At 38.1% G+C, this 144,179-nt stretch overlaps 1 protein-coding gene and 1 long non-coding RNA gene across 3 annotated transcripts; both read left to right on the top strand.

Moving 5' to 3' along the window:
- Positions 1-29,082: 29,082 nt before the first annotated feature.
- On the top strand, positions 29,083-36,764 carry LOC100498165. The gene is made up of 5 exons (XM_002938615.5): positions 29,083-29,527; positions 31,475-31,524; positions 34,396-34,497; positions 35,218-35,379; positions 36,416-36,764. The coding sequence occupies exons 1-5, from the start codon at positions 29,185-29,187 to the stop codon at positions 36,512-36,514; spliced, it is 756 nt and encodes a 251-aa protein (XP_002938661.1). The 5' UTR covers positions 29,083-29,184; the 3' UTR covers positions 36,515-36,764.
- A 41,128-nt stretch (positions 36,765-77,892) lies between these two features.
- LOC116408851 lies at positions 77,893-127,556 on the top strand. Of its 2 annotated transcripts, none has more exons than XR_004221318.1 (3): positions 77,893-78,077; positions 83,017-83,073; positions 126,960-127,556. It is a non-coding gene; the product is annotated as an uncharacterized LOC116408851 (long non-coding RNA). The 2 variants fall into 2 exon arrangements; XR_004221319.1 differs by lacking the exon at positions 126,960-127,556 and adding an exon at positions 85,966-86,289.
- Positions 127,557-144,179: the final 16,623 nt, after the last annotated feature.

Raw genomic sequence — 144,179 nt, 5'->3', positions numbered from 1 at the left:
GCAAATCCAAAATAAAAATGCATGGAAGGTAAAATAAGATCATGCAAAACATTAAAGGGGATAGTTTAGAAACTTTAGAACAATAAAAGTTGCATTTTAAACTCTATGAATATGTAAGGTGATTAATTAAATTTCAAATGTAAATAGTAAATTGCTGCTTCTTTAAGGCAGTGCCACATGGGGAGATTAGTCACCTGCGATAAATCTTCACTATTGCGGCGACTTATCTCCCCGATATTCCATCTCACCGGCAAGAATGTAAATCGCTGGTGGGATGGCATATGTGTCACTTCAGTTTTCCGAAGTCGCCCGAAGTTTCCTTGCAAGGCAGCTTCGGACGACCGAAGCTATGTGTATGCCATCCCACCTGCAATTTACATTCTAGCCAATGGGATGGCATTTCAGGGAGATTAGTCGCCCACAATAGTGAAGATTTATCGCAGGTGACTAATCTTCCCATGTGGCACTGCCCTGAGGGTGAAGACAGAGAGCTACTAGTAGCCGCTACTTGTTGTGGCTACTAAAATAGACAATGCTGATCATTTACTGATAATTGTCTCTACATGTGTTTAGGGAAAAGACACACGGAGCTACTAGTAGCAGCTACTTTTTCACAGCTACTAAACACCAGAAAATACCCTGTCATAGTAAATACTGAGAATTGCCTCTGCTAAAACACAAGCAGAGACATTTAGCAGTAAATGATCAGCATTGTCTATTTTAGCCATGACAAGTAGCTGCTACTAGTAGCTCCATGTGTCTTCACCCTTGCACAGAGGCAATTCTCAGTTTTGTCTATGGTAGGATATATTCTGGGGTTCAATAGCCATGACAAGTAAATCGCTGGTGGGATGGCATACACGTCGCTGCAATGTCCCGCAGTCACCCAAAGTTTTCTCTCAAGGCATCCCACCCAGGCCCGGATTTGTGGCGAGGCCCCAAAGGCCCGTGCCTAGGGCGGCACAAACATAGGGGCGGCGTGCCGCCCCGCCGCAGGCAAATCTTAATATTTTGCTCCCATACAGAGCAATGGGGAACTCTCCTCACGCATGCGCATGCGCGTTTGCTCGGCGGGCGGGGGGGGGTTCGCGCATGCGTGTTTGATCGGCGGGGGGGATAGGGGGGCGCCGAATGGGGGTGGCCTCGGGGCGTCCCCAGTAGAAATCCGGCGCTGATCCCACCGGCGATTTACATTCTAGTCGGTGGGATGGCATTTTGGGGAGATTAGTCGCCGCGACAATGTGTTCTTACAGACGCAATTCTCAGTATTGCTTGTGGCAGGGTATTTTGTGATATTTAGTAGCCATGACAAGTAGTTGCTACTAAGAAACTCTGTGTGTCAAAATGTGACATTTTGGGGCAGATTTTAAGTTTGAATTTAGTGCTCAACACATTAAAATTCATCCATTTTATTGCTTTGGGATTTTTGGAAGTGTATTCATCAATGGGTTAACCCTTTGTTAAATATGCTTCGAAAAATCCTATGGAAATAGAAAGTGGAAGAATTTTACTGTGGGTAGCTCTAAACACACACTTCAATAAATCTTGATGTCAGCTACCCCTTAAGGTCCCCATACACGGGCCGATTCTAGCTGCCGATATCTGTCCCTTAGACCAATTCAACATCCAGGGCCTGGATTCTCTCGATATCGCCCACTCATAGGTCCGCTCACTTGGCGACATCGCCAAGCGAGTGGATCTGAAGGTGTATGGGCACCTTTAGTCTTGGCATGGGTTATGTTTTTTTACTATAGGAAAGTCCATCAGGTCAACTTGGAAGGCAGGTCAGCTGGCTCTTGATAAAAATTAACCATAGTATATATGAATAGGATAGGGAACTTACATTGCAAGCTCTGCTGGGGCAGGGACTTATGTAAATTGTGTATAAATTCTTTGTGTAAGTGTGTCGGTGTTATATAAATAACAGACAATATATAAAATATATAGGAAGTGGACCTCAGGGGTTGGAGTCATGATAGTGACATTATGGTGAAGCCAGTTAGATGACTAGTAGGAGTCATTTACTCAAGAGCAGTTTCACTAAAATAAATGCAAATGTTGCTACATATTATATGTAACTGTGTCCAAATATACTCCTTGTATTTCAATATTTTTGAGCTGTTCTGCTTCTTCTGCCAAATCTTTTGCAAGTGTGTCTATTGACACCATCACCCTGAATGTGGCAACAATTCCAACTTTGAAAGTGTTAGCCAGTGCTTGTATCTGATTTGCCAACCAACTTATTTGCAATAGTGTTTGTTTTGATGCATCAGATACATTAACTGCAATTGCTGCAACTGCCATTATATTCACAAGTATACTGGAATTTTCGGGGAAAACACTGCAACTTTGAGAGCAACTTATGTTTGAGCCCCTACAATTAATTAATATTCCTTTGCATATCAAGTTAACGTATATGGCACCTATACATAACATACATACATAGTAAACATACAGTACATTTCTAAATAAACAACATTCACAGAAAATAAACTCAAACTTAAAGGAGAAGGAAAGTCAAAATCTATTAAGCACACTATTAAATAGTACTACTATTGCTGTGTAAAAACGCTAAATTCCTGGCTTGCCTAATGAAAGATTTACAGAGATACACATACTAGAACCTACATACTTGTTTCAGTGAACGGCGCCGCCATCTTGTCCAGCATGTCTGTATGGGCTGAAAAGCACAAGCCAGCCCCCCCTCTGATCCCCGCTCCTGCCACAAAGCCTCCGCCGCTCCCCGCTCCTGCCACAAACCCCCCCAAGCTCCTCGCTCCTGCCACAAACCCCCCCACTCCCCGCTCCAGCCACAAACCCCCCCACTCCTGCCACAAATCCCCCCAAGCTCCCCCGCTCCTGCCACAAACCCTCCGCCCCTTCCCGCACCTGCCCCCCCGCTCCCCCCACCTGCATGTCACAGAGTTCTCCATCGCTGCGTCGCCATGGCAACAAGACGCTCCTGCTGTGTGCGCATGCGCCGCCTACAGTAACAAGTCGCCATGTCTGGGAAGGAGCGATGCATTATGGGAATCTTCTCTACCCAGCTCAGCGTTTTTTTTTCCTGTTTGGCTTCTGATCTTCTGAACAGGTGAAGTATGGGGAGACTTAAGGGCACTATTGAGACACTGAAGGTATGCCTGCAGCTTGAGATTAACTCTTTATTAGCCTTTCCTTCTCCTTTAAAAAGCTGGTAGCAGGCATTGTCCTATATTTCTCTTTGCTTACAGATTATTTTTTTAACATAATACCCAAGAAAGTGCATAGAAAAGATGGCGGACTGCACCACTCACTCTGGTTACTTTGGCATTATAGTTGTTGCAATGTTACAGTATCATTAGAAGATATTGTGGCACACGCGTAGAGACTGGCTCCTTAATTAGTTTAAATGTAACTTTTATTGTTTACTCCTAAAAGAAAACCTCTCATACATATTATAAAAGCAGTTAAAATGCTGTTGTGTGGAATGTGTGACTGGTGTGGGTATATTGAATGCTCGGGGTTCACAAAAGAAGTCTCAAACAAAGAACAGGGGAACATATCTCAAATATCAGGCTAACAGAGGCACTTATGAAGAATGATGTGTCTGCTATGTCAAGCTCGGCTGAGAAAAAACAAAGAGAGTCCCCCCTGTTAGTAAACATTTTTATTGTGCACATGGAAGTAACCCCAAGGGACTACATGTTGCAGCAATCGAAAGAGTTAAATTAGGCATCAGAGGAGGTAATCTGAATCAGATACTGCTGTCCAAGGAAAGCCGTTGGATTTTTCTACTTAATACACTATCTCCAAAAGGATTCACTGAGAGTTTGTCCCTACATACATTTATTTACATGTTTTGTGAAAATTACATATTATGCCTCCTTGATGTAAATAAGAGTTGTTTAATAAGCATTACTTACATTTATATGAAGACTGGAATTGTTATATGTAATAATGCAATATGTTAAGCCTTACCATCTAACAAATATACTTTGTCCTCAGATAGGTTGGGATTACAAATTGACATAAGTGTACCCATGGAGGTCTATGTCTTAAATCATGCCCCCCCCCGTCATGGTGATGTCATCAGTTGGGGCGGGGGAGAATACGTAAATCTCTCTATGAGGAGCCGGCACGCTGTCTTTGACGAAGCCCAATATGATCGAAACGTGTGTCACAAGCTAGCACAAAAAGAAAATAAATGTGGGGACTATCAGTGACTGAAGAGGGTGGAAGTTGTGAGCTGTGTGAACAGTTGTGGGCTGTGTGAACGAATTGTGATGTGGAATTAGGCAGGGTGCAGGGTATAACTATAGGGATAGAGGTGAATATACAATGCACTGTGCCCGAGCAGGAAGGGGCGGGCGTCTGACTATAGGGATAAAAGTGTTTGTATGACACGCTGTATCCGAGAATTACCCATGCAATCTACATCCACATCAGTTGAACAGTTTATTAGCTGTCTGCAGTGAAGTCACATTATTATCAGTCTCAAACTTAACGACATATACAGTGGGCAATGTCAAGCTAAAGTTGAAGGGAATGTTACTGGTGAACTGGTGATTATTATAAACCACACATCAAGCACCTGGATCTTTAACTCAGATGACGATATTTGTGAACCCTGAGCACTTTTCTTTTAGGAGTAAATAATAAAAGTTATGTTTTAACTAATTAAAGGGCCAGTCTCCATGTGTCCCCCACATTATCTTCTAATGATACTGTAAATACATTGCAACAACTATAATGCCAAAGTAACCATGGTGAGTGGTTCAGTTCTACTCCTCCATCTTTTCTATGCCCTTTCTTGGGTTACTTGCACACTGAGTTGGTCTCTATGCTAACTTTAAGTGAATTTTAAATTTGGTGAGAGGTGCAGGGCTTATTGACCAAATTTGTTTTGAAACTTACAGATTATTTCCCTGTTGTAAACTGGGGCAGATCTCAATGTGGTGTGCCACTAGGTCAGGGAGGTTAATCCCCTCTTCCCAAGGACAGATCTCATTTGACTTTGGTCCTAAGTTAAACCTGTCCCCCACGACTCTCCACCTACTACACTGACTTTGTTACAAGTCCACTTGTTGCGTGTTCTACAGGAAGTATGGGGGGATGTAGCTGTACAAGTTCTAAAGAAGAAATGTAGTTCAGAAATGTTCTGCTCAGATACAATATGAAGAAAATATGTTTCCACATAAGGATGGGAAAGAAGCCTGAGAGCAATTCACTCTTTGTAGGGAAATATGCACAAAGCAATTAAAATTTTTATTATAAGGGTGTTGCTTAAATGGGGAATAGTGAAAAAGTAGACTTAACCTGTGCAATTATTTTTTCTGTGTAGCGTGCTACAGTACATGCCCATTCATCCATGTGTGTCCCTGGATTCCAATTTGCACTTTTGGCAACCATAGATAAAGGGACAGATTTATTAAAATGTGAGATTAGAGTTCACCACAAAATCACTCACCCACTTTCTATTTATTCCTATAGGATTTTTAGAAGCGTATTTATCAATGAGTGAAAGTTAGCGTTCTATTTAATAAATACACTTCTAAAAATTCCATAGGAATGAATAAAATGTGGGTAATTGTTTCTCTGGTGAACGCTCATATTTTAATAAATCTGCCCCAAGAGGAATATTTTGCAGTAGTCGATATTCTGTTTATTAGAGAAAAAAATGTAAACTTTGTATGTAAAAGCTCAGCAAGAAAAAGCTGCCAATTCTATAGAATTTAATGGAATTGTCTCTAAAGACTTAAAGCAACTTTAGTTTTCAAAAATATTTTCCCAGTTTATTAAATAGTCAAGATTTTAAGCCATATGAATGGAACAGTGTTAGTTTAGTTTGCAACATTTTTTCCACGCGTCCACATTCTTCTTCAGAGAAAAACATGAAGAGTAGCATTCAAATCAGATGACTCTACCTTTGAACTCAGTTCCAAAAGTCTTGATCTGTACATTTTAGCAAACTTCAGCCATGCCATCATATTTATTCTTTTCTAACCTGCAGTCTTTGATCTCTAAGAGCTTTTGAGGACCAGATCTTATCTGATTCACAAAGACTTGTCATGCAACAGCAGGAGATTTTGTGGGTTGCTGAAAATATCTGATCTCCCTGCTGTAATATAAAAGCTAAACTACATGGCAGACTTTGTAGGATAGTGTTGAATCAATAGAATGCACCCTACAAGTTGGATGTAGTCACAAGGGCCAAAATATAATGGGACTGATAGAAAAATCTGATGTGTAAACTCAATGGAAGATTTGAAATCCAACACGACACACCTGTTGGAAGGGAATGCTGTATTCTGCGTCTGCATTCAACGAGATAATTTCTAGTGTCTGAAGGACTTTTTCTCTCATACAATGACCGCCCAATATACAACATAGATGCATAAACAAAACAATATTCAACTTTATCTATCCTAGTGTTCTTTCACATGGCAAATCGTCCATGTAGTTTACAGATAATTGCCACTATTTCTTAACCCATTCAACACCATCCTACAAAATCCAGTGTGCTTTAGCTCTTAAAGGAGAACTAAATCCTAAAAATGAAACAAAATCCTCGAAATTTCATATTTTATATTATAAACTGACATTATTTTAAAGTTTCTATAGTAGTAATGATATAGGTCTTTGTGTTGTGTTGTCACAAGAGCTTCTCATCTTGAATTCTGTTATAACCCTCTGTTCTACAGTGCACATGCTCAGTGGGCTCTGGGCAACTGTTGAGAAGCAAAGCTTATGGGCTGTTGCAAATTATCAAGCAGAAAATAAGCTGATGCTACAGGGCTAATTATTCAATACTTATGCAATTGCCCTGTGAACGTAAACCTGAATAAACAGCCTTTTACTGTTACATTTATATTCTATATATGCAGTATAATGTTAAGCTCAATAACTGAAAGCGGCATAGAGCATGTACAGTGAATCAGCAGAAAGGAAGATTGGGGCTACTGAGCATCTTTGGAGGCCAGATCTTCCCTGCTAAGAGCCTGTGGTCACCTTGGGCTGGTACCAAAGCCCTAAACATAATGTTAAACATTTCTGCCCTATTTCTTTAGTTACGCTTTAGTTCTCCTTTAATGGTAGCTCTTAAATCGCCATTATATTGGTTAGATATGGGGGGGGGGTCTGCACAAAACAAATTAAGACAGAGCAGAAATGATTACCAGTGTCCTATCAGAAATGTAAAACCGAGTTGTGGGTATCCTTCAGATAGTGCCTTCTAAAGAATAAAAAGCACTTCCCTCCATGTGAAATATATGTTGTTGTCGAGTACCTCGGAAAATAAGAGATTTCTTTATGCTGTGTCCTTTGTGCCAATAATGCCATACAAGAAGTGCTACCTAATTTGTCTACAGTTGTACTCAGCATTAATTGGTCGAATCCAAGTGTCTGGCCGAACCGAATCCGAATCCCTAAACGCATGCCACTCTTGGTCATGTGAAAATGGAAGTAAAAAAATTTTAAGCTGAATCTTTCATGAAGGACTGGGGGTTTGGCCAAACTCAAAAATAATAGATTCGGTGCATTCCTTATTATTATTATTGTGTTCTCTAAATATATAAGGGTTGATTCAATAAGGTGCATTAAAACGAACGCTATTAATAGCATGCGTTAAAAATGTTATCGCATCTTATTTTTCGTGTCTTAACGCACAATTCACTAAAAGGATACTTGCGTTAATTTAGACGCAATGCTGTTTGCGTTATTTAAATCGTGAAGACTATTCTCGTGCGGTATTTGACGCAACGCGCACAAATTGTCACAGTGTGCGAAAAAAGCACGCCATATTAGCCATACACGCCATTACTTTTGGAAAACTACTGTTTTGAAAATGACCATTTCCCTGCAAACTGGAGGCTGCATCACTCTAGGGCCAACACATACTTGAATAAATCACACTGCAAAGTCCTTATTGTGTTGCCAAAAACTCATGAATTGTACTCTTCTATAATTACCGACTGCCCCAAGTAGGGGTTAATATTCGCACAGACTAATGCGATATTTAGCACGTCTAAGTGTTTGTGAATCATGCGTTAGTATTATTTTTGCGCGAGAATTAACGCAATGCGTTAAAATTAATGCATTCTGTTGCACGTTTTTTTCCCCATCAATTTTAACGCAAAAAAAGCATGCGATAACCCTTATCGACCTTTAGTGAATCAACCCCATAGTCTTTATATTCAGTTATGCTATTTCCTTTCCATTGCATGAGGAGCCCACAAGCGTAGCTTTCTTTTACTAAAATGATGGGAGTTTTTTTTTATTGAAAGTGCAACGCTTCACAGTCTGTATGATTCATGTTGCTAGCAGCTAATACAATTCGGCTTCAATCAATATATGACATCAGTCTGGTGCTCACAATTCTCAGTTATACACCTATTACCCAGCTTAGTCTCCTCTGGCAGGAAAGTGGCGTGCTTCATTACATGCATGCCAAGGCATCTCTCTCCTGATAACTAGCAGAAACAATACAGTCTGCTCAATAGTAATCAGGTAATGTCAATTGAATACAGTGCGGCAAGATCTAGATCGATATGGATCAGTTTAAATTAATTAACTGCAACAGATGTCCATTGGGCTCTCTGCGAGCGAATATTGAAATGTATAGCACAATGAATCCTAATACACTCCTCAAGGCAACTATAGTGAGTTGTTTTCACTTAATTTCACTTATTAATGGCAAAAAATATGTATGTTAGGGTGCAGGAGCGCTTGTGGCTCAGTTATATGCATTTTACAGGTTGCTCTGGCATACAGATTTATTTATATCTTTGTGAGAAAGTTCTAAGCAGTTAGCAATGCTGCAAGCAGGGAAAGTATGTGCACACTGATTAAAAAAACAAGTTTTTTTTAAATATTATGAATTAGCATTCATTTACTCTTAAATCTATATTGATATCTAATGTACTGCTACAGTTTAATTTTAAACCTGGAGCATGATTAATGTCATATGTATATCTGTACTATTACAGTGCTGCCTCATCTGGGCTTGTGTTATATACAGGCTAAATACAACCAATATAATTTATTTTACAGTCATAGCTGCAGCACCATATTTCATCTTATTACAAATTTTAATTTACTGACAGAATTGCATGTTCATATAGCAATGTTTTAATGTCTGTTGTCCTGCCTGGAAAAAAATAAATAAAATGGTGGCAGGGAGCTGTATTCGTTTTTCTCTCAGGGCATCACTGAATTTTGCCTTCCCATATTTAGTACATTTATGTTGGTGGCCATTCAGCTTCTTTGCCTTTCTCCTACCTGCTTTAACATTGGAATCAAAAGACAAATATGAGAGCAAGAGCTGAAAATGGTACATAAGTAAATCCTTTCCAACACATAAAATTCCTATGGCTATTTTACTGTTGTCTCCGAATGAAGCCTTTAACAGACAAACAGATCGAATTTACAGTAGGTGTAAGTGCAGGTTGCTTTTGCCGTTATAACTTGTGAAGTATATTGTTTTTATGCACTGTTTTTCAATGTATTTATCGTTCAGATTTTGGGGTATTTCAACATTTTTATGGACCCACAATTTAAAAAGTTTGAGAAGCCCTTTTGGCATTTCATAAATTTTTATCATGGTTCTAATTGCAGCCGTGGAATGATTCTATAGATACTCATTTTTTCTTTCTTTCTGACAGGTAATCTATCTTTTGCTGTCAACATCAAGATGATTAATTTCTTCAAGTTCTGTCTCTACTATGGATCTACAATAGATCAGGAGAACAAGAATCACACACTTTATGAAAGCAGCAATGCTCTTATAGAAAAGACCATATTAACCTATCTGTAGCATTAATCTGCTGTATTTTTCACAACATGAATTACACACTTGTCTCCCCCAGCCCACAAAAGACAATCAGTTTGTCCTGCATGTGAAAGATATGGAATTGATGAGACATACTGGCAGGGAGGGAGAGACATAGACACAGATTGAAAACTAGAATGATGTGTATGGGAAAACTACTTTACGGGGAGAGGGAATAATACATTTGGGTTTTTCGTTATTTTCTTCAGCTTTAAGTCTATTCAAATGACATAAAAAACTAACACTATTTATTTACACAGTCACGTAACAATCAAGGAAGCAGACCCTGCGGTCATGGGGGGGCCAAGAGGACAAGGAGGCTGGGTCCATGGGGTTTGCTTCCTCTATTTTGTAAAGTAAATCCCCGCTCCAGGTTGGCTCCCAGGTAGGAGAGCAGTGGGCAGCAGGGACTTTTAGTCTAGTGCACAGGGTGGGCAGAGCATTGAACATGTCATGGCAGAAGCAGGATGCGTCGGGGTGGGGGTCTGGGTTGAGTTTGCTAGTCTGTGCCAGGCCCCTCTGAAGATCTTTTTGCAGGGAGGCCCAGAACAAAGTAGTTTTGCCACTACATTTGAAGTTAGAGAAATGTTGTAAAAGTCATAAAAACAGTTTGTTTTAGCAACATGTAAAATGTCCATAGTTAACATATTTGGAACAACAGAGGTCTCAGATCCCATCACAAACATGGTTTGATTCTATAACAATCAATAAACACATTGAAAAAAAAAAACTTTAAAAAAGGGGTGGGGTAATGTACAATTCGTAAATGCGGGCTGCACAATGTGGTAAATGCTACTGTGATTATAAAAACCCTTCTGGAAAAGGCAGTTTAGATAAATAATAGTGACTTGAAGGGAAATACTATATTCTATTCTATATGTAGAATGGGCAATATGTATTAACAGTTAAATGAATTGTGAATAATATCAAGCACAGTTATTTTCCAAGAATGGCTTACGATATATAGGATTTTGAGGCAATCTTGTTATTATCCCGTATTCCTTTTCAGAGAGAACATTCTACAAATAATATCCGGCTTAACATATAAACATGACAGTTTCACTACAAATGCTGTATCTCAATAAAGCAAACATTATTGTAAAGTACCTCCACTTAACTTTCTATAAGGCACTTAATGTTTCTATAATAAACATTTGTATTGCTGTATATAAAAGCTATTGGTTTCCCAGAACAGAACATCTAAACTTAATGCTCTCGTAGATTCAGTGTTTGTTTTGAGACAAGAAGGAGACATGCACACACATCAGTATTAAAGAAAAACTGCGGCAAAATGAATAATAGCATTGCGTCTTCTTTGCAAACCAATAAAAAAATTGTATTTATTTATGTAACCAAGTAGCTGAACTACAAGCACAAAACATGGCTGGAGTAAAGGTAGAGCAGAAGGACTATTTCTTCTTGGTTCTCAGTGTAAGAGGGGCCAGTAAATGGACTTTGTGAAAGTGGAAATTACTTGTGATTTCATTGTATAAAATGTCAGTATTGACAAATGTCAGTATTGGCACCAGGAAGTCTTCTACTGTTGTCTTAAAGCTGTTTTTGTGCCACAACATCCATCATGCCACTAATACTTTTCATCGTTCTGTGTAAGAACTAATCCCCTTGTATTCTACACAGTTTATCTGTTACCTGTTGTGTAACCTGTTTCTTTTTGCCCTATGCAGCTTGAATGGCTGCCCCCATACATTTACAGCAGTTAATTTATATAAACTACAGTATAATAGTGTTTCTGATGCTGACATGCAATTATTTACTAGGACAAAGTAGTAGCACATTATAGGGGTCATTTACTTCTTGCACTGCACTGCAGTGCGCTAAGTGCATTTTCAACAATGCAGGGTTGTTAATATGATTCCAGCATAATTGTGGTTACTAGGGAGAGGTGCATCTGATACAGTTGCCGCTAATGCATTAAAATTGATACAAATGCTCTTGCAATTTAACACAAATCAGATGAAATTAGCAAAAATCACCAACAGTCCGGATACCGTCATATCTGGTGTTTGGTGTCAGAGTGGCGCGCATCCAGATTCTTTTAGTACATCTACTTTGCATGTAGTGACGCAGGCTGTTGTGGGATCCCTGGAGCTACCACCTGGTTCAGAGTTGATAGTAGCTTTAGGTTTCGCATTTGTAGCAAAAGCAATTTGGAAAAGGAAGCAGAAAGAAAACAGAGGCACTGAGTGGAACTATATTGATGTATGAGATGTTAATGCAAGTCCCTTTAAAGGATCAGATTTTTCACTGGGACTGACTGCAGGAAATTTGCAAATGCACGACTGCAGCGTGGTAAGTAAATGACCCATTATGTTTTGCTTCCTTTTATTCCTTAGTGATCCAGTGCTTGTTCCTAGACTCATCAACAACCCTTCAGTTGGTTACACTGTCTGTATGAATATAATAAGTAAATTCTCCTTGGTGAGAGATGGATCATACATAATACTTCTATTAGCTGAGGCAACCAACACTGCTGGTATCTGCATCTTTGGTCTCCACACCACTGAGAGGATTCCTGGCAGTTCATACAGTAGAAAACAAAGACTAACAGGCAATATTAGTGACTGTATTACTGGACACTGCATTTAGATTTAAGGAATGTGTACAATTACTGCTGGCAGGACCTTATTTCCTTTTGGTTTTTAATCCCAGAGATGCCACTGCTTTTATCGACAGAAAGGCCTCATCTCTTTCTGTGCTGGGAGTGCAGATGTTATCATGTTGGAAGAACAGTTCTTATCTCCACTAGAGCTCTGTTCCTATCTTAAGTCTCAGTGTTATTGCGCTTGAATGCTCAGCTCTTCTGTTTCATGATGAAATGATATAGCTACAGCCGGCATCAACAACGTGCCTGCACACAATACTAATTGAATTTTGATCCGGCACACCTGAGTAACCAGTTATTGGAGAGGGGGGAATGTACTATTAATGTAATAATGAGACTATTTTTTTCCAATTGTAGCTTTATTGGAGGTGTTAATAGCAGGTAGCAACAGGCCCTTTATGATTTTAACATTAATATAACTAGCAAAAATGGTATTTTAAAGCATTTAAAAAATGAGTAGGTACAACTGGAAAAGATAGATACATTTGTTCACTAACCATTGCAGTAACCAATAGCACCTAATCAGTTTTATTATCTACTTGTTACTTTTGGTTACTGCACTTATATATAATTACCAGTGTATAAGTAAGTGAGGGTCACATAATCAAAGCCACAGGGTAAAGTATATATTCATTTTTTCAACTTGGGGGTAATATAACAACAGATATAATTCAAATAGCCCCTGGTAACCAATCAGTAGGTAGCATTGACATAATTATTCACCCTAATGGATTATTATGCTTCATGGGATTAGACAATACTAGTGATGAGCAAATCTGTCCTGCTTTGCTTTGGTGAAAAATTCAGGAAACTGCTATTGTGATTTAAAAAAAAAAAAAAAAAAAAAAAAATATATATATATATAGAAAAGGGGTCTATGTTTTGGATTGTTATCATAAATCCTAATACCAATATTATTTTTTGAAAAAAGAGAATCCAGCTGTAATGTTTAAATTAAAGTATTTGATTTTCCCTTTCTTTCTCTTTGCATTATGGTGGAACAACGAATAGAAAACAGAGATGAGATGGCTATGCTGTACTTCTAACTGCTCAGAAGATGGCACTAGTGTTCTCTTTTGGGTTCTTTAAATTATGTCTCTCGGGGTTGTGGAAATACAGTTTTTCTTCCTTTTTTATTTCTGCTTTTCTTGCCATTTTTAACACTCCTAATTCAAAGATTTGCCCTCTTTAGCTCCACTTCAAAACAAAATGGAGCCCAAGAGTGTAATTAATAACGAACCTCTGTGGACTCTGTTTTTAGAAAATATATGCGCAGCTCTTCTTATACGGGTATGAGTGTTACTTATTTATTTCCTGCTCTGCCACCCCATGAAATTCTATGTGCTGTAGCAGTAGCAGAGTTGGAATGTATTTTCTAAGGCTATAAAAACCTTTGAATACAAGAATACAATAAAAAAGGTTTGATGTAGTGTTCTGGGGAATAGGGGAATACTGTACTGTGTCCAACGATAAAGAAAAAAATATATATAGACAGTATACTGTATATACATACACTGTACATACACATATATATATATATACGTGTATATAATGACTGGGCATTATTTTATTGTTTTGCTTATTATCTCACTCTGTTATTTAAACCTCTGACTTAATCTAAGGCCCCCATACAAGGGGGAGAAATAAATATGCCAGACTCTACAGACCCTATACCTGTTGTTATACCTCCCTGGATCCTAAAGCTTTCAGTGGATGCTGGGGGTTGCAGCAGGGCCCAGGACGAACACCCATTGTGCCTTTCCTAAAACGTAGTTCTCTGTGTATAATAAGTACAGTGAAAGTGCCTGAACTTTTTTTAAAATGAGGGATGCTCTGGGTATCGATTCCCAGTTTGTAGGGCTGGGCCCTCTGTAGTGGATCTAGAGCAGTGCAAAGAGTGGGAAGAAAGCCTATTTGTTCACCTAGATAAAAAGCCTAGCTGGCAGGCTGGGATTATTTGCTGTCCTAGAAATTCTTTAATAATAGTCAATTGGCATATTCAACAATATTTTCCAATATTTAAAACCTTTTTGCAGCTCAAGAGGAACTCTGACTAAAGGATACACCTCGAACCTTGAACTGAAAAGATTCAACAAACCCTGCCCCAGGGATTAATAAGGGTTAAAAGAAATTTGGTCAAATTTATTAAAACCACTATCCGTTTTAATGCCAAGTAAACAACATTATAAGTAAGGATTTATAGAAAAAGTTGACAGAGTATTGCTTATTGCATGCTATACATAGCATTGTCTTTATTCTGTTTATTATAAGATTGCTTATCATATTTCTAGGATTATTAGTACACATTGACAAATTTTGAATGTTCTCAGATAAAAATCAAATATAGGAGATTAGCAATTCCTGCTAAAATGCCTCATTCAAACTAAGTGAGATTTATGTATTATAGTTAATTTATTGTAGTGTCACAGTGGTTTTTAGTATGTGAGTGAGGAAGTGTAAAATAACACAAAACAAGTAAGTTTTATAATTTATATCACAGGACATATTTACTAAAGAGTGGGGAAGATATACAATGTAAAATAAAAATGCAAAATGGCATTTTTTGCTTAGAAAGCATCTTGCTCCCCTGTCTCTCTTAGGCACAGACCTCTGCATCCATATGTACAGATACTACTGTAGGCAATAGATACATTATGAGACCTGTACTTGGTGTCTTCTTAAGGTAGGCATTAACCATTTGCCCCACATACTCTAAGCAAAGTGCTGTCACAAAGGTACAGTAGGACCAACCTGTGAATGTCTTTTTGAACCAGCTGCAGATTAAACATTGAAAGCAAAAATATGGCTGGTTGGCAAAGGTTACTACCCAGATGCCTATTTGTCCAATGTTTATAAATGTGCCACAGTGCGCTTTCACTTAGCTTTAGGTGGAGATACAAGGTGTGTGTTTTTCTAATTGACACAATTTAGTTTCTACCCTTTACTGTGACAGTGAAATACAGGTTCAGGGTCTTTTACAAAGTGCAGGGTAGGGGGCGAATTCCAAAACAGACACAACTGACATTTTGTTTGCTTATTTGCAGCATGGACTCATAGTGCACTAAAATAGGGCACTAAGGGGCACCATTTAGTAATCTTGCACCACCCCTTAGTAGTCTTGTATTTGCATCTAGGGATTTGTATATTTATATTTGGGAGTATTTTAAAACTAGGTAGCACCCGTAGCCTGCATAATCACAAAGTAGATTGTTTTTGACCGTATTAGTAGTATTAGAGCTACCCGAACCTAAATTATTAAAGCAGGGGAGCTTTAACAGACAGTGGCTAGGAAGGTATACAGGCAGAAGAGTTCATACCGGGGTAATAGTGAGACAGGAGGGGGTAAAAGTACCTGTAGCTGCCAGGATACCACAGCATGAAGAGCAGCACCCCAGCCGCATATGCTAAAATGGTTTGGTGAGGGGGTGGGAATGCGGTGCATTTTGGGAGTTCTGTCTTCTCCTGGTGGGATTTTTTCAGGTTAATCATAGCTGGGGGATTAGCTGGGGAATGCTTCCCAGAGTGGGAAGAGGCTAGTACCCCTGGCATAATTGTGTTTGGTCCAACCTGCTTGGGTGATGGTCCTGGGAGGTAGGGGTTCAGAGTGAGGTTTACCTATGCCTTCACTTGCCCACCTTAGCATAGTGCAGCTGAATCCAATACCTGTATATACACATTATTTATATGTATATTTATATGTATATATGCATATATAACCACATGCCTTGATGCTGCCCTGGTCATGGCAGACATTTGTTATATACATTTCAGATCAGTTTATGATCTAAAGCAGTGGTTTTGTAACTTGTTTGGTTCAAGCTCCCCTTTGGAGATTAAACCATCGACCAACCTCTTACAAGGCTTCAGATATGTAAAAACCCTATGGTATCAGTCAGTTACAACAATATATAAGAGAGCAAATAAGTGCTAACCCCCAAATCCTACTATATTTCACCTTTTAACTAAACGTTCAGGAGTAAATTACAAGAACAAATATGGCTTGTAAAGCTACTTTGTGACTATATTTTGCTATTAACTTAATTTATTTGGCTTCACCAGTCTTTATTCCTCTCTTATAGGACATGCTGACTTACCTTTTTTTCCTGACTCCTGTACTGTATTAAATGTGCCTCTTACTCTTATTGTTTTTGGCTTTCAGCTGTCTGTCTCTTTTTCTCTTCCCTTTCCTAGAAAGTTGAGATAAGCGCCAGTAAACTGATTTATTTCATTTTTTTTCTCTTTTGTAATATGGTTTAAATTGGTTCTACTGTATGAACTTTGTTTTTTGTAAATATGTCAGGTACTGATGTTGGGGAACTTTGTTTTTTGTAAATTTGTCAGGTACTGATGTTGGGCTCATATATGGATAGGATACTGTATATCACAACACACATCTTTCTCCAGTCTAGTTATACCTATACTTAATTGCTTTTCTTTGATTGTCTGAGGCCTTTAAGGAAAAATATCCCTCTAGATTGACTAAATTCAGATAAACAGCAAGAAGCAATAACCTGTCTTCCATCCCTTGCTAGGAAAAGGCATTTAAAGGAATTCACTGGGTTATGGTTGAATGCACTACATACAAATTCATCCTAGGTTCCTTTTATCAATGCCTAACAATGAGAATCAATACTGAATATATTATGTCAGATTCGTGCATGCACTCTACTGGTACACATCTAGGCTGCTCTTCCCCTCTGATCTTTGACCTTGTTACATAGTTACATAGTTACATAGTTACATAGGGTTGAAAAAAGACCAGTGTCCATCAAGTTCAACCCATCCAAGTAAACCCAGCACACCTAACCCACACCTACCAATCTATACACTCACATACATAAACTATAAATACAACCACTAGTACTAACTGTAGATATTAGTATCACAATAGCCTTTGATATTCTGATTGATCAAGAACTCATCCAGGCCCCTCTTAAAGGTATTAACAGAATCTGCCATTACCACATCACTAGGAAGGGCATTCCACAACCTCACTGCCCTCACCGTGAAAAACCACCTACGCTGCTTCAAATGGAAGCTCCTTTCCTCTAATCTAAAGGGGTGACCTCTGGTGCGTTGATTGTTTTTATGGGAAAAAAGAACATCCCCCAACTGCCTATAATCCCCTCTAATGTACTTGTACAGAGTAATCATGTCCCCTCTCAAGCGCCTCTTTTCCAGAGAAAACAACCCCAACCTCGACAGTCTCACCTCATAGTTTAAATCTTCCATCCCCTTTACCAGTTTAGTTGCACGTCTCTGCACTCTCTCCAGCTCATTAATATCCTTCTTAAGGACTGGAGCCCAAAACTGCACTGCATACTCAAGGTGAGGCCTTACCAGGGACCTATAAAGGGGCAAAATTATGTTCTCATCCCTTGAGTCAATGCCCTTTTTTATACAAGACAGCACTTTATTTGCTTTAGTAGCCACAGAATGACACTGCCTGGAATTAGACAACTTGTGATCTACAAAAACCCCCAGATCCTTCTCCATTAAGGAAACCCCCAACACACTACCATTCAGTAGATAGTTTGCGTTTATATTATTTCTACCAAAGTGCATAACTTTGCACTTATCAACATTGAACCTCATTTTCCAGTTTGCTGCCCAGTTATCTAATTTTGTCAAATCGCTCTGCAAAGCGGCAGCATCCTGCATGGAACTTATAGTTTTGCACAATTTAGTGTCATCAGCAAAAATAGACACAGTACTGTCTACTGTGTATGAAATGTTAGCAGAAAAACGCAAGCAATATGAGAGAATCCAGTATGTGGGTAACATTCTTAAGAATGTTTAATATTGCTTGTCAATAAAATAAAATCTAATCAAATCTAAAAAAAGGAATGACTTGTGATGATGCTCTGCTTGTAACTAACCAGAGAAATGTCAGATGTTTCTTCTATGCTCAACAACATCATTTTTTAGTTCCTTCATTATGCATTCCACCGAAGGGGAGCACAGGAAGAAACGCAGCCCATGCTTCCTGGTCAGGCTGTACTCATTGGGGTGCTTGCATGCACTGAATGCAGGTGGAACAAAGATTGTTGGGGGGGGGGCAGAGACAAACAACTGTATGCAAGGCCTCTTAAAGAAAAATATTAAAGGACAAGGAAAGATAAAAACTAAGTTAACTTTATCAGAAAGGTCTATGTAAATACAGCCATAAGCACTCACAGAAAAGCTGCACTGAGTCCTCTATCAAAAGAAACACAGGATTTCTTGTCTCCTTTTTGTGAATGTGTTGTTCCTAATTCCTGTGCCAGAGTCTGGGCAGCTCTCTCCTCTCTCCCCTCTCCTGCTCCCCCCTGCCATAAGAATGCTAAGAACACCCCCCCACCGTAGGAATGTGTGATCTGAGCTATACAGCAGGAAGCTTTATCATAGTCTTACAAACGACACATATACAGGGGTCTTGGTCTTGGTGCAGGAGTGAGGCATTATGGGAATTTTCTTTACCGAGCTCAGCATTTTTTTCCTGTGAGGCTTCTGATCATCTGAACAGGCGAAATATGGTGAGAATTAAGGGCACTATTGAGAGAACTGAAGGTATGCCTGTAGCTTGAGATTAACACTTTATTAGCCTTTTCTTCTCCTTTAAATTTTCTCTGCCTTAATATTAAGCGTCCATATAAAGCTAATACCAGCTTCCTTTATGTGTAGGTCCTCATACCCGAGTATTATTGTTAGAATGTTATATTATAATCTTCAGAAACAGAAAATACAAATAATATATTTTGATAATACTTCCCATACATATGTTATTACATGAAACCTGTTTATACGTGATATTTACACTGTAAAACATTACTCTGTATATTTTTTACACTGTTTATACTGTTTGTTTACAATTGTACATCCATTATTATTCAGCAAAGAAATAATTAGGATTTCCCCCCTCATTTTTGCAGAAGTCATTCCTCTAAAGACCTGAACTTTCACCCTGCTGACTTTGTAAATCAAAAGATGCTCTTGAACAGAACTTGCAAAATCTCAAGTGGCAAGAACGCTGGGGAAAAAGGTTATTGCTCTTTTCATAGCAAAATGATTGGCAGTATCTTCCCCTCAGTGGTGGAGAAGCGGCCTCCTTCAATTAACTTGAATCAGGCACCACAGATGCAATTGCCTACACTGAATAGCTTGGGGCTAGATCAGTAGTGTAGGATTTATGATACTGTAAACATTTGCAAACCAAACTGCAATATGTTGCTGATTACAGAAGAATAAGTAAAAAATTAACACAAATTATTGGGCCAAATGTCTCTCAGGATTATGCCAGAATATGATGCCATTGACATTTGACATTCATACCAGACCAGCATTTGATGTGTTAATATACTATTACTGTTGCTGTCTGCTTTAGAATCCTAACTCCAGTAATGCCTTTGTATAGCCTTTGTATAGCCTCCATTTCAAACCTATTGTATTACTTGCACATTTTAAAGTTACCATGCTCAAATTAGCGACATAGTAATCTGTGAAAGTAGATTAAAGAATTTTATTTAGAAATTATGATCATGTTCCATAATGTTAAACATAATATAGTGTATGTGATAAATAAGTAACAAAAGCACAACTGATGGCAGCAACCCAAAACAAATGACAGGATATGGAGGAAATGGAAATGAGAGGACTAAGTACGTTATAGAAATATATATGTATTTCTGGGTTTTTATACAACTTAGCTTTATAAGGACCTGCAGTATTTGTTAGAACTGAAGTATACAGGTGCCTGACCCATTTCATTAATATTTTTAAATCACAGAGGTTATATAGTACAGGTATGGGATCCCTTATCAGGAAACCCGTTATCCAGAAAGTTCCGAACTACGGAAAGGCCATCTCCCATAGACTCCATTATAAACAAGTAACTAAAATGATTTCATTTTTCTCTGTAATAATAAAACAGTACCTTGTACATGATCCCAACTAAGAAATAATTAATTCTTATTGGAGGCAAAACAAGCCTATTGGGTTTATTCAATATTTAAATGAATATTTCATGGAGATCCAAATTACGGAAAGATCCCTTATCTGGAAAACCCTAGGTCCCGAGCATTCTGGATAACAGGTCCCATACCTGTAATGAGACACAACACTCATTATCACCTGTTCAGTGTCCATGTTTCCAGGTATATTATACAGATCTGAGCTATTGTCTTACTTACAGTATGTAACAGGTTTTTGGAAATTGTGTGTCTTCTGGTCCAGTACCTTGCACCTGTGTAGGTCTTACCCAGGCTGGCTTTGGGCAGTTGTACCTCCCTGAAACTCCGGGCAGAGCATGTTACATGGACTCTTTCCTCTCAGGTGGTTCATAAAAACAAATGCAGCAGCAGCAGTTTTGCAAAAAAAAAAAAAAAAATTGATTGCAGATATGATAGTACAGGCATCAATCACTTCACAGTTACTTCAAATACTTTCATTCCATCCCTCAGATGTTACTATCTCTGGTAGTGTTTGTAAAGTCTTGTTCCATACACACACAGAAGGCTTTGGTCAAAGAATTTATTTAACAAGGTGTAGAGCTGGCAGCTCTGTCCTACATGTCTGTCTCAAACCATAATGCCTAGGATACCATCTGGCCTGTTTTATAGGGTACACTCTAATTTCAATAGTGCTACATAGCAACAAAAGAACAAAACATAACAAACATGCACTAACAGGGTTGCTATTACGGTGTTTACACTGCCTCCGTCAAACAATCCTTCCATGCTCCAGGAATATCCTATCCCTGAGTTCCTATACTGGCAGCCTGGTCACCACAGTGTACTAACCCTTTACTATTCTGCCTCTCACTCCTAGAGTGAACTATTACAGATTTTTCTAACATGACTTCACTTACTGAAACCTACCTCTGTCCCAGGGCCTTCAGCACACAACTTTCTCCAGCAAGTGAGGATCCATCACTGGAATTTACAGTAACACAGTAGCTGTTCACAAGTCACCTAAAAAAACTGTAAATTCCAGTGATGGATACCAGCTTTGACAGAACACATTGTTGATCAGATAAATACACACAACATCAGCTGAGCATCTCTCCATTGCAGCTTCTAGTCCTCTAGTTGTTTTCTTCACAAAGAAAATCACATATCAATATGACACAGAACTACCCTTGAGGGTTTTTGAGTGATTTGCACTGCTGGAATTATGGTATCCATTTACTAAAATGCGACAGACAACCATAATGACTTGCACCAGTAAAAATTGCCAGAGCAGGTTTACTAAAGTATAGTGATGAGTGAATTTGTCCTGTTTCACTTTGCTCAAAAATTCATGAAACTACAAAAAAATTTTGAAATGCAGATGTTGCGTACACCTATTTTGACACCCCCATTTATGTCAACTTTAGCAATCAGTTAAAGTTTACTAGATTAATGTTGCTGCCCCAGTGATAGAAGAAATTGGTCAACTGGTTGGTTGAGTCACTAGTCCAAGGACAATTTTAATTTTGGTTTTAGTGCACAATATTACAAAAGGTGTGGCTGTTTGTGGGGGAGCAATATAATAACCTGGGCATAAGTCTGCCAAGTAACCCGTAGCAACACATTATCAGTTTATCAGACAATTGGACAGCAAGAAAGTAAATATATACTGTAGATAATCCCTGTTAGAACAAAAATATTTGCCTCTTTTACTTCAGAACCACAACACTTTGATGTTGCATAAAAACAGGTAGTTGCTTTATTGTAGGGATGCACCAAATCCATTAATTTTTTTATTTGACCAAACACCAAATAGTACACAAAATATTTGACCAAATACTAAATCAAAACCAACAACTCGTTTTCAAAATATGATTATAGGGAAAAAAGGTATCACATTTGAACAAAAATATGTAATTTCCAGTTATCTGTATAGATGATCTGTTGTGGTACTTCTGTAACTTATATGGCAGAGCAGAGTAAGAAAAAAAAGGGAAAAACTGCATATTACTTAATACTTGTTGAGAGTAGTCTGTTGCTTAGGGCTTTCTACTGAATTTGATTATTCAGTTTATTTTTTCAATAAGTGTACAGTTGAACCCCGTTGCCTCCATGTATTTGGTTTGCAGCTCTGTTTATGCATTTATATTTCACTTTGTAGTACTTTGAAGTGCTGTCAGTAGAGCTGGAATTATAATATTGAGAATAACATGCTTTTTTCCCCAGAATCCATGCATAGTGTAAGGAAGATGAAGAAATTAATATGTAATTTGAGAGTAATACTAATTATTTAAGTTCAGAGTAATACACTTTTCTAGGCTACATGAGATTATTAGTAACAACATGTAATAAATATTTGCTAAAATCCCCAAGCTCATTAACTAACGGACCTCGGGATATTTTTCTTGCCATTGTTGCTATTCTAGTAAATATCTTCCCCTACATTTCTCTTTTTTATTTCTACCATTGTGTGAATTGACATTAAGCGATTATGTATACAGGCGCAAGCGTCTTGTTTTGTGTTTTTACAACTATTTTTGAATAAATTTATGGCATGTATTCAAATGAGTTTTTGTTATATCTAAGAGGCAAATTTTTCTAGTGTTTGTTACATGCTCAAATTAATATTAGGACTCTATAAAATATATCTTATTATTTATTATTATTAAGTCACTGAGGAGTTCCATGCCATATAAAGGCCCAAGGCCAAAGGCCAAGTTTTTTCATACAGGTCATGCTCATATTTTACAACAGGGGGTACATTATTTATTATAATAAACACGTTTCAGTGAGTCATGTGACAGAAATTACATCACTGGTTACCAATTATAACGGATGACATCATTAAGCTCCATTTATAAGGATATAATTTACAGAATATAAATTATATGCTGTGTGTTTTCTTGCTTTATAAAGTGCTTACATGTCAATATCATATTTATAACTATTGTTGTTATTCTATTAGTGAGGCTTCAGATGGGGTTTTTTGCCTTCCTTTGGATCAACTAGAAGTTAGGCAGGTTATATATAACAGAAAAAAAATCCAGTAGAACACTGAAGTTGCAAGCCGTGAAAAAAGTTTTTTATTTGCCCAAGTACATACAAAAAACAAGAGCAACATTTCGAGCCCCTCCAGACCCTTTCTCAAACAGGTTATACAGTATATAGGCATTATGGTTGAACGTGATTGACGTACGTCTTTTTTCAACCTAACTTACTATGTTACTATGTTACTATTACTCCTTAGCCATTAATATTTAGACTGCATAATAAACAATGCCCCTACAAAAATTCATGCTTAATTAAAATCCTACTGTAGGATCCTTGCACAACAGGCAACTGAATTTAACATATATATATATATACAAACCATGTAGATAATTGTCTTAGGTGTTGCAGAGTTCCCTTTAATGAAATTATATAAAAAAAACATTAAAAGCATCAGAAGATCTGCATAGGTGACCTACAAATATTACCCAACAATTAAGTAGGAAGCAAGACAGATTAGCTTAATGTTTTACAATTAGATCTGTTGAAGAAGAGGAATTGGCATGGCCAGTGGGCCAAATAGATTGTTATTTCATTGTTGCTTTTTCACTGCTACATTAATAGAAACTGATCTTAACTATCACAGTGATTCATTGACAGAGCAAGAAACAAGTTCATCTCACCGCAGATAAATAGTGCTCAGCAGCTGAGCTGATTTCAGCCTATCAAAGCAACTGGCTCCATATGTGCACCATGAAAAAAGTGTTATTGTGACCTCAATTGTTAAGTCATGTTGCTTTGTTATCGGTCTTGGTTGTCTACTAACAACCCCCTTAATTTAAATGTCAGCTCTCAGTGGGTCTTAGGGGAAAAGTGACTGACCAGCCACAAGAGAACTGCTATAGCACTTGCACAGATGGAGCAAAGTGTGTTCCTAATGATGAGGCATATATACTTTTTAACAAATGCAATATGCGCTCACTGTATTTTGTCCACAGTTTCAACAATATGTCTGTTTTTATGTATGGTTTTATAGACATTTATATCAGGCATTTATATAGCATGTCTAGTTATATGTACCCTGTACTTATATCCCTGTCTGTGAGCAAGCTTTAATTGTGCATTAAACTTAAAAGTTAACTCAATTTTTTCCCCTTGTAGACACTGATGAAATCTGTGTGTAACAAATGCAGGGGTGTAACAGGCAAACCCTATCTATAACTTCTTGTGGGCTCAGGAGTGTAAAAGACCCATTGGGGCATTATATTATTTAAGTGCTGATTTATGGCATACTAAAATTAAAGATCAACAACACCTTTAAGTTATATGGTTAATCCTATCCAGTGGTCTTTACTAGTGAAGCATTGAGGATGGATATTGTTTGAAAGATGATTTACAGGATCACAAAAGTCCTAAAGAAGAGATGAATACATACATTTGTCTGTTGTTGTATGTAAGTGCAGGTGGCAACATGACATCCATTAAAACTGGAGGGAAGGAAGCTTTCATAGAACAGGAAGAGCATTTATACAGTAAAGTCATTACATCCAGGTATGAACTGGGTATTAGAGGTAGAAAGGAATGATTATTTATTGGAGTTCACAAACGGATGTGGTGTTTTTTCACATAGTGAATAGAGATGAGCAAGGAAACTTTTTGACAACTTTTTGGCAACATTTTCCCCACTCAGCAAGTTTTTGGCTGCAGTTTTGTGAAAAAATTTGCCAGTGTCGAAATGTGGAATTTCACATCCTCCAAAGGATTACTATGGACCCCAGTCTGCTCAGATGCTCCATAGTCTTCATTATATGATCATAATGTTATAATATCATCATTGTTATTTAATCTCCAACATAGCCCTCCAACATGCAATAGGAGATAATTTGCCCAGTACCCAAGATTTTTTATTACTATTCTTTGTTTTATATAGCCCTGATTTACTCAGTACATCATTCACACAATCCCTGTCCCAGTGGAGTTTACAATGTAAGGTTCCTGGTGCATATACACATACTGTGATCAAACTGTGGTCTTGTATGTTTTTGGAGAGTGGGAGGAAACTCACATAGACATGGGGAGCACATACAAACTTCTTGCCAATATTGCCGTGGTTGTTATGGAACCTAAGACCCTTGCGCTGCAGGGTAGCAATGTGCCATAGTGGTAAACTTTTCCTGCATATTTAGATATTTTATGTTGTATTTTTTATAAAGTTGAAATAAAGAGCAAGTAAACCCTAATACGCTTTTCAAGCATATCAAAAACTGAGATGTAAGAATGTTGGTTTATTGGTAGGGTTGTAACACTGATACAAGGGTAAAACATTTTTGTTCTGCTCATAAACTGCTACAATATGAATTTACAAAAGGGACTTTTAAAATTAGTAAGCAGACTACTAATGCTGCCTTATGGATAAACAGAGCACAGTAACTAAAGTTTCTGTGACCCGACCCTTTACTTATTTTCCTCCTGGGAATACACAGAAAAGGTTTTGCACTGCTCCAAGTGCTGCCCCAAAGATAAGGCACAGACACCCAATCAGCAATCATTGCATGACTTGCTACATGTTTTAATATCAGAGTTGACATAATTGTTGTAGTTTATCCTTGGGACCCAAGCAAGTACAGGATTTCCTCTCTTCCTACTCTACCAACATATACAACCAACTTATGTATCATATCAGTAATGCAGGCTTTATTTAGATTCCATAAGTAAACTTAAGAACCAAGCTGAACTGGTTTTCCCCTGAACAAACCTATGAATCCTTTGTTACTGTTTCCAGTGTTACATGTTAGTTTACTGCTAGATATTTACTACAAAATCTCTATAATTTTATTGTCAATTTGCAACCAGGGAATTGATCACTGTTTAAACTTCTGGTTTAGGTTCCTAGGAAAGGGATATCTCTCGTTAATTTGTTGTCAGCCCTAGCCAGGTAGTTACTATTTCTAAAAGTCTGCAGATTAATTCTCTTTAGGATTATGTAAGGGTCTGTATGACATGGCAGTGAAGAAATGGTCAACACCCTTTGTACTTCCTTAAGGGGAATATTCATGATCAGTGATAGATAGGAGATGTGGATTGGTATCAGGCATTTCTTCAGATTAAATACACTATGGGGCAGATTCACTAAGGTACGAATCCAAAATACGAAATCCGATCATTTCTGATGATTGAAAATGTCCCGAAATTCTTTTAGTTTCAATACGAAAATTTTGTTCCATATTGAAATGATCGTTTACATATTGGTGATCCGAAAGTCACGAAAATTTCGTATCCCATCGATCGTAAATGGCGCAAAACCTCTTCTGACTTTGAAACTTCAATGCATGATTTGGGAAGCTTTACATACGACTCAATGGCACTCTGCAGCTCCAACCAGGCCAAAAGACAGTCACAATACTGAAGCTTGAATGAAATCCAAAACTTTTGTAGTCGTTGTGACAAATACGATCTTGTCTCACAAATTGTCGCACATTTTATTGCAAAGTATGAAAAAGTCGTGGAAAATAAGCACAGTTCTAAGTTTTTTTTCTATTCATAACCAATCGTACATTGATAAATGGGCCCCTAGGTATGACATAAGGCTTAAATATATGGCCTAGGCACTTCCATGGTTCCTCACAAATGCTACTTATGCAGCAGCACTGCTTATCTGGCGTGTAGGGCACGCAGGAGCATTGTGAAAATGGTGGGTCCATTGCACATAGGTAGCACTACTTATTCTCTAGACGATGTTTAAAATATACACTGTAGCAAAGAAATAAGAATATTAAAAAACAAGATATTCTGAGTATGGAATCTGTGAGAGCCAACCAGGATATTGCCTGGTATTCTAGGAAACCAGTCCACAACACAAATTTGCAACACTTAGGGGCAGATTTACCAAAGCACGAATTCGAATCCCGAATAGCAAAAATTCGGATTGGAAACGAACATTTCACGACTTTACCTTCGCCGTCGCAACTTTATTGTATTTTTCGCTACTTTTTTGTCGCCGTCGCAACTTAATCGTATTTGGCACGACTATTTCGTCGCCGTCGCGACTTTATCGTATTGAACGATCGTAAACGGCGGAAAAACCTTTCCGACTTTGCATGATTTTGGAAGCCTCACAGAGGAATAAATGGCACTCTGCAGCTCCAACCTGGCCCAAGGAAAGTCACAATACTGAAGCTTGAATGAATCCAAAACTTTCGTACTCGGTGCAACGGCAACGAAAAAGCCGCAAAAAACATACGAGAAAGTCGCAAAAATACTGATCATCGCAAAAAAAACGCATTCGGAATCATTTGAAGCATTCGTGCCTTAGTAAATCTCCCCCTTAGATAGGGTTATATAAAGCAATTGTTCAAAGTGTATTACTCAGTGGCACAAAGGAGCTTTGTACTGTATGTAATGTCTTGTTTTTCAATGCCTCCTTTAGTTGCAATTGAAAAAATCAGTTGGTGGTTTCTGCAAAGTTTAGTATACTTCTGAGAGCATCTGAAAGTAGCAGTAAGGGGGTGTGTCGTCTTATAACATGCCACTTTAACCTTAGAAAAAAACCTACAGCAAGACTGTGCTTTTTAGCAGAAATACTATGTTAGTGTTGTATTACACTACAACTGCTATAGAGTGCAACAGAAGATGCATCTTTTTATTTGTCCCCAGATAAAAAGCTGATCTCTGCAGCCTACTTTAAAGGAATTGTTCATCTTTGAGTTACCTTTTAGTATGATGTAGAGAATCATACATAAGATGATTTTCAAATGGCCTTCATTTTCTATTACTTATTTTTTTTTAATTATTTATATTTTTGTTCAGCAACTCTCTAGTTTGGTGTTTCAGCAGTTATTTAGTTGCTAGGGTCCAAAGTAACTTAGCAACCAGGGACTGATTTCAATGAGAGACTGACATGAATAAGAGAGGACCTGAATAAAAACTAAAGTTAGAAACTAAAAAGTAAGAATAACAATAAAATTGTAGCCTCACAAAGCAATAGTTTTGTGACTGCTAGGCTCAGTGACCCTCATTTAAAGAAGCAGGAGAAGGCAAATAATTCAAAAACTATATAAAAAAGAAGACCAGTTGAAAAGTTGCTTAGAACTGGCAATTTCATAAAATAATAAAACCCAACTTAAAGTTGAACCACCCCAATAAGGCTACATTCATCATATCAGATTTGTTGCTCGCCCATCAGCAGGATAGAACACAAATCTCTTATTTATATAAGAGTGTAGTTATAGGGGTATATTTATCAAAGAATGAAATTTGTGCTTTTAGCAGTCCTTCAGAATGGATTGCCCTTTCACTTACTGATAGATTTTTAAAAATCCCATAGAAATGTATAGAGTGGTGGAATTTCACTCACTCTTTCGTAAATATTGATATACCTGTGTATTGTTTGCTCACATATAAAATTAAATCCAAGGCCTCACAGGGCATTAACAAATCACTTCTAATGAGTTGTGCTGAAGCTGGATAGGATTCTGATAACACAGCTGGGTGTATTTGCACTTGCACTATCACACCAAAGCTGCAGCATTACAGCTAAGCTCTGGTATGTTGTATTGAGTATCTGCAGAAGCCATTATATTCCTGTTGTATATTTTTCTGAAACCATGTAGCTACTGTGAGTGATTAATAAGCATTAGAGCAGTCAGTTGGTATTACACTTGTCAATAAATGTAGCACCAATCAGAAAACTAACCTGTCAACGAGGCATAATTAGACTTGGCAAATGGACTGATCACTTCTAATTAGTAATAAAACCAATCTTGGTTACACAGATCAAAGGTTTCTGGGTTTTAAAGCTAAGTGTGCAGGGAAGCAATTTGGAGTTACAAGACAAGCAAGAAACAATGCCACCCCGTAGGAAGAGGCAAAAGCTGAATGTGATTTCTGAGAACGATGGTGGGCAACAGGAAACATCAAGTGATATGAAAACTGATAGTGCAGTGGGACAGGCTCTGGTAGGGTTGTCAGGTGGAGAAACTAGTTTAAGAGAAGATAAAGATATCATGTTAAGACGGAAAACATATGTTATCCAGAAAGAGGATGTTCGTGATCTGAACTGGAGGGTAAATTCCCATGCCCCAGATGGGGTTTGCCATGATAATGCTGATAAGGACAGAAGACTTACATATGTCATTGATCCAAAAGTATGCCTCCCTGTACAGTCCAGTGGTCTTGCCTGCAACCCAGGTATATATTTTAATTTTACTAAAGAGGAACGCAAGTAAAACCGTATGTTTTAACTGAATAGTTTTTCACCAACACCTGGAAGTTGAATTGTATGTACAGTATTTTTTTTTCTCTTCTGTTTCTGATTTACTGTTTTGCCATGAGTGACTTATAGTTAACTACTAGTAGTAGGTTAAAAATTATCCACTGTTTTTTATGAGGCTACCCTTCTTTACAATGTGTAGCCCATGTGGCTTTATCAATAGAAAATAGTGTTGTGATTATTTTTATATGTATTTAGTTATGGGTCACTATAATGGTATAGCCCTTAGATACTAATTTGTTACACACTGTTATTGCACATTTGGTTACTGTTAATATAAACTACCTTCTGCATATGAGGTACATATACCAGTTATTGTTAACAGTACTACAGCCTGCATATTTTATAGCCTTATTAAAGGTGATTGCTAGTAACTGTTCTTTTATGTAATCTGCAGTTTTGTGAAACACATTTTGCTGAATGTTCAGTTTTCTGTTCTGTTTCCGATTAAATGAATTATTATATATTGTTACATTATTACATATTTAGCGTTATGTTAAGTTTTTATTTCTTTATGGATTATTTGCAATATTGTATGTGCCATAAATACATGCACAAATGTAAATACGAATATTAATGCAGGTTAAAAAAAAAAAAAAAAAAAAAAGTAATAGTTATTTTTGAGGCTGATGAACGAAAGATATTTGCCCAGGCTGCAGGCCATGCAGATCTACTGGGATTAGACAGCAGCACCAATGCAGCCTTTGTCTGAAGGGACTTTCTAACCTGGCTAATAGATAATCTGCTTTTTTCAGTCAGATATTAGTGAGGTAATCTGTTGTGAAGACCTCATACAAGGGCCAATATTTTGTTAAATTTTAGATTTGGTCATTTTGTGGCTTCACAATATTTCAAATTTTATTTTAGAATGAAGTAGAATTGTAGAAAACAATTATTAGTGAGCACTGGCAGCCAGAAACCATTGAATGTTAAGGCTTTTTGTTTGCTGCAACCGCTGCATAAAAAACCATAGTCTACATAATACTAGAAATTAGTTTTATCATTACCCCTCCACCATAATGCCATTATCATATTCAACAAACGTAAAGCCAAAAATAATTGAGGAGGTATGTTGTTCCAAAATCCATGTGAAAAACTGAACAATTGGCACAAAGCAGAGTTGTATACTTTAGAGTGTTCTTCCCTGAGCTAACACAAAATAATGCACCTTTTGGGAAATATACCAATCAATTCTTATAGTTCAACCAATGTTGACCATTGTAGCCCTAATCTGAATTAAGAACCTTACAAAATGAATGTATACGAGAAGTGCTGTATGTATATAAAAAGGACAATTTAAAATTATTTAATATAACTGTAATTCCTGTTTCCACCTTAAGGCTGCTGGGCTAGCCATGGGTCCCTTTGGTTAAACACACCCCTTAATATAGATTTGATGCACCTATTCAAATTTAACTTTTACACTATGGCACATGGAGATTAAAATGCCACAGATTTCTATCTATTCACTTCAATAGGTAGCACTTTGGCTCATCTTGCCCAGGTGATTATTCTACGAGTGGTTGGTTTGAGCTATAACTGCCTATGTAGGGTGATGTGGGCACAATCCATACTAATTAGAAGTGCCTGTGATCTGTTGTGTTGTGACATGGCACAAATGTGACTCTTATTATGCACATTTCTTTACATTTAATATGGTTTTATTTCCCAGAAGAGCATAATTTAAAGTTAACAAGGGTCATTCTTATGGAAAAGTTGCTGGGCAGTGGCTTGGCTAATATGCTACTGATGTACAGCACAACTAGTGATTTGCAGTTCCTAGGTAACAATGCTACAGGGCACTGTATTCATTGCTTTGTTTTACACTCGAGACTTCATTTCTTTCTCTTTATTCTTCTATACAGGAATTGAAATGAGTGTTTCAGAGCAGGAAATCAATGGCATTGAGATTCAGGTACCTTGGGGTAATTCATTTTTCCTCAACAGAAAAAAATATTTCCTTTTGAAGATTTTAGCAAAAAAAACCCCACTGAAGCTGGCAGGTACAGTATTGTAAAAGTCCCAAAGTAGGAACTTTTCTACTAAAGACTAGCTGCACACTTCTGATGTTTATGTAGCTTTCTTATTATTTAAGCATTTTAGTTTCCTAGTCTGCACGACCATGCTTGTAACCACTTGTACTCTTTATACATGCAACTTCAAGTAGAGTGCTTACATCGAAAATCAAATTGTATCCAATGATTTTTAGGGATCTTTGGAAATCATCAATACATTAACAAAAGTGAGGTTACATCTGTCAAAGATGCTAATGCAGTATGGATAGTTACTAATAACCATAATGCTGACTGCACTGGTTTATATCCTGTAGTAAAAGTCAGAATATATCACTATTCAGTCTGGTCATAGGGATTTTATAGGTATTTTTGTTTTAAAATAAGAGCTGTCATAAGCCATCAAACATTATAATTGTAGAGTGAGTTTATAGCCAACTACTTGTAGCTAAATGAAAATCACTTTGCTCTTCAGGTCTTAGCTCTGTGGTCTAAAAATATGGCCATGTGACTAACCCAATAGAAAACATTTAACCAATTTTGCCTGCATTAGTTATGTATTAGTTGTGTTGAAGATTTAAGGGGGGACAAAAAAATTTGTGCAGACTTGTTAACCCACAATGATTTTACATTTCATAAAAGGGAAGCTGGGGGAATGGTATTGGTTTAATAGGGTGTGACCAGAAATCTTCTAGAAATCATATCCAGGATGTTGGTATCTATGTCTTTGTGATTTAATGGATCCCATCTGCTTGATGAGAACTTAATACGAAGCCACAAGTTACTGCACATTGCAGTAATTGTGCAAGTGCCATTTATGGATATGATTTGCAGTACCGATACTCTTTTATACAAGCAGCGAGTGTACCAAATAGAGCATCGAAAAGTTTGAAGCAAGCACTGGCTATGCGTAAGGATTTATGTGTTTATGTGTTACCTGTGTTTAAACCCCCATGGGACGAAGAAGTTACCATCATGTGACAGTTTCACAATAAAATGATGAGCAGGGGTGGGGCTATAGTAGATCTCTGTCAAGGAGAACAGAGCATATGTAGGTCCAGATATTTGGCTGGGACACTCGACTAAAGTGCAATTCTGGTTTGGGGCTCAGTAAATAAGATGTACTTAATTGGCACAAGGTAGTGAGACTGCACAGAGTTAGAAGCCAGGGTTGTACAGAGATAGCCCATGTCTAGTAAGTCAGAAGAGTTTTTTGAAGTGTACCAAAATTATTATTTAAACTATGTAGTGGCAAATAAAGGTCCACTAATCTCAATCTAATTGCTCTTGGTAAGCAGCACTATTTCAGTGTCCTGTATACCGTATCTGCCTGATGGGGTGAATGTATACAGTATAAGCACAAAAGTTTTTGCGTAGCTTCAGGCAACATGCCTAAAAAAACTGATGTGTATGATGGTAAATTAGGGGAATCTGCTCTCCTTAATGCTTTTTAACAAAATGATTTACCTTTCCTCTTCCTCAGAGTCTAGACTTTCTGGTTATCTCGGCACAGTTTTTCATGCTTATACCTGGCTGGAAACCAAAACTGTTTTTCTGTCACGGACTGATATAATTAATTGCATAGCCTCATGGGGTCTCCGTGTTTTGTATCGTCTTTTTATTTAATTTCTAAACTCCCTTAATAGCCCTTGTAGATACAATTTGTTATTGGCAGTTTATGACGAGAATCCTGGGATAAACAGAGATACCATAAAATGAGCAAATAAAATATTCTTAGTAACAGACTCCTCAGCATCTCTGTAGCTTGAAAAAAGCCACAGAGAACTATGAGTATTGTATAGCTATGGATCTAACGATACTCCCTATGGAAGCCTTTTCTCAAATAGATGGTGACTATCTACTTTTAAAATCATCTCTTTCGAACTCCCCCTCTTACCTAGGAGCTCATTTCTGCCACATTAGGCTTTAGGCCAAAAATTTGCAAAATGGCAAAATTTTCTCACTCCAAATAAATTCAATGGGGTCAATGGGCCTTTTGTTTCTAGCATGAAGTACAGTAGCTTTAACGCTGCACAATGTTTTGGGACATTCTGTGCCCACTTTAAGGACATGTAAACCCCCTACACAAAAATATAATTAGTGAACAGCCTCTTTGAAATCTTTAAATACTTGCTACTCCTGTTGTTTTAAAGGTTAATAGTAAGGCTACAGCATCCCCTTAATCCCTTTGGATTCCTTCTGCTCCTCTAACCCACTTGGCCCCCTCCCTTAGAAACTGACTGAGCATGCTCAGGTCTTCTCAACTTAGGTTACAAAACACATCCTTCACTATAGCAGCCAATGAAGGCATGGCAATGCTGGTTTCCATGGAAACTCTGCTCTAGATCTGCATTCTGCTGGAGAAACATGTTTTTAATTCTAACTTCCTCTCTTGAGCTCAGTTTCACCATTACAGTGCACAATCAAAGCAGAACGTTTTATTAATGTAAGTTTTGCCTGTGTAAGCCTGCACTCTTGATTGCATGAACTTTACAGCAGATGTAGATGTCACTGAAGATGTGTGTGAGGCAAAATGGCCATCAGGTAAAAGCTGCTATTTGTTTTAGGAAAATGTGATGGTGCTGGTGAACAGAGGGGATATGTAGACAGTACAAATGGTGTGGTTTGGGTGGGGGAGATGTGCCCAACTTATATACTTGTTAGAAAAATATACAGTTTTCATGTCCTTATAGCCACACCATATAATCTGTTTCTGCCTTAAATGCAGCTTTAATACAAGCCTAATATATATATTAACCTTTTCTCTCTCATAGGAAACCAAAAATATTGCACCGCGCCGTAAGAAAAAGAAAGATGCCACTAGTATAACATTGAAAAATGCTGAAAACACAGAGAACAACAAAAATGGAAAAAAGGTGCAGTATTTGCTGTTTTATCAGTTAACATCATTGTTACAGATATAATATCAAAACTCTTTGTTGACAAAAAAAAGTCAGCCAACCCCTTAACTATGGCGTTCTTGTTAGACTACATGGCAAGGTTCCTAGTTTAGGTTCAGGTTTATGGGCACCAGCCACAGGAAGTTGTCCATAAGAAACAAAACTGCCCGTTATTCCAATCATCTACTTTAGGATTTATAGGATTTTAGGCCTACAGCGACTGGGTATAATAGCTCTTGAAGCCACCATCAGAATTTTTTGTATGTATGGGCAGGGACTGGGAATATTGGGAGTAGGCCAATCGCTGGATTTCAATAAATATTACACCTCCTGGATGTTTTTATTTAAGTTCTCCCAGAAGGATACCAGTTTAGAGCATTAGTGCTCTACATACATTAGTTACTTTTTCTATTCTTGCAGCGCCAGTATATGTCCATCTATGCTTTATGTCTCTTATGTATGGGGAGGGAAACAGACCCAGACCGGCAACCTGTAGATTTTGGCAGATGCCAGTGGAGCTAATTCAAAATTCCACCCAATTCTTGTCACAATTTCTTGAGTTTGTGGGGTGCTCTTTGGGCCTCTGTATGCCCAGGTGTTGGTAACTGCCCTTTTGTTAAAATTTTTTCCAGGGGAGGTACATTTCTTACTTATACATGAAGTGCCAACCCATTCAATAATGTTTTTGCCTTAAAGGAAAGCAACGTTTCTTTTGAAGATGAACCTGTAGATCAACATCTAAATGAGAAAACTGAAAAGGATATACAGAAACCTGAAGTGGGTCTACAGGATACAAATAAAGTCCGTTCTACTGAGGAACGTGCTTCAACAAAGCGTAGAAAAGCTACTACAAAACGTGTAAGTGAATGTGTGTGAATAAAAATTTGCTTTACAAGCAAAATCCACCTTGTGGCCAGAGTTCATTAAGTCATTTTTAAGTAGCAATGACATATCCCTTTATTATATCTGATTTAAGATTCTTTCTGACCTCTCAAAGGGGTGGGTCACCTTTTTAAACAAACAAAACAAAACATTCTGTTCCTATTGGCAAAAGAAGTATTATTGGTTCGGGAGCATTTCATTAAAATGAAGCCTTTTTTAAGTTTTTTAAGTTTTTTTTTTTTTTCTAAAAAAGAGCCCTTTGGTCTGTAAACTCATACCCCAGTGTGGCACAGAACCCCTTTTGGCTAGGTAAGCACTCCAATTAAAAAAAAAATACCTTTCAAAAATACCTTTAAAAAAATAAAATTTTTGTTAAACGGTCCCCATTGCCAAAATGCTTAAAGTGCCAAAATGGTGCGCTTTTTTTTTTTTTTAATTGTAACTCGCCACTTTAACAATTGTTTTAAACAGTATTACAAGAAATGGAAAATACAAAATACAAAGCAATTTTGCTTATTGCAGTTTTGAAAACAGTTACTTGCCAAATCATTTGAAGGTAGAAAAAGCATGTTTATAGTTTCTGCAAGCAGCATATAAAAAAACTTCTTAATGAAAAAGCTATTTTGCTACAAAAAGCTTCATGCGGAAAATTAGATTATTCTATTCTTTTTTTTTTTTCTTCAGTTTACAAGTTTTACCTGTAATGTGAATGCTGGTATAGGACCCGTTATCTAGAATGCTCAATGGGGTTTTTCGTATAAGGGTTCTTTACATAATTTGGATCTGTATACCTAGAGATGTTGTGCCTGCCACTTGGGAGTTGGGGACAAAATGGCCTAATGCAAGTGCTTTTGACAGTGCATATTTGGACTTCTAAACAACATGGTGGCCAAAGTCCCCTAAATTGCTGTTTAGAAACTTTAGGACAAACAAACAATCCTGATGCAGGATGTCCAGATACATTTTTTTGTGTGTGTATGATGTTGTTTTTTTTTTTTTTTTTTTTTAACAGGCTACAAAAAAAGAGGTTTATGAAGAAAGTGCAGTTGAAACATCCACTCTTGGACTTCGCAACAAACATTCCAAGAGAGGGAGAAAGAAAAAGACCTGAAGAAAAATTTCCCTTTGAATTCAAGAAATGCAAGTCTTTGTAGATATGTGAGATAAGGGGAGTAATTAAGTTGCATGAGAATAATCTTGCTCCGTTCCTAGGGCTCCATGTACACACGTATAACTAAAGTTGTTTCTCTTTTTCAAGAAAATGTCACATGCTGGTCACATGAGCAATTTGAACTGTTTTCCTTTTACATGAAAAAGTAAACTATTTTAATAAGCTAATAAAGTTATTTTCTATTAATCTACCTGATGTTGCACTGGTTAGTGGTTTCAATATATTTAAATGGTTAGGGGGAAATGACCAGAAATATTTGTTCTAGTAACCCATGATAAAAAAAACATATTAATTTTCAAATAAGAAATCAAATAAACAAAAACAACCCAGTGGCTGTGGGTTACTTATACTGTTGTGAACTTTGAACCTATAGTCACTCTTTAAGGGCATATATTTGCATGTTTGTGCATAAATATGTTCTGCCAATTTTTATTATGTCTCCAGTAATGCCATACATTGGAGCGGATTCACGAATCTGGATTGCAAAATCGGATCATTTCTGATGAATGCAAATGCCACAAATTATTTTCGTTTGAATACGAAAATTTCGTACTTATGATACGAAATTTTCGTATTGAAACAAGCGTAAACGGCGATAAACCCTTTCTGACTTTGACACTTCAATGCATGATGTGGGAAGCTTTCCAAAGGACTCAATGGCACTCTGCAGCTCCAACCTAACCAAAAGAAAGTCACAATACTGAAGCTTGAATGAATTCCGAAACTTTCGTACTTTGATAAATAGTAGTTTATTGTGAGACAGTAATCCATTTGACAGAACATAATAGATGGTGGATGTAGCCACAGCACAACCAAAATTGTATTTGTTGCAATTACATGCATTATGCTGCTATAGTCGTGATGTTTAGGTATCAACACCTGCTGCACTCTCATATGTTTGTATTACCTTTCATTCCGGGCCAACCCCAATCCCTCGAACTTTACTTATCCATTCAAGAAACTTCTTCCAATTGGCACCTAATACACAATGTTTACATCACATCTCCTCCCCCTTTTTGTCATTGCTCTACCATCTTGTTAAACTTTCCCATGATCTTTCCCCTTTACCCTCTCAGAACATGCAGAATTTTATGTACAAAAAAGTGGCAACCCTAAATGCAACCTAAACCCCCATCATTCTACTCACTGGTTAGAAAGTATTTTTTTGAATGTATATAATAGATACATATGACAATCTATGTACCCATTTATCCAAAGTCACACAGTCATGCAAAAATAACATATGATTGTGACTCTTTATTACCCATGATTTTACACATAAAATCACAAATGTGTTAATCACGCTTGTGTAAAGTAGACAATATTTTTTACTCCACTAAAACTCTGGTGCAGAGTGTGCACATAAATATTGGCAATTTGTGAATATGCCATATTTAAAAAGCTTTAAGGACATTGGGCACTGTGAATAAAAAAAATCCCAATTATCTTTGCCCATTAAATGCACCAGCCTTGTCCAGCTTTAGAAATATAAACACGGGCAGGGCAAATATGATCACACTGCAAATAATTCTACGCTGCACGAATTTTATAAATTACCCCCCCCCCCCCCAATATGTTGGAGTGTTAGATGTTAATGGTCTACCTGAGATTAGCAAGCAAACCTGAATTTGTGAGGATTACTTTTTCAACAATTCCAACTTTTCTTGTTCCAGTAAGACTATAACTTGATTTCCACTGAATGACACTTGCCTCTTTTGTGTTTCAGTCTTTGCCCTCATTGAGCATCCAGAAGAAATTCTCTACTTCATCAATCTTTAAGTATCCTTCCATTTTCCTGGGAGCCCTCCTGGCATTTTGCAGACTCATTTCACAGTCTCCTACTTTGTTTATAACTTTATACTTTCTGGCTGTTGGATAAGCGAGAGGAAGGGCAGAAAGGCTGGTATTAGAGCTTAATCTGTTCTACAGCGCAACGGCTGAACTTTTAACTCCTTAAAGAACTTACTGCCGCTGGCAAATCTCAAGACATTAAGGCTTCTACACAGCATTGAAATTATTCATCATTCTGTGTCCAAAGATTTGGTATAGTTTTCAATTTCCATAAATCTTGTCATGAATGAAAAAAAAAAAAGATTGGGAGGGGGACGACCTGTATTCTTTTTTTAAACTCTGACTTTGTTACAGTGACAGGAATTCACAGAACTTAAACTTTTTAATAGCAGATAACGCCTCATCTGCATTGTCTTGTCAATTGAACATTTTTCTAATATTTAATAGTTACATTCTAAATAGAATATAAGAGTTATTCTTGCCAAATGTGATCTTTCTTTCCAGACGCTGTTGCTTGGTAGAGTAAAAAAAAGTATGTCTGGTAACAAAGTGATTAACAAAGGTGCTCTTGACTGTGGGTAGGTGTTTTGGTAGGGAAAGGAGTTATATAGGTCCCTTAGCTGGGGATTGACCATCTAGCACAGGGGAGGGTTAATATTTCAGAATAGTCGGCACCATACCCTGTCACTATCTTACCCATCTGGAAACTGCAATGCTGCTCTGACCCCACCCCCCTCACCCTACCTTGGTTGTGATTATTCTAGGCTGTTTAGGCATTCATTATGCCTTGTACTTTATTTCTACTGTAATTTCACAATTGGTTATACAGGTATGGGACCTGTTATCCAGAATGCTCCGGATAAGGGGTCTTTCCATAATATGGATCTCCATAACTTGTCTGCTAAAAATCATTTAAATTATTGAATAAATCCAATAGGCTTGTTTTGCCCCCAATAAGGATAAATTATATCTTAGTTAGGATCAAGTACACGGTGCTGTTTTATTACAGAGAAAAAGGAAATCACTTTATAAAATCAAAAATTTGTTTATAATGGAGTCTATGGGAGACGGCCTTTCCGTATTTCAGAACTTTCTGGATAACAGGTTTCAGATAAAGGATCCCACACCTGTATCAACATTTGTAATTTTTTTTTCCCTCACTTGCAGTAGCGATGAGCAAAATGATTCAGCAGGCATGGATTTGTGGCGAATTTCTGCAAAACAGGCAACAAAAAATTGTTGCGGGTGTCATTTTTGCTGTTTTGCGTATCTTTCTTACAGCCAGGACAAGCCATGCAACAACAAAAATGTCAGGCTGCTTTCTGTTTACAGTTAACTATGCCAAAGGTTTTTTTTCCCAGAGTTGTTGAAAAAAAAAAAATAAAATGCTCAGCAGATTTTAGTTGCCTGTTCAGGGGGAAAAAATGTTCAGCACAATGCTGAGGTAATTGGTTACAGAAACCACGTGTTCATGAACTCCAGCGATAAGTGACCAATTGCTTGAGCGCAGAGGCTCGAGCAACCATAAATCAGGCCCCTTGACCCCCTTTATATATTGTTAGAAATGGTCAAATGGATGGTGGCTAGGGTTATAGCACATCATTTTTATGCCTCATCCAGCAGCCACTCAAACCCTATAAACTAGAACATTGTCATCCTGATGTACCACTTCCATCAGGATAGCCTTTCTCTTAGGGTGAAATATTTCTATTACTTGGGCCAAATTTTTATTTGTTGCATTCATATTTTTTTCTTCTTCTGAGAGGATGTAGTAAATAAATCATGACACCTGCTGTTCTTACCATTACAAAGTTACCAGAACCCCCCCAATGCTGTAGACTATTTGGCATGACCCATTCAAATACTTATAAAGTGACCAAATCCCTTTTGCAACCCTATGATTATAAGGTTCACGCTCTATTGTTTATCCCATTTTATCTCCAACATTGCTGGCTTATGCTCCACAGCCTAACCATTATAGGTTTTCCAATGAATTTTTCAGTAGACTCTCATTGGTATTATCTTATGCTCACTCCTAACCTTTCAGCTATGAGTACTTTTAAAAAAGAGAGTGAGATTTAATGAAAAGGGGAGTGCTGTGCAGTAAATTAGATTCATGTAGTCAGGATTTTGATCTTCATTGCTTACAAATTACAGGTGTTCAGTCAATTCTCTTAAGATTTCCTTGTATACTATGTGGAAACACTGAATCCACATCCTGTAAGGCTAATAAGCACTTTCCTGTAATTTACTTAATTGACTTCTGTGTAGCCATAAAAATTACTAATTAGCTTTGCAGGATGCAAATTTAATATGTTTCTGGTTTGAAGGGGAGTGTTATGAAGCCTTATATCAGGCTTTTTTAACTCAAAAGTAATCATATGGTAAATTTATGAGGCAAAAGAACTTTAATTAGCACAAAATGCATAAGGGTTACAGTGCCACCACCGACTGGCAGGATTTACCTAGAGTGTCCCATAGTCCAAGCCAAGCCTCAGATAGGCTGGTATACTGCTCTTCTTGATGTCCATGTAAATGCATAACTCTAGCCTTGTCTTAGGCAATATTTGCAGTTATCCGCACCATTCGCTGCTTTTGTCCTCCTCATAAGAGTATTAGTAGCAATAAGTGTTTTTGGCTTTAGCTGATAACAAGTCTTTAGTTAGTCAGGTTAGCAGTTTCTGTGAAGTGTTGGAACCTAAAGCCATATTGTAGGGGGTCGAGAATCTTATGGTCTGGGCGGTCATTAGTCCGTTGCACTCAAGTAGTTTAGAGATAAAGGGAAGCAAAGAGAGTGCATAGGCGGAGGGTGACTTTTTTGTTTGGGAAGGCTAAAGATGGGCCGTACATAGACTGATCTAAAGCTAATGTGAGACTTAGTGGATTCCATGTTGGTATAAAAATGAACCTCCCAACTACTTCTTGCAGTTCCCACTAACTTCCAGGGATAGTGTGAAGTTCTGTGAGGGGTCCTCCATTCATTTGTGTTTGTGATCAGTTAGCTTAAATGTGTTTTAATTCGTGATGAGCAAATCTGTCATAAAATGCCATAAAATTCGCAAAACGGCAAAAAATCCGTGAAACGCATTTGTCGCACAACTTTTTTGTTGTCCACGTCTTCTTTTTGTCGCCTGTGTCCAATTTTGACACACCTGCGCCTTTTTTTGACGTGCATCAAATTTTTACTAGGCAAATTTTAACAGAAGTTTTGCAAAACAATTACCCAATAGCAAAATGCAGAAATTCCCTGTGAATCCATGTCTGGTGGAAAAATTCACTCAACACTTTTTTAGTTAGCCTCATATTGAGAAAGGCAGTGGGTACTGACACATTAACCAGCACATTATATGTAGTAAGATGCAGTGGGTACTGATACCAGATTTTCAGGCCCTGGCACTATAACACTGGCACTGATACATAAGATTATTTTGTTTCCTACCTACTGTATGCAGTCTCATAAGGGCTCCACTGTAACTAGCTAGAAATGAACAAAACAATGACAAAAGTAAGAAAAAAAAGTGTAAAAGCACAATTAGCTTTTTCAGGGGGAAAGCGTTAATTTAGTGGGGGATAGAGATATTATAGATGCCAGGTGACAAACTATTTAATTTCAGCTAGTGATTCAGCCTTTAGAACATATACAATATTGTACCTGTGAGTGTGGCATAAAATCTGCAGCAAGTTCAGAGTTGGTGGAGTTCTTAAGAAGGATCTACAGGCTTTAAACTTTACCTATCAGTTTTCATTTCTGCAGAGCCTTCAGTTTGTAATATCTCCTCAGCCCTGCCCACATCTGTGCCTTGATTGGTCAATTTTACTGTCTGTCGAGACCTGTGCTCTAATTGGAGAAGCCCAAGAAGAAAGATCCTGTAACACTTGTTTGGCTAGGAAATGGTTAAACCAGGCTAGTAGTGATATGAGAGCATGTGTTACATGCGACTCTCTTTCTTAGGATGGGCCTTCGCTTAGGTGGAAGAGACCTTAACAGGAGCTGAGGGTATAGTTGAACTACAACTCACTGTAGTTATGTAGTGCAGTTGGTAAGAATGGACACCAGAAAGGTTCTTGCAGTTGAACTAGGAACACATTTATTGTCAGAGACAATGATGGTGAACAGGGTTATCAGATACTCACAATTCATGCAGATATACTGTAAAGGGTAGATGACAATATCCCTTTAGGACAAGCAAAGGATGATAGTTTTTTTTTTTTTTTTAGCTCGGGCCCCCTTTAAAGATTTATGAGCCCTGATTGGTTGCACCCATGAAGTCAGTACATGAAGTCAGTACGAGAGCTGCAGGATGCTGACGGGGGGGGGGCTGAAGGATGCTGGGGAAGATGCTGGGGGGAGCTGGAGGATGTTGGGGATGATGCTGGGAAGGATGCTAGGGGGGAGCTGCATGATGCTGGGGAGTGGAGCTGGAGGATGCTGGGTGGGATGCTGAGGGAGGGAGCTGGAGGATACTGGGGGGAGCTGAAGGATGCTGGAGAGAGCGGGGAGCTGGGAGGGAGGATGCTGGGGAGGGGAGCTGGAGGATACTGGGGGAGCTGGAGGATGTTGGGGAGGATGCTGGGGGGGAGCTGGAGGATGTTGGGGGGGAGCTGGAGGATGTTGGGGAGTATGCTGGAAAGGATGCTGTGGGGACCTGGAGGATGCTTGGGAGGGGAGCTGGAGGATGATGGGGAGAGGAGCTGGAGGATGCTGGGGGGAGCTGGAGAACATAGGGGGAGTGGGAGGATGTTGGGGAGGATGCTAGGGGGGAGCTGGAGGATGTAGGGGGGAGCGGGAGGGAGTGGGCCACAGTATACTGGGGGGAGCTGAAGGATGCTGGAGAGGGGAGCTGGAGGATGCTGGGGAAGGGAGCTGGAGAATACTGGGGGGGGGCTGGAGGATGTTGGGGAGGATGCTGGGGGGGAGCTGGAGGATGTTGGGGAGTATGCTGGGAAGGATGCTGGGGGGACCTGGAGGATGCTTGGGAGGGGAGCTGGAGGATGATGGGGAGAGGAGCTGGAGGATACTGGGGGGAGCTGGAGAACATAGGGGGGAGCGGGAGGATGTTGGGGAGGATGCTAAGGGGGAGCTGGAGGATGTTGAGGGGGGAGCTGGAGGACGTAGGGGGGAGTGGGAGGGAGTGGGCCACAGTATGAGGACACTGGGGGAGGACCAGCAATGTTTTAGGGGGCCCTGGGCTGGCACCAATGCAAAACATAACCCTGGTCCTGGCTACCGATGTTTTAGGGGGCCCTGGCTACCAATATCTGTGTGTCCTTTGTACTGGGGGAGGGGCCATAGGGGGCAGGGCGTGGGAGGAGGGGGGGCCCAGAAAATCTTGTTGTTAAGGGGCCCGTGATTTCTGATGGCAGCCCTGAATATAATCCCCTTAGACTTAATTGCAGTGAAGTACCCAAAATACACAATTTGTTTGCTATCATTTTCAGCTGCTTTTCAGAGAAATATATATATATAGTTGAAAGTTTGCATTTAAAAAGGAGGCAGAAAACTCTTAATAACTTACTTGGGATAGCTGACCTTCCAGCAACTTCACAAATTGGGTTAAATATTCCTGTCATGAGGCAGTTCAAAGAGAAGAGAAGTCGAGTACAACAGATTTAAATAGATCAGCATATTTGAAGGTCAGTAAAATGGAAATACAGAAGCAATAGCATTTTCTTTCATAAATCCTTTCCATTTACATATCTAAAAAAATCCACTTTATTTGTACATCACTTTTAAGTACATTTTTGACTAAAATGGATTGTGATTTAAACTCTTCAGTGCTTAGAATACAAAATGACTATCAGAGCAAACTAGAGACTACTTCATTCTATCAAGGGAAAAAAAAGGCAATGATTTTAGGAAATCGATAATCTAATATATATAATTAATTCTTCTTCTTCTTCCAGGGAATAAATGAGTACACTAGATGAACCAGAGGCAATAATTCTGTGGAAGGTAGTTTCAAAGAGAAGTAGTTAAAACAATTAATTTTTTATTCTCTCAGAGGACAGTAGCACAGGGATATTTTTGAGCTGACCTTTTTTGAGCTAAATCCATGGATTATTTTTTTTTTAAATTGGTGCCCCCTTCCTTCTGACTCAAAGACCCCTCCATTGTATTTGTCACATATGTGTGATATACAGTATGCACCGTATAATGCCTGGTTCTTAGTCAAGATATTTGTGACCTTTAAAAGGTACTTGTACTTAGTCATCCTGAGCCATTGAAACCATACACATGAATTCGACAGACAAAGGTCTCCAGTAAATGCTACTTGCTGATTGTTTGCTAAACACACTTTTCTCGTCCTATTACATAACCTATAGGAGTGCGACCTATTGACTAAAATATTGTTTCCTTGAGGCATGAGTTTAAGATAATGGTAACTTCACTAGCACCAGACGAAGGACCCATGTGGTCTGAAACATGTAGTGCTATGCATCTCTAAATAAAGTTCACACTTGTTTGCACAGACGTGAGCTCTCCGGATTCCTTTTACATTTTGATCCATTATTTTGGAGGTGGAGACCCCATACCACTGTGAAGAGCTATCATTTAACACTTGATTGCAGTAGTCCCTGTGGATAATTTTCGACTGGTAACTCCACTAGACATTAGTGGTATATCAATTTGATGATGAAACTGCACTAACACAATGCTAACAGGTAACAAACTTCCACTTATAGATAGTAGTTTGAAGCTAAAGTTACTATTCTATTTATGACTCTCCATGGGTTTTGCTTCCTCTCAGGAGCCACTCATGCCAGCTGTAATCTCTACACTCATTGCAAAAATTGCCAGGGCACTCTAAACCCAAAAGCACTAACTAAATATTGTCTAATGTGAGATCCACATAGGCTAGCCTTATTCTAATATGTTTAATGGAGACTGAAAACTTAATCCCTACATCTCATCTTTTAAGCCTTATAAGAGATGTGGAGCAAAACACAGATCCCTCACAGGTTTACTGTAAGTGCCCCATGTAGTTAATGAACTGAGTTTGCCCAACACCCTATAACAAATGTCAAAGCTCATCCAGCATCTCCTGTATGGATGAAGCACAGATTTTCTCCCAGCACCTTATTATAGGACATGCAGCTTTTCCCAGATACCACTCAACTTTGGCTGAATCACACAGTTTCCAATGCTGTAATCCTCTCAACGTGTCTGTCTGCTTTTCCCTTGCAATAAGTCACACTTACTCTGGCTACCCTGTTATTGAAGTCTATAGCAAATGCAGCCACAACTATCGTGAAAGGTTTAATAATGTCATATATTGCCCAAAGCATCCTGCAGATCTTGTGGTACAGGGCTTTCATTTCCTTCTGTAAAATAAAATGGTCAGCGACTAATATTCTCCACTAAAGTAGATAAACCTAGTCAGTTATTCATTGCATTTTGATGGAATGTGCTTCTAATACTCTCCTGGGCTCTTTTCTGCAGTTCTAAAAATCTCTGCATGTCCTGCTCACAACTCTTTGAACTGCTCAGAATGCCTGTTCAGTAATTTAAAAGAAACTCTTGAGAATAGAGGGTCAATTCATGCACTAGTGGTGGAATTTTAACATTTACTGCAAGGGAATTCCATTATATATTTAATATATATATATATATATATATATATATATATATATATATATATAGGTATGGGATCTATTATCTAGAAACCCGTTATCCAGAAAGTTCCAAATTATGGGAAGGCCATCTTTCACAGACTCTATTATAAGCAATTTATTCTGATTTTTAAAAATTATTTCCTTGTACTTGATCCTAACAAAGATATAACTAATCCTTACTTGAGGCAAAACAACCCTATTGGGATTTATTGTTCAAATACATTTTTAGCAGTCTTAAGGTGTGGGGGCCCAAATTACAGAAAGATCCCTTATCCAGAAAACCCCAGGCCCTGAGCATTCAATAAAGTATCAGGTAAGGGATTATATTTACTGGGGGTGCCTAACATTTGGCAAGCCAAAGTGATTTACACTTTTCTTCTCCTTTAAAGATTTCTTTTAAAAATCTGCACTTTCAAATTAAAAAGAATTTTAACAAAAAATTTTCTATTTTGTATTCAAATTTTTGTATTTTGTATTTACATTTTTAGTCCTTTGGTATTGTAATTCCATTTGTAATATTATAATCTGCTCAATGAAGGTGCACAATAGTTATAAAATACATTACATTACATTTTTCTGTTATGATTGAAGCTGTAATCCGTTAGACATTCTCAAAGCACAGAGGGCCCCTGCAGATACTCTTCTCTCTAAATCCTAGACCCAGACTGGCCTGTAGATTCTGATAAATCCTATTTTGAATTGTAGTCCAGACTTTTTAAACTGCGCAATTGGCACTTCAGAATTTAGTCCTGCTCCAGCCATTCCTTATAATAAATAGTATTGTACAGCTCTGCTCCAGCCAAGAGTCCAATTTGCACAATGCCTTGCATCTGTATTTGTTTTTCTTTGTAGGCATATTAATCATAAAACATGGAAGTTATTATACTTTTGAAAACTGCCGTCAGTCAGAGCTGACTAGTGACGAGTGAATCTGTTGCAAAATTTGTGAAACGCATTAAAGTAATTGTGTGTTTTTTCACAGTGTTTTTTATTCCTGCAAAATCCATTAAAGTCAATGGTCTCTTTTGCTTTATTTTCTCATGCATTTTTTGCGTGAAAATTTTTGGCATGGTTTCGCAAAAAAATGTTCATATGCTGAAACTTGGAATTCCCCCGCAAAAATTTTGCCCATTATTATAACTGACTCATAGGGCTTGCTAGGCTTTGGAACTGTTAAGGTGTCTCCATGCACTTACCATATTGCTGTGCATTCTTGTAAAGAAAGTCTGCCCATAATTATAAAGTAAAATACATCAGATGGATTGTAAATTGATAAAAACATTGCCATTAAAACATGTCATTAGCTGTATAAATCAATGCAGAAAGAAAAGCATCCAGAGGAATGTGTTTTTCATCGCAAATTCATTAGTATTCTTTTTACTTTGAGGGAAAAAACTTAACCGATGCTTCACATTAAGGAGCAAACTGAAATGGAATTTACCATAGCATCCTATAATTTTCAAAGAAAAAAAATTAACCTCTACAATGCATTAAACAATAAAATGCACTAAAATAGCTTCTCCATACAGTTTCCTTTGTGCTTTAGTAAGCTTTGGGTCAGCGATTTCTGCACATACATTCAATGAGTGTAATTCATCCGTTCTGGCATCTGGCTGTTAGGGGAGCACTGAGCAAAAAGCAAATCATGGGATTCCAGATATTTGAAATGGCCTTTCACTGTGTGTTACATTTGGACAGTTTTGAGTGGTGAATCACGAGGCCAGAATTCACCTTAATAAGGTCTCTAGAGATTTGGGCATTGGAGCCTGTTCACACCTTTACTTGTTAACAGAAAATTTACCTTTTGTATTGAACTATGGATATAGGTCACAGGAAGACAATTTAGTGAAATGAAGTGTCTTAAGGGACAATACGCATTATATAAATACATAGGGTTCATTTACAAAAAAAAAATCTATTAACATTATAACAAGTTAAGGCTTTGCAGTCAGCTTTATATATCTACCCATTTGCATTGGGTAAAATGAGAAAGAGCTACAATATTGCTCGTTCTTTTGCAGTAAAATGAAGCTTCACCCATACAACCAAATAAAGAAACACATCTCTCAGGCATAGGATGAGATTGCAAAAATTCTTTTACAAGAATATTATTGGCTTTGAAATTAACTTTAGTTAAAATTAATATTAATTAATATTTTTGGTTTCATTTGTACTGTTAAAGGTACATAAGAGTTTGAGAGTGAAAAAGTCTGCTGCCTCTCCGAGGGACCATAGAGTGGGGAGGTAATTACCATATACTTTTGCTGCATTTCAACCAAGATTTTGATTCAGGTTGACAAGGTACATTTTAAACTTTCTTTTATGATAGCCAAAGTCAAATGCATTTTGCCTGTCAAACTGAATCAAAATTAGACAGCTACTTGTTGTCATTGCTTAATAAAAGGTCTGTAGTCCCTTTTGCAGTGAAGTGAACAAATAGTTATTGACCTAGCTAAAAAATATAATTCTAATATTTAATCAATTACTCACAGAAAAATAAAGACTAGTACAGTATATTAAATCTAATCATTTTATGTTTATTGGTTTTCAGTATACAGACATAGAAAGAATCCCTTAACCATAGTCTCTATTGGTTTGTATAATGTTTATGATTATGGAGTTCTATGACCTGTAAAAAAGCAAACACGGCCTCGCTGTGTGCAGGGCAGTATTTCACGCACACCTATGCAGTAATTTTCAACATGACCAAATGGTTATACTCATGGAGATGCCCCATATATTCCCTCTCCCCTGTGCCCCTGCATCTATGGCAATGTTCTCACATCTCCTTATGTAGAATTTCTGCAGGTTATCCCACTAAAGTTTCTCTAAGCTGAAATCCTACAGCAATTTATCCAAAGCTGACTGGAAGGCAATTGAATCCCTAAGATCTGATGACTCCATTCTGATCTGACTAGCAGACAGAAGTGGTGCCATAGTTCTGCTTGATAAAGATTGCTATTGGACAGAATTGCTTGGACAACTAGCTGATAATAATGCATATCAACATCTGCCACTAGATCCCACATATTGCTTTAAAGCAGAGCCTGACTCACTTTTTTCCACTGCTTTTCAGTCTGGTTGGCTTGATAACTCCACTTTTGATTTACCCTGTCATTAACACTATGCCTAAAATTCACAAATCTATTACTTGTCCTTCTGCAGTAGGTTCTTTGTTTCAACCTGTGGCTATTTTTCTGGATCACTTCTGACCGCTACAGTCAATTGACTCTTTTTTAAAAGATAGCATACATTTGATTAGATTGCTCAGTGATTTCACTGCCCCTCCTAATACGCTGCTAGTTTCCATAGATGTGAGTAGTTTATATACAATCAGTCTGCTCACAATTAGCATTGCTGTGGTCAAACAGACATTAATTAATGCAAAACACCAACTCCCTCCTATAGAGTTTTTGTTTGCATGCTTGATTTAGCACTCTCTCATAATTATTTTTGTTTGAGGATAAGTATCAGGTACAGAAATGGGTTCTAATGTTGCACCCTCCTTGTTAACCTCTACATGTGGCAATATGAGCAATCCCCACGCATGGGCAAGCAGATATTCTATAAGTGCTACATTGATGATTGCATTCAACTCTGGCAGGGTACAGCTGGGGAATTAGATGCCTTTGTTTGATTTTTCATGACCTACCCACATCTTTTAGATTTACAATCAAGTTTAGTGACAGCTCATTAAATTTTTTACAAAGTTTTTACAAAAGATACAGACTGGAACACCATTCTTCATGCTCACTCTCATTATCCTAAATTCACTTCCAGGGGGGTCTAATATTCACAGTTTCTTCAGGTGATCACAAACAACTTAGATCGTTCAAGAGCTTTGATGCAATTGCTAGAGATGGCTTGGCGCTTTGAGGAAAAAGGATATCGCCAGGAAGAGATTGCATGCCAGATGGAGAGCTTCCCACTGACTCATACATATACCCACAAGCCTGAAGGGGTATCCAACTGATCTAGAACACTCCAATCTATTATCTTATGTACACTATGAGGAGCATCTTGTGTTCCTGCCTTTCACCTGGAACCTTATACTTCCATAGAGAACATTACATCACTGGTGGGGTTGCCTTAAGCTTATCTATTATTTCTCCCCTAAGGAAACCCAGTAGGTTTGTACTAACCCATGTATGGGCTTTATTATGGTAGTGAAACCTTGTTTGCACATACTCTACAATATTATCAAAAGTAAATTAGAATTTATTTAGTTATCTAAACAGTGAAGAAATTTTTATATGCTCTGTACTGGATAATATTTCAGCATGATCATATTCATTTCTAGTCTCAAAAGCCTTTTCATAATGTATACCTTCCTCGGTACTTAAAAATTATATTATTTGCCTTTTCAGAACTTTCCAAGGGGATTTATGACTGTTTAACACAGTAAGAGCTTCTTAACCTTGGCAGCTATTAAATGTTAAAATGAAACGTGAAACATTTTAGAAACACTACTAAAAAACAAGCTGACAGTCTCCCCCACCTGATAGATTTAAGTTACTTCTTGGCGCTAAAGCTAATTCATGGCAGCCAAGGGGGAGAAGCACACATTTCAGGTGCTTTAAATTTTATGGAGAACATTAGCGAAGATTATATTTAAACAGAATATTACTGGCAGATTCTTCTGCCTTCAAAATAGACATTTCATAGCTGGTTTGAATACTTTAACTTTTGATTGTCCAGGGATCTCCATTTATAGTTGACAGCATAAGGCAAAAAATGAAAAAAATAAAATGCATTCCTTTTATCTTGGGCTACAAGTGGTTTAAAATCAGTATAATAACATTATCAGACAACAATCATTAAAGGGGAAATTTGTTAAAGAACCCCATACAACACAAAAACCCCTAATGTACCTATCACTGTAATCTGTTCCTTTAAAAAGTATGAATAAATACTGCTGAAATCCAGTTCTTCTCTTTCTCCATCATTTGCCATCTTGGCAAGGGAGGAGGGACTAAAACATTGATGTTACAAATTGTAACAACTTCTCTACAGATTACAGACAGCATGCAGGAACTACATAACCCATTTCAGTGCAGAGTTTCTTCCATCACAGGCATCAAAGCAAGCTGAGGCCATTCGTGTTGCATTTTTTTGAGTCTTAAAATAGTCAGCCAGATCAGCAGGAGAACAAGGGACCAGGCTTAGGTAACTGTCCCAAACCATATTATAATATTGAAAATCATGAAAAAGCTGCATAGTTTTAATTGATGTATATTGCAAAGTTGCTTTATATTATGCTTACTTTGCAAACATCTTAAGTTGAGTTTGGGTGGAGTTCCCCTTTAAGATATAGAGGAGGTATATTATAGAGAGGAGACTGTGTAAGTTTGACATGAAGCACTTTTATTTAATATAAAATTAGTCAAATATATATTAAGATGTCTTATAGCGTTCTGGATATGATAGTGAAAGCTAATATGATACAATTATGTTATGTATTAAAGGAGCAGCAATGCCATATATTGAAATATATGTATTTTCTGTCTCACATCTCTCTCTGATGATCAGAGAATGATTGGGCTTGTAGTAGGTACCTACCCACAGTGCTTGCTGCAAAAGGACAGGAAGGGTTGGCAGCAGGGAGCTGAAAAATATAATTTATTGACCCAGGATTTAATAAACATTTTGGTGTTTTTTTAGTAGCTTAGCAGAGCTGCCAATATTAACTCCACATTAAAAAAATAAATAAGATCAGTACAGTCTATGTCTGGGACTGGGCACGTGGCAACAAACAAAAGAAAAAACAACATTTTGAAAAATGTGAAATAATGTTGTCTTTACTTATGAGAATAATGGCATTTTTTTACCCACCATGAGAATGAGAATAATGGCATTATACACTGGAACATCCCTTAGCAAAGGGGGTCCTAAAGAGATGGGAGACCAATTAGCATAATTAAAAAAAAAATCAATTGGCCCCTATCAAAATAGAGCTTATGTGCACATCAAGCCGAAATTGATGTTATGTGGCACATAGTTACATAGTTCATTTGTAAAAAAAAGACAACTATCCATCAAATTCAAACCTTCCACGTTATCACCCAGCATATGCCCTGACCCTAATACTCTTGAAAAAAGTATTTGTATACTAGCCCCAGAGGCTAGTATATAATGTGTCGGTGCAACTCCACTGAAAGGCAAATAGGTAGAAGTGTGTTTTATTCACTTCATGGTATCAGATATTTATTTCGAAAACACATTGCTTTTATTTCTAAGTGTGAGACATTTGATCCACTTTACTCTTCGGGAATTTCATGATGAGACACACACCAATGTGTATTCTGACACTCGGGCGTGCCAGGTCCCCCTGCAAAGAAATTCTTTAAGGGAGCCTGGTGTGAACAGTCCCTCCTCCGCCATCCCCCTACAGGCCCACAACGCAGAAAACCTCCCACTCTTTTAAAAAAAAGGTAGCAGAGGGGGCGGGTGGACTACAATACAGCATACCCTGCAGTCTGGCAGTCCCACCACCCCCCACCCGTTAACCCCGGGTATAGGTGTTACGTCACTGCTGATGCTATCTTAGAAAAGTCATCAACTGCAGTTTTAAGTGGAGTAGGACTGATATGGAGTCGCTATTCAAAGAGAGGCAAGCAGCACCGAGAAATACCAGCACAGTGATGTTCAAATGGCCGTCAATACAGATGAGAGCTTTTTGATACCCAAAAGAGTTGTCTGAATAAGAAGTAAGGGGTTTAAGTGGGGGGCATCCCCTACCACTCTCTCTTTACATCCTCTAAAACTAATACAGATATGTGATCTATTATCCAGAATGCTTGGGACCTGTGGTTTTTGGGGTAAGGGATATTTCTGTAATATGGATCTCTATGCCTCAAGTCTACTAAAATATTATTTAAACATTAAATAAACCCAATAGGTTTGTTTTGCCTAAATATGGATTCATGCAGTCAGGATCAAGTACAAGTTACTGTTTTATTATTACAGAGAAAAAGGAAATCATTTTTAAAACTTTGAATTACTTGCTTATAATGGAGTCTATTGAAGATGACCCATCCATAATTCGGAGCATTCTGGATAATGGGTTTCTGGATAACAGATCCCATAGCTGTATATGTGTTTCATAATTCAATGACTGGTAATTAGTTATGAGTGAATCTGTCCCTTTTTTTTTTGTCGCCCGAGTTTATTTTACGCGACCGCGCCCAATTTGACATGTGACAAAAAAATGTTTTGTGTGCCGAATTTTTCCACGGCGAATTTTCACGGAAGTTTCGCAAAACAATTCGCCAATCACATTGAAAATAAAATTGCTTACATTTTGCCTAGGACAACTCCCATTGACTTCTTCATGAATTGCCCAGCTTTAAGATGTCAGATTTTTAAATTTGAGTTTTTTGTGCTGAATTAATCTTGAACATTTGAGTTTCTAAAGCTACTACTCTAAAGCTCTACTTTGAGTTTGTGAGTTTTAGTTCGAAAAAACTCGTTTTGCAGTAATTTAAATATTGATAAATTTGTTCTTAAGTGATCTTATAATAATTGTTTTTATTTAAAGGGGTGGCCTCTTGTTTGTTATCTTCTTTGTAAAAAGGGTACCGTATATACTCGAGTATAAGCCGATCCGAGTATAAGCCGAGGTACCTAATTTTACCTAAGAAAACTGGAAAAACCTATTGACTCGAGTATAAGCCTAGGGTGTCACCAGTAGGACTGGTGCGAGTGAGCCAGCACACAAAGTGTGCTCACACTTTGGTTTAATTGAGTATCCCAAAAATTGCCCCCTGTCTAGCTTAAGAAATATATATAGTATAGTGTTTTAGACAGTGGTGGCCTAAGAAAGGTACTAGAAAGGGACTAGACATGGTGGAGTGGGCAAAGTTTAGGAGAGACTGGAAAAGGCAAAGAACGGGAACAACTGGCCTGACAAGTGCAGGACAGGTAGGAGCAAGTTGGAACAGGCTTAAACAGGACAGACAAAACCAGGACGGAACATTTAGATAATCCCCTACTCAGGCTGGCCTTCCACTAGTATCATGGGATTCCAAAGTCTATATTGATTACCAAGAAAAGCACATTTAAGATTAGCAGAAATGGTACAGGAGTTGGTGCAGCCATTGGTAATCTGTGATGTTCTACCAATGCCTAAGGTAATAAAAACAGCAATGACAATAGCCCTTTCCAGTTTGATACTATAAATGCATGGATTACAAGTGTCGGTGAAACAAAATAATTTTTTATTAATCAGAAACCATCAATCTAAAATTCTAAGATAAAGTTTCCCCTGACTCCTACATAGCAAAATCGTTTAGGATTAATTGCATACTGCATATACTGCAGGCCATTACTGGAGGACTTGTGTCCCTGGGTACCTGCGCCCGTGCTCTCCCTATGCCAGCTCCCAGAACGCCATCCTAACTGTGCGCTCTGCTCTTCACCTGTGCGCGCTTCTGATCTGCTTGGCGCCGCAGTCGCGCCAGTGACGTCACGCGCCCCTTCAGTTACTCGTGGCCTGATCTTAGACCTTGTAAGATCAGGCCACGAGTAACTGAAGGGGCGCGTGACGTCACTGGCGCGACTGCGGCGCCAAGCAGATCAGAAGCGCGCACAGGTGAAGAGCAGAGCGCACAGTTAGGATGGCGTTCTGGGAAGCTGGCATAGGGAGAGCACGGGCGCAGGTACGCAGGGACACAAGTCCGTGGGGGGGCACATCCATACCATATACTCGAGTATAAGCCGAGGTTTACTTTTTGAGCACATTTTTAGTGCTCAAAAACTCGGCTTATATTCGAGTATATACGGTACCTATCTGTAATGTCCTCTAATGTACTTGTAAAAAGTAATCATAACTCCTCCAGAGAAAACATCCCCAATTGTGATAGTCTTTGTCACAAAAAAGACCCCAATTTCCACTGTGTTACATGGACTCTTCTGTGGCTCATTCTAAAAGTGGTTTTAATATCAGCATTTGTACTTGTCACCTTATACACCTCTCTCAAAATAGAATAAGGGATATGCATCTGTTTGTAAGGTTCCCTAATGTTTTTTACATTTTTTTTTCAAATAAAACCAGTGTTGACTATATGTATTGTCTTGTTTCAATTTCTAATTTTCCCCTTTTTTACTTTTATGAACTCTTTTTTTTTAACTATTACCTCTTTCTGCTACATCTTCAAATAAATCATTGTTAGAGGTAATCCATCATTCCCTTAATAATCAGTTTTTAGGTATACCTCTGGTGACCCATGGTGGGTAAAAACTGTTTTTCATCAGCAATATTTTTTTAATCAGTTTCTTTGCACATAAAGTGACAAAACCTTCTGATAGGGACACATCACATTCACTTTATTCTGAGGTAAACTCAGGAATTTATGTGCAGAAAAACACCTTGAAATTCTACTCTGTCCCTTTCCATATCATGAACACATCATCCATATACCTCTTTTAATGTGCAGATTTTTTCTCCAAATACAGGAAGTATCCTTAGGAAAAAAAGTATGTTTCTCGCCGGCAATGTTATTGCTGGCGGGAAAGCATTTCAGGGAGATTTGTCGCCCTTGGCAGCCCAGATTTAACTGAGGGCAACACATCTCCCGATATACCATTAGCCTTAGGACAAATGTTTACCACTGAAGTTCAGGAGGGTGGCAACTCCAGCAGCATAATTTAAGTATGTGGGTTTCATTCTCATATAATAAACTATAAAGAAACCTAAAACATCGATTGGCTTGAAAGCTGAAGATACGCTTCCCATTGGCTTCTATAAAATCTTGGCAGGTTTTAGGTGGTTGTATATTTCACTCAACACTGTGTGTTTGATTTTGTTGACCCCTAGACCCAACTGTAATAAATTTGCCCTATAGTTCCACATGCTAAATGACTAATTATCCTAGATGGATACTATCTGGTTGCACTTTTTTCTCTGTAGATTACAACGTACATCTTAATTAATTAATACTGAGAAAATTAACCTGTGAATGCAATATGATAATGGGGCTTACTTTTAAATTTTGCATTACATTTGTTCCAAAGTGCAAAAAGAAGAATGAAAATGTGTTTTGTGCTTCATAAAAGGCATGACATTTCATAACTAATATATACACAATCTCTCAATGTAATGTGTTTAATTTAATTACTTAACATTATATGAAATAATACATGGAGTTCTTGCCATCACTGTTCATGAAAAAGTGTTCATTGCTCATTCTGTATCTTTCTTCAGTCCCTTTTAAGCAAGTCCTGAGCTTCAAAGCTGGTGGTTACCTTGACAACAAGGCCCAGGAAATGGTCTGTATTAAAATGTGTATAATCAGAGAAAAGGAAGCAGGGACACTGGTGACCTCAAATCAATATCTGCTAAGACAATGGAAATCACATTTTATAGATGTTGATGCTGTACAAGTTAAACATCCATTCTTTTAAACTACCTGTACAGATATGTATGTACAATTGTGTTGCACTCTGAAGTCCTTACAAATGGGTCTTGTTCATTAAAGTTTCAAGGGATGAGTTGGGTTACAATGTGGCTTAAGATTTTAGTACAGTACTGGGAAAGTTGAACTAAAGCTTCAACACAAAATTGCTAGAAATGTTGAATTACTATATCAGGCTTTTGTACCCAAACCCCTATAATTTATAAAGATCTATGCTTCTGAATGTAACACTTTTTCAAAATGGGTTGATTACTATTAACAGCTGCAGTACTGGACAGTTGACAGCCCTCTTACCACTCCTCTGGCCCCGTTGGGCCACACTGTCCGTTAGCTGCCTGAAAATGCTCTCTTCTTATGAAATGAAACAATGTAAATATGGCTGTGCATTCCACTGTGGAATATACAACCATATTAAATCATTATGCATGAATTTTACCTATGCAGGAGGCAGGGCAAAGTAGTATGGCAGCACTAAGAAAGATGAAACATATATGGCATTCTGCCAAGTAATACTTTTACTCCATTTTTTGCAGTGATCTTACTGGTATGGCTGGGGTTAATCGGTTTATTGTCCATTTTTCATAGTGATCTTAGAGCCTTGGATGTGCTCATAATCTATTTCTTCAGAGGTCTTACTGGTATGTCTGGGGTTAATATGCTAATGCTACATTATCCATCCAGGAGGTAATATAATCATATTTCATTTCTATAGTGATTTTACCAGCATGTTTGAGGTTAATAGGCTCATAATCCATTTCTGCAGTGTTCTTACTAGCATGTCTGGGGTTAATGGGCTTATATTCCATTTCAGTGGTGGTCTTACTGGCATGATCAGGGTTAATATGCTCAGTGTCCATTTTGCAGTGATCTTACTGGCATATCTTGGGTTAATGTGCTCATATTTTATTTCTGCAGTGTCTGGCATATCTGCAGTTAAGGTGTATATTGTAAATTTTTTGCAGTGATCTTACTGGCATGTCTGGGGTTAATGGGTTAATATTCCATTTCGGTAGTGGTCTTACTGGCATGATCAGGGTTAATATGCTCAGTGTCCATTTTGCAGTGATCTTACTGGCATATCTTGGGTTAATGTGCTCATATTTTATTTCTGCAGTGTCTGGCATATCTGCAGTTAAGGTGTATATTGTCCATTTTTTGCAGTGATCTTACTGGCATGTCTGAAATTAATGTGCTCATAATGCATATATGCAGTTATCTTACTGGTATGTATAAGTAATTATGACTAAAGGGTTTAGCAAAGCACAGTGCATTTTGTGAGATCCTAGGCAAAAGCTGTGAGGGGTTAGGGTGGCAGTTGCAGTGGCACACGCACTTGTGTGTTTGGTGGGCCCCTTTGATGTTTGTGTGAGAAACTGTGTGATACTGTGTTAGGATATGGCTCTGCTTCAGTGTGGAAAACAGGCAAAATTTGCTTGTGTATGTACCCGGGCCTTGTGCTGTTTTCTGCTAACAGGAGCACCAACTCAGAGGGAATCAGGTAAGTGATAACAATCACTGGGGGTGCCTAACATTTGGCACCCCCTCCTGATTGTACCATTTCTTCTCCTTTAAACAGCCCCAAATTAAACAATTATGTAAATTGTGGGCAACATTATTAGCTTTGCAAATAAATTGGTTTCTTACAAACGTGGCACCTAGTTATTGTATACTTGCCTATAAAAACAAGTTATTTTTGATTGATGACATTGACTTTGGCCCTCTGGAAAATTTTCTATGGACGCCAATATCTGTGTGCCAACAATTCTTAAAATCAACTAAAAGATTCAGTCTATTGGCTGCTGCTGATTTGATTGTAAAAGCACACCACCTCCTTCTGCTAGTGGGTACCAAAGGGTCAGAAACTGTAGTGACTTCTCTTTTAAGGAATCCTGACACCCCTGGTCAAATATGAAAATACTTTGACCTGGAAAAAGGAAAAACTCTCCCTTCCCAACTATAAATCATGACCAACTCTTAAGGTGTCCATACATGTAGTAATTACGATCATTCATTTCTCCAATTGTTGTTAACCTGCCCAATCAACGAGATGATCGAAATCCACAGCCTTTGCGATATTGGTCATCTTGTCAATCCACCATGCACGCACTGAATATCATATGAAACGAGGTTTGGCACGATAATATCAGTACGTGTATGGCCAGCTTTAGTTATCCAAATCTCTCCTATGGGACTACATGAAATAAAGGTTGGCAAAACTTTGCCCACCTACATGAAAATGCCAACAGCACCTTTTTTTTTTCTAGCCAACCCACTGCATATTCCAATTTTATTTTTCGACCCTTTCATTAAAAGTTGAAACTGAGACTTGAATCTCTAACTGCCTCCTAGCAATCTCCAATTAAATGAACCAATGCCACCTCAAAGTGAACCTAACAAAAACTGAACTAATGATCTTTCCTCCTAAGCCTGGTCCTACTCCCCCTTTACTAAGTCTATTGACGGCATGCTCATCAACCTTGTTGACTTGGCACATAGTTTGGGTGTGATCTTTGACTCCTGTCTCTCCTTCTCTGACCATATTAACACCCCTGTCAAAACCTGTCACTTTTTCTTACACAATAATGCCATAATCCGTCCCTTTCTTTCTACTGCAACAGCTAGGCTGCTCATGCATGCTCTCGTTCTATCCCGACTTGACTACTATGACCTGCTACTAAATGGCCTCCCTAACCTCTATCTCTACCCCTACAGTCTGTATTAAATACTGCTACCAGGATTCTCATCCGGTAGAGTTCAGGCCCTTCCCCTGCTAAAGTCCTTATCGTGGCTTCCCATTAAACAAAGAATATCTTACAAACTCCTTCTCTTAACCTTTAAAAGCCCTCCATTCCTCTGCTCCTCACTACATCTCTTCTCTTGTGTCTCTATATGTTCCTGGCTGACTCCTCACAGAGCAACCGCTTGGTTGCACCCCCCACTTCTCCTGCCATATCCTGCCTTAAACCTTTCTGCCTTGCTGCCCCTTACATTTTGAGTGCCCTCCCTGATTTCCTCTGGAGAGAATCCTCCCCAAGTCTATTTAAAATTAAACTTAAAGACTACCTTTTGGAGCACTCACACAGCACCTTATCTGGGAACTAGCACTTATATTGCAGTTATCTTTATAAATAAAGATATACATACATATGCTCAGGCTGGTCTTGCTTGATGTCAGTTACCTGAGCTTATGGACAGTTTAAGAATCATAAACACAAGGAAAATTAACCCATGCCCAAGTACAGGGCTTGGGGGATCAGGTGGAAAGAAACCATATGCAGAATTTGTATGTGTGATAGAAATGATAAACTTAATACAGCTTTATTTGGCAGTAAGACTGCAGCTTCCTTTCAAGCATTATTTTTGGGTCAGGATATCATATTTTGCACTGCAAAACATTTTCAGTAAAGTAATTGGGTGCCTACAGATCATGGAGCGCACAATGCTATACTTTATTCATATGTACAAAACAAAAAACTTAGTTAGAGTACTACCACACACCTTATATTTTATCAAAGCAAAATGAATGGGAATTCATGAGCTGCATATTTATGGTAAGGACAGCACAAACTGTGAACAAAGTTATACTCACTATACATGCAGTCTGTATTTGGAAGAAAGCCCCCTTTGCAAATGTCTCTCTGCATGTAATATATTCATTTGCATATGCACCATAATTTAAATGTGATCTCCTTATGTTATAGTGCTGACATTAGTAGAATTTATAGTGCCAACATAAAAGTAACCTTGGCCAATGATCTCTTGGTTCCAGGTTTTTCTGTGCAGTATTTAATGTTTGCTGGAATATGAAAAGTGGCAAGATAAAAGAATCATGCAAGCATGACAAGGGTTAAATAGGTCAGATTTCATTAAGATAAATTCTGTGACATATGGGGTATTTCAAAGAATAATGTACGGAGCAACCAAAACATTGCTGAATATAAAATCAATATTTATTCAGTCCTTTTAAAAACAAGTTATGCATGTGTACCCACAGGACCATACGCTTGACGCATATGGGTTATTTCACGTAAAGCTGTCATGATACAGGCCTGTAAGAGTTAATATAGCAGGCCAAGGTATTAAAAATAATAAAAAATTCTACGAGTACCAGCAGGGGCGATTCTGGGTGCAGAATTTGCGCTCTCTGCACTAGAAGAGACGAATTTCCGGTTTAAAAACCGGAAATTCGGCTCTTAAAGTTACCAGGAGCGGCTTTTTGCCGCCCCTGGTAACTGGGGCGCTTCTGCCGCCTGAGGCGAGTTTCTCAACTCGCCTAATGGCAGAAGCGCCCCTGAGTACCAGAAGCAGATATTAAACAGCCCTCTATTCACTAAAGTCTGGAATTACCCATATGTAAAGGTTTTACAACCTGTGATGCTTTCCTCCAAGTCCTGGCTGATAATTGACTGATAAAAGCTATAAAATGTGTTCACCCCTCATAGGTGATATGGAGGTCACATTATATTATAAAGTCAAATTGATTACTCATCCCAAAATCCAAACCTGTTGTAACAACAACGTAAAAAAAATTGGTTATGGGTTCAGTACAATATTGCCAAACAAGCCCAAATATGACCTTGGTATTGGGTTTGTCAGGTAGGGATATATGGCCAGGGGCAGGTCACACAGTATTGTTTAGTGTGTATGAACCGGTTAGAAAAATCATAACTAATGAATATAATATTATCTCTCTACTATGTTCCCATAAGGAGTTATGGTCATTATATTATTGTTCCAGTCCATACACACAGGAGGTAAAAAAAACTGACATTGTGCCCTCAATTGTTGACACCCCTTCTGCATTCTTGAGGGAAGGGGGCGTGTCCAGTTACGTGATGCCCCTGCACACTGTGATAAATAGTCAGCTCTCAGTAAATTGGCTTTACTTTGGAGGACCAATTTCGATTTCCCCTTGACTCCAGTAATAAAAGGACTTGTTATACCATTAGTTCAGTATGGGACTTTTTACCTTTTTATTTTAAAAATGTTTGTAGTTATTTACAGTAACTGTACATCTTTCCTGTAAAAACTTTTTGTACATATGCACTGTTATATCTTTTATAATATTAAATATAAAATATAAAAAGATTTTTCCTTGATGCTCTAAAAGAACACTACCCTAAAAGTAACTGGGTGCCTTATCCCTCTGCCTGCTGTATTCTGATTAACCCTTTGACTGCTGGTAGGAAGAGTGTGTGCTTACATTAACCTTTTTAATACTAGAGTGCATGGAATCTCTCAACAGTGTGAGAAGTATGAGAGTGTTGACATGACGTGAGCAACGTTGGATCTTGACCTGCCTTTCTCCCAACCTTAACCCTTTTGCCTCTTTTACTTACCAACCCCAATAAACACATGGACACCAATTCTTGGGATAAAAATGGCCGCAGAACATTTATTAACAACAATCAAAGTTTTAATTTAAAACATATCATAAAGAACAAATAATATACAAAATATCTCATGAACACAAAACAAATGTTTGTATAACAAACAACCAACTTTGAATAAACATACACCATAACAAGCCAAATAACTGCGCAGCGCAACTGGCGCTGCCAGCTGCCCTTCCTGCCTGACACTATATTACATTGTGCAAGAAGTGGTCATTCTATCTAAGGGCCAATAAATGCACAGATGCAAATAGCAAACCTGGTAACATGATTCTGCATAGTAACAGCAAACTAGGAATTGTAAGGGATAAGGCCATAGGGATTATTAACTCTATGGATTCCTACACTTCTTTTCTCCTTCTTTTAAAAACTGCTTTTTGTAGATGTCTGGTTAATAGGTTGTGACCAGCAACCAAAAAATGGCACTTCCATAATGTACAAACTATTGAGAAAGAACCTCAAAAACTCATAATAGGATAAACAGGGGGGGACCTGAATAAAAGATCAGTAGCCCAAACTCTTATTTATTTTTGACCCTATCCCATAAATAATTCGGTACTCAGCTCCCATGTACTTTCTCTACCAGTGTTTGCATTAATTTCCAAATTAGCTTGAAAAATTCATACACACACATTCACTTTCAACTGTAAAAGTTTAAATGTACCCAGTTGTTAATAAATAAGCTCTATTTGTTTCTATATATGCATACATACTGCTGCTGAAACATGCAGAAGATTAATGCAATTTTCATTTTGGGAGGGGAGTGTTTTTTTCCATTAGGGCTCTGGCACACGGGGAGATTTGTCGCCCACGACAAATCTCCCTGTTTGCGGGCGACTAATCTCCCCGAGTTGCCATCACCTGCTTTTTGTAGATGTCGCGGGCGACTAATCTCCCCGTGTGCTAGAGCCCTTATTCAAAAACACCAAAACATTTACATCTTGTAAAGGCAGGTTTTTTAGTATTGCTTATGTTGTTTGTTTGTCTTTTGTAACAATTCCTGTGCCTTTAATGTCTGTCTATAGTGCCCTCATGGAACATACATTTTTCTCTTTTGTCTTTTCCACCTCACAACAATTCTTCCAGGACTCCAGACTTGCTGATCACACAGAGCATCATTAAGACATTTTCAGCACTGAATTAAGAACATGTTCCCTTCTGCTGCCTTACACAAATGAGCTTTCCCCAGGTGGCTCTCTCTTACAGAAAAATCTGATACCCAGCCTCATTTGCATTTCTGAATTATTAAAGCATGTCTTATCAATAATTAAACCCAAGCATGTTTTTCTGGCTCTTTTCTTGTTTTTTTTTTTCTCCTCTGAAACACTGTAAAGAAAGGAAAGATGTCAGAAACTCCTTGATTGCCAGAGAAATCACTAGTGCATCAAACAGTAAACAATGTTTTCAGCAAACTCTTCTTCTCCATTTGCACCATGTCTATTTAAAGTGAAAGACCACTCTAACATGAATTATGTAATCTCTGTGTAACTACTTTATCAGCTAAATAACTGCCTTTGCAGACTATTACAAGTAGAACATGGGTCACACTGGACTCTCTCATCCAGAATAGGCCTTCGCTAAATGGAAGAGGAAGGTGAAAGTGTCCTAGAATTACACCTTTCTTGCTGCGATACAGAGAAATAAAGACGGGGGATGCCAGAGGTTCTTGCAAACAAAACATCCACAGTGTTTTACTACAGTACATTTTCTCTAAAGGAAGTGGTGCAAGCAACATGAAATGTACAGTAGAGCATAGACAGACTTGGCAGGAATCTAACTTCACCTCTCTGACATTCTGTGGTGGCCTGGATTACCTAAAGGAATTCTCTATCCTGATTCCTTATCCACTGGGATCCCTACACTACAGGCAATATTGTCTGCCAATCTGCCACTCCTACATTGGCGCTCATGACTGCTCTTTCTTGCTCACCCCTAACTGACATACTTCAAGAGTGTACTTGTACGGGAGCTACCCTGACATTACCAAGGGCCTCCATACCCTTGGGGTCTCTTTTTTATTGGGCCAATGCCAGGCTCCCAGCAGCATCCACCATGTTCCTCAGGTGAAAGCCAAAATGCCATCCTTTTTCCAGACCTATATAAAAGTGTGGCAGAAAGTGGTAACCCTGTTTGCTATTCAATAGTATAACTATGTAAATGAACTAACTTTGATACAGTCTCTTCTGCCTAGCCATAGGGGCTATTAACCCTAAGGGTACCGATATCTGATTAAGTAATAAATGCTTATAAATCACAAAATTGCTTAGTTCTTGTTAGATTAAAGCCACAAACATAGGAGTCAATTTGCTCCTACTTGAGTGTGCTTTGCTAGGGGGCATTGGCACTGGGCTTGTATTGTGCCCCCATAATACCATCCATGATATCTAGATAAAACATTAGCAATGTATTCCTCTATGCTACAATGGTTAGAAAATCCACTGGATCATCAATCCTGTTCTTCTTGAATGGGATCCTCCTAACAATAACCATTTAAGGTGTGGTGACAGGAGAAATCTGCATTTCATTTAACGACAAACACTTCCACACATAAACACACACACACGTATGAAATGAAAATGTAATTGGGTACTACAGTTTCTAAAACTACAGAGGAAGCAGACCCCACAGTCTGGTCCCCCTGTACCCCAGCCCCCCCTGCAACTGCAGGGTCTGCTTTCTCTGTACCACTAATAACTTTGATTAATTCCCTTTTTTTCATGTAACCTTGTGCCTAAAACTGCATGACTGCAACTTGCAAGAACTATGAACACAATTTACCATTGGAAGCTGATCAACTTACTTAATGAAAATGGAAAGTTACTCCATCCTTAGGGGTCAATTACAAAGACGCTGGATCTAAATGTTAGAGTGCTAAGAGGTCTGAACTTTTGCCCCTCTTGCTCTTTCACTACGCACTTGTAATTGCTAGCGAATAGCAAATCTGTCCCATTTCACTTCGCTGAAAAATTCACAAAATGGCGGAAAATCCGTGAAATGCGTTTCTCGCAAGACTTTTTTGTTGCCCACAGCTATTTTTTTGTTGCCCGCTGCTTTTTTTTTGTTGTTCACGGCTTTTGTTTGTCACCCACGGCTTTTTTTTGCTGAGACTGTGCTGAGAAAAAATTTGCTTTTCACTAGTAATTGCTATTGAAAGCAGCATTTCCTTTTAAGAAATGTTGCAAAAGCGAGCCTCCTCCAGCAAGACAGGTCTGCCAATCTGCTGGCTTGTGTTACATTGTTTCAAATGCCAGAGCCACCAGGGCAGAGCATAGAAAAAGACAAACACTGCTTTTAATAGCAGTTATATATACAAATGACTCAAAAACCATTACAAATTTTTATATTCTGGGTTGACTTGTCCTTTGAGTTAGGGGGCTGGATAGGGGACACCTACAAAACCTCCCCAGCATATCATTCACAAATATATTATTACATGGAGAACTTGCCTCACAGCATAGGAACACTCTTCTTTTCTAAATGTAAGTGCCAGTATAAAGTGCCAGTCTGGATGCAAATACGAGTGCACAGTGTTGCTATTCAGAAAATTCCTTGCATCTACACATGCTCATTTGCAACTTGTAGTGAGCTGCAATGTGCCTCTTCAGTTTACTCTACTAGTTCACAAATTGACAAGAAGGAATCCTGGAATTACTGTTAGCTCGGGGGTGCCAGTAAAGCCAGGTTTCCCTAAGTGGTTTGAGCCAATAAACAGCAACTGACTTGTGGTAATTAAATAAGACACTAATGTTATTATTAATGCCATATACCAGAAGTGATGCCATTCAAACACAAAGGCAGGCACAAACAAATGTGGCTCGAATTTACTAAATTAGAAGCTAATTTGGGTCTATATTGCTGCACTGTTTGCAAGCAGAGTGCACCAACAATTATGCTAGAATTCAGTTTTGTTTAATGTTGCACTGTGTTCATAAATGTGCCTTACAAAATAATGTGAGGTATATGCATAATAGCCTTGCTCTCTTTATAATCTGGCCAGCTTTGACCATATAAAATCTAGTTTGTACAATCAAACTACTGAGCATTTGCTCTGTGACAGCTGCTGTAAGCTTTTTTTTCTGACAAGTTCTTGAGTTCCTATTGGGCTACTTGTGACTTGAATGAGTTAATAAGAATATGCTGGCCACATCCATCATTTCCCACAACACAGCTTTGCCACTGCCAGACAAATGGGCATTTAGTACTCTCTGCTTTACCTCACCCAGAGAGCCATTTAGTCATAATAGAGCTGCATTTTCATCATAGCAGGAGAGGAAGGATTATTTCCCCAAATACCCTTCAGGGATGTGTTCAGGCTACATAATCTTTCTCAGAGGCTTCCAGCTGCTTTCACACTACAAAATAAGCAAGGATAAAGAAATGTAATTCAGCAGCTGTAAAATTAAAAAGGAAAATAGTGAAAACAATAACTCTTCAGAAATAATAAACACACAAAATTATGCATTCGCTACACAGAGTTTACGATTTTTAAAGAAACACTGGGGCTTATATACAAATGTCCTTACGTTAGATTGCAAACCCAGCTGGGAGAGGGACGGATGTGAATGATAAACAGTCTCTGTCAGGGATAAAACTAGGGCTAGGCAGAAGGAGCATGTGCCTAGGGTGCAAATGAGGGGAGCTAGGTAGTGACATTTTGTTTAGTCGGAAAATTTGCAAAATGGCGACACAAATTTTATGCGCAACAAATTTTACGCTGGCAACATTTTTTTACGCGCAACTTGTTTTTTTTTTTTACTTCATTTGCATTAAAGATCATTTCCTGGCAAGGCTACCAGCCCTGTTTTCCCAGCGCTGCCCAGTTCTTTTGCCCAACCACACTCAGACAATCAGACAATCACACACTTCTTATTATTTCAAGTAATTGGGTTGATTATGCTTCTGATACTGGCAATAAGCAGTAACTCCTGAGAGCAAGCATGCATTATATTTCATTATTTTAGTGTAAATTTCTCATATCCATAATACAGGATAATTTATTCCCATTCTCAGGCTATAGGTATTAGGTAAATTCTCACACATTCATTGTGTGCAGGAACTTGGAATAAGTAGAATTTATGGCACATTAGTAAAATGACTGCACAATGCAATGAAAATTTGTTATCAGTACTTACTAAAAGAAGCATAATCCTGTACAATTGTGCAGGGTGACAGTAAAGGGTATAGTCTAATTTGTGGAATTTTTTGCATTGGAAATATCTCAGATGACTGTGCTATCATTCCAAGTTCCCACACACAATGAATGTATGAGATTTACTTAATATCTTTATCTTGAGAATGGCATACAATATGGCAGTGGTTTGAATAAGAGATTAGATTATGAATAGATTATGAATAGGAGGGTAAGTAATAAAAAGTAACAATAACAAAAGGTTTTTGGTGGCTGGGGTCCATGACCCCTATTTGAAAGTTGGAATGAGTCAGAAGAAGAAGAAGGCAAATAATTCAAATACAACACAAAACAGAAAATGAAGGCCATTTTATAAACATATGATGGAAATGAAGCAAATATCAAAGGATGTAATTGCTTATTTCATAAATGTCTATAATAGACATTTGTTGAGTTATTTACCTTTTTGTTCTGTAGCTCCCCAGTTTTGAATAATAGTAGCTATCTGGTTGCTAGGTTTCCACTTACCCGAGCAACTAGGTACTGGTTTAAATTGCAGACTGATGAATAAAAGAGGACCTTTAAAGATAAAGATAACATATTAATTAAACAGCAATAAATATGTTTGTAAGAGATCTAATAATAGTTGAACTTTTATTGTGCAGCACTATGTTGTTGATAGGCTACTGAGGTGTCAGCTGGATTAGGGTTGATAAAACTATCAAGCATCACTAACTCACTCATTGTAGTCTCACTGCTGAATGTCTCTAAAGTGACAGTAATATAAAGGGAGGTAGTGGTCTACTTGTATATTAATATATATGATTCATTCTGAGATGAGTTAGTTAAAATCATGGTCATCAAATTACCATCTTAGTTCATGTTCCACTTAGTTTGGTCTTCTCTCACAGTTTAAAGTTGACCTCTGCCAAAATAAAGGTCTTAGGCTTAGTAACACTTATGGTATTAAAACCTTTTAACCTAGCTAAGGGTAGAAGACTAGGGGGGCACATTTCTCAGTAAAAAGTAATAAAGTAAAGTAAGTACATCTCTAGAAGTGTATATAAAATGTTAGTATCTGGGATATGCAGTACCAAAAAATAACTCACTGTACCAAAAAATAGCCCGTTGTATGAACAAACATGTCACATCTCCTTTTTCTCCAGTGTCTTTTGTTCAGGAAAACCTCAGCCATATGCATCTTCCTATTCTTGTCTCTCATCAAGGACTTTAAAAAGAAAGATCTGTATACTCACAATGCAATTGCCTACATGTGGGTTAGTGATAAAAGGACCTAAAGTGATATTGATTGAGTATGGAGACACTCAATGAACATAAACAGGGGAATTCACAAAGGTGGTGATATGAAGGTATAGGATGCATTATCTGGAAACCTGGTATCCACAAAGTTTCAAATTACAGGAAAGCCATCTCTCATAGACTTAATTTAAAACAAATATTTAAAATTTGTAAAATATATTTCATCATGTAATATGAATGCCAGAGGACCTCTGATTGATGCTCAATGTGCATAGGTTTACCTAAGTATGTGATATACGATAGTTTATATAAATAAAGCTGCTGTAGCCAAGGGGGTAGCTATTCAAATTGTAATAGGGCTAAATGGCACTGGTTAAGGTGACCAGATTTTCAGTGAAATCTTGAGAAATCTGGAGAAAAGGGAAAAATGGTGGTGTGCTTCCTGTGCTGCGGAAATTATTTTAGACCACTCCCACTTTGGGTGACACACCCCCAATAAACCACTTCTCATTTTAGAGATACACCCTTAGTAAAAATATAAATATATAAATGAATGGCATCAGTGGCAATTTCATGTAAAACACACATGGGGAAGAGTTACAGTAAGCTTTACTCTATTTCTAAAATGTTGGGAGAAAAAAAAAATTTGTTTAACCCTTTAAGTGCCACCAGAATGTCACATTTCAGTTATGCTCAATGCCAGATGTTTTTAAAAATGTTGTGCTATCTCATTTTAGGGGGTTTAGATTCGGTAGGAAAACTATACATCATATTTGTCAGGAGAACCTGAGTTATTTCATAATATAGGTATGTATACCAGAAAAATATTTTATTTTATGGACAAAAACTCAACTGATTGAGAAAGCCTCATGTATTTTGAATGTGCCAATACCAGATATGCATTGGCTGACTTTTATAGATTTCAGACTTCTACAGATCAACAGCAGTAAATTATCACATTTTCAAAGCATTACAGCAAAATGTGACATAGCCAAACATCCTGGAACATTAGGTTTACCCAAAGAAACCATATATTTTTGAAAAGTTTACATTCAGCCAAATCCAAAATGGGTAACCATGTCTTTCAACTCCTAAGTACCAAACGGCAATGCTTTTCTGAACTTAGCAGTTTCTATAAAAATGTATGAAAATTTTAAAAACATTGCCTCAAACCTTCCAATTTCAAGCACCTTATCTCCCACATAGCATTAGGTACCAAGAAAAAACATTCTACATATGAAAGCCAAGGGTCCACTGAACAGTTTGATGCCCATTGTGCATAGGATCACCAAAGTATTTGGAATTTAAAGACCCCAAAAGATAGTTAGTGCAAATTTCATGGCATATTTTTCTACTACCAAAAAATACACTGCCTGGTGTGGCAAAAGTGGGAAATAAGTACGTTGACCCAAGAATACTTCATATTTTCAGAAAATATACATTCTGCTGAATGTAAAATGGGTAAATATGTCTTTGTATGGCAAAGCACCAAACAGCAAAGCTAGACGAAATGTAGTGATTTTTATGTTTTGTTCTGAAGTTTGTCTCAAAGCTTGCAATTTACCCCACATTTCATAACCTACCAATATAAAACATTCTATATGTGAATGCCATGGGCCTACGGAACAGCTTAATGCTGTGTGGCTTAATGTTATGTGGCATACAGAGGCACCCAAATGAAAATAGTGCATATGAATGCGCATGTCTGACACTCTGGCTGCTGTAATATAAGCTACCGGTATGTGTATTCTAAGACCCCCTAACAGTACAAAATGCCTAGAAAGTACTATTTTCCGAAAGTAGACATTCTGACAAAACAAAAATGGGTAAATACATCTTTCTACTGCAAACTACAAAGCTCTGCTAAATGTTTGAAAATTGTTACAAACCTTGTATTTTACCCCATTATATGTCAGGATTTCTTAATGTACTGTACCAACATAAAATATCCTAAATAGGGTCTACTAAACAGTTTGATGCCTAATATGCATAGATTTATCAATGTATTTGGTGTACACAAATGGATACATAGCAGATAAAATGTCCATGGACACAAACAAATAACAAAGAACAGTGTGAAATGCAATAAAAACACTAAAATCCAATAAAACCACTAAAATATTTTTTTTCCGTCTAGTGTTATAAGCAGTCAGAATAACAGTTTGAATATTTTAGTTTAGACAATAAGTTTTATGGACAGAAATGAACCAACAACAGCAATGCAGTACTGAAAATAAAAGAAAATGGCTAAAAAATAACATACCAAAAGGTATTGCACAGTGCAATTAATGAATACGCTATTTACAAATTTTTCGGGCAAAAAAACCCCACAACAGAAAACAGACACAAAATTGTGTAAGTGTGTGTACACTTGCCAAATTGTGCATGTGTGCAAGTATGCGTGAATTCTGTGAATGTGTAAAAGCCCCCCAGATCCCCTAAAAATGTATGTGTGTGGAAGTGTTTATGGGAATGTGTATTAGAGTAATAACTGGGAGAGGAGGAGGAAGGAAAGTTCAGGGGATGAAGAGGAAGGCATTTGCAGGAAGGATCTGGTGAGTGTTTGGTGCTGGGTTCAGAAAGTGCAGGCAAGAGTAGGCATGTACTTTGAATGTCTCTGCTATTGCAAAGGGGCCCCTGCACGATTACACCCCAGGGGTCACTGGTTCCCCATCTCTGCTAGTTGTCTAGGGGCTGGGGAATAAGCAGGAAGTGAAGAAGCAGCTTTAAAGGAGAAGAAAAGGTAAAAACTAATTAAGCTTTATCAGAAAGGTCTATGTAAATACAGCCATAAGCACTCACAGAAACGCTGAACTGACTTCTCTGTCAAAAGATTTGTTGTGTCTGTAATTCATGTTCCAGAGACACGCAGCTCGCTCTCAGCTCTCTCCACTCTCCTGCTCCCCCTTCCCTCAAGAATGCTAATAACTCACTCAGCAGGAAGCTGACTCATAAGGGTTGATTCACTAAGGTGCGTTAAAACGAGCGCTATTTAAAGCATGCGTTAAAAATTTTATTGCGTCTTATTTTTCGCGTCTTAAGGCACGAAATTCACAGGATAATTTAGACGCGATGCTGTTACATAGTTACATAGGGTTGAAAAAAGACCATTGTCCATCAAGTTCAACCCATCCGAGTAAACCCAGCACACAACCTATACTAACCAATCTATACACTCACATACATAAACTATATATATACAACCAGTAATACTAACTGTAGATATTAGTATCACAATAGCTCTGGATATTCTGCTTGTTCAAAAACTCATCCAGGCCCCTCTTAAAGGCATTAACAGAGTCTGCCATTACCACATCACTAGGAAGGGCATTCCATAACCTCACTGCCCTCACCGTGAAAAACCACCTACGCTGCTTCAAATGGAAGCTCTGTTCCTCTAATCTATAGGGGTGACCTCTGGTGCGCTGATTGTTTTTATGGGAAAAAAGAACATCCCCCATCTGTCTATAATCCCCTCTAATGTACTTGTACAGAGTAATCATGTCCCCTCGCAAGCGCCTCTTTTCCAGAGAAAACAACCCCAACCTCGACAGTCTAACCTCATAGCTTAAATCTTCCATCCCCTTTACCAGTTTAGATGCACATCTCTGCACTCTCTCCAGCTCATTAATATCCTTCTTAAGGACTGGAGCCCAAAACTGCACTGCATACTCAAGGTGAGGCCTTACCAGGGACCTATAAAGCGGCAAAAATATGTTCTCATCCCTTGAGTCAATGCCCTTTTTTATACAAGACAGCACTTTATTTGCTGTAGTAGCCACAGAATGACACTGCCTGGAATTAGACAACTTGTTATCTACAAAAACCCCTAGATCCTTCTCCATTAAGGAAACCCCCAACACACTACCATTCAGTAGATAGTTCGCGTTTATATTATAGTTTGCTTTATTTAAGTCGCGAAGACTGTTTTCGTTCGGTATTTGACGCAACGCACGCTAATTAATGCAGCACGCACAAATTGTCGCCGCGTGCGAAAAAATGCACGCCATATTAGCCATACACGCCTTTACTTTCGGAAAACTACTGTTCTGAAAATAATCATTTCCCTGCAAACTGGAGGATACATCACTCTAGGGCCAACACATACTTGAATAAATCACACTGCAAAGTCCATATTGTGTTGCCAAAAGCTCATGAACTGTACTTTTCTATTTACCGCCTGCCCCAAGTAGGTGTTAATTTTCGCACAGACTAATGCGATATTTAGCACGTCTAAGGGGCACATTTACTTACGAATCCCGAATGGCAAAAAATCGGATTGGAAACGAAAATTTTGCGACTTTTTTGTCGCCGTCACTTTTTTTTCATATTTTGCTCAATATTTTTGTCACCGTCACGACTTTATCGTATTATGCGTGACTTTTTCGTCGCCGTCGCAATTTTTTCGTATTGAACAATTGTAAACGGTGGAAAGACCAATCCAATTTTTTCGTGACGGCGACGAAAAAGTTGCGCAAAATATACGATAAAGTCGTAATACCGATCATTACGAAAAAACGCATTCGGACGCTTTCGGCCCGTTCGTAGATTAGTAAATGTGCCCCTAAGTGTTTCTGAGCGAGAATTAACGCAATTAATGCATTCGGTTGCACACTATTTAATGCACGCGATATGCAACTTAATGCATGCGATAATACTTTAGCGAATCACACTTTTTTTTCTTCTATCTTAATGCAAAAAAGCATGCGATACCGCTTATCGACCTTTAGTGAATCAACCCTATAGTCTTACAAACTGAGCATATACACTTGGTCTCGGTGTCGGTGCAGGAGTGAGGCATTATGGAACTTTCTTTACACAGCTCAGCGTTTTTTCTTCCTGTTTCGCTTCTGGTCATCTGAACTGGAGAAATATGGGGAGACTTAAGGGCACTATTGAGACAACTGGAGGTATGCCTGCAGCTTAAGATTAACTCTTTATTAGTCTTTCCTTCTCCTTTAAAAGTAGAAGTAGAATCTACTTTCTGTCATTCTGTGAATCTTAGGTACTTTTATTCACAGAATGTAGATTCTATATTCTGTGTCACTTAAAGGGTTAAAATGTAATTTTTGTGTAGTGATGAGGGAATCTATTCCATTTCACCAAAAAATGAGCTAAAAATTTGTGAAACATGTCAAACTTTTTTGACATGCTAGACTAGGGTTTTCTTTGGGTCTCTTTTCTCGCCGTGACGACGCTTTTTTTGACACAACTGTGAATTCTTCATGCTAACATTTTGCGAAGGTTTTGTGAAACAATTTTTCTAAGTCGAAATGCAGAATTTCGCTGCAAAATCCATGCCTGCTGGAAAAAATTCATCACTATTTTTGTGCCATTTTTATGTTGTTTTGAAGACAAATTCATAAAAGTGTCTGTAAATTGTCTTTCTTTCCTTCGTTAAGTTGGAATTGAGGCAGATTTCTGTTTCCCCCCAAAGAGACTGACTTTCTTGATTTAATTTGTTCTGTACTACTGCCTATAGTTAGAAGTAATATACCGGTGGCCCTAAGTGATAACGTTGGTCAAATTGTTGCCCTATCTCCATATAGTTATTTTTTATCTATTTCAATCAAAAGCTATTGGTTATTGTTACAGTTGAAAGAGCTGAAAGAGTATAAAAGTACTAGATATATATACAACTAATATATAAAGAATTTGCAAATATCTGTATTTGCTGTACAAATACAGTGATTCTGAATTGTGGCTCTGTGGTTCTATATGTGGTTCTATGTGGTTCTATATGTTATATAGTTAACTAAGTGAAACTGCATTTTGGAAAAAGGGAAGTAGAAAAAATACAACAACGATGAAGAGACTTATGAGACTTATTGCCCTCTCTATGCATATATGTTTAAATAATTAATGTGCATGGAGCTGCCTATAATTAGTAGTCCTATAAAAATGAACATTAATGTCACATATCAAATATGGTTTGCATAAAATGCAAAACCTCTGTAACAATAAAGCTACTGCGACATTTTCTTTTACAATAACACTTTTCTCTTCTGTTTAGAAATTATGTTTGAATCTGAGCATAATTTATTTGCTGATTGCACAGTATGTTTTATTTTTAGCTTGGTGTGAATGAGGAAAAGAAAGAAAGGAAGCGGAATTCAGGCAAAGAAATTGGCCGCTCTGTACAAAATGCAAATTCATGTGCAAAGAAAGGAAATGGATAAAATACTTTTTTTTTAATGTTCTCACTTGTTTTAAGCTCCTTGTTACCTTGTTTTAACCAGCAGGTGGCCAAGACTATTTGCAGGGGGGCTGTCTTTTTATTCCCGTGGATGATTAAGTAATCTGTAATATAGTGGCTGGTCTAAATTATTACTGCTGTGTATATGGATAGCATGTTTTTTTTGCTAAGTGAAAAATTAGCTGTGTTATACAGTATTTTCATAATTAAATAAAACAAAGGAGGCTAATACAAATACATGGAAAATATGTATGTTGTGCTGAAAATAGGTAAATTCATTGCAAACATGTTCCTAAATGTTGCTAAAGAAAGCATGAAGAAATAAAAATCTCCCATACTAGGTGAATTTAAAAATGAGCAGGACACCAAAACTATGGATTAAAAACAGCTGTAATAGTAGTTACCTTATGGCTTAAACATCATATCTCTCCTTTTCTAAATCGCATGTAGACATCCAGAACCATCCAATACAATAGGGAGAGTCCAGAGCCCCTGAATTTTAATATAAGTGCTGCCCCTTAGTATATTATTACTATGCTCAAAAACTAAATAAAGAAAGTCCAGCCCAGCAGCACTAGGACAAGTGAGGATGACCCTCAACAACTTTATTGTATCAGGATGCAATGTTTTGAAGAGTACCTAAAGAAGGGCTCCACACCCAAAACCTTAATTTTAGAAGCAGACAACGAGTGCCAAATATTTTTGCTTCTAAAAAGGCATTACAAAGTTACCATTTAATGGCTCAGTGCTTGGGATATACTCTCTCCAATTGCACTGATATACAATCATAAAATATCATTCAAATAAGGCGCTGCATTTAAAAATCTTTAGAAACAGAGCTACTACTGGTGCAGCTTATATAAGTGCATTAGGGCACAAAACTGTTTTGGGACACAGGAATTGGCTAAAAAGTATTTTTTAAATGGCCTTGGTACTACAATGATTGATCATGGATCCACAGTAGTGACTGTAGAATTAATGCTGCCATTATCTCCAAGCTAGATTAACCAATTGTATTTTCACATAATGTTGCCATCTCATCAGCATTTTACCATCTTGTAATATTATCAATATTGAAGTAAGATAAGAGAGATAAAAAAGACCAATATTATTTACTTCAGAAAAGAAGGCAAGCCAATTTGTACAGAAATTAATCATGATAATTTACATAAGAAAATCCAGGGAGGCTACAGCATTTTCTGCTATAAATACAATCTTGGTAAGTCTCAGATAATAAAATGTATTGCCTTAGGGCAAGGGCACATAAGGGCGTTTTTACAAGTGCGAAAAATCACACAGAGCTGATGATGTGCTTTTCTCATCCAAATGTAGTGAGAAAAGGGGGCCCAGCATCATTACATAATGTAATTACGACACTAAAGCTATGACACTACTATGTATAGGCACAAGTTTGGTTGCCAGTTTATAAATATGCAGTGTATTTTAGCTTACTGTGTATCTGCTACCATGCAAATCCCATGTTAATCTATGGAATAGAGTTTTGTTGTTTTATTAGCGTTTCAGCAGGAAAACGCATATGATGGAGTAGTCTGGCGGATGTTGGCTTGTAAGCTCCCTGTGGGACTGCAATTCTGCTTATCCTATCATCTATAGGACTGCATTTTATGTGTATTTAAGCTCAAATCTGTGTTTTTAAAAAAGTGATGTAAAAAGCCCCATGTGTCCTTGTCCTTAACAACAGGGTGATATCAGTAGCACCTTGGCCAACAATGTAAATTTTACAGTCCATGCACAGAAATGTTACATCATGCAATTGGTGCAATTAAAAGCTACTTCAGGAATAATGTTGTGGGGCATAGGCAACATATTTACTAAAAACCTGCCTTGGCACTTTTACTTCTTATTATTTTTGAAGGGGATCAAAAATTCATGTTTACATGTCATAAACAGGATAGCAAATGTAAGACTTTTCAGCTTCCAACTCAAAGGTTTTTTTTAATTTCTTTCAAAGAGGCCTTTCTGTAGTGAGCATCATCCCTTTTTAATGCAACACTTCATGTATGGAGAACTTCCCCTTTAATAAGAAACAACTGTATGCAACTGCAAAGTTGGTTTGACAGATTAAAAGCAATTGTGAAACCTGGCAGACAGAGATTTGGGCTACAAGTGCATAACTGAAGATATTGTAGTATCCTTAATTTCTTTAAATTTGTTTAGCCACTATAAGAACAGCCCACAGCTGATGGGACATAAGTGAATGTTAATGCTAATAGCTAAGCATATGCTCAGACTGCACATGGCTCCCACTAAGCACTGTGTAATTGTGTCTCTATAGTCCCAAGCTTCTGAGTCACTTCTGCTTTTATTCTCTTGTCTGCTGCATAGGTTTCATTTTTCCCTTTTCCTCACTAGGCTGCATGCTCATCTAAAGCTGAGTTTGAAAACCAGAAGGTATCAGCAAGAGTCTGTTTGCTGCTAATGAGGCCTCCCAGGAACCCTGTAGTTCACCTTTTCCCTTCCTTCCTCTTATTTATACACAGGAGACCCTTGTATCCTCCTATGCATTCACATATCAACAGAAGCTTCTGTTACATGAAGTTCTTCAAGTTATTTCCCATTTCTAGAATTTAACCATCTATATTCACAGTCAAAAGCCTGTAATGCAGTATACTTATGAATACTTTGGGAGGGGTTAAGGTTAATCCACTGTAAAAATTCTATAAAACAAAAACACAAAGGGAGGCAGTATACCTAGGGAACTACACATTGTACTGTCAGCATCACTCAGCATCTCATTCACAGTTATTGTGTGTAAATGGTAGACAGAAATGAACAGGTGTATATATTGGTTTTATCAGAGTAAGTACAGAAAGGAACAGGTGTATATATTGGTTTTATCAGCGCAAGTACATCTTTTTGCAGATCAACATACTATGGGAGCTGTCAACTGCCATTATAACTTTTACTGGGACTGTTATTTGTACAGTAGATAGGCATTGGAAAATATCATAAAAAGTAAAAAAAAAAAAAATGTTATACACAATAGAGGTAATTTTTCAACAACTGCTGCAATTGTGTAATAACAGAGATGTACTAAAATATAACAATATTTTAACTCACCAATAATTTGTGCAACCAGGGCTGTAGGGCAGCAGCGCTTCCCAAGGAAAATTCAAGTTTAAAACTCAAAAATTGCGGCTGTGGAACAAGATAAGAGTTCATGAACAGTAGATCAGGTTTAAAACCATGGGATTTTAAGAAACACAACAGTATGCTATTTCATATGGGCTTGAAGGTTGTCAGATTGTCATCAATATTTTAATATACTGTATTAGAACTGTATGTGAGTTCTAACACCATTAGTTATTAGCAGTCCTTGAATATGAGTGAAAAAAGTGAGGGGATGCTTTTCTGCTGTGTATAGCATATGTGACAAAAAGGTTTGTCTCAGTTTGAATTGTCTGTTGGATGGCAGATATATAACACCCAGGCTGAGGTACTGGCTCCTTTTAATCTCCAGGGCAGGAGAGGCTAGTACCCTGGAGTATGGCTAGAAAATGCTGGAGTCAATTAGGCAACACCTGAGGCACTTAAGGTGAGCCTGGGTGTGGAGCAAGGGGGTTCAGTAACTGAGAGAGGCTGTGAGGGGTAGACTGGACAGGATGCAAACTTCCCTGATCCTGGGACTCCAGAGAACGACTGCCTGGCGTGGGCAGTGTGGACTTTTGTTATACCATTCGTTGGAAAGGTGAGACTTTGTTTTGTTAAATTTTTACTTTCAAACACAAAGCTGAGATACATTATTTTGCGGTGAGAAATAAAGCACAGGCAGGAGCCTGATCATTTTTGTTGCAAACCAGAGTTGCCTGTCTCATCTGTGAAGCCCAGATTCTCATCCATTACCGGCTGCTACCAGCTAAATCCCCACACATAAAGGAACAGTAACACCAAAAAATGAAAGTGTATAAAAGTAACTAAAATATAATGTGCTGCTGCCCTGCACTGGTAAAAGTTGTGTGTTTACTTCAGAAAGTCTACTATAATTTATATAAATAAGCTGCTGTGTAGCCATGGAGGCAGCCATTCAAAGGAGAAAAGGCACAGGCACATAGCAGTTAACAGATAAAACACTATTGTATTCTACAGAATTTATCTGTTATCTGCTATGTAACCTGTGCCTTTTCTCCTTTTTTCCAGCTTGAATGGCTGCCCCCGGGGCTACACAGCAGCTTATTTATATAAATTATAGTAGTGTTACTGTAGCAAACACACCAGTTTTACCAGTGCAGGGCAACAGTGCATTATATTTTTATTACTTTAAAGCTTTTTCATTTTTTGGTGTTACTGTTCCTTTAATTCACTAAAGGTCATAACTCATAACGCATAGTTTTACGCGTTAAAAAGTGTTCGCATGCATTACTACTCATATTGCATGAGCAAAAATCCTGATTATTGCAAAGCGTTATTTCCATTGCATTGAAGTAATTATCGAATAGAAATAATACTAACGCATAATTCATAGACATATTTGAAGCGTTAAAAGCATAAAATGTGTTGATAATTACTGTGAAACTTAATGCCTCCCAGGAGTAGGCGTTACTAAACAACATTGCAGCTGGTGACTGTTTGTGGTGTCAAGATGGAGTTTGCAGTCGTATTTTTTCAAGTATGTGTTCGCCCTAGAGTGATGCATCTTCCAGTTTTTAGGGAAATGGTAATTTTCAGAACAGTAGTTTTCAGAAAGTAATGGTTACGTGCGTAATAGCGTGCGCTAATATCGGAAGCTACAAAATAACGCATAAATAAATTGCATAGTTTAAAATATTGCTTAAAAATATGTCATCGCCAGATAAATAACGACAATAAAATTGCTTCTTAATTCAGACAAGTGTCCTTTTAGTGAATCGATGGTTAATTCTCAAAATATAAGAAGTGATAATATTTTTAACGCATGCTATAAATATCACTCGTTTTTTCGGCCTTTAGTGAATCGGCCCCATGGTGTGCTGAAAACTAGTCCCTCCCATAATTATAAGCTACACCTAGGGGCACATTCGTTAAAGTATGACAGGTTAGCATACAAAAAAATCATATTTTTTCTAAAGTTTACAACTTTTGCGTATTTTCTGCAATATTTTTGTTAATTTGCAGGACTTTTTCGTACTCTGTGTCAATTTGCGCAACAAAATCGTATTTGTCGCAACGAGTACGAAAGTTTTGGATTCATTCAAGCTTCAGTATCGTGACTTTCCTTGGGCCAAGTTGGAGCTGCAGAGTCCATTGAGTCCTATGGGAGGCTTCCAAAACCATGCACTGATGGTTCAAAGTCAGAAAGGTTTCCTGCCATTTACGATCGTTCGGATACAAAAATTTTGTGCCTATCGGATCGCCATCCGCAAACAATAGTTTTAATATAGAAATTTCGGATCGTAAGTACGAAATCTTCATATTCCAGCAAACGGAATTTTCGTAACTTTTGCAATCATCAGAAATTACCGGATTTTGTGATTCAGATTCGTACTTTAATGAATGTGCCCCTACTGTAACAATAAGGCTCACTACCAACATTTTCTGGTTTCACCTACTTTAAAGCAAACCATTTTGCTATTTCCATCTGCTGAACATTTTAATGCCCAATATGCATAGACTTACCAAAGTATGTGGAGTGTAGGGACCAGAAAATAAAAGCAGTGCTATTCAGCTGCTGCAAACACAGCCTCCTGCCTGTGTACTGTGTGCACAACCCCAACATATTCTATACTACCCCTCATTATTTAAAATATAATTTCACAGTCTGCTCTACCTTTATTTTATCTTTGTTCCCCTATTTTCTTCTTCTCTCCTGTTGTCTGTAACCCTCTCTGATGCCTCTGCCTTCTTCATCTGTATAAGACTTCTCCATCACAACTCTGCTTCTCTCCCAACAATCTTCTTCCCTTTTATCTTCTTTATGCTCCCTTTCCTTGCCTTTTTTAACCTCTCCATTTTCTTTGCATGCAGAAGTGGAGAGGAGCAAAAGAAAGCTTCTGGTATTACATAAAAACATTCCAGTATTCCTCTTGCATCCCTCTTGAGAGGATGCTATTTCACAGAAATAAAGAAGTGGAGGGACCGCATCACTGCACATCCCTCCCAAATTCCAGTCCTGGTTAGTAGTGTACTTAGAAGTTACTCTGGGTCTCTTACAATTCCCCCCTAATGACAGACCATCTTTAAAACTAGGACAACACCACAGTGATATTGTTCTACTAAAGCTCCTCTCAACAGCTGTACTAGAGCCAGGTGATTTACTGTTTCAATGATCAAACATTTCTGTACTTTCTGGACTCTAACATCCGTGTTGTGATCTGAGACTACAAACAGACAAACAATTTATTTTTTTTTACTGAAAAATTTGCAGACACATGGATAAGAGAGGAAAAAGTAATACTTATCATAACCTTTAGCAATGGTTTTTATTCAGTCTGACAGCAATGCTGCTGAGCAAGATTTGTGTCCCTATAAACAAGGCAATGCAGACTCACAGCCTGTTTTACACAGATCCTGTATCTACCCATAAAAATATATAAACCTGCTTTAATAGGGCATCCCTAAGGACCAATGTTAGAAAGCAGAATCAATGTTTTAGACATATCTTCAGTGACTTCAGACTAAAAAGGAGAATTTTACCCCACAGGGAACAGCTGGCAGTGTCACATTCAATAGAGACATGTATTGTTAGTTACACATAGTCAGCCACTTGCAAGTTACAATATGAGTGTGAACATTCAGCTGTTACAGAATAAACCATGAAGGGCAGAGACATTTGAGTCTTAGGGTGAAGTTTTGTAAGATATTTTCAGTAAAATTCCATGTTTATTTCCTGTAACATGACCCATCTTTCAGTACAGAGCCAAAGGCATTTCCTAAGGTCAGTTTAGAGATGGGAGTTGAGTGTGGCTTCCCTTTGCAGGTTAAGGCATGCTGGGAGTGTCAGGTGTTCCTAGTCTTCCAAAGTGGAGGCACCATGTGGTTCTGTTTCTTTGCTCAAGGGGTGCATGGTTCTGAAGAGTCTGAAGTAGGAGGCCCCAGTAGCATATAAAGGAAGAAGTGGAAGGAGAAATTGTCAGAGGGTAGTTAGTAGAGCAGCCAAAGGCTGCAAGACCGATTATTATGCAAGAATAATTAGAACACAGCAGAACGATTAGTATCCTGGGTCTCAACCACCACTATTTCAAGACGACAGACTCAGGGCCAGAAGGAAAGAAACCACAGTGCCTCTAAGAGAGTTAACCACCTGTGTTCCTGAATTGGGTTACATTTTACCCATTATGGAACCCAAAGTGATAACTGAGTAGCTTGCTTCAGAGAAAGTGTGTCAGCCAGCTCCTGAGTGATAGTAGGTGGCACGGAGAGAAAGCCATGTCATGTTCAAAAATGTGAGTTACACCATGTCCAAAAATGATTACCAGAGTGTGAACTACTGCTGGAAGACAACCCTTGGAAGTAGACATAACATCTAGGCCAAGATGTTTGGTGAGAAAAAGCTATTTGAAGACTGCATTGTCCAGTGATGGTCTGATTCAGGCATCTACAAGGCTCTAACTAGGTTAAGTGTCACCAGTGCTAACCAAAGCCAATATATTTTAGTTTGAGGTGATTTCACAAGCAAATGTAATGTCACATTCAAATGTAATGATATTTTTAAACTAAGTGGATCCTCACCCACTGTGTTAAAATAATGCTCACTATTTTGAAACCTGCAGTAGTATATGGTTTAGTAACTGTAATATGGACAAGCTACATTTTTAGGGTAGAGGTATTGGAACAAATCACAGACATGCACTAGCACTACATAATTCCCACCCAAGCTTAATTAGACATGCAAGAGGATTTTCCAGTGAGAACAATTCCTACCACCCTTTATCTCATATAATAAGATTACAGTGCGTGGCTCACATTATGAAGACTGTGGTTTTAAAGTAATATATGGCTAAGGAAATTGCACATTTAAAAAGTCCAAGTAAAGAAAACTGATGAACTTGAAAACTGATACTTGCTGAATTTTGGTTCCCAAGATAATGATTCAGTAGCTCAAATACTTTGTTCTACTAATACAAAGGATTAGCTAACTAAATAAAATTAGATGCCATTAAAGACTAAATGCAAAAAGAGCATCAATGGCATCATGGATATTGCAGTAGCTTAAAAGGGCATACAGATTTGAAGATGTAAAGTGCATTGGGTCAATAGACTCAGGTTTGATTGACTATAGAACTCAAGCTTGGAGTTTATAGAAGTGTTCCTTTCCAAGTGACAAGTGGGAGCTTACTGCCTGAGTGGATGTTTATACAGTTCCAACTGTCAGTCTTAATTTTGAGTTTCAGATCTCAGAAATGCCAAACCTTTTCACTGTTTTCTGTATTCCTAAGGTAACCTTCTGCTGGAGTAAATGGAATGTTAGAAAACCTGGTTTCGCAACTAGCTTGCAAGCAACTACATTAAAAATCCTAATAGCTGATCTAATACAGCACACTTAATAGAAAATATTAATTAAAAACACATACATCTAGATATGGTAAAACTAGTTAATGCTGTGCATTTATTATAACACAAAATACAAATTATCTCTTTATTTTAGGTTATGATGAACTGCAATATTCAGCCTTTATATATATTCATTTATTTTTTGCTTTGTTTCTCTGCAGGCAACAGTTTGACATTCTAAAGAATTTTACCTAAGCAAAGCGGAAGGATGCTCACAGGTATTTTTTGACAGCTGAGTAAATAGAATGTCTAGAATGTGTTTAATTATCATTACACATTGGCAAGTTACATTATTTTCCCACCACCCCTCTGTCTCCTTCTATGGACCCACAAGGCAGATATGTCTTATCAGTGATGGTCTTATTGTTATTCATAAGCAGATACCACTGCCTGATAAACTGCACAACTAAAGCTGGCCATACATAGGCAGATCCGCTCACTTGGCAATGTCGCCTACGGGTGGGTGATATCGGGGAGGCATGTAGGTAAATTCGATCATTTGGCCCTGGGGCCAAACGATCGAATTCTACACACGGCAATGGGGTAGTCGGTTCGGGGACCGTATCAACAAGCCGATGCGGTCCCCGATCCGACTGGATTTTCTAACCTGCCCGATCGATATCTGGCCAATTTCAGGCCATATATCGGTCGGCCAGGCCCCTCGGTTCTGCCCCTACACGAGCAGATAAGCTGCCGAATCGGGACCGATTCGGAAGCTATAATCGGCCCGTGTATGGGGACCTTAACAGTCCTCTGTGATTCATAGGCTTTAACAGGCTTAACATTAAGGACAACAAATCCTCTGATGTAAGAGTTATCTCATGATTTCTGCAAACTAGTTTTGATCTAGTAAAATAGAATAATTTTCCTTGCCAAATTAGCTTAGTTTGCACATCTTTCTAGCATATGAAAATAAAATGTGGACAAAATATAGATAATGCAAAACTGAAAAAGTTTAGCCAATGATCAAATATACCCATTTTGTACTCATCTCTTTGTTATTTTGTTATTTGCTTTAATTGTGGCTTTGATTCTTGATGCATATCTAAGCATGCTTCATCAACTTATTTCATCTTATTTGTTGCTGGCTACTTGTGTTATCGGTGGCTAATGATTTCAATACCCAGTCCGAGTACAAGGGCTGAATCTGCGTTTAATGACATATGTACTGTATATATAAATATATATGTGTATATATATATATATATATATATATATATATACAATGTAAATTTTAACTCAAGTGTTAATAAACCCCCCCCCTGTGTTGCTGTTTGCACCACTGTGAGTTTATCTGGGGGTGATCAATTTTCTATGTAACTTTGATAAAGGCTGGTGATGCAGTCGAAACATCAGTTCCACATGCAATAAATCACTAAGTTTCTTAAACACTGTAAGTACTTCAGACATTAGAGCTGATTCACTAAAGGTCGTTTATTCGTAACGCATAGTTTTATGTGTTAAAAAGTGTTCGATAATTAAGTACCTATTCATCAAAGTAATTTTGCATGCGTTACTACTCATATCGCATGCGCAAAAATCTCAATTATTGCAAAACGTTATGTCCCTTGCATTGCAGTAATTATCTAATAGAAATTATACTAACACATAATTCACAGACATATTTGAAGCGTTAAAAGCATGAAATATTGCAATAATTAGTGCTAATATTAACACCTACTTGGAGTAGGCGTTGCTCAAAAAACATTGTGGTTCATGAGCATTTGTGAAGAGAAGATGGATTTTGCAGTTGGATTAAGATTGTCCTATGGGCTGATTTACTAATCCACAAATCCGAATCTGAATGGGAAAAATTCGGATTGGAAACGAACATTTTGCGACTTTTTCGTATTTTTTGCGATTTTTTTCGTCGCCGTTATGACTTTTTCGTAAATTGTCACGACTTTTTCGTAGCCCTTACGACTTGCGTGAATTGTCGCAACTTTTTCGTAGCCGTTACGATTTGCTCGTATATTGTCGCGACTTTTTCGTAAGCGCTCGTAAACTTTCAGACTTTGCATGATTTTGGAAGCCTCCCATAGGACTCAATGGCACTCTGCAGCTCCAACCTGGCCCAAGGAAAGTCACGATACTGAAGCTTAAGTGAATCCGAAACTTTCGTGCTCTTCACGATGGCTACAAAAAAGTCGCGACAATTTGCGCAATCGTAACGCTACGAAAAAGTTGCGACAATTTCGGAAAAAGTCGTAACGGCTACGAAAAAGTCGCGACAATTTACGAAAAAATCACAAAATACCGATCATTACGAAAAAAACGTTCGTGGATTAGTAAATGTGCCCCCTAGAGTGATGTTTTCAGGGAAAGATTAACTCTAGAGGAATTATCAGAGGAGGAAATAGTGAGGCGCTGTAGGTTAAATAGAGCAGCAATCGATAGCCTGTATGAGGTACTGGAGCCTTATCTGCAGCCACTAACACACAGAAACCATGCTGTTCCTGGCATCGTCAAACTTCTGTGCTCTCTCTATTTTTTGGCACAGGAAGTTTTCAGAAAGTTGGAGGGATATATGGTGGAGTGTCACAGCACACATTTTCACGGTGCCTTGGCCAGGTCCTGGATGCAATACGTTCAGTGTCTGGGAATTATATTAATTTTCCCACCAATAGAAATGACTGGAACATTGTCAAAAGACAGTTCTATTGTGTGAGTGGCATCCCAAATATTTTAGGTGCCATAGATTGCATGCATGTGGCATTTAATCTCCCACTAGACAAAGAGCACATTTTCTGGAATCGCAAAAGAAAAAACCATTCTCTCAATATACAAATCGTCTGTGACACTTACATGAATATCATGAGTATTGTGTCAGGATTTCCAAGCTCCTCAAATGATTCTTACATTTTGAAGCAGTTTATGCCCATTTTCAAACTGGAAAAATGCCTCATAGATGTCTTTTAGGTTAGTATTTGTGTAGGTAAGTGTTTGTTTATCAGTAGTTTCCTAGATTTGCTTTCTGTCTCCCACTATGAAACCAGGGCCTGTCTGTCATAAGCATGATTTGCAATTGCAAGCGTGCCCTCTTTTGACAGTAGGAGAGTGGAAGCAGCTTATTTGATTTCATCAACTTATTTCATCTTATTTTATTTCAGGAAATGCTGGCTAATGATTTCAATACCCAGGCCGAGTACAAGGGCTGAATCTGCTTTTAATGAAGCACATGTGAGAGAGCGGTTTGCAATTGAGCGAACTTTTGGGGTACCGAAAAGCTACTTCAGATGTCTGGACAAGTCAGGTGCAACCTGATGTACAGCCCCAGTAAAGTTGCCCAAATTGTAGTAGCCTTTGCTGTACTGCACAATATTGCCAACCGTTATGGATTGCCTGGGTTTGTGGCTGATGACCTAGATGACCTAATTCATCCCATACATCGTGCAGATAACATCGCGTATGGGGAGAAATTGTAAACAATTACTTTGCATGTAAGTACCTACAATATTTACTAGAAAAAAAAAGAAACACAACATCTGAAACAATACTCTTTTTATTTGGAGTGAAAATAGTTGCACACTTGAAAACAAAATGCTCATTTATTTTATTGAGCTCAGCAGTATTGAGCAGCAATATGCAACATTTTACATTCACAGTAACTGTAATTGGCTAACTGCTTATTGGTGCTAATAATTGAGTAATTAAAGGTGCTACAGCTAACTTGAAAATGGTTGTATATGAAAATATAACTGGATCTTCTCCACTAAGGCTCATGTCCCTTTGGAGCTGGTGGGTCTCCCCACAACAATATAGTAAAAAGAGAAATGTTTATTTACATAGCACTATAATCACATAGGACTAATGTTTGTTTTGTTAATATCAAATTTTGCCATGAAAAATAGAAAAATATAAAAATATCAAAAAAGAGTTTGAAAGATTGACTGCACATAAGTACAAGATTAACTGATTGCACCTAAATCAGAAAGACACACATGTCCAATAACACAACTATCTTATTACCAATACACTGCACTTCCCCTCATTTAAACACCTGCATTATACACGGACAAGGCTCCCTCTCATGCCATTGCAGAAGCCTGACACAAACCACGTGTCCTACAAACTTTGTAAACAACATTACCTGCAATGTTAGAAAGTGACGATTGTCTGCCTTTGTTTCTGACAGGTGCTAATGATGAATCTGTTTAACAAAACATTGTATTCCATTAATAATGGGCTTCTCTGCAAGGGAAAATACAATTCCATTAATGTAATTAGACCTACCTTTGGTGACATTTTTGTCCGAATACACCAGCGACAGCAGTCACGCAGTCTCCATGGAAAACAGGCAAGAAAACCTTTTTGGAAGGGCCACCTCCAGTTCCAGACCTAAACAAAATACATGAATGTTTTTATTGTGTTGGCTAGAATAAGCAATCCCATCACAACATGGTCACTTTTTGTTACTCATTCTTGCCTAAATTAATCCCTTTCTTTCAAGTGTAACAAATAGAATACTAAGGCATGCTCCGACACTAACCCTACTAAACTACTGCAACTTGCTACTAACTGGCCTTGCTTAACTCCCTTACCTTCCCTTCCCTTCCCTCTCCCTTATATTCTGTATTAAACAATGCTTCCAGAATAATCCTCCTTCATAAAGGAGAGTACAGGGCATTAACCATTTTTTACAATATTATTGTAATGACCCCTCTGTTAATTGTATTAATTTGTTGTTGTACTCAACAGCCTTGGGTACATAATTAGTGCAGATAAAGATAGGCGTGCGTATGTAAGTACATAACATAAAAGTCAAGAAAGTAGGAAAGAAGAAAAAAAAGGCAGGAAAGGCAGTAAGCAAAAAGGAAAAGCAGATTGTTTAGAAAAGCAGATCAGATCAGAAGTGTTAAATAGAAATATCTTTGTAAGATGTGTACCTGTATTTGGATTCATCAGAAAGTTTTTTCTTCAGGACCCTTTTTATGTCTTGGTATCTTTTCTTGCAATGCTGCAAGCTTCTTGGACAGACACCAGAACTGTTGACATGGTCAGTAATGTCCTTCCAGTATTTATTTTTCACAGCAGAAACAGTTTTAGTAGAATATTTTCCAATGATTCAGTCATACAATGGCACAAATTTCTCAATAAGAGCTTCATTTTCAAATTCGTTAATTTGTCTGTTCTCATGCTGTTTTTTCTTGCTTTGTTTGGGTGAGGAGGGTGTGTTAAGTTCCTCACTTTCTACTTCACTTGCTTCCTCTGGATGATAATCTTTGTCTGTAACTTCAATATCAGAGAATTTGGGGTTGCTAATGTAGCCTGGACTCTCTTCCTCACTGTCAGTGTTTGACAAATGTGAAGTTTCACAAGTTTGAATGTTTTTTTTACGTTGAGTTTCTGTTATGTCATATTTACTAACATCAGAATTCTCACTGCTGTCATTAAGGGGAATAGGTATTTCAATATTTCCTTCACTTGCATGTTTGGTGGTTTGGCATAAACCTCTCATAGAATTTGCTTTGTTCCTTTCTGTTTGCAAATGTGAGTTTTCTGGATTGTGGCCTCTGCTGGGGTTTTGTACTCTGTTCTTTTTTTGGCATCTGTGAGCGCTCATGCCTCCATCTACTCTTACCTCTATCATGCCCCAGCCTACCTTAGTTATCCTTCATTTTTTTCAGGTTTTTATTACCGCCACTGCTGTCTTCAGTATGGCTGTTGTCCCTCCTCTCCATTGTTTGCCTTGCCTAGGGTTTTTTTTGTAGTGCTTCAGACTGTGATTGCATAGCTGCACTATCCGCTCCCTCCATCTTGTGATTCACAATGGAAATGGGCAAAAATGGCATATATATATTGCATGCTTTAAAATATTGCTTAAAAATATGTAATCATATTTGCATGATACACAACATTTTTTGAATTGTATTCGAGGTCTTACTATTCTAAGTGACAAAGAAGTATTTCTTGCGAAATTAACTTGAAAGTTACAGTGGCTATACAGGACCACCTATACAGTTTGTTTTGGATTTACTGGATGCATGTTTGAAGTTCAACTATTTCCATTTTGAGTAGCATTTTTATCAGCAATTGACAGGAACGGTGATGGGGGCGTCGATGGCGCCCGCATATGCAAACCTCTTTATGCATCAATTTGAGCGTAAACACATCTTACTGAAATATAGACATAAGATGCTTTTATATAAGAGATTTATTGACGATATCTGTATTATCTGGCTAGGTAAGAAATCAGAATTCCTGACAATGATAGATGATTTGAATTTATGTACAGAGGAAATCAAGTTCACAGCAACGTGTGATCGCAAGGTACAATTTTTGAATATACAGTTGAAAATTGGGGATAGGCGGTTTGAATAATCCCTTTTTAGAAAGACCACCTATTGAAATTCTTTATTACATGCAACTAGTGCACATGCACCTGCTCTAAAACGTTCACTTCCGGTATCATAGTTTTGCAGGGTTTTCCGCAATAACTCCAACCCAGTGATATGTGAACAGCAACTTAATATAATAACTCAATATAATAGTGTAACGCAGAATTTGGGGAAAACATTGCGTGCAAATTGGGCGATTATTAAGGCAGATGCAACATTAGGGAAATTGTGTCCTAACCCTCCCACTATTGGGTATTGTAGGGGTAAGAACTTGAGAGATCTTTTAGTGGTTAGTACGGGACATACGGGACATACGGGACAGCGGTTCAGGATTCGGCACCACATCACTTGCACTACTACACGCGTAATATATCCCATTACATGTCCATGTGGGCTCTCATCTGTAGGCAAGACTGATCTTATGTTACGCCTGCGTATGGATGCCCATAGATCAGCTATTAATATAGCCTACCGAGATAACAGAACTACGAAACCTGTAGCTAAGCATTTTTTGGAATTAGGTCATAGATTGCCCACATTTAGGTATATAGCCATTGACCATGTACCCATGCCCAGACGCGGAGGAGACTTGACACTCTCTCACCGAAGGGACTAAACGAGTATTGTTCCCTTAATTGCTTTTTAGCGATCAGATGAATTATAATTTATTTTAATAAGTAATGAATTCTTTATTGTATTGTGTGTAATCATGTATGTATTATTGGCTGTGCAGGTAATAGTCCTACTTCCCTTGATTAATGCATATGTTATGCTTGTCATGGGCGGCGGGACTAGATGGCTGATTCGAGTCATAGGGGTGGGGTTAAGTTTTTTGTATATAAAGTTTTATTGAGTGGATTTGTAATTAGGGTATGACATTGTGAACAAGGTCCTAGACCAGGACCGAAACATTGATGTACTAATTATGTAGCTATTTACAATAAAATGGATTAACTGAGATTGGAGTGCACATAATCCTTGGAAAAATGTATATATGATACAACCATATGCAGCACCCGTGGAATCTGTGAGTGAGAATAGTAAAAGGGAGTGTGGACTGTTCGGAAAGATATATATATATATATATATATATATTAAATGTACTTATAGACAAATATTAAAAGTATCCAGGGATTGTCATCGGGACATCCAATATATAGTTGCAAGTAATGTAGATTCTGGCAGGTTTATTTTGCAGAAAATGTTATCTATGTGACTTAGAGTGAGTGGTAGAGGCAGGTTCAAGTCACAAATATGACTACACACTGCAGCCAGGTAAGAGGGTTGTAAATGGCCCATTTAGCAGCTACATCTCAGCATTTGGACTGTTTCTTTAATATTCTAGCAAAAGTGTGAAAATAGAAAGTAGTAGAAAAGTAGTATGACCGTGTTTTATTTTTTCAATTTTCCAAAAAAAAAAGAGAGAGAGACAGAAAACCAATTTGCATATCTATTGTGCAGGTTACAATGAATAGCATTTTTATATGAAGCTCAATTTAGAAATTGAATGTAGAAGTACAAGTAGGGGCAGACTGTGCCAATCTAAAAGACATTTTACAGTAACCCTATGCACTCTATGTACACTTTTTAAGTTTTAAGACAGATTAATGATACATAGAGAAATCTCACCGTTAGGAAGCCGACATTTTATGTTTTAGACTAACAGCATTTAAAAGTGTACATAATTCTTAAGTGTTTTAGCTTTGCTGTACTGTAACATGTAGACATTGCTTATCAGTAGATTTACATTTTTAGATTTGACAGGTTTTCTAAACTTAGCCAAATGTATCAGTTTAGAGTTATGAATGAACTTTCTATAATAAAGAACAAAAAAATGTAAGCCTGACATCTGGAATAAGGGGTGCAGAATTAACACAAAACCACAAGTGACTTAATACTTTCACCTTGCAAAAATGAGTGTTAGCAGCAAAGCAAACAACAGATCAAAAATAATCAATAATAGAGTAGTTATAATGCTGTGCATTATTTAGCATGAAAAGTCGTGTGAAAAATAGTGGTTACATTTTTACATGCAAAATTATATAAAAAGTATGTTCAGTCATTTTTTGGGGAAAAATTGGTGCAGTCACATCAAAATGGACGTCACGTCAAAAATAGGTGCGAAAAAAAGATGCGCGCAGCAAGAAATTTTCGGGAAAAACGTGTTTGCGGATTTTCTGGACATTTTTCTATCGTTTTGCAAAATTTTGGGCAAAGCGAAACGAGACAGATTCGCTCATCACTAGTTATAATGGTATTAGCTGCATCACAGCTATAGAATATTGGTGAAAAAGAAGGGAAAACTAAAACTTCTATAACTAATTGTGCAAAATTGCTGTTTTTGTATTCACAACAACATACACTATTCTGCTTGGTTCAGGACACAATAATGCCCCTTCATCCCCAAGCAATCAGTGTTGTCCAATAATTTCCAGCAATCCTGTATCAAAATTTGACTTTAAATTGTAAAGAGAAATTTTCTGTCCTGGTCCTAAGAATATGTATAAGTAAACATCATTTGCTCATTCTCAAAGCTTATCACAGTTCTTTTTTTACATTAAAAATCAACTTCTATGTCTTTTTTTTCAAACTGTAACACGTTTCTCTTCTCAGACATCTAGAGAATTACAATGAGCTGGAAAAGTTTAACAGCTTCAGCTATGCTGATTGATACTGTGAAGAACTGTCAGTCCAGTATTTACAGAAAGCTTTAACACCTCAATATTAAACAAACAGAAAGTTTTTAATAGATTTGGTTATACAGCCTAATTACAAAATGTAATTTTCAATAATTCACATGGTTAGCATATCTTATCTCTCTCAATTGCAAAATTAATCCTACTCTGAGAACAATACATATTTATAAGCTCAAGCTTATGATAACAATTTAAATTCCAGACTAAAGCTGTTCTCCTGATCTAGCTAAAGCTTCATGGGTGTTTTAAAGGGCCACCTAGAATTTTTTTAAGTAAATCCCTTAACATACATGAAAAGATTGCTCAAACTGTAAATCTGGGCAAATCCGATTCAGAGAAGATTTATTTAAGTCACTGATATATTAATTTTCCATCCCAAACTCTCAAATATACTATATGTGCTGCACATTTCAAAGGTGTCCAAGATTATATTTTCTACATAATTGTGACTCAAAAAACTTGTTTTAGCTTCACTGGTGATGTTGGCTTACATACTATAAAAAATATGCCCCTAAGTATTCCATGAACACAACCAAACATACAACCCTACCCTCTTTACATGAGAAACTTTGTTAAAGGACAAGGAAAGTCAAAATCTATTAAGCACACTATTAAATAGTAGTACTATTGCTGTGTAAAAACGCTATATTCCTGGCTTGCCTAATGAAAGATTTACAGAGATACACATACTACAAACTACATGCTTGTTTCAGTGAACAGCGCCCCCATCTTTAAAAAGGGAGCCCACACCCTTTCCCTCACCATCTCTACTGTGCATGCGTCCCCAACATCCTGCGCATGCGTCCTCCACCCCCCCGTCTGCTCCACGCTGGGTTACTAGTGGCACATTCTGCTTTTTAACCTGGGAGTCTACACTGCGTCTTTTTCTGGCGGCTCAACCCCCCGCTCCGCTCCAATCCCCGCAGTAACCAGTAACACCCCCCTCCAATCCCTGCAGTAACCAGTAACACCCCCCCGCTATGCTCCAATCCCCGCAGTAGCCACCCCCCCGCTCACAGTTCGATGCTCCCCCCCCCCTGCACTCGCCTGTCCGGGACTGTGTCCTCTTCTAATGGCCCCGGCTCGCCGCTGTATGCACTATTTATATAGTCCAATGCCATAGCAACCAGGCGCTTGCCAGTCTGTTGGAAGGGGAGCACGCCTGCTTGTGCTGAAGAGGGGCATGTGCGCATGTGCCGCCTACAGTCCTGGTTGTAGGGTTGTTGCAGGAGCGATGCATTATGGGAATCCTCTTTACCCAGCTCAGCGTTTTTTTTTCCTGTTTGGCTTCTGATCATCTGAACAATCGCAATTTGGGGAGACTTAAGGGCACTATTGAGACAACAGAAGGTATGCCTGCAGCTTGAGATTAACTCTTTGGTAGCCTTTCCTTCTCATTTAAGTCTCCCTGGATAATAGGAAAGCAAAGAGAAGGACCCTGTATTTTATATTAGTTTATAGGTACTGTATAATTGCACTAACCATTTATACCTGGTGAATAGTTTGGCTAACAAACTTATTACTATGAAGTTAAAAAAAAATTTACTACTAAGTATTTCAGTTATTCCTTTTATAGAAACCTTTTATTAAAAAAAAATGTCTATAAACATTAGGCTGACATATAATTTGAGACCCCTCATTTGCTTTACATACATTAAATGCCTGTTCCACAATAGTTAAAGGAGAAGGAAAGGTAAAAACTAAGTAAGCTTTATCAGAAAAGTCTATGTAAATACAGCCATAAGCACTTACAGTGATGCTGCACTGAGTCCTCAATGAAAAGAAACACAGGATTTCTTGTCTCTTTTTTTGTAAACATGATGTTCCAGTGTCTGATTTCCTCTCTCAGAAACATCCTTAATCCCCGTGGCCAGAGTCTGCACAGTTCTCTTCTCTCTCCCTTCTCCTGCCTCCAACGAGAATGCTTAGGACTCTCTACCCCTGATCGGAGCTATAACGGCTAGACTGCAAACAGGGAGCTATATAAATGGCAGCTGCTATCTTAAGCAAACAGAGAAAAATTCTAAAGCTGTTTACTCAGGTATGGTAATGGTTTCTGCAGAATAAATATATTGTTCTAGGTTGCACTAATGTGGCAAATCTATTAACAATAAAATGCCAAAATTACTTTCCTTCTTCTTTAAGCTTTTTACACAGGAAACAGATTTACCAAACAACCAAAAATTATATCATACAAAAATGAAAATCCATTGTCTACTTGGTAACTGCAGTGTGAAATTTCCTTGAATCTTCTGCTCATCTGGAGTTTGGACTAATATGATGCATTATGTACAGATAAATTATATACACAGTCATCACCCCAGTCAAATCAGCAAAAAGAAAGAACTTACTTTTTTATTTCCAGTACAATCGCAGACAAGGAATCACAGGCGCTCTACAAATCAAGGTAAGATATAGCTATAAAAAAGGAGTTACTGTAAAAACACAATATAAAATAGGTGTGGTCACTTGTAGGGTACTATTTATAAATTGCATATTTATATATTGGCAGTAAATAAAAGATATGTAAAATAACAACTAGTTTGCTTTGTCATGTATATAAGTGTATATGTCAGAATTATGTGGAAATTTATATCATTATATTGGACTTCCCAAAGTCCATTGAAATCATGTATATACAGCTTCTCTGACTCTTCTCTCACTCCTGAAAAAGTGCAGAAAGGAAAGGCAGATCAGTGCAGGGCCTACAAAACAAACTATTCCCAAATGCCAGCTTCCAGATTTTCTCACTGCACAGAGGGATCCGTTCTCTAAAGACTACTGTTAGGCTTCTTCATAAGTCAAGTTATATAAGTTTGTGTTGGACAAATAGGATATTAGCCATACATTAGAGATATGATTATTGCTTGGTGATTGAAAGCTGACAAGGAAGTCAAATGCCCCAAAAAAACAATAGTTCCTGACACAAATGTTGAAGTGGTCACCTCAAGGCATGGATTCACAGTGAATTCAGAAATAAAGCCTATCAATTTTAATGCTTTTGGAGAAAACTCCCATTAACTACAAGACATGTGGCATGATAAAAAAAAGCCCTCTGACTTCAATGCATGTTGCTTGATAAAATGTAGTGAAATGCTCATTGCCTTAAACATAACTTGCTGAAAAAAAGCTGCAACAATAGGGCTGCCCGGATATGGGAAAATGGAGGCAGGGGACCTTTGACTGGGTCGGGCAGACTTACGAAGGAGGGGGTTAACCCGGTCGAGTGAGCATGGGGGGAGGGTGGAGCTAGTAAACGTAGAAGAAGTGGAACTTAGCTGGAAGTTTGGTTTCCAGCTGCGGTGTGAGCAGCATCTCACCCACCTGCCCATGAGTCAATAGATTTAGTCTTTGATATGTGGAGGGCACATAGTCACAGTTCAGTTAACAGGAGAATGCTTGCCGGAGTGGGGAATGGGCACAGTACCTCCCTGGGAACCCCATGGTTCTGGGATGTAAGGGTTTGAGTGAGGCTTACTTGCCCAACTGAGTACAGCAGCACGGGGATGGCTGGCATGGTGAGGGGCCTGTTATTGTCATTTTAAAGTTGCATTGTTGGTTAAAGGAGAAGGAAAGTCTAGTAAAGAGTTAATCTCAAGCTGCAGGCATACCTTCAGTTGTCTCAATAGTGCCCTTAAGTCTCCCCATATTTCACCTGTTCAGAAGATCAAAAGCCAAACAGGAAGAAAAAACGCTGAGCTGTGTAAAGAAAGTTCCCATAATGCCTCACTCCTGCACAGACACCCAGACCAAGTGAACATGCTCAGTTAGTAAGACTATGGGGCTGATTTACTAACCCACGAATCCGACCCGAATTGGAAAAGTTCCGACTTGAAAACGAACATTTTGCGACTTTTTCGTATTTTTTGCGTTTTTTTCGGCGTCTTTACGAATTTTTCGTTACCAATACGATTTTTGCATAAAACCGCGAGTTTTTCGTAGCCATTACGAAAGTTGCGTAAAATCACCCGATTTTTTCGTAGCGTTAAAACTTACGCGAAAAGTTGCGCCTTTTTTCGTAGCGTTAAAACTTAAAAGGTGCGAAGTTTCGCGTAAGATTTAACGCTACGAAAAAAGCGCAACTTTTTGCGCAAGTTTTAACGCTACGAAAAATCGCCAGATTTTACGCAACTTTCGTAATGGCTACGAAAAACTCCCGTTTTTACGCAAAAATCGTATTGGTAACGAAAAATTCACAAAAAATACGAAAAAACACAAAATACCGATCATTACGAAAAAAACGCAATCGGACTCATTTCGACCCGTTCGTGGGTTAGTATATGTGCCCCTATGAGTCAGCTTCCTGCTGATTGGCTCAGATCCACATTCCTAAGCGGGGGGGAGTGAGTTCTTAGCACTTTTGAGGGAGGGGGAGCAGGAGAGAGCAGAGAGCAGAAAGCTGCATGTCTGTGGCACATGAATTACAGGCACAAGAAATCTTTTTTCAGAGAAGTCAGTGCAGCAGTTCTGTGAGTGCTTATGGCTGTATTTACATAGACCTTTCTGATAAAGCTTACTTAGTTTTAACCTTTCTTTCCCCTTTAACATTGTTAATAAAAGCTTCAGCCTTTTCAATCCACCCAGGTGACTTAGGGGCACATTTACTAATCCACGAACGTCCGAAAAGTGTCCGAATGCGTTTTTTTCATAATGATAGGTATTTTGCGACTTTTTCGCGAATTGTCCTTTTAGAAAGCAGTGAGAAAGTGGTTAAAAAGCAGTTTTTGTCCTCAACTACTTAACAAAATGTTATCAATATCAAATGTCTTGGATTCTGCTACAACATAAAGAAAGTACATTTTTATATAAATGATCCAGTATTACAGATTGTTCATTTATAAAGGATTGTGGCTCCATCCAGTCATGGTTTTCTCTAATGCTGAAACAGTAAGCTGTACATAAAAAAGTTAAGGACGCCTTGATATTTATGAATTGCTTGTGATGTTATAAATCAATATTAAGAATGCCTCTTTTCATCTCCTGCAGAGCATTAGTTTAGCTCAAAGTTTTTTTCATAGAGGTCAAAGCAAGTTATATTGTCTCATAATATCTGGCCTTGGCATACAATTCAACTTTTATTTTGTTCCTTCATGGCTGATGGGTCCCATCAAGTAAAATTCAATCTTCATAACTTGCACATTTCGAGAAAGAAAGTTAAAAAAAAGAGGAGTATTTTCCCTGGGAGATATCATTTATTTGTGGATCTGATTTATTTTTTTTCTCAGCTGTTCAGTCACAAAGGAGGAACGTGCTATTTTCTAGACAGTAATGAAAGTGGAAATTATTGTAAGTCTGGATAACTGAACAAAATCCATCTTCTTACCATCTGTGCTTCATAAAAATTTTAGCCCTAGTATTGTTTTTCATTCTATTTTCAAATTTAGGAAAGTCTGATGTCTTTCAGAAAAATGGCTTGACGACCCCTATCTGATTTTCTTTCCACTGTGGGCCACAGAGCACTATGAGATGTGCAATTTAAGACCCCTTTAGGGGTACTTTTTAGAGTATTTCATTAAGGGACAAGAAAAATTGTTCCATACAAATTTCTATTCTGGTTGAATGATAGCAGCATATTTATAAGCCTGAGAGCAGCAATGATTATTGCAAATAGGCTAGGTTAGACCTTCTATCCTGGGCATTATCTGCAAGTAGTTTGTATATTTTTCCTTTGTCTGCATGGATTTCCTTCAGAAGTTGCCTCTGTTGTATTTTCCAATGTAACAGGGCCACCACCTAGCCTGAACAGTGAATTGCAAGGAATCAATATAAACAGAGAACTTAATACTCCATTTATAAATTATCTGCAAAGAATCGCAAGACCTCACAAGGAAAAATATATCCTGCCCATAACCATGACCAAGGGAGATATAAAAAGAACTTATACCTACCAATCAAAATCTTAATGTTATTTGTATTTTAGCTGCATATGAACTATTGCCACTGTTCGTATTACCTACGAACAGTCATCTGTCAACTGTCTTACCTCATAAATGTGATAATCCAGGGCCTATAAAGTTGATAACATTGCATTGGCCCAAAATGCTACAATGTCCATCAATGTATAGTTACTTTTATAGTGCCACTAGAATAAGGCTTTAGGGAAAATGTATCCCAGAAGATTATTTAATAACACTGCTTTGCATCTATCTAGTATAAATAAATTTGAAGCAACTGGACTTGTTTAGTAATCATTGAAGACGTTTCACTACTCATCCGAGCAGCTTCTTCAGTTCAACTGACTGGTATGGGAAGTCCTCAGCATATATACTCTTCCACTAATCCAATCACAATGGCACTATGTACCTCTTCAGAAAGGTGACATCTGAAACTCACAGAGGTGTGAATGCTGTGGAGTTACTTTGAAAGGATTACCCAAGTATCATGCAACTCTTCAAACAGGTATTACTTGTTAGAGTTGCATGAATGGATGTGTGAAGAGTTCTGAAACTGCCGGGGTACAGATGTTAGAACAGCATTGTATGTAGCAGACAGATGGTGTCGAAGTCCCCCTCCTCTGTTAAGGGATGGTTTCTCCACTTTGACATGAATGGCCTCTTTTACACCTCTTTCAAACCAGCGGTCTTCTTTGTCCAAAATTTGGACATTGCTATTTTCAAAGGAGTGTCCCTTGTCTTTTAGGTGTAGAAAGACAGCAGAGTCCTGGCCTGTAGTGTTCGCCCTCCTATGCTGAGCCATTCGCTTGGAGAGCAGTTGCTTTGTCTCACCAATGTAAAGGTCTGTGCACTCCTCGCTACACTGGACTGCGTATACAACATTGCTTTGTTTTTCCTTTGGTGTTGGATCCTTTGGGTGTACAAGTTTTTGTCTCAGTGTGTTGCTAGGTTTGAAAAACACAGGGATGTGGTGTTTGTTGAAAATTCTCCTGAGTTTCTCCGACACTCCTGCTACATAGGGGATGACTATATTGCGCCTTCTCTCTGCCTCAGGACGGTTATTCCTTTTGGTGTTCCTGTTGGGCTTAGTTGCTCTTGTTTTGACAAAGGCCCAGTCTGGGTAGCCACAAGCTTTCAGTGCTCCTCTGAGATGTTTACATTCCTTGTCCTTGGACTCTGTATCAGTTGTTACACTTTCCGCCCTGTGGTGTAGAGTTCTAATGACACCCAGTTTGTGTTCCAGCGGATGGTGGGAATCGAACAACAGATATTGATCCGTGTGAGTGGGTTTCCTGTATACTTCTGTTTTCAAGATACCCCCCTCTTGAATGGATATCAAACAGTCCAAAAAAGCAAGTTTGTTCTCATGGACATCCTCCCTTGTGAACTTGATGTTGTTGTCCACTGAGTTAATGTGTTCTGAAAAGGCCGCCACTTCGTTGGATCTGATTTTAACCCACGTGTCATCTACATACCTGAACCAGTGACTTGGTGTAGTTCCATTGAATGTGAGTAGGGCCTTCCTTTCCACTTCTTCCATATGCAAGTTTGCTACAATGGGAGAAACTGGTGAACCCATTGCACAGCCATGTTTTTGCCTGTAAAATTGGTCCTTGTATTTGAAGTATGTGGTGTTCAGGCACAAATCTAACAATAAACATACTTGGTTGGGACTGAGTTTCGTTCTGCTGCTGATGTGTTGTGGTGTCACTGCATAGTTTAACCCCTTGACCTGGATGAATGAAAATCTTCATAGACACACTGCTTTGCATCCTAAACATTTAGAATACTGATGGCCAACTTTGCTACTTATTGGCCCATGAAGCCATACAATTGTATTTTTTAATGTATAGTAAATGTATCTTTATAAATGATACACACTTGTATTTTAGCTATGATGACTATGTTAATGTCTTTCCATTATTTTTACTTAAAGGAGAACTAAAACCTGAAAATAAATATGGCTAGAAATGACATTTTTTATACTGAACTTATTGTGCCAGCCGAAAAGTTCAGCATCACTATAGTAGTAATGTTTAAGGCTCTCACAGGAGCTCTCCATCTTGGATTTTGTTAGTAACACTCACTTGCACAGTGCACTCTGGGCAGTGGTTGAAAAGCTAAGCTTAGGGATCCTACAAATTATCAAGCAGAAAATGAGCTTGGCCTGTCATATAAACTGGTCCTACAGGGCTCATTATAAATTTCTGATGGTAATTGCCCTGATTTCTGAGCTGCTATGCACTAATATTCTGAATTATTTTTTAATCAGCCTTTTATTGGGACATTTATATTCTATATATACAGTATATTGTATGTCGGTCCCTAAACTAAAGTAACTAGATAGCAGCACAGAGCATGTACAGCAGCAGCAGAATTGATGCCTACTGTTGTATTCTATTTCTGTAGTTTATTCAAAAATACATAATAGTAATAAAGTTACATATTTAAATCCTACGCAAGCCCCTCCCACTGCTCTCCCTCCCAGGGAGTATGAGGTCACTTACCCCAGTCCCAAGACTCACATGGTCGCTATAGCAACCCAGTGGCTTGGGACAAAGGGGAAAGTTACCCCATTTAGACATTCAATAGACAGAACAATAAAATACAAGACCACAAAATATTATCGCATAGCTAAGAGTAAGCAATACTCATTCAAACCCCAAAGGGAGATGGTACCCAACTCCTAATCCAAAAAGCTTCATGCTGTCGGAGGATGCATGACCTGCCTCCCCCCTCCTAAATATAGGAACATGGTCAATACCAATATGTTTAAAAGTAGGTAACCTACGTCCTGCTTACAAAGAGTGCTTAGCTACCAGTTTAGTGGTTTTATTATCTCTATATGCTGTATTAATAGCGCATCCATGCGCAACCTTAAGGACAAATCAGTTTTGCCAACATAAGACAACCCGTATTTTAAACCTAAATCCAGCATTGGGGAGGACAAAGCTATTTCCTGGTGGCATATATCGGCATGAAGTTCATGAAGGACATTGATAACATTCCCATTTATTGGGCAGAATAGAGACAGGAAGGCCTAGTGTGTTTGACAGCTAAGATTTGTAAGCAAGGTTGTAAGAGGTACAGAAGTTTTAATAAAAGAAAAGAATCTGGGTTTCATGTTTAATTTGGAATGGACTTTTATTACACAGCTTTTTATGTCGGGTGCCTTTAAACTTTTGTTCTTCTGTTATTGTTATGTCTCCAGCATAAACTTTCGTCATCGTTGTCATTTCTATTTCCTCTTTATGGGGCACTCTCTCTGCTGGCACAAAACTATTTTCAGCTACAAATTTGAACCCATCTGGCTCCCATACTCCCAACATGTGACACAGTACAGTTCCTTGTGTAAGCTCAGACTTAGTTTAGAACTAAGCTACCATTACAACTGCCAGCAGCTCAGAGACATTGCTGCATACATATTTCATGCCAGCATATGTGTTATATGTTGCAGTTATATACTGTACCTATGCATATACCATGTTTATATGACACTGTTTATTGCAAATCATTCCTGTACCTATAACATTTTATTTCATTTGTCACAGTTTCACCTCTTGTCTTAATCATCCAGTAAAATTCTACAGACTTTATTTTCAGTGTCTTTTAATGGAGTGTGGGGAGGTTTATTTGCATGCCAAACTACACACTGCGTCAGGGTAATAAGTAGTGAGAACAGAACAGTTATAATGAAGTGCATATAGCACATACAGTATGGTCACACCCACACTGTAGGGGTATTTTTGTTCGGTACATTAGCAAAAATAACTCTGTGAGCAGTATACATACAGCAAAACCCTTATTAATGGCAAGCCAAGTGCAATAACAATTATTAATGTGACTACAGAGACATAAATAATTATAGTGCACCCCAATTAAGGGAAGATTTTGCTGCTCATTGCAAAAGGGACAGAAAATTAAAAGTTCATGGCTAGACACTTGCTGATACACATTCATTTCTACTGAAAACCCTCCTTAACATGTTCATTTAAATAGTACCAGAACAAGCTCAATTAGAATCAGACAGTGAAGAAATTGGTTCAGTTTCCGTTCTTGTCTGTCATGTATATTTTACATAGAGGGATATCGTTGGGCTCAATAAAGCCTTAATGTTTGACAAATGAGGTAGCTGCTCAGATCTGTGGAGTTCCAGTGGGAAGCTTGTGAATAGAAGATCAGTGAAGCTGAGGGCAGTGGAGGATGCAGATGTTTTTCTAGAAGCAGAAAGCAGTGAATTTCCAATTACATGACTTCAAAGACTGCCTGTTTTGATTCCAAATTAGAAAAACAAAAATCCAATAAGTCACAGGAAACCTTGAGTAAAATTAATGTTGGGGACACAATGGTGGAATATGTTGATATTTTTGTCTGACCACATCACTTTTACACATCCACATTTACATGCATCCATTTAAAAATCACAATTGCACAGGTTTAGATTTTGCAAACATTTCATTTGCTTTGTTCATAATACACTGAGGGGCAGTGGGCTTGAATAATAGTACTTAAAATAGATTACAAAAAGGGCCGTACACATAATTCATTGAGTGTGCATATTAGCCCTGAAGGTTTACCAGAAATTCTGGTGGGAAAATTGGTGTGTAAAACGTGATTCTGATATTTACACTTTCTCTCTATCTCTCTGGCTCTGGCTCCAGAGCTAAGACACACGGGATGATTAGTGGTTAATAGGGTCGCCGCAAATAATGTGAGATTAGTTGCCGCAACTTGAATAATCATCTATGGCTGCTAAATCGATGTGATTAGAGCTTTTAAAAGTTATGGTGACTAATCACCCCATGTGTCTTCACCCCTAAACTGTCTTAACCATTTTACTGCCAACAAAGTATGGCATACATCGTGGCAGAAAAAGGTTTTATCTGCTGACGACGTGTCTCCTACGTCATTCACAGATAAAGGATTCTCTCTGCAGCGGCGGCATTTGTGGCTGCTGCAGAGAGTTGAGCCGGGGGGGCTGTCATGTCGGTCCTGCAATGCGATCGTCACAGTACCGACCTACAACCAGCAGACGCGATCGCATCGCTGCTTGTTCCTCCTTCCTGCTTCGCCCCCAGCACTGGCCAAGTGACTTCCTGCTCCCAGGGCTGCAGATGGAGGACAGAGCAGTGATCTGATCTTCAGGACAGGTAAGATTTTTTTCTTTTGCACTTACACACACAGACTTACATACATTTATACACACTTACATACATTTACAAACACTTACAGCACACAATTTAGCAGGTTTTTTTTTTCATTATGCACACATATACACTTATATACACTAATATTCACTCATATACACACTTACACACTGTCACACAACTTTTACACATGTACACACATGTATACACAAACACTTTTTTCTTCATTTTACCACTTTGTTTTTAGTTTCTTTCCCTAAAACTGTATATTTTGACAGCGTGACTATTGGATCAGATATTCTGACCACTAATTACACTGCCGTGTGACTTATTTTGTTGTTTCACTGATTTGCACAATTTTTGTGGTTTTATCGCATTTTTATCCCTGTGTAAGTGTTCCTAATCTGTTTTTTAGCATAGCTTTGCCATGTGTAACTTTGGTGTACAAAAATAACTTTACCTATTTGGAATTCATCAGAATGTGTACTTTCCAAATCTATATGGTTTTTTGGGGGTCTCTGTATAGTTTGGGGGTGTTACAGCACATAATACGCTGACAGGGGGCTCTGTATGCAAAAGCTGAGTTTGCGAGAAATCGATATGCGCTATTTTTATTTTGAGGTTCAGTACATACAGACTTTGGTATATCTATGCATATTGGGCATCAAAGTGTTCAGTAGACTTTAGGTGTTCCTATTTGGGGTGATTTGCCTTTATCTGTTCTTTATCAAGAAATTGTGAGAGATAAATGCTGCAAATTGCAACATTTTTATGTGATTTTCTGGAATGTCATAAAAATCTGCAAACTTAGGAAAGCTTTACGACTTGGTACTTTGGAGTAAAAAGAAATGTTTACCCATTATAGATTCGGGGGAATGTGTACTTTCCAAAAATATATGGCTTTCTGTGTACTTTTTTGTAGCATTATCCCACATAAAGGATGTAAATGTGTTGATTTTGCAGGAGCTGAAATGATAGATCATATGGGGGTATGTTCCCATTGGGGCCCCTACTTGCCACATTTTTAGGTAATCCTATATATATTTGGTATCAAACTTGTAAGTGGACCCCTGGAGTTCAAATTTAGGGTGTTTTATCTTGGTACCTAACGCTATGTGGGAGATAAGATGCTGCAAAGTGGAAGCTTTGAGGGGATTTTTGGAAATGTCATCAAAATTGCTAACTTTAGAAAGCTTTGCGGCTTGGTACTTTGGAGTAGAAAGACATGAGTACCCATTTTAGATTGGTGGGGACTTTCTGGGGTGAGCATACTTTATACTAGCTTTATCCCACATATAATGATGTATATGTGTTGATTCTGCAGGAGCTGAAATGACAGAAATGACAGATCATATGGGGGTATGTTCACATTGGGGCCCCTACATGCCACATACTTAGGTAAACCTATACATATTGGGCATCAAACTGTTCAGTGGACCCCAGGGGTTCAAATTCAGAGTGTTTTATTTGGTTACTTTATGACCTGTAGGAGACAAGATATAATAAACTGGAAGCTTTGAAGGGATTTTTTTACAAATTTCACAATAGTTTGGAGTAGACAGGCAGTTGTGGCTATTCTGGATTCCACAGAAACTGTTCTTTCCAAAAATGTTCAATATTCTGGGATAAACCTTCTGTTAGTGGAATTTTTGCCTTAAAATCTAAAGTATGCAGCTTTCTGGAGCAGTGCTTTGGAAATTTGGTAGTGTACTGCTGGGAGTTTTTACCTATACAAGTGAGAAATCTCGTTAAAACTATATATATATGGTATTGGCACGTTCAGGAGACATGGGCCTACTGTCATCTATCCAAACACAGCTTCAGTATGCATTATCTCAGATTTTGCTGGCTGATGCTATTTCCCATCCTCACACCTGATTTCTCATACCCCTTCTCATTTTAGATTGTAAGCTTATTTGGTCAGGGCCTCCTTTACCTTTTGTTTCTGTTATCTGTTTTTTTTTATACATACTCTGTATGTTTATTGTATACATCCATTTATAGTACAGTACTGCAAAATATATTGACACTATAAATACATTTTATTAATATTAAGAATCATAATGATATGTGGCTTTTAGACAAGTTATAACCTCCTTTAACACCAGATTAATAGCCACAGAGTGTCATAAAAGCATTACTCAACTAAATGTTTTATTTTAAACACTGTAAAGTGACAGTGTGAATGTTGAATATTGATGTGAATTGTAAACTAACACCATTTTTTTTACAAAGCTTTCTAAATATGCCCCAACATCACACACTTAAGGTGCCCATACACGGGCCGACTATAGCTGCCGATATCGGTCCCTTGGACCGATTCGGCAGCTAATCGGCCCGTGTATGGGCAGAACAGAGCTGCCTGGCCGACCGATATCTGGCCTGAAATTGGCCAGATCTCGATCGGCCAGGTTAGAAAATCCGGTCGGATCGGGGACCGCATCGGCTCGTTGATGCGGTCCCCGAACCGACTGCCCCATAAGCTGAAATGTAATCCGATCATTTGGCCCCAGGGCCAAACGATTGGATTATTTTTTTTTTTAAAACCCTTGCTACCCGATATCGCCCACCCGTAGGTGGGGATATCGGGTGAAGATCCGCTCGCTTGGCGACATCGCCAAGCGAGCGGATCTTATAGTGTATGGGCACCTTTACACTAAACATATCGGCAGCTATAGTCGGCCTGTGTATGGGCACCTTTAGATTCTTATACATTCTCACACTCACTTGCTTTTACATTAATATATATACTAAGAAATAAACATGCACTCATACTCATACTAAAGGAAGGTAAAAAAAAAACAACTCAAAGTGCAGTTTGATGTGTTGCACCTTATGGTACATCTATGTCTGTATTTGCAGGACTACATTCAGATTGGGTGGCAGATGGGCATGCTGTGGAATTCACTCTCATGCATGCACAAGTTAGGGAGCAATGGGCCAATGCCACAAGTGAAAGTTGCGCCAGTGACATTAAAAAATGATAGCTAATATCCTTTGTACCAAATGAACATATTCATACATTTGTAAGGGGGTAACATAAAAGGGCTATTTTGTAATAATAAAAGGAATAGGAAAACTAGGTGGGCTGGCCAATTTGGCAGTGCTATAGTGTCTGGGAAAGGGAGAGAGACTAGGCCTGCCCTGAACTGAGGGAACTAAGTGGAGTCCAGCGTGACTGTTATGCTAATTGATTGAAAAACAAAGAGTTGGACAACCAGATCAAGCCTTCCATACCTCGTTTGTGAACTTTACACATTTACTCATACATTCAATCAAAATTACATACCCACATTCACCTTTCTTTTTTACAATGCCCACACTGTGTGAATATGAAAATGGATGCAAAGACTAGACAGAACATCCATTGTCTTGCATTGAGGTCTCTTATGTAGTCTAACTATGTGATTGGGGTTGTTTTGACTTTGATTTTCAGCATACTGCAACTTTGGTGCAGTGACGGGCCAGACTGGACAAACTGCATACACACAATACAATGTCAATGTAACCAAGTGGATGTAAGTTCTGTATAGCATCCAACTTCATATGTAAGCAATTTTTGCAGTTGCATATAAAATGAGTATGTAAGAGGTCAAAAGAAAGACAAGAAGAAGGATGCCTAGATTGCATACTATATAATGTGTGTATAACTGTATAATATGTATAAAGTGTTTGGCTCATAGACATGAAATAGAGGATAATGTTCATAAATACCGCAAGTTAATCAGATACTGTGCTAAATGTTCAATGGGGAGGAACTGAGATAAAGAAAAGTGGTATTTAAAGAGAAAGATGGCAGTAGAATTGGGTTGAATGAAAAGACAATCACACTTTAAGGAATAAAGGAGACAACCAGGGACATTTGGTGGCACAAATAGTAGTGACAGCAGTGTGATATAGCGCAGGGAACAACTTAAAAAAAGGTACAAAAAAGATTTTGTTAATTTCTCTTTACTAAATGGTGAGATATGAAGGAATGATACACACAAATTTGCACAATTACATTCAAATTTACCTTCCACAATATACCTTATCGTACAGTACAACTTTTACACCCCTTCTTTGTACATTTATATATTTGCGCTCTCCCATTTGCAGTCCTCCAGTTAAACTGTCTTCCCTTATAGATGTGTTATAACATTCAAGGATGAGTACATTAGCTAGTATAATGATATGAAAACTGTTTTCTACATAGAATGTACAAATCATAATTTGAAAATACATTTGTAGTAAAAAAATATGAAAGGAATTTTATGAAATGGAAAAATTAAGGTCAGGCAGTGCTATCAGGTTTTCCTCTTCTAGTGCACAAAGAGGAACCATTAAAGTGGGTTATAAACTGAGAAGGGGCAGTTTACTTGGTGACTGTAATCCAGTGTCCCTATAGCCCTTTTTAAACTGCAAACTTCTTCTTATATTTGAAAGTGCTGCAGAGATTATAAATAGCATTTGCAAGTTAGAGGTTCAGGTCACTGCAGTTGAAAGTTTATGTTAAAAAAATAAAAAACAGTGAGAGAGAAAGTGAAAATGCAGCCTGGGAGATAGATGGCTTCATACTTTAGATGTTTGATGTAACTGGAAATCAGGGGAATGTATGATTATGCATATTGCAGAAAAAGATATCCCCATGAATACAGTAAAGTGTAATTTGTGTCAGTGCTGGCTCTGCAGAGAACACGACTATGAATTATTAAATCATCACAGAAACTGCTAAAATGAGAAGAACAAAAATGAATTGCGGCTTTTATTTATTCATTTTACTAGGATTTTTAAAGGATAGCCTGAAAGAGAAAATTCACTTCTAGATGATTTCTGCTCAATAAGGGACATTCATTGAGGGACTGTGTGGCTTCTGCTCTGTGCGACAGAGCAGAACTACAAGGTTATTTTAAAAAACAAAATGGTAGTACTGTACAGCAGCATCCCAAACTGTATCACTGTAAAGAAAAGAGAATAAAACAGAAAAAAACAACAAAATGTAGGTGAGTCCTCTTATCCGGACTGTACTGTAATTAAATATAATAATACATCTGATCCAGTTCTAATGATATAAAGCAATCAATCAACAGGTGCCATTACTGTTCAGCAGTGTGAATGTCAACATTTGATTATTATGGTTGAGACTTGAGTAAACATTGCCCCCTATAGTAATACGGTTTTACTAGGAGGTAATTTATAAAAACTGGGAAAATTTGCACGTGGGCAGTAACCCATAGCAACCAATCTGTAATTAGATATTTCTAGTTAGCTGCAGGTAGAACAATGAAAGCAAACTTCTGGTTGTCTCCAATGAGATACTGCCCAGGTGCAAATTTGCCCCAAATTATAAATAATCCCACTGTGTTTAATAAAGATAATTCATGGTTCTTTTATTTTTTCTGGGCCTGCTTTTGCTATATGAAATGTAGGTTTACATATTCCATTATTCGTATTATATTAAATCAAAGAGGTTGTAATATGTTCTTGGGGCAAGGCTTTTTAAAAGGAAGACTGATAAAAAAAAAAAGAATAAAATGTATGCATGTAAATCCTGAATAGTCTGCAATGGGCATTTTACTATTCAAACACAAATTACTTTGTATCTGAGCTCTAGAGACTATGTATATCATGTGCAGGGAAGGAATATTAAGTGGACTGGGGCTGCGTGGAGAGCAAATTGGCCCAGACTCCACCCTTCATAATGATAGCTGAATTAAACTGCTGAGATTTCTGAATTGCAGCCAGTTTGTAAATTACAGTGAGAAGTAACTATTGTAATGAAGATATGCAATAGCACTGAACAAATTATGTGGTTTTTTTTACTCATATGGCCATGTGTGCTTCTGTTATTCATGTGAGTGCTGGAGGAGATCTCAAGTGAGTGTTGGAAGCAAATGGAGCAGGTTTGTCAGAGCATTGTGTTATACTGTTTATCTTCTTAGGGTTTTGGTACTGCAAACCTGAAATAGCATCTGTTCCATGATTTTATTCTAAGTATCAAGTCATATCTTTTGCGTTCAAACCTTGCCTTCTAATTCTTCCTACCCTCTTTTTATGGAGGCACTGTAAAAACAACAAAAATGGATGCAGATACCCAAAACCCTAAGGGCTATGATCAAAACACCTGAGGCCACATTTAAAAAATGTGTTGAAATTTACCAGTTAATGACACAATAGATCATGTAAAATGTTGCATATTGGAAAAAGCTGTGTACAAAGCAGAATGCCACCACTTTCTATACATTCTGTACAATTTTCTGTAATAACGTTGCCCGTTGACTTTAATAGGTTATAACAGGTCTGACATGCTGTAAAATAATGACACTAAACTGCACTAAATTGCAATGGACTATTTCTGTAACTGCTTTACATGGAGTTAATTAACACTTAAGTTAATGTTAATTAGGCAGTTGTGTTCAGATGATAGAGGCATGGGTCTATGTAATTATATGCATGTAAGAAAAAGAAATTAAGAACTACTGGCACACGTATAGTTAGGCTACTCACCAGGACCATCAGTAGTGATGTGTGCGTCAGGAAATACTCAACATAAGGAATAACTCAATATAATTTCTTAATGAAAACTATTGTCATCCTGCTTTCCCAAAAAGAGCACAAGCTTAAAAGCTACTGCAGTGTACCCTGAGCTCTTTATTGTCATAACACACATATAGGGCCCGATTCACTAAAGTCCGAAATAAGGAGTGCTATTTATAGCATGCGTTAAAAATCTTATTTTTCACTCGATTCACTAAAAGGACACTTGTCATAATTAAGAAGCGATGTTCTTGGAGTTATTTATCTTACGATGACATATTTTAATGAAAAAAACTATGCGATAAGCGTTATAGGGGCCGATTCACTAAAGGTCAATAACGCTTATCGCATAGTTTTTTTCATTAAAAAGCATGCGATAATTAAGCACCGATTCATCAAAGTCATTTCGCATGTGTTAATCCGCATATCGCATGCACAAAAAAAACGCATTGCGTTAATTAGCGAATAGAAATAGTACTAACGCATGATTCACAAACACATATGAAGCGTTAAACGTGCAAAATATCATGTTAATCTGTGTGAATATTAACCCTACTTGGGGCAGGCGGTACTTAAAGAAAATTGCGGTTCGTGAGCTATTGGCAACACAACATGGAGTTTGCAGTCGTATTTTTTCAAGTATATGTTGGCCCTAGAGTGATGCAGCCTCCAGTTTTCAGGCAAATGATGGTTTTCAGAAAGTAATGGTTACGTGCGTAATATATTGCGCTCTGCGTAATATATTGCGCTCTGCATAAAATATTGCGTGCTGCGTAATATCTTGTGCGCTGCATAATATATTGCTTGAAAATATGTCATCGTAAGATAAATAACGCCAAGAACATCGCTTCTTAATTATGACAAGTGTCCTTTTAGTGAATCGAGTGAAAAATAAGAAGTGATAAGATTTTTAACGCATGCTATAAATAGCACTCCTTATTTCGGACTTTAGTGAATCGGGCCCATATTGTCTATTAAGTTAGGGATATGAAATTCAATGTAAAAGATAATAGACTGCATAATCCACATTAAAAACATTCTACAATAAATTATGTTATCTTAAATTAAATAAGGCCTTGTTCAGCAATATTCAGGCAGTCTCAATAACACTAATAGGTAACTCATGCTTTTAGCAGAGAAAATTAAGATGAGTAGGTATTGGAGATGTGCAGAAAATGTAGTACTTAACAAATATTAAGTATGTATGAGGAAGCTGAACATGATGGGATACTGCCTGTGTAACTGTTTGCTAGTTTGGGCCTTTTTTAATTGTAGCTATTATCTCATTATTATTATAAAGCAATCTCAAAAGAAAAACTAAGTCAAAGGACAGTCATAGGGCTCATTTACCATGGCGTAGGTAGAACGTGTTGAACCTGAGAGAACTTTGCATATAAAACCTGGAAAATGTGCATTGTTGGCAACATACTATTGCACTTTGGACCTTGTCCCCTTTTAGGAAATGATTCCTTGTAAATCAATTATTTTGCACCCAAAAATTATATTATATAAAAACAGCATATCAGAACCATGATTTTGGCTTACTCACTGCCACGGTCAGGTATGTGCATCAATGATAGCGTTAATGCAGCATGTAAGGAAAAAACAAAGTTTATCCTTTATTCCCCAGTAAATCTTTTAATCTAAATATCTCATTACAGTCTGTTAAAATAGCTCCAAGATTTGCAGTTAACAGAAGATTGTTCTCCTGAGCAACATGCTGAATTTATCAGCCAGCACTCTGTACAGAGGCAGGCAGAATGCCATTTCTGGTAAAACATTTAATACAATATTAAATAACACACTTTGGAACCTTCGTATATGTTTCAGAACTGCATAGTTAGATAACACAGGTACTATATCACCTGCCTTTTGACATAATCCTCTGTAATTCCTAACTGTCTAATTAAAATCTCATCCCTAAATCCCCCTGTATTTTGTTATACAGTTGCCACAAAATCCATCAATTTCCTCATATATTTCTATGTAATCCCTTGTGTGACCTCCATAAATCTAATCTGGAATATGGGTTTTTTCTGACATTTTTATATACCGCATTTGTTTCCTAAGGAGATAACCCCAGATAGCTGCAGGTGGCAGGCAATGTAACCAAACTGCAGACCAAGTGCTAGAGTCATGCTTTATCCCATAATACACACATTTTAATCGACACAGTGTTAAGAATCCTTTGTCTGTTTTAGCTTCATTAAATAATCTGAACAGATAACTTTAAATAACCGGCATATTTTTAATTCACAATATCCCTAAATGAGCAATTAATTTTGTTATACCCTTGAGGTACATACGGCATTTCATTATTCACTCTCAATTACAAAGATACCTCTGAGACTAACTTTCCTTTTAAATTCTGTGCTACATGATGAATCTAAGCTCACATGGACTCATAACAGGATAGGGTCGAACTGTGCAACATCACCACAGTAGTATCACCACAGCCCAATTCTATAAGGAGCGGACAAGCTCCAAAATTAGCCCTGGTAAACATGTAATGAATGCATTAGCTAGGGAAAGCTTCTTGCAATCAGGCTGTGCATGCCGGTTATTGAAGATGGTGTTGTGAAGCATGGGGCATCTATTTTCCACAGACTTAAGGTACCTCTGTGAGAAATGGAACTCTTCTATGTCTCAAAACTAGAATAGGGATCACAAAAAGGAAGTAAATGTTCCCTGCTATGAATACAAGCTAGAATAGAGCATTAACATATTGGAAACAGAAGCTGTCACTCCATGACAAACTAACTTTCATTCGGTGAATAGCTGTTTGTTGGAGTCTGAATGTAAGAGAATTGTTATAGACACTGCTAGGAGTAATTATTTTTTTTCAATTAACATACAATGAACCTGGATATTCCAGCAATTACTGAATCACAAGCCTAGCATGATCCAAGAGCAGAAGTCCAACATCAAAGTTGTTCTTCATATACAGAGATGGTGCATTAATTCCACAATAAAGTGGTCTCCTGTTTATAGCACCATGGCATGGAACTCTCCAATTTTTCCTAAATAAATGAACTCTGATAAGTAATGTTGTGCCTGGTATTCTGCTAATTTCCCCACAGTCTCACTAAAAGCGTATACTTTATTAGCAGCTAAATAATCCTCTAAGTGTTTGCACTGTATAAAGTGTTCAACTAGGACTGAATGATTATTTGTTCCTTACTAATTCTGCTAAAACCTCAGTATATTTAATTAGCCTTTATGTTCACTTTGCATGCCAGGCATCATAAATAATATGGTTATTAGGATTTGAATACAATAGCCTATCACAGCTCAATCTAAGCATTCCATGGTGTTTATTAGGAAAGGAGATTAAATGGTCTTGTTTTCATTTTGCTAGACTAGCCATATTCACTAGCACAGCAATACTGGTTACAAGCCAAGCAACACAATTGCATTTAATTGCATTTAATACTTGGCATGAAACTTTGACTATGACTAAGTGCCCCTAGGGCATGAAGCACACAGGGCAAATGGAGATGCTGACCATTTTAATGTAGCTTTAAATAAAGAAACATGTTTATTTTTCAAGTCCTTGTGGAATCCTTGAGTGCCAGAATGTAGACTTTTGTAGCTGTTTACCACTCCCTTTGCTGAGGGTCTGGGGCTGGTGCACCTGGACCATTTCTTCGCATATACACCTGGCATCCTGTGCCCCTTTTCTTTGGTTATAGGACACAACTTTGACCTTCCAACATCAAGAAATGTCTAGAGATCTCAACAGAAGCTGCTCGGATGAGTAGTGAAACGTCTTCAATGATTACTTAACAAGTCCAGTTGCTTTAAATTTATTTATACTAGATATACCATGACCTGGATGAATGAAAATCTTCATAGACAACAGAAAGCATAGTTTTCTTAAATTTGAAGAACTTTCAAGACTAGTCTTTGCTAGGAAAGGAAGTTTGAAGGCATAAATGGCCCATATACTATAAAGGGTTATGGTCAGAGTATATTTTATTTTGTTTGTTTCCTTGGATAAGTAAGTGTGGAGCAACTTATAAAATGGGAACCAGTTAGTTATAAAAATGCACACTTTTATTATGCACTATGGCAACAGATATAAAAATGTAACTGTTAATTGAAATAGAAATATACAAATTGTAAAACATCATCACCAGTTTAAAGTGATTCTTACTGTATATTTATTCACATATAAAGTAATAATGTTTTACCTGTCTTTGGTGGAACTTTGGCTATAATACTGAAGTTGCATTAAACCTGACAAAGCTATCTGCAGTTCAGCTTAAAGAAAAAAAGAAAATCATCTTTTTTTCAAGCAGGATATCTAGGAGTCACTAGGGACTCATCTACCCCATACCTTCCCAGATCTCTTCCCAGTCCACAATTAAAATATGTTGCATCACAAAAAGGTCACTTACTACGCATGTCTAATACTAAAATTTTACCCAGGCTCTCCTCCTTTACAGATAAGACTAATGCATTGTGTTACTAGTCTCCCAATACTCATCTTCATTTACTACACTCCATCCTTTATAGTACTGAAGTTATATTATTACTATCTGGTTAGCTTCTGTAAAGACTTTTTGGGCCCGATTCACTAAAGTCCGAAATAAGGAGTGCTATTTATAGCACGCGTTAAAAATCTTATCACTTCTTATTTTTCGCTCGATTCACTAAAAGGACACTTGTCATAATTAAGAAGCGATGTTCTTGGCGTTATTTATCTTGCGACGACATATTTTCAAGCAATATATTACGCAGCACACAACATATTACACAGCACGCTATATTTTACGCAGAGCGCAAAATTTTCAGAACGGTAGTCTTCAGAAAGTAATGGTTACGTGGGTAATATATTGCGCTCTGCGTAAAATATCGCACGCTGCGTAATATGTTGTGCGCTGCGTAATATATTGCTTGAAAATATGTTGTCGCAAGATAAATAACGCCAAGAACATCGCTTCTTAATTATGACAAGTGTCCTTTTAGTGAATCGAGCGAAAAATAAGAAGTGATAAGATTTTTAACGCATGCTATAAATAGCACTCCTTATTTCGGACTTTAGTGAATCGGGCCCTTTGCCTTGTGGACTGGATGATGCACAACAGAGTAAGACAAACTACTGTATCCTATGGCATAACTTTGGAAATCCAGCCCCCCTAAAAGCAGGAAATCACAAATAATGCATGAAAATTTGGGGACACCCCATTGCCAAAGCTCTACCCTATCTATAGTTACCCCACTGACTACATCCTCTCCTGGATTTCAGTTCTCCAGTTGGACACCCATTGTAATGAGCATGTGGGGACTGTTTTGTGTTATAGACTGTATTTGTAATTAGGGATAAGCAAACTTTTTAGCTGGAACAGTTTTGTGGTGATATTTATTATTTTACCAGTAGCCATTTTTTCTGCTTTCTGCTCTAGAAACACCACATGCCATGCGGTCTGCTTGGAAAAAGTCTGTTGATCTGGAAAAACTCAGATTATTAGACTATTATTACATGCCCCTTGCCTTCCACATCAACTCATGTGATCAAAGCCCTACCTCTGTCTATCTAAGCTGCTGTCCAGGCACAATGTCTGGAAGAAACAGGTGTGGCATGGTGGAAGGGAGATTTTCTGCACTGCACTGATTGAAGGAGAGATTTTGATACTATGGTGGGACCACTACTTGAAAAGACTTGGACTAGGCCCAGGGCAAAAGGGGGACACCACCAAACATTTCATCTGCTGTAAGTTTTGACTAAAGCATCCCCGGGAAATGGCAGACCCCTCATTTTAATCCAATGCAAGAGCATTACAACACAGAATGTAAAAAAAATACTGTTTTTTCACTTTCTAATTTGTTATGGTTCATCACCATGACTGTTGGTCAAGGACGGTGCATACTTCTGCTTTGGTAAACACAGACCATTACTGTATTGCTTGCCTTATTATGTTCACGTTTATCTGCCTGAGGCTAGACTGGTTCCTTAAATCATCCCTGACTAGGTCACTAATTATGAGCTTCTGTTGAGCAGTTGTTTTGTTACCTTCCTGTGTAATTCTTTTCTGCAAACAAAACTGTCATGTGCTCTGTGTGAATGTCACACCTTTTCTGCTCTTTTATTAAGCTAAGAACAAGCTATTATTCTATGCTGTTCCCACTGTTCAAAATTCCACATAAAACCATTCTAAAATAATCTTTGATAACTAGTAATGCAGTAACCAAATGGTTAACAATACATTTTTCTCAACATTTTTATTCTGCTTCTAGTGACCAATAAAGAAAATGATTACATTATAATCTTCATAATTTTGTTTCATCAGTAAACTTAGATACATTGCTTTTAATTTCCTCCTAAAGTTATCAATCAACAAGTTAAATAAAAGGCACATACAAAGCAGAGGCATGGCACTTAAATTTAAAAGAGGGCACAATTGGCAACAACTTTCTGTACTTGGTTTTAAACCACCTCTATATCAATGTTAAAAATAGTAAAAATAAGACTAGTAGCCAGTTTAAAAAACAAATGTTAATACAGCAGTGTACCAACCACCTTTACTATGATGGAAATTTCTTCAGAATTGCAGGTAGCTAAAATATTTCCATATTTTAATGAACCCACACTTTGCAAAACTGAATTATTGTTAATTTTTTTTAATTGGTCTTCTCAGATAAAGCAATCAATTCCACATTTGCTATGTTTGCCTTCTTGAATGTTGGATTAGAAAAATTATAGCAATGTCTGTTTGTTAAACCTCATAAAAAACATTAATATTTTAACATCATTTAAAAGGACAACCAATTTTGTTTTGTGCTTTCGGTGCATTCTATGCATTAAAGTAACAGTATTGAAGCGGTATAGCTTGCTTTCCTGAATCCTGTTGTCTTTGTTAAGTATGTGTTTGTTTTTTTCTGTAACATAAATTAAATGAAGCAATGAGCTAGTAGGTAAGGCTGATGCCATACGTGGCGTTTTTACACTGCGTATTTTCTAATTCTCTCGGCAGCTGAAAAACGCCCGATATCATCATCCATAGAAATAACTTGAAAAGACTCTAAGGAAACCACACAATGCGTAAATACGCTAGAAAACACCTTACCACGGATTTTTCAAGTGTTTCCCAAAATACGCCGTTATTTGCACAGCAACCTATTCCTATGTATACACAAAGGCAGATGCCAGACCTAGCGGAAATACGCAGCGGTTTTTACTATTTCGCACTATTAGCACCATGGAAACGGGATTTGCTACGTCACCAGTACTAGGCTGAAAAACGCCATAGTCAGGGGCTGTGTGGCTTAAGCTACCTAATAGGTAATAGGTTCAGACCAATTAATTTGAAGAGTTTCACTAAAAATCATCAGTGACACAGACATTTTAAAAGATTAATTTGAAATGATCAAAGTTTACAAAAATGACTGTTGTGCATAGCTTTACCTTTTTTAACTTCTGTTTATTTTTAATGCAGTGGTTTACTGAATTACTGGGTTAATGAAGCTCTTAGGGGTCCAAATGGTCAACCTAAATATTAAGGGGCATATTTATTATGCTGTGTAAAATGAATTTGCCAAAAAAATGGAGTAAAAAGCTGTGTAAAATAAACGGAGAAGATCGCTGTCCGAAAGCGAGATTTTACGCCGTTATTGTAAGTTAGTTCCGGCAGAAGAAACAACGAGTAAAACAATTACACCCATTTTACGCCGGTTTTTACATGGTGAAGCCGGGCGTTATGTTGCAAATTTTCTCATCGTTTTTTACACAGCACGATAAATATGCCCCTGAGCTGCCCATTCTCACTAACCTGGGCTTTCTCACACCACTACAATGTGCTATAACACAAGCTAGGCCCCTCTCTTCCTGTTTCAGTCCCTTCTGCTGGTCAGCTGACTTCCTGCGTGTGCCTGGTTCCCATGACACATCCACCTCTTGCTCTGCCACTTCCCTCCTTTTATACCCTTTTCAGCTTCTCCCTCTAAGACTTTCTTAACACTCACTAACTCCCTCTAGCTTCCTCTTTATTGTTATTACAACTAGAACCTTTTTACATGACCCACTTGCTTTACCTTGTGTCCCAGCTAGAAATTACCCTAAAATTAAACACCCTTTTCCACCCCCTTACAAGCTTGTAGGACTTTATGGTTCCATATATAGCATAAATTTTTACAATGCACTAAACCATGTAAAAAACTGTAAAATAGAAGGAAGTGCTTTTATTTTAATACCTTTGGGTTCAAATATGTCCATAACTGCTTGAAAACTGTGCTCTACCCAGACCTTGTGCCAGCTTCCTGTTTAGACTCTTCAGTATAGGGCTCAGAGAGCCACCGGCCCTCATAGACTTCTATGACACCCTCCTAGACTTCTATGACACCCTCCTCACCTACTTAAAGTGAAGTGAATATTAATAGAGTGGGCGGGGCTTAGCTCGCTCCTCCCCCCCCCTGGCAGCAGCACAAGCAGAGACACAGAAGGAGGGAGGGATTTCCCTGCTGCTGCTAAGTTAAGCCTGTCAGTCAGTGCTGTGACCAGTTCCTGTGGGAGACTGAAGGACACTCCCATGTCTCATTTTGCTCTAGCTTCTGATTAGTGAGCTTGTGTATGCAGCTCTCATATAATGGCAGTTTTAGGAGGTAAAATGCTTTCAAAACTTCTTTCTTTCTGCATCATTTCACATTTTGAGGGAGGATGAATATTATAACTGAATATGAACTTTATAAAATGTCTCCTTTAATATGGAGTCTATGGGAGAAGACCTTCACATTATTTGAAGCTTTCTGGATAACTAATCCCACAACCTCTCTTCTAGAGATGACTTCATCAGGTATGGATTTGCAGTGAAACTGCACATTTTGCAGTAGACCCCAATGTATTTTGCGTGAAGAAATGTTGTCATGAAAAAACACCCACAGAATCTTATGTGGAAAAAGTTGCTGCTGCAAAAAAAAGGAGCTGTGGAAAAAGTTACCACAGAAAGTTGGCATGAAAAAATGTTTAGGATCCAATGTATTTCGCATGGAAAAAAGTTGCAGCAAAAAAAAGAGTGTAAAGGTACCTGGAGGTCTAGCGGGGACGCCCACCAGCTCTTCTTAGGCGCGCGTGCTCCACGCGCTGCCCTTTAAACACACTGTGCCTTCCCTTATGCGCGCGCATGCGCACTTGCTTCCGGTGCTCTGCGCACACGTATGACGTCACTATGGCCCAAATTCAAATATTTAAAGGCGCTTCTTGCTTGTAATCCTTGCCCAGCGTAGGTTCTGCTTCCTGTGAGTTCCTGGGTGTGATTCTCTTGTATTCCTGCCGTGTTTGACCTTAGCCTGTACCTGACCTTTTCTTGTTTGCTGCCTGTATTGACCTTGCCTGCTCCTGACTATTCTTGCCTGCTGCCTGGACCGACCATTGCCTGACTGACTATTCTATTGGATCCTGACTCTGTTCTGCATTGCCCGATCATTGCTGACCCCGGCCCATCCTGACTACTCTAAAGTGTTCCCCACCTTCCTGTCATACGATTGGTTCCCGTGCTTGCTCAGAACTCTCTCTTTGGGTCTCTCACAATAAGTCCTGGTGGCATCCGAGTAGCGAAGGGCTCCTCCCGACGTGAAAAGTGGCGGTTATAGGCAGAAGCGTGAGCCGAGACCGGACCCTTGGAGTCTGTTCTGAGTTTTGGAATACTGATCGTGACAAAGAGTTGCCAAGAATTTTCACGGTTTCACAAATTTTCTTGTGTTTTCATGAACTTTCCAGAGAACCAAAACTGGACAGATTCACTCATCACTACTCCCTTCTCAACCATAGCTACCTGCAGTGAAATTCAAAGGGACTGCATTCCAAAGCATGCTGTTAACATCAATTCAGTAAAACCAGTGAAACAAAATATAGTCCTACTAACAGCAGTGTTTGACTTGGGGTGAAAAACATGGAGGAATGCTGTGTAAGCATTGTCCATCAACAAGCTTTAGTTTGTCCCACTAAAATTAGAGCTTTGTATGCCTATTCAGAAAATCAGCTAGAAAAGCAATTTTACTTTTTTATTACACATGATTTCTTGCATACAAAAATAAAACTAAACAACCTGTGCCAGGGGTGTACTGAATTGTTTATCATGAAATGCCCAAAAGTGCCAGCTCTTGGTTATGTATTTGAAACATACTGAAGTGGAAGGCAGCAAAAGAAAGCTCTGGTATTACAATAAAATAATTTCAGAATTTCTAGGATTATTGTATCCCTCGTGATTTCACACAAATAAAGAACTGGAGGGATAATATCCTCCCAGACTTTCAGCATTGAATGTCTGCCTTCATATTGATCCTTGCAAAATGCATTTTTTCAAATAGAGGAACGCTTACATGTATGTATAGTATAATGAAAACTTGACAGATCATCCCCTTTTAAAACATGAATTCATATACTGTATTATAATTCATTTAGGGCTGTTACACATGGGCATTTTTATGCATTTAGAAACACATGCTGAGCACTCAAAAATGTAAGGTTTTTTGTCAGTTCCAGATGCAACCCCCCCATTCTATTGACTTCTGAACATGCATCAAGCACAAGAAAATGCACAAAAAAAAGTTTCAGTGGAAAAGGTTACTGCAAAAAAAGTCTATTCACCATAATGTGCTTCGCAAAATGACTTTTACCATGTTTTTACGAGCAAGTTGGGGTTCTGCAGATTTTCCCTTGTACTTCCATATAGTTGCGCTCTGCACCACTCAGTGCTTCCTGCCTCCCATTCTAAATCAAATAAAACTGCATCTATTGACGCAGAAGAACCCTGGATCTTCTGCCACCTCCTGACCAGCAGTAGCTCCTGCGGCAATGGGAGCAGAGCACTTTTGCCTAAAGAACAGAGCACCCCAGGGCACTTGCATATCAAACACCAGAAGTAACATCAATGGTACTTCAGTGCAATTGCAAGTGAAAGCAAAAACAATTGTGTTTTGACTCATCGACTACAGTTACGTCAAATGCAAAGCCCCCTGGTATGCAACAGTGCTGTGATTGTGAAAAAAAACACATTATTAAAAAATGCAACATGCTGCTTTAGTTTTGTGCTTCATAGACCTTCACAATAAAATAGAATAGACAGATGCGTGTAACTCACAAAGTCACATTTGTGTAAGGGCTCTTACACATGAGCGTTTCACCCTGCATCCCTCTGCGGTGGATTCACTTGGATGTGCCTATGTCAGTATTGGCAGATAAGTAAGAATGAATTGCTTTTTGCCTTGCACTTCCCTGTGGTAGAACGCAGGAGAAATCCACCGCAGGGAAATGCAAAGTGAAACATCCAGAGTCCTAAGAATAGTTAGAGAAAATAGAAACTGAATTGTAAATATCCATGACTAATGCAGAGTCGAGCTTGTTGTGCCCCCTATCCCTCCCCGTTCCACAATAAGACAACGGACACTTAATTGGGGAGAGAAGGCCGCAGTTGTTTATTGCAAATATTTAATATAAATCAGCAATTGTATATATAAAAACAACCATAACTAGTATTAACCGTTTGTGAATCCAAACATTAAACAGTAGTCAAATATCCTCCAAAGAGGTCTGACCATGAGCCCAGGCCCGGAGCCTGTGTCCTGTCTACTAACCAAGTCCCATTCTGGGATTATCCATCTCCCTGGGGACCCCAGGCCTACCCGGTTACCCACTCACTTTACTAACTGCAACTTTTTAATATCCTCTGGGGCTCAAAGTCGACCCCACCCCCCATGCTGCGACTATTGACGCCAACCTGTTAGGGAGGGATGCTGTCAGCTCCTGCTCCTCTTGCCCGCCGAAAGTCTGGTGAGCTCACATCCGGGGAGGGTCTTCTTTTTAATCCCTGCCCTGACCTGTAACCCTGGGATATCCGGAAGAAGGGAAGGAAGGGGGGGGGGGGGAGTTGCCTCCTAGCTTAGTCATGCCCTTCTTTCCTTTTGTTTTACTCGGGTCATTGGGCTTCCGGACTGGATAATATTTATTTAATGTCATGGGTAGTGAATATTTTGCACATAGTCAACCCTTAGTATATTAGCCCATATGTGGCCAGTTTTAAAGGGATGCCTTGTCAAATTTTTATATCAGAAAAATCTCAGCTTTATGAAGGTAACCACTTCATTACAAAAAAACCCCAAAGCTGACATATTGTGTTGTGTACAAACCCATTACATTAAAACCCAGTGTTTAGCATTGCACACATACAGTATATAACAGTTTTTTATGCTGCCAGCATTCCAGGGCTGACTGTAATGGGTTTAGAGTGACATTGTGTGGCTACTTGGGTTTACTGCAAGTGTAAGAATCCCATGAGATTAATCAAGAGCCATACATAATTATTTTATCGTTCAATGTAAATCAGATACCAGCACAGAGGGCTCACATTCTCTTCTGTATTTGTTATTCCTGTTTTTCTTTCCCTATAGTTGTACATTTAAAAGCTATCAAGATATTGGACAACTACAAGTTTTTGTTTTTGGCAGAATTGCTAATTTGGGTTTTTAAAAAAAATTAGGTATAAAATTAAACATCTTTCAAGTTAATTGTGTTTTAATAATGATTTCAGACTGAGCTTCTGCAGTCAATCATTGCTGACACTAATTAGTATAATGAAAAGCCATGTTACGTTAATAAAGAGTTAGATTAGGAGCCAAGTGTTAGAAACACAGTAATGTCACTCACAATTGTGCAGGAATTCACTCCAAGCAAAGCCACCTAACCTCTAATTATTTCACTGCCCGCTTTGATGCTTGGGGATTTAACCTGAAAAGACAAGAGATGGGAAATCAATCTGGATCTTTTAGCTCTGAAGTTTACTGCTTCCAAAGTTGTGTGTGTAGCGATGCATTAAATGTGAACTGCAGCAGGCGTCTGTGTAATATTGGCAGGTCAGCCTAATATCCAGCCTCTGCCGTGCAAAGGATGGCATCTGAAGGATGATTAACTGTACCCCCCCCCACCCTGTGCAGCTATTATGATAAAGTATGCCCTTTGGTAAAGTTAGCTTTGTTAGAAATCAAACAGATGTTTGACTGAGGAATAATACACAATAAAAAGAATTAAAAGGGTAAAAAAAATTACCTCAAAAGATCTAATTTGTGCCCGCAGCCCTTCAAAGTAAGCAAAACAAACTTAAATCTGCTGGACTACAACTTCCAACATTCTTTAGCATATTATGAAACTAAAAGTATGATGGAAATGGTAGTCCAGCAATTAGTGAAATGAATTTTTAAAGTAGACACAAACCTTCCATAAACCATCCAAATGTTGAAAAGCTACATTCAGCATATCATGAAGGTTAAAAGCATGCTGGTATGGGTACTGTAGTAATATCCAAAATATACTCTTTAAGCAACACTGCTTGATTAAACTTTTCCCCACTTGTGGACACACTTAATTATCCAGAGCAGTGCTGTCCAACTTCTGTGGTACCGAGGGCCGGAATTTCTCTGACCTACGTGGTGGAGGGCCGATAGTCAAATGTTGACTACGCCCATGTATGTGAAAGCCACACCCTCTTATAAAGACACACCCCTTTGCCACACCCATTTTTAGACAACACACATGCTGGCATCTGTAGAAACTGGGAGCTGGGAGCTAGAGCACAGGTAAGAATGTGTTTTCTCCTGTCTAAGAGTACAAGCTCCCCATTTCATAGTGTAAAATAGAAAATCAATAAATAAATTGTAAGAATTGTCAAAATGGCACATAGAGCTAAATTAATGTATTTTGGGAGCATTTATTCACAAACTGGGGACCTATATTACAAGGTCAGCACCAGTGTACCTACTGTAGGTACATATGCTGACAAAGCAGTAAGAATGCCTGGTACATACACTAGCACAGCACTGCTACAACCTCAAAGACCAGAAACTGAACAGGTGTACCACTGGCAGTATGTGCCTTAAGTATGTGCAGATTCGCATAGTGCTCTAATACAGGAGATTCAGTGATCAGTGGGACCTCAAAATATTTATACATACATAGATTGTAAGCTCTACGGGACAGAGACCTCCTTCCACCGTAAATTATACCACATGGCACTGTGTCTTTACACTTATTTATTGTATTTATTATAATACTTGTCCTCCCTGTGTGTACGTTTCTCTGTTGTAAAAATGTACAGCCCTGTGTACCCTTGTAGCGCTTTCTAAATAAAGTTATACATACATACATACAAGACTACAAAAAATTTGCACTTGTTTAGTACCACAATAGATTGATATAGGCCAGAATAATCCTCAACATTTATACAGAAGGAAATCTTTTACAGCACTCATTAAAAGGCACATTAAACCCACATAAAATGGTACAATAAGGCTTAGCAACAATGGGTACCCTGAATTCCTGTATCAAATTGAACACTGACCTCCAGCATTGAATGGGATAGGAATCACAACTGGTACACTGAAATAATACCCCAGTATAAATTGGTACTGTGACCCATTAAGGCCAAAATTCACCCCATCATAAATTGCTACAGACACCCCTAATATTAACCACCAGCAGGGACTGACACTGTGACCCACAGCGTTAAAAATAATTATCCCCACAGTTAGGCTCACCACTTTTAGGGCAGGGTCTGGTAGTATGATGCAGGCATGGGCAGCAAGTTTAGGGACCAAGGCAGCAGATGGCAGGTGGCAAAAGACCAGATGAGGATCGCGCAGCCGCATTCTATCTGCTGAAGGCACCTTGCCAAATACAAAGGGAATGTGGGGGCGAGCTTGTGCCGCGAGTGGGCGGAGCTTGTGCCGTGAGTGGGCGAAGCTTGTGACATCATATCTGGACGTCCTATCGGCCGGTAGGAGACTGACTGAATAAAGCAGGGAGACTTTAATGAAAGTGCGGGGAGACACTGGACAATGTGGAGATGCACAGGCTGCTTGTTAAGTAATCGGATTAGTTAGGGGAGGTGTGCGCACAGCCTAGATTTCAGATTTACCCACAGTGTCGCTGGCCGCAGTATACAGCCTTGCGGGCTGCATGCGGCCCGCGGGCCGCCAGTTGGACAGCACTGATCCAGAGAATCCTGCCTCTTCTTTGTATACACACTGTGTTCTTTATTTAAATAATTTTCACTGTTTTTTTTCTCACTAGTTTTTGCACTGAAAAAAAAATTCTAGCACTCATTTAACACTGTGGCTTAGCATCTTTTGTGCTTTATATCTTCTGACATTACTGGTTAGTGTATCCTGAATCATGTGCAAGGCAGGGGTGTAAAGGGAAACACGGAGCAGCACACATACAATGTATATGCAGTCGGAGAGCTTATCCTATTTATTGTGCATCAATGATTTTGTCAGTGGTTGCACCCCCCTATACATTGCAATGGGTGTGTAGTTAAAAATAAAAACTGTATTGGGCAAGGTAGGGGTGTACCAGGGAACACCCATGCCCTGGGTCCATATAGTAAATCTGCACAAGGGTAGACTGGGCAGGCTGGGCACCAGGAAAAAACCCGGTGGGCCCGCCAACCCAGATCTGATCCCCTGCCGGCACTCCCCCACTGATCTCCCTCCCCTGATCACGCCAAGGATAAGTATAATATAACTATTTGCTCTCCATTCTGTAAACCTTGTCCCACAATGTAAATGGGCCCATATATCCACCCTTCTGATGTATTATTACATACGAAAGCAAAACTTGCACAGTAATGTCATTATTTTTTTTAAATGTGGTAGATGAAAAAAGTCACCTCTTCTCATAGGCATAGTAGAACTACATAATGGAACACATGCTACAGACCTTTTCCTTTGTTATATTATAATTTTAATGTCATATTTTTTGGGATACATAGCATTTCTGTAATTCAATTGCTTGCTATTCTCTCTTGCAGCTCTTACTTGTATCTGGGAGGTGAAAATGTTACTCTTAAAATGTCAACCAATTTATGATGTGAGCATTCAGATGCTGAACCAAGCTAATACCTAATTTATACAGACTGCATGACAAGGGGACTTTTCTGTAGCATAAGTTGTGCATAGTTGTATTTGACTGGTCAATATTTTTTAAGGCTAGCAACTGGTTATCATATACTTAGCGGTAGTAAGCACAGTAGCTTGGAATATTAAAGTAAAACTATACCCCCAAACAATGTAGGTTGCTAAAAAATATATTGCACAAATAAGCTCATATGCAAAACCCTGCATCATCTAAATAAAGCATTTTCATAAAAATATACTTTTTTTAGTAGTATGTGCTATTGGGTAATCCTATATAGAAAACTGCCATTTTAAGAATTAAGGGCCACCTCCTGGGATCATAGGATTCACAGTGCACACAAACAAGCCAAGGCACACATACATGCTAGGCCCCATCAGCCTGTTCAGTTAGAGCTGCATTATTTCCTGTCAGGATACTCTGAGGGATCACACATCCCATCACTAAATGGTGGCTCAAGGGGAAGGATGTAAAAGGGCAATATTTACTGATACAGGTATGGGACCTGTTATCCAGAATGCTCGTGACCTGAGGTTTTCCCGTATAAGGGGTCTTTCCACAACATCTCCTACCTTAAGTCTGCTGAAAAAATTATTTAAACAGTAATTAAACCAAATAGGATAGTTTTGGCTCCAGTATTAATGATATCTTAGTTGGGAACAAGTGCAAGGTACTGTTTTATTACAGAGAAAAGGAAATCATTTTTAAAAATGTGAATTATTTGAGTAAAATGGAGTCTATGGGAGATGACCTTTCCGTAATTCAGAACTTTCTGGATAATGGGTTTCCGAATAAGGGGTCCAATACCTGAATATCTATTCCAGTTTGACGAGATTCATTAATAGCTCACAACATAATATAAACTATCTTTTGGTTATTCAGTAACCATTCTGGGGTATAGTTTTCCTATAAGTAAAAAGCAGAGAATTCCGGGTACAAAACAGGGCATACCAAGCAGAAAACAAAAAAGTTGAATAGTCAGGAATAGTCTGACTAAAGTAATAGTTTTTGACATTTGGAAAATAAATGGAAACAAGTGAGAGAAATTATCTAAATAATAAGGGGCACTTCAAGTGTAGAGTAGCTAGGGATAGTTAAAGGGAGAGTCCTCACTTTATTAATGAGCTTGCTAGAGTCATTTGTGCATTATTAACATTAAGAACTTTTTTTAACAGACAGTGCTATAATGTAAAGTGGCACAGTCCACCCTGAGTATAGCAACCCCTAGTAACCCATGAAGTAAATCATTTGGTATGTGTAACAGTGAATCACACTGATTGGACTGTAAATGCAGGAAATCATACAATATGTATTTTAAGCTAAGTACAGAAAATAGACAATCAGCATTTTATTTTCTTTTTTTTTTAATATCTACATCCACTTAAATACTGTCTAGGTCCAAAGATGCAGGGAGTTGTTTGAGACTCAGCATGTCAATCAGCATCCTAAATATTCTTATTTTAAATCTGTCTAAAGATATTTAGATTTATTCTATTCAGAAATCCCGGCTAGAGACTGATGTATGATGAAACGGAAAGCACGGGTTACGTGTTCTGACCATGATTTTCGAAGCCTGAAATAAACCTCTGGATTTATTTTCTTATGATTTCAGATACCATCAGTGGTTGGATCCATTCTCCTTAAATCCATCCTTTCCTGACAAAATTTCTCTTATCTCTGCACAGCAGACGACCTGTGGTCACCTTACATCAAGCACAGGAACGCATCTGGCACCTGAGCAGACACGGAACTAGCAATCTCTCTTCCCAGCTGCCCTGCTCAGGTCCCCACAACATCAAGATTAATTAAATCATGCATCTAATTGAATGGCGTCACCACAGCTAATGTATTCAGCAGAGAGGTCTACATTAAATAAAAATACATGTGACAAATGTTATAATTCCTTAAACTTTGCTTAGGGCTTGATAACAAGGGAACTCAAACAGAAAGAAACTGAAGTTTATTCTGAATGGGACAATTTTATATCTTCAAGCAAAAATGTGTTTTCGTATTAACACTTTTATGAAGTTGATACCAATACTGTACAATTCTGTGCCTTTTGAAATAACATCAGGTATATTATAGATATTTTTAGAAGACAAAAAATGATCTGTAGTTTTGTAGTGTCAACATTTAGTTCATTAAAAATGCAAATCAATAGGCATTTGCCACATGCAAATAAACCAGCTAATATGACTTTTTTTTTATACACAAACACACAGATTTGTATTTCTTGTGCACACTGTAGTTTCTAAAACTGTAGACTGCATGAAAACTATTTATCCATGTCATTAAAGGGCCTTTCTAATTGGGGTAACTTAAACTACTTTGTAGTTTATAGTTACCATTCACAGATATATATTGCCATGCCAGAGCAGTATTTCTCTGGCATGTCCAGGGTTAAACCTGGCAACATTTGGCCTTGGGTCCTCACAGAGACCCTTAATTAAATATGCAACAAGGGACTGCGGGAAGGTGATACACTTATCTGGGTTAGAAGACAATTCGTCAGACCATTTGGGCAGGGAAGCTGGGGCAATTGGTTTCTTTGATCTGTTGATCAATAAAGTGAACTGTGGACCTATAACTGCAGGGGGGGACCAGCAATGAGAAAAATATGGATTATAAAAAGGGATCCATATCTCCTTTGCTTTAGGGTTCACATCCTCATAATGATACCAAACAGGGATAGCCTATACCCACCAGTTTGGAAGGATAGTTTCCTGGGGTCTGGAACCTGAGACACCCCTCATGTTTGGTATCATTCTGATCGCCCATGGATCAGAGCAAGCCCATATTTTCATAATAATATTGGATACTGGCAATTGCCAATATTATATGACAGGAACTGGCCTGAGAATTGCAGCCCTCTATAGGGGGTCATAAGTGACAAGTTCCTGGGCACTCCCCCCTCATGCATACGGTAATGAGGAAGGGTCCCAGCAGGGGATAAAAGGGCAAAAGACCCAGTGACTAACATCTCATACCTGAGGTCCCAATTCTGTTGGGGGTGTGTGCCCAGGTTATATTAATTCAGATTAGGTTTCTATCGCCTGGTAATGATAGATGGTGGCAGCAAATAGTTATTTGGGGCAGTGGTGTGTTTGGGGGTGTCTGAAGTTAGTCTAACCTGTGTGTAAGGTGGCTGAGTACAACCCCTTGTTTCCCCGTCCCTGTGTCATACGCATCTGAGAGTGGCGTGATCGTGACATATATAATGCAGATAAAGGATATGGATGGAAAAATCCAAGGGAAAAAAACATGTTTGTGATATGGTCTTTCTATGTTTCATATTCATGTTGCTGCATATCAGACACCTAGGGATACAGAATATTTAGAATTTAAATAGGAAAGCTAAACCTTTTGTATTTTGCTTTAGTTGCACAAAATCTGAACTTCAAACTATGTGAATAAAAGGGGATATAAATGTGCCATAGTGGTGTTGTCCCACCTAACTGTTGCTGAACAATAGCCTTCAGCATTCTCGATGTAGGGTAAAGTATGATGGGAACTGTAAACCATAAAAATAGCAATGGATTCTTATAAGCAACTGCGGTGCAGTTTTGGGCTCCAGTCCTTAAGAAGGATATTAATGAGCTGGAGAGAGCGCAGAGATGTGCAACTAAACTGGTAAAGGGGATGGAAGATTTAAACTATGAGGTGAGACTGTCAAGGTTGGGGTTGTTTTCTCTGGAAAAGAGGCGCTTGCGAGGGGACATGATTACTCTGTACAAGTACATTAGAGGGGATTATAGGCAGATGGGGGATGTTCTTTTTTCCCATAAAAACAATCAGCGCACCAGAGGTCACCCCTTTAGATTAGAGGAACGGAGCTTCCATTTGAAGCAGCGTAGGTGGTTTTTCACGGTGAGTGCAGTGAGGTTGTGGAATGCCCTTCCTAATGATGTGGTAATGGCAGATTCTGTTAATGACTTTAAGTGGGGCCTAGATGAGTTCTTGAACAATCAGAATATCTAAGGCTATTGTGATACTAATATCTACAGTTAGTACTAGTGGTTGTATTTATAGTTTATGTATGTGAGTGTATAGATTGGTAGGTGTGGGTTAGGTGTGCTGGGTTTACTTGGATGGGTTGAACTTGATGGACACTGGTCTTTTTTCAACCCTATGTAACTATGTAACTATGTCTGAGCGTGTGTGTTATTTGAGCTGTGCAAAATTATGAGAGCCTCTGACATAGGCAACACCCTGCAACTCCCGGTCCTTGGCACCCATATGCACCCAAGTGCTTACCAGATAACTGAGGATCTTCCTGTGAAGTGAATGGCCTGGACACTGGAAATTGCTTGCAAACCAGCAATAACTTCTTTATTTAACTACCAGTAAATGTTCAGCAGTGTTATAAGTAGCATGAATATCTCCTCAACCATTTCCAATTTAGAAGAATGTCCACACCCAGTGATTATCCCTCTTCGGGCCCTACCTTTGCCCTGAGCTTAACACTGAGATTTTCTTAAACTATAGCCAGTAATGATGCGTGGTAATAACCCCTCCAAAAGCAAAAAAAAAAGCAAGAAAAGCAAAAAAAAGCTACCTTCAGTAAATGGTGTATTATATGTGTGTAAATGCATGTATGTGTTTAAATGTGCGCAAGTTCTTGCAGCAATCATGTTGCAGGACCACCTTGGCAGTCCCCTTGGCTCGTAGTTCTGTATATCCATTTTTGGAGCTGCCTTTTGGACGTTACTAACCAACCCACTACCATATCATAGGCTTTCCAACCTTGATGCTTGCTTTTGACACACAGTTGTATCTAGTAGAAAATTAAATAATGATAAGCAGTGCTGGAAACTCTAATCAAGGGAGTAAAAGTTTTATAATAACTATATACAGTATAATTGATACAGACCAAAAAGCTTGTGAGTTTCTCACGTATCACCCTCTGGGTGTATGTTATACATTCCAAAAAAAAAAGAAAATGTAAGGTTGCCAAGAGAGTATCCTCAAGGCCAGATAAATATAACAAGTTGAACATTACCCTTACTCCTTACTAAACACTTATTACAGGGGGGTCATAGACAGGATTTGATATTTAATGCTTTGAGGGAGGTAGAGGATCTCTCGTAAAATAACCTATTGGTTAAGAAAGCTGGAAAAATGAGAAACCGAAGGTTACCATTCGCTTCTACATCAAAACAGCATTTACAGTAAATGGAAATAATCCCTGGCCTTAGATACAAAATGGCAGAAAGTTTGGTTAGCCATTTTCTATTATAAAAAAGACTTTATATTAAAGGATATGGTATGTCCCTCAGATACCAGAAGTAAGGAGTCAACCTGTTCTGGGAAACCCAAAGTTGGGACATTTCAACTACTTAATGAGTGTATATTGCGACTTGGTAAATGTAGTGTGTTTTATTGTATTAAAGGGAAAGCCTTTTTCTCATGCTAGAACTATGCCAACCATTGCAGCCTATTGTAAAAGGCCTGTGTAAAATAAGCATATTATCCCCATTTCCTGTAAAACTCAACAACTATCTAGTCCCAGCTGCCACCTAATTATGGGACTTTCAGCATGAAGGGCACCTGTATGAGTTAAATTTTTAGTAGATACTGGAACTCCAACTACAGTGGGAGTCAGAGGATGTTACCAGTTTGATTTTTATTTTAGATGAGTTTTAAAATTTGAAATATGTCTGCAATGGTGTTTATAGCCTTGCATGCAAAACAAACCCAAACCCCAGTGGAATATCTGTATTTCAGTCTAGGCATGCTTGTAGGCAGTAATCCCCTTTTAATTACATCCCCCACACCAAGAAATACAAAGGTGCAGGGAGTTGCAACACACGCAATGTTTATTCCAAATTTGTACATGCATCCAGCACAGGCAATACACTTCTTCACACACAAACAGCAGATGTTGCAACCCGTGAAGCAGGACTTACTGCATGAGAATCCAGTGACTCCCACAGCAAGGCAGGTAAGGGAGCCAAAAGTATACTGCAAGGAAATGGGCAGTAAGTGGACGTAGTCAAACAGGCTGGTGTAGAACCAGATAACAAATGTAGAATCATAAGGCAAACTCGAAGTCAGGAACAAGTGAGGGAAATACAAAGTGTAACAGAGTTAATAGAATGGACAGGACCAGGGTGAAAGGAACTGGAAACAGCAGAAGCAGGAATCAGAACACTTAGGAACAAGCAAGCTTGACCTATAACAGGCAGTGAGCGAGTTTAGACCTGGACATTTTATAGCCAGATTGATGGCTAACACTGAACTACTGTGGCCAGATTGACAGTGGCTAAATCAAGTCATGCCTACTTGAAAGGCAAGGATACCATTGTGATTGCACCCAGGACTGCACCCTCAGTGGCCCGACAGAGGCCGCTTTGCGATTAATTTCAATGCAGGCAAGCTTCTGGAAGAAAGAAAATGTGCATCCAGGAAGAGGTTGGGATTCCCATTTGCATGTCTGGCCCCAGGGCACGGGAGGTCCTTGTTATGTTACTGATTGAACTGCCTCTTAGCAGTCTGTTAATATAATTCAGAGTAGAAAAGACTGCATAGTAACCTGCTGGTCAAGGCAGGATATTACACAAATATGTAAGGTGCCTAGCCCTTTCTCTCCCCTGTTCCAGAAAGGGAAATAAACTTTAAATAATCTTTTAATCAAGTTTTTAACGCCCTCACCTAAATATATATGAAAGGCTTGGTTGAAAATTTGCTTTGTATTCTGATAGATTCATGTGCACCCCACTGCTGAATCCAAAAATCTCATCTTCTAATTTCCCTGATGATTGCTCAGTTGATTAAAGACTCAGCTGCATGGAGCTACAGAGCAATGTTCAGCTCTCATGCTGTGTAAAATTGTAGAGACTTTTACATTATAATGAAATTGATTAAATACCTCCCCCCTCAAAGAACCTACTATTTCATTGTCCATACTCACTGATTGTCTTTCTGCTGAGAAGAAGCTGCAAAAGGAGCAGTGAAGTGAAACTCGCCATTGATGATTTAGGCTGTCAAGATGACAAAATCATACAGCACTTTGCAATGAGAGAGTGGCATATAGTTTAATAATAACAGTGCAACACAATTAAAATCTTTTTACTAATGTTGTGGTGATGTAACTGTCTTTTAAAATTATTCTCAGCTGAAATATTTTTCTCTCCTAACTAAAATCCTTGTCCTCCTCTCCTGCCTTTTAGTATATTGTATATTATCCTGCCTGCGTGTATATTGTACTGAATTATGGAGACTATCGATCTTGATGGGCTTTCCAATTTTCTAAGTTCAGTAGCTGAAGATTTACATGGTAATGCAGTGGCCTCCAAACTGTAGGGCTGGCCCACATGGGAAGCAGTGACAAGAGGGAGCTAAAGCTGCTTAGCATTTGGGGTAAGAAATCGGGGGTCAAAAGCTTTTTCACTTTCCTATATATTGTTTGAAATATAGCTGAATTACATTTACACCAATAATTTCAGTTGGATCTTTATGGTGGGCTTGAACTAAAAGTCTAGCAACTACTGTGGTAACCCATAGAAACCAACTGGTCCTATCTGACACGTATGATTGGTTGCTATTGGTTCCTAGACCCTTATCAAATGGTATTCTAATTTACTGTAGGTTACTACATTGACTGTAGTTCTTTAGGACCAATTATATCAAAGGACCCAGCAGGAGGCAGAGCTGGTCCAAGACACCAACATAAAACTTTCCAGTGCTTAAGTGTAACAATATATATAAAAGTTTCTTGATGGTGGGGTTGACCAATACTGTAAGAGGAAGGAGGCAGAATTATATATAAACATTTTTTTTGTATAGAGCTTGTTATGTATATTGTTATGTACTTTTTTTTTTTTTAAAAGGTCAAAGGGATACCCTTACCAATGGCTCCATATTAGAAAAGAAACCTAATGCACTTGTGAAGCTTCAGTTTAAGTTCCTGGATATACCTCCATACATTTGCAGTTATTATAAGTTATATTATTTATTATAAGTACTTTGCATCAACAAACCCATATATGCCCATATATGGTTTAAAATGCATTTTAAAATCTATTTTTTATCAAGCAATGCAGACTGCATATGTTATTAATAAAATGTTATTATTAGAATCATAGACTGACGTTCCTCCCTACAGCTACTAAGATTTTAGACCTAATGTCAGGTAAGCACTTAATCCATGCCTCCTTTTGTTTTAAAAAGTCCAATTTTTCCACTTTCACTTTTCTTGCAGGTACCCTGGGCCAATGCAGTTTTCTGCTAACAAGAACACTGGCCTGTTTTCCAGGTAAGTGATTACAATCTATGGGGGTGCCTAACATTTGGCCCAGTGATTGTACCTTTCCTTCTCCTTTAAATAATGGAACCAATTGGCCTGCCTGCGATTTTGCGCAAATTGCCGAAAAAGACTCGCGAGTCTTTTTCGGCCATTTCCTGAAATCGCCCCGCCGCGTCTGCCATCCCGCCGGCGACTTACATGTTCGCCGGTGGGATGGCAGGGGTAGGCAACTCGGGGAGATTAGTCGCCCGCGAACAGGGAGTTTTGCCGCGGGCGACTAATCTCCCCGTGTGCCAGAGCCCTTAAAAAAGGTAAAGAGTGACCAATTGCTACATGCTGATTGGTTGATATACATGATTAGACTAGTACCAGATGCTAAACCTTATAACATAAGCCCATTAGTTTGCTCAAGTGCCTCCAGGTATCAGTTTGATGAAAGAACACCCATTGATGATAAGTGGCTTTCAGATGATAACTGACCCATTGTACTAGGCAAGTAACACAAATCAATTGAATTATAATTTTCTTGCACCATATTTTTGTATATAACATTACCATGTAGAAAATGGCTACAGATTGCTTTCCATTATTGCTGCCAGTGTGTATCTTACCTTGTACATGGGCAAATCCAGAAACTTCAGCAAAGTAAAAGAACAAACACAATCATAGGGCAGGCCAATTGGTTCCATTATTTAAAGGAGAAGGAAAGGTACAATCACTGGGCCAAATGTTAGGCACCCCCATAGATTGTAATCACTTACCTGGAAAACAGGCCAGTGTTCTTGTTAGCAGAAAACTGCATTGGCCCAGGGTACCTGCAAGCAATGCATTTCCATCCATCTTCTTTTTTCATAATTCCAGGGCAATGCATGTTCAGTAGAGTGGAAAAGTCCGCTTTTTTGTTAAACTTCAACTTTTTACTCTACTGTGCATGCACAAGCAGCATGAACAAAGAAGAAGAAAGAGGATCGCTCACTCGCAGGTACCCCGGGCTGATGCAGTTTTCTGCAGACAGAAGCACCAACCGGGGGCATAGTGATTGCAATCACTGAGGGGTGCCTAATATTTTGGCATGCCCCAGTGATTGTACATTTCCTTCTCCTTTAAGAGATCAATGAGACTTTGTAAATAAGCTCACTAAGCATGAAACAAGTAAGGCTTTCTATAGGATCTTTGGCTGAATAAAAACATTTTCTCCTTATAATTATTGGATCTGAGTGGACTTCTTGAGTCAATCATAGAAGGGGGTGCACTTCCATCACTTGAAACAGTACAACCACTTTATTAGATTAAAAATGATACACCTAAAAGATTGCAGTAAAATGATTTCTTCTGAAAGCTGTTTGGTAAAACCCAAACACATTTCATCAATTTCTCTGACTTTTTTAGGGGTGGGAGAGATTTAGGTCTCCTAGAGTACCTGCCCTTCTATGATTTTACCACTTCATAACAGCCAATTTATGACAAATGCCCAAGGTGTCAGTTTTGACCTGGAGGCCATACTTACCATATCAACTTCTATATCAACAAAGGGAAGTGAAGGTAAGTGCACCCCACCTTGATTTTCATTAGCCTCATAGACTCTCATAGGCTTTTAACTATACTGTTGTTTGTGTGTTTATGTTGACAGTAGCATTTAAAATATTATCATATTACCATGATTCATATTCTTCAGTTTTTCAGAAAGGCAAAGAGCTATAAACATTCACCGTTCTGCCACAGATGCATGTTTGTTTGTCATTATGGCTACAAAAGAAAGTAAGTATTTCAGGCTATAATGGAGCTGTTGACTTTTTTAAACTGACCCACAGGAAGGCTTATTCAAATGATCCAACACATGTGGAGATTTTGTTTCATTCCTGCAAAATAACGCCGAGAAAAGTAGTTTAGTGTAATCAAAGCATCTAGCTCTGCCCTCCCTTGTATTTTATTTCTTCCATGCCTTTCAGTTGAATCTTAGGGAAATCTGTAGTCACACTGCGCTTTCAATGAGAAAAAAAAAAGCGTACACATGTAAATTATTCACTCCAAAGGGGAGCCAAGAAAAAGCTTTTTTGAAATGAAAGCCTCTTTATTTACCGAATGTCAAACAGCTTTGGTCGGCTACATTGCTGTGTGATTGAAATAAGCAAAACAAAGGAGGAAATTTTGTCTTGCAATAAAATTAAATATAAAAGAGACAGCTTGCTACTGTCACCCCAAATATACCCTATCCTATTTCTTTTGATAACATCAGGGAATTTTCTCCTCACGGCTTTGACAGGTACTGATAAGAATCCAAGAAAATCTACCAATTGAATATGAAGCAAAGCAGATTTATTTGCTTATTATTTACCTTCTCTATAATTTTACAACCTGCAAGGCATGGGCTGCATGTAAACTTTGGGGGCTTATGTCACTAAAGGTCAGTAAAACATGAATTAACTCAACCTGCTGCTTCTGCTGCTATTTAAAAACTACTTAATTCATTCCCTGAGGTGTGTGCAAAACTGAAACAATGCAAAATAGGCTCAATTTTAAGCAAAATTATTCCATAATATTTAGCAAAGCATAAGTACAGCCTATCAGTATAGAAGATAACAGAGATATACTGTATATAGAAGCACAGTAAGTACAGTACGTAGTTATATGTATAAATATTATAAATGTCTAATACACTGTATATAGATGTGTGTAATCTGTATTTCGAAAAACATTTTAATTTATCTTTGTATAAAACAGTATGGATCAAGAGAAAGTTGAGTAAGCAATACAGAGTAATAAATATTTGAGTAATTTTTGTAATTTTTAATGATGAACTACTAGCATTAATGCAAAATCACATATACAGTATGTGACATGTTTCAGGGATCAATAAAATAATCTTTCATGCTGTTCCTAATAGGTAAAGGGTTTCTGCCTGTGTCTCTTTCAATTAGCAGCACTCCTATGCAGCTTATGTTACGGGAGCGGATGTTTTGCACTTGAGATTAAAAAAGAATGTTGTGCTTACCACTACATTTTAAATAAAGCTGTGAACTCAAAACTCAAACAAAGACAACAAGTCCTCTGCACTCGCCCATTATCAATATGCTGAGGACATTAAGACATTCTGTGCACTAAGCTACTAAGAAATGCCCTCCCCTTAAACAAAACAGGGAGTGTCAGTATACTGTATATTGCAATATACTTCAAGCTGGTCAATAAAAAGGGCAACCATTTGGGAGTTTTAACCTTGAAAGCAAGCAAGTTGCACGTAAAACTAAGTTGCCATGAAAAATTTATAATGAAGCAGTAGATAATTCAGATTAGAGTGTAGGACTGGCCAGACCAGGGATAGTTTTGGAGTAGTTAACCAGCTTGAATATATTGCAATATATGGACAAACAATCCCTGTTAAAATCTTAAAAGAGGAAGAGGCGTTCTGGCTATTATGTTAGCCATCCACTCACTCCAGTGTCTATAGATTTCCTTTTTAGAAACATTTTTCTTTTACTTTGCATAGCCTATCTATTTAAGCAGTTATATTTTTGCACTGAACTGTTGCTTTAAGGAGGACATAAACCTTATAAAGCAGCATTGCACCATTAATGTGTTTCCTTTACAGGGAAAATATACCTTCTTTTTGACTTTTTGACATGAGCTCATTGGGCTTATGTAGAAAAGTTTAGAAAAGTTTTTGGAAACTTATAATCTAAGCTTCCAAAAATATATAAATGTATTTTATTACCCAAACATACAGTTTTAGACTCCACAGATTCAAAGGACACCATCAACCATCAGCAACAACTAACATAACCTTTATTACTGTGCCTTTCCATGCCTTTACTATAGCAAATGCGTTCTCAAAATAAAACTTCCTTAGCATTGTTGTAAAGTTTGGTTGACCTAAGACGTTTCCATACCTAATACAAATACAATATGTGATTTTAAATCTTGTTTTCATATACAAAAGCAGCTGAGTAGTGATGGGCGAATCTGCCCCATATCGCTTCTGCAAAAAAGTTGCTAAACTTTTTCCAAACCGCCCAACTTTTTTTTATAATGCATTGGAGGCTATCAGTGTTTTTTTCGTCGAAAAACACCAAAAATGTCACTTATCACTACAGCTGTGCTCATATTTTAATAAAATATATTATAAAAGAGTAGGTAATTAAGATTCCTTGTTGTTTTTCAATAAACTTTGTTATGGCTAAAGCAATTTAAGGCTCCTGTGGCTTTGAATGGGCTTCTAACAGAACAACTCCATTTACCTTTGTTAATGAGTCAGGTTTAAACATGATTTCCATTTTCTGAATACCCTCTTGTAATCTTATTCATTTGTGAAATATAATTTAACAAATAGTATTTTTTAGTTGGCTTTCACATTCCTCTTCTCTCTTCATTACTTGATCCATTATTTATCTTCTGGCAGAAAGTTACAGCTATGTGCATTTGTGCACTGACCTACTTTAAATTGAGTAGAGTCAGTAAGTGCTGTGTTTTGAGAGAGTACAATCTGGAGCTGAGGGCTACTGTGCCAGAATCGTAGCTGTGCATCCTAGGCTATAATAAATGGATTATGAACCTTTACCTGCATGTTTTCCAGGAACCAGAAATGCCAGTTGGACAACCTTAAAAAAAAGCAGACAATAAGTTATTCTGATTAGTGATGAGCAATTTTTTTCAAAACTATTGGGAGTGCTCTATAAAAACAAAAATTCTCCAAAAGCCAGGTAAACAGTAAAGTTTGTAAAGTCAGTCCTGCAAGTTTAAAAGTCCCAAAAGATTGCAGTAAATCTCTTCCCCCAGAGTAATAATAATAGTGCCGTTTGATATTGTTAACCACAGGCATTGCCACTTCAGAGGTGAGTCAGACCCAAACCAATCTATAGAACAAAACTGAGGGAAGGGCATGCTCTCTGGTGTAGTAGATTTTAAAAAGTTTAATAAAGATACAATAATGCACTTACAATTTGCAGTGTATTAGACATAACAATGCAACGCTCAGCCCAATGCATTTTCAAGCTTGCATACTTACACTAGGAATTCACAGGTTTAAATAGGTACCACCAAAATGCCCATATGTAAGCGGAAACAAAGCACACCAACTTTCGCCAGTTCTTACTGCGAAAAAATGCCCATTGACACAAATGAGTACAAATGAGTGCAGTAATAAACAGTCCTATTGATAAATTCTGATCCATAGCAAATGGTTTGGATGGGGATGATCCCCTGCAGATTAAATCAATGCCCTAGGGTTATGGACACTTGATAAAGGGATCTGCCTGAAACATGTTGTATCTGCCACTAACCCAGTAAAGGCATTGCAGTCCAACTACTGCTTGGAGCTCTAGGGCTATGGTCAATAGCTGCAGCACCTCATGGCTTACAACACCAAATAACTTTAACTCTGCGCTGTCATTCACAGACACCAAAGAAGGTTCCAGGTATTCTAAAGGCTGGGCAAAAAAGCTGCTACATAAAACAATAACAATAATCTTTTCAATAGTACAGAAATGTTGTTAATCATATTCTGACTTTACTTATACATGCAAGAGGAGTTTTTTTTATAAGAATCTTCTCTACTAGTGCTACAACCAACATACTGAGAGTCATGAGCGAATTTTTTTCGCCAGGCATGGATTCACAGCAAATTTACGCATTTCGTTATTGTTTTGCGAAATATCCGTGAAAATTCGCTGCAGAAATTTTTTTCGTAGTCGCGTCAAATTGGGCGTGGTTGCATCAAAATATTAGGTGGACGACAAAAAAGATGTGGGCGACAAAAAAAAAACTCGGGGGACAAAAAAGTCGCGTGTGAAATGCATTCTGCGGATTTTTAGCTGTTTCACAAGTTTTCTGTCGTTTCACGAATTTTACAGCATGACAGATTCGCTCATCACTTATTACTGTGTAATTTTGAATTGCAATAATACACAGACAGAAGTACTGGTTAGGTGTTTGAAAGAAAAAAAAATGTTTAATGTCTTTGTTGATGATTGTATGAAATCAGGAAGTGTTGGATGAAGAGACTTCGTATTGAAGCATCCTCTTGCCTAAGCTGGTACAAGGTGGCACCATGACAATGCACTCTGTAGTATGTAGTTTATTGCAAGGGCAGATTTTAATGATGTCTCAACCTCTTGCAGCAGTGCCACTTTCCAAAGATTTTAGAGGAGAGATTTCTTGCTTGTTAGCTTTATGGTAAAATGCAGAATCTATGGGGAGGATAATATAATCTTATTGTAATTAAGACTGTCTTATGCCATTAAGGAATAACATGTCCATATAAAACACAAGGCCACAGACCAAAAGGCCTTTTTTCCCACAAAGTGGGCAAATTACAAAAAGGCCACAGTTGGACATATCTTTTTGCATGGGGCATTGTGCAAGTAGCCACAGGCCTCGGTGCTTTGTGTTAGAGTGCAAAGACTGCAGTGCTTAGAGCATGTAGTGCTCTAAGGCAAGAGGAAGGACATGGCTGGGTTGCGCCTCCTAATGCTGCTTTTTACATGGAGCACTGGACGGGTGTCGTCAGCGGCATGGCCAGTGACATTGTGGGCAGGGTTATGACGATTTGTAATTGGCTGATAACCATGTCAATCTAAAAAAGTCCTGTCCGGTTTCCTTTATTTGGAAAACCAGGCAGGGAGTTTTGACCAAGACAGGTCTTCCGAAAACTGGGCTGTCCGGCTCAAAATCAGGCAGGTAGCAACCCTAGATACAGCTCATTCAGGATGGGGCCTTTCCACTATGACAACTTACCCACAGCAATGCTGTGCACCTATATCTGCAGTTTATAGTTATACCTGAACACTTAATTTATAAGGTTAAATGTTCCAATTTGGTGCACTATAAAATGGCTATACTGGCTATAAATAAAGGTATGTGATTTATAATACAGAACCATATTATCTTAAAAGTTCTGGCATTTCCCATAATGCTAATTCTTATATTCATTAATGCTTGTATATTTTGAAGAAGAAATGGTGCCCCATATTATGAAAAAGCCTGAGTTCTGAGTACAGGTATCTGTAATAATACTGTATATCACATAGTGGTAATAGCATTTTTTATATTTTTGAAAAATGGAGTCTGCAATATTACAAATACAGTATCACTTTAGGGCTGATTGCATGAATAAAAGAGAGGGAGTCAACATTATACAAAAGAGGATACTCATTAGAGGAACCTCTTGGATCATGTGGGCCAGTGACCCTGGAGAACACATGAAATGAATTATTGATAATTGTTGCTTTAAGAATCTTTCACCAACCTTGTTGTATTGCCACCGCCTTAATGCTGGGGGCTGTATTCCTATAATATTTGTTGAAACCACTGATTTTGAAGGATTGTGTCCCCCTTAAATAAACACCTAAAGAAAATGCCATAATTAACCTGATTTTCATAAAACCTTCACAACTATTTAAATATTAATAATCTACCATGAAATTGATTTTTATTATGAGCATTCCACCTCTAATAGAGGTGGTCTTTCTGAATCTTAAATTGTGTAATGTTGGCAACCAGCGGTGCTTAAGTATCTGAGCAAAGATAAACATTAACACCTGCAGACTGTTTTCCAGCTTTACTGAAATGTTTAATTTACATATACTTAATTTAATAATTCTCATTTACTAATTGGACAGAAATAGGCACAAAGACAATTACAATGGGGTCCTGATGGTTATTAGGGTGGGAAATGTATTTTACATTTACCCATGAACCCAGTGCTATTTGTAACATTCACTAAAATATCTATTCAAAAGGATTTGGGTCCTGAAAAAACACAGTCTATGAAGAACATTTATCAGGGTGTTGCACAGAGTTTATCCCAGCTGCCTGCTAAACCTCACAGTTCATTTCATCTTTTAAAGTGATCTTTTGAGGCTTACTGCTTTTCCCCACTGTGTTTTGCATGGAACAATCAAACTCCACATAAGATATTTTTTATTTACTTAATAGAGTCACTGCTGTGGCTATAGTTGTGCCTTGTGTGACCCTGCTGTTTCTCTTTGTGCTTATTTCTTGTGCTTATTTCTTGCTAGCACGGGGCCACTTCTGTATAATAAGGAGGATCACAAAGAATTACAAAGATCTGCTTTTCCTTCACATTCAGGTCAGGTGCTGGCAGAGAGGCAGGAGTCTCTGATGTGGTTACCTGGTTCGCATGATTTATTTGCAAATTGTCTCTTAAGCTAAAACATACTGTATCGGGACCTAGCAGGCAGTTTTCTTGCTGATATGTACAAAAAATACCAATTAAATTAAGCAACAGATATACAGATGCAGCCTTGTTCCTTTACCATGTTGTTGCATTATTTTTCTGGTTGTCCTGGAGAAAAAAAAAATACCAAAATTTGCCACCACGTGGCACATGGTCTATAGCATTTTCCATTGTTTTTTGCTGGCAAGTCTTTGCACTCTAGCACCAGCTAGAGGCAGGACAAAACACCCACAAAATGGTGTCTGGACATGGTGAGACAACATGTGAAAACTTGCTGGCTGCATCTGTAGGTTTACTACAAAAAAGAAACATCATATCTTTATAAGCACATGAGCAATCTTTACTCACATGGCCATTGACAGTTATTGTATGTTTAGGGCATGTATTTTCATACTAAGCAAGAAATGATCTATTACAAACTGTGCAAACTGTGGGGTGTTTTTATATCTAGTTTACAATTTCAATATTAGTTTTCATAACAAACTAACGGAATAATATGATAGAGAACCTTTAACAAGGCAAGGCCCTTTTGGCTCAAGTAGGAGTATGTACTGGGTAGAAGCATACATCAATGGGACCTTGCCTCGTAGAACAAGATTGGCATCATTATTTCTTAGTCAAATAAACCTGGACCCAGTATCTACTTTTATCTATCCTCTGACTGAGGATTCAGTGTGATTGCCTTGGGTGCCCAAAATGCAAGAAACAGTTGATCCTTCTCCCCAGCTTTTACAAAGGTGTTGCTAAGCAAAGCCAAGCCAAATGGTAAGTGTGCCCAAGACAAGCCCCCTGCTGTTACCCTTTCCCCATCTCGTAACCTCCACCTACCTTTAAGGGGATTTTATAATGGAGTGCAGGAGGCAGGGAGTTCCTCTTTGGACTTATGAGATCAAAGGCAAGACAGACTGTAGATGCCAACCTAATTGGGACTGAGTTAGGAAGTCAGTACCAGGCTCAGGGGTGAGAGATGGTTAGGCTGGTCAGATAGTGCAGCCTGTAGCCCTGATGAGCTTGTGTTTGAGTTAGGACTCCAGGTGATTGTGCTCCAGTTAGAGATTGGAGCATTCAGGAGTTGGTTAGCTGGAACCTCTGGGAGCTGTGGTGAGATAGCTCAAGAGACACAACAGAGAAGTAGGGGGAACATTTTATTGGAAATAAATTCTCCCTCATCAGCTAATAGCACTCTTTTAGTTCCACATGAGAGGATACTCTGAGGACCAATGATCTGTGTAACCAATTTTGTGTAACTGATTGGCCTGTACCGTAGGAGGAAGAAGCTCCTCAATAAAGCCTGTACCGTAGGTTATTGCATCACTTTGTGAGATGTCTACTACTTACAGCAAAGGCCTACACTATCCTCTTTGATGGGATGGGAGTCTACCAGTAGCCACATTACATACCCTCACCACTTGGCAACTCACACAACCAACACCCAGATGCGGCAACTCCCGGTGTCCCAGTGGCCCAGTCCGACCCTGAATCTGTCCCATTTCACTTTAATGAAAAATCTGTGAAAAGGCAACAAATTTGCTGAATTCAATGAAGTCAAATGAACTGTTTTTTTTTTTTTGCAATGTTTTTCTTTCATTATTTGTGGAAAAAACTTTAGCGGCATATTATTGCCATAGTTTTGTTAAAATATTAAACGAAACACAGAATTTCACTGTGAATCCATGCCTGCCAAAAAATATTCACTCATCGCTATAAATGACCCCCACTGTGTACTACTGCAATGTTTACTTTTACTGGTTATTTACTGGTTGATTTTAAAATTTCAGCTTTGTTAAAAAAAAGAAAAATGATTGAAAACTCGATTGCCAACTTCTTATTTGTAATTTACCAGACATGGGCAGTGTATAAACTAGATGGACTGATTTGTCTTTAATCCAGTAATTTTCACTTTCTCTCCTGCTCAATATAACTTACAGGGCTATTTTTTTCATATTACTTTGCTGTATCTGTACTTTTTGGGATTTCCACACCATTTTCTTAATTTTATATTTGTAATATTTAATTATAAAGTGCTCCAACAGGTATCAATATATTCTACCTTAAAACATTCTTGCCTGAGAATGTTACACAATAAGGGCTGGTATCGGGTGCTAAATGCCCTGGCCACCAGTTGACAGAGAATGTGTGACTTTTCTTTGTCATACCTGTCAGTACTGCCTATAAATATGACAGTGTAGAGTGGGAGAAATTTATATATGTGAATGAGTAATGCAGCTTCACCGTGATTTATAGCCCTTAAAATTTGTACGTTTTATGACCTGGAATTATTTCAAGTGTAGTTTGGAAGAAGCTGAATTTATTAAATATTACACAGTGGAGGGGGAAAAACACCTTCTCGTCATTCACTGTACATAACTCATCTCTATCTGTCAGGATATAAATAAACA

The sequence above is a fragment of the Xenopus tropicalis genome, chromosome 2 (assembly GCF_000004195.4).
Source record: "Xenopus tropicalis strain Nigerian chromosome 2, UCB_Xtro_10.0, whole genome shotgun sequence".
Taxonomy (NCBI): Eukaryota; Metazoa; Chordata; class Amphibia; order Anura; family Pipidae; genus Xenopus; species Xenopus tropicalis.
This window is presented reverse-complemented; position numbering and strand designations above follow the sequence as displayed.

Excerpts from the sequence above, each read along its gene's own strand:
- LOC100498165 (XM_002938615.5), top strand. The coding sequence starts at position 29,185 with ATGCCACCCCGTAGGAAGAGGCAAAAGCTGAATGTGATTTCTGAGAAC. Across the intron at positions 29,528-31,474 it reads TGGTCTTGCCTGCAACCCAG|GAATTGAAATGAGTGTTTCA; the intron begins GTATATATTTTA and ends TCTTCTATACAG. Across the intron at positions 35,380-36,415 it reads GAAAAGCTACTACAAAACGT|GCTACAAAAAAAGAGGTTTA; the intron begins GTAAGTGAATGT and ends TTTTTTTAACAG.